Consider the following 144,179-nt stretch of genomic DNA (forward strand, 5'->3'; position numbering starts at 1 on the left):
CAGGTTCATACACCGTTCCACCTGACCACGATTAATGCCTGGTTCACACCTAACCCAGCGAGCGAGCCCCCCCTCCCATCCTTTCCTCCATCACCCCCCCCTGGATTGGTTTAGCAGCAGGATCCTGTGTGTTCAGCCAGCCATGCAGCAACTGAAGCTCCAGAGGTCAACTAGCCATCTCCCATACCTCCTGCAAGACCCTCCTCGACTTAATACCTCAGCAGCCTGTTTCTTTCCCTGTTTTTTTTCCCTTTCTGTCTGTCCACTATCTACCCTCTGCGCTACTTCCCCTCTGCGTCTCCCGTAATGCAAGAGATGGGGAAGATCACAGAGGATTTCTATCTATCTGACCCCGGTGCGCCCTTCATCTTCCTCTCACAGCTTGATCTATCACACACAAGTGCTTTTTATTGTTGTTTGGCAGCCAGCTCTTGGCCCGTGGCTGTACTTGTCTCTCTCCGCCCCTCTCGCTATTGTTGTGAGCCTTGTTCTGTTGATAGCAAGCCAAAGCATTTGCATTTCCCCCATATTGCGTTTTCTCACATTTTTTATAACCGCAGACAAACTAGAAGCCTGCGTTCTTTCCGATACAGGAGCTTGATGATCAGGTAAGGGCTATTTTTGCGAAAGTTTTGGCGCTAGAATGTAGACACATATACACATAGAGACACATATCTAAGACACAAGTCTCCTTTGCCCTCTTGACACATTCATTGTCAGCTGTTTGGAGGCTCCCACCAAGAGAAACAGACAATTTCCTCCAGAGGCAGCATTTGGAGGCTGAGGTTTTGGGACTCTGATAGAAACTGATGGATTAAATGCAAAGATCCTCTGTCTCTTCCTTGCTTTCTATTATGGCTCACTCAGTCACCATTCTCCTCCTCTCCTTGACTCATAAGAAGGGCAGATATCCATTGTGCTGGGAAAATGTAATCATCTGCTTGGCAAACCACTCTACTATCAATGAATTATATTCCTCCAGAACATTCAGTTCTCCCCTTCACTCTTTCTTGCTCTCTCTGAGTGTACATCATTCCCACACATGAGTAAAGTGACAAGTTTCGTATTTTTGAAAAAGCCTCCTCCTCATCCAGTTGCTATGCTGAACCCTGTGTACACCAACAAGTTAATATATTCACTGCGAGGCCACGTTCGTCTTTGGCATGGTGGGCTCAGATTCTGTTTTTACTGGTTTAGAGATAAACAGCTTGTTTGCCATAGATTATAGAGATATTATTATTATGTAGATTATAGATAATGCTACATAAAATAGACTAATGCAGAATTCAGTAGTGACATGCTATCAACGAGATATCTCAATTTGCATCCGTGCCACAAAATATGAGCTTATTAATTCAGTGGAAATCGAGTAGAGTGAAAACCTCAGTGGAGTGTGCTAATGGAAAACAGTGAAGGATTTTTATTTGCCCTGGTTCCCAACAGTTTTTGATTTAAATTTTCAATAACAAGTGTGCTAATTAAAATCAACTAATGAGCGTTGTCCTGCACAGAAAGATATCGGTCTAGGTGCAGTTTCTCAGGCTGATCTCAGGCAGCTTGGCAATGACAACAAGCCTTGTCTCTTTGAAGTGTCAGTTCATATATATTAGGAAGGCCGCAGGGTATTGTAGCATTGCGATGTTTGTATCAACACAGCAGTCACTTTGTTAACAGCCTTTTAACATTCCCCTGCTACAACTCCTGGGTTTCCTTTCCCCTCAGGTCTATGTATAATAAGGAGGGGTTGTTCATTTAATTTGAACTCGGTACAGCAAATGATTAGGGGGTTGGTGCAATGGTATTGACTAGGGAAGAGTGTTTTTGCAGGCTATCATCAAAGTAGGCATGCAATAATCTGTTTTAATTGAATTGTGTCACGTGTGTGATCCCTATCATGATAGCAGTTATAGCTATAATCCCACATAAGAAAATATAAGATATTAGCATGAATTATGGCATAACATAGTATTACTTATCACATCGAGGTGAGCATATTGTGTCATGGAAGCCAGTGAAGGGAAGTTAGGCTATTTTCCATCCCTCCCTCTCTCCTCCTACTCCCCATTCCTTTGAATCTTTCCCTCTCTGACCGCAGTCTCCATATATTCTCACCTCTCATCTCCTCTCATCTCCATCAATCAAATCCTTCTCTCCCCTGTCACTGCCTTTTATGTCACCATGCAGCTTTCTGTCAAAGCTCTAGTCAGCCATCCCGCCATTAGAGGAAAGGTCAACCATTAAAACAATAACAACAACCTCCATTCTGGCAGCTTTAATGGATAAAGCAGCTGACCGTAGCTATATTTCACGTCTCATAGTTCTGTCCGTGGAGTGTCCAGGTGTATCACTGTGTCCTGACTGCCTGGTCGGGACAGTAGGCTAGTCTCTGATGGGCTATGTGGAGGTTTACCCTCCTGTCTTTAGTCTGCCAGGAGCTTGTCTTTGGCCCTGCACACCAGGCCAGGCTGTCGAGTGTCTCCATCAGGTCTGATGGCACGTGACAGGCCGTGACACGCCTGTCTTTGCTGATGAGCACTTGAGTGTGACCATGTGTGTCACTGCTGCCTTCAGGGACCCTAAAGTGCCATTCCCTCTTTCTGACCAACCTCGGCTTTCAGTGTACCATGCAAGAGAGATGAAACCTTGTGCAACTGCTGTCACTTTTTCTTTGTGTCTTAAAGTGAACACAGCCAATTAGCAAGCTTATGTGTTTATAAAGTAGAAATAGACAAAGAAATGGACTTAAAATTGACTTGGCATTTGCTGTCATGTCAACCAGATGACAGCAAATATCAGTAGCCCCAGCAATAATGTCTGGTGGGCGTGAGTCTAGTGTGTGTGTGTGTGTGTGTGTGTGTATGTGTGTGTGCGGAGACACTGCAGCTTTCAGAAATCTCTGCAAACTACCACAGTAAACAATATAATCAAAATAATTGTCAACAGGCTGATCATTGCTTTTTTTTGTAAAAGTATGACTCATTTATGACTCGCCAATCTTCAGACACTTTGATGCAAATAAATAAAGAAATCATTATGGACTAACTTTTTACAAAATCCACTACAAGCCATAGAAAACCGCGCAAAGCTGGGGAAAGCAATAATTTGTGCTGTTAAATGGTGGTGTCTCTCTCTCTCTCTCTCTCTCTCTCTCTCCCTCTCAAACACAAACTCATACACACAGACACAGCTGCAGGCTTTTCATCAAATGTAGATAATGAGTAAATGCTGCTGAATTTTAATTATCAGCTATCAGGAGGGTTCTGAAATATTTGCTTTGCTTTGAGGTAGACTGAAGGTGCCTGGGAGGTTTGTACTTTTGAAAACATCCTATACCTCCAGCCCCCCCAGTCACAACATCCCATCAGCAGCGGTTACCGTGACAATAGAGTCAGAGCTGTCTGGATGGAGAGGCGTGGCCAGATAAGAGCTCCGGCGAGTTCACTGAGCTGTTGACATTTCCTCACAGCAGCTCCCTAGCTTCTAATTGGCTGAATCCTGTGCTGTAATTGGCTGTTGGTGATAAAATGCTGCCAGTGTTCAGCGGCAGAGTGGGATGACAGCAGCTTCAGAGCTTCAGAGCTGAAGTGAATAGACACAATTCAAGGCCCTGAACGTTATTCCTAGGGCCCGTTTTTTTCTGGCAAGCATTTGGAGTTAACGTTGCGAAACCGGCCTCTAATGGCAAAAGACTCGCTGTAACGCACCTCTGCTTTTACCTAATTGTGGCTACTTAAATCCTTGGACTCCATGTCACTACGTTATGGCACATTGTGGTCCTAGGGGCACTGGGCTCTTTGCCAGAGAGTCATTCTTCTTCCATGACTCATTTTGAGTTGCTCTGTCTGGCTGACTCTGCTGAAACCAGAGAAAAATGTTTTTCTCTGAAATGGTCAGTCTATTTTGTCCTGCTTCAGGTCTGTACTTATAGATTTAGGAGATATTTTTAATGGCTAAACTAGCTCCAAGTTTCTTGGGTGTGGACTAAAACTGCTAAAAGAGTTTTTGACACAGTAGCGCCCTCATTCAACATCATGTAGTTGCCTTCTCAATGGCACACTTTCAATCTCTGGTATCTCTGTGCAACTCTAATCCGTTCTACACAAAGAAACTCTGCACCAAGGCCCTACTTTGTGAAATCTTATTGGCTGCATGAGATACTGAGTTAATTGGTCTTGAGGAGGAACTGCATCTTCTTTTATTGGTAAATGGATCACAGTAGAGCCATTAGCTTGGAGACAAATCCCTTACATCACAACATCCTCTGCAGTCCACAGTGCATAACTGATGGAGGTGTCTGCAAAATGTATGGATGTATGTCTCACATTCTCTGTGTATGATGGTGGAGAGATGTGATGTCATGACCACCCATCCAGCTCCCACCCAGGAGAAAAGCAGGCTTATAATGCTGCATTTCCACATACTTAGAGGCTATTGGCATGCTAGCTCTGCTTTGGGCCTCCAGTGTGACTCTCATGTTGTAGTGAATCAATATCTTAGGCAGGATCCCATTTCTCATGTCTTTCCTCCCAAACTCCATGGGAACTGGAAAACACAGAGATAGACACTCCATCTGTGGCGAATGGATCAAACAGACATTCAATCTGTACTGTTGTCATGTTTCCTTGTAAAGTTGCACAGTGAAACACGATGAACACCAAAGTTGAAGTAACTTTTCTCAAGGTCTTGCACACCCTTAGCGCATCAATCAGCATTGTTACCTTCAAGTCAAGTGAGACAGTAAAAGATGGGGAATACTTCAGCTGATTTCACTTTTCCAAGGTACCCTTATCCACTGACAACTGATAAAGGATGATTTATATTGCTCTCACCCTTGATGAAGCAATATCACACCAAATTGATGGAGTCTTTTCACAGAGAATTGTCAAACTTTGACTATATGCAAAGTCTGACTTTGTGGGTGCAGTGTGTGACCCCAACTCCAGTTAAACAACTATATTAAGAGTAACACATTTTGTTGGGTTCATTTTTTTTGCAGTTAAAGCTTAATGCAAGTCTGAGAATTTGAGTGCGACCCAAGCCAAACCTGAAACATTTCCAAACCAATCCACAGGATTATAGCTTTTTCTGAGCCAAAAGAATAAGAATAAAGCAGTAACAATTTCATACATTATTGAGCGCCATAGGAATATTCTCTTTGCACTTGCCTCCTTCTACATCAGCTGCAGAGCAGCGTCCCTGGAGCTGGTACAGATTCAGTGTCTTGCTCAAGGACACTTCAACAATAGATGCTTGCTGACATGGGGGCTTGAAACTGAGTCCTCCAGTTGAAGGACGGTATTACTGCTAAGCCACCCTGCTGCCCAAATCAAACTGAAGCTCAAGATCAAGACCACTGGTATTATTAATGACAGATTGCTAATAACAATCAGCAATATTTTTGAACCCATTGCTGAACCAAAGCAGAGCAATTAGGTGCAAGAACTGCTCCACCCTGAATCCATCAGGGCCAGTCAGGTCCAGTTGGGTCCCTTTTCTCTATGTATGTCTTAGAATATATGAAATGTTCCTTTCATAATTTCAAAAGCATTGTTCCTTTAGTAGGAGTGTAATTTATTTAGCCGCTGTTATTGAATGAATCCACACAATCAAAGATGTTGTCATTGTTACAGAGGCAAATAATAACTCGATATTGCTGCTGTCGGCCTCTTTAACCAGAGCAAATCACAGAAGAGCATCATCTTATTCATACTCAGCACTGGTCTATTGTTCTGACAATTGCAGCTTCAGTTAATAACAGAAAGGCTAAAGGCCCACGTCACTGCGCATTGACATTTAAAAATTACATTTTGCCAACACTGAATCCAATGTCCTCACCCTTTTTTGACTTTTCCTAAATATTCGGCTTTTAAATGCCTGTTTTTAGAATTCAGAAAAGAAAAAAAAAAACTCGGAAAGTGAATACAATTTTCTACACCCAATATACTACCATTAGCACTAAAACAATGGGCTACATGGTGTGGGGACTCAAGCATGAATATCTCTCACTGAACAACTGCAGTATATGGCCATTGCATTGCGACAGTGAGCACCATCAAAACTTTATTAAAACTATTTCACACATATGATTACTCACCTGACCTCAAAACAATAGACTGCCTTCACATAATATTGTCTCAGGAACAGAAAGTTTGACTCAGTACAACAAAAATTTCTGGTTGAAACGGCTGAAACAAGGTTCTTTGTCATACTGTATCGGCTCACATTGCACAGCCATCATTCCAGGAAAGAAGCCATAGGGTTTTATTTTTTCGGCACATGGCAGATGGCGGGGCTTTGCGAAGTGGCGTTTTCGTCGAGTGCACGCAGCTTTTTTTTCTCGCTTGCGCCCATTTGGTATTTTGATGACTCGCTGTGAACTTGTGACTGTGCCTAAGTGGGAGGAGAGGTGCAGGAGGGGGCGTGGGGCAATTTTGGTGTCAAGGATTACGGGGATTGCACTTGCACTTGCACTTGCACGTGCAAAGGCTTACCAACCCTTTTTGTGGATGATATGTTGGCCAATTTGACTTTGATATAAATCCCTCAAGTGGGAAAAAATAAAATATAACATTTTTCATTCTAACTATATCCACTTGTAGCTGTGATGTGAATGATTGTCATCTAACATAGAACTGTCAGTATGTGCTATTATGCACAGAGTGGGGATTGTCGAGGTGGCTGCATCCTCTAAAGATGTCAGGGACTGGCTGATGGATGCCCCCCCCTTTCATAGCCAAACTGTCCCAGCGGTTTGCCGCCAACTTCTGTTAGGTTGCCTTATATCATTGAACCATTTCCAACATTGGGCAACAGTTCTCCTAGGACCAGTGAAACACGTTAACCTAATGTGTTATCTCCTCCCAAGATAATGTAACCTCATCAGACCTCGGCAGCTTATTTAAGGTGCCGTATATTTGATTGTGGTACCTCTTTCACAAAGACATCCGTTGGGAGAAGCGGTGGAGAGCGCACTGCTTTTAAAGGGAAGGAAAAGAGAAGATTTGATTGTTCATGATTGAAGCCAGGCCCACCTCACCTACTGATAATGAATACCTCCTAATCCAAACCTGTTTCCAACAGTGCCACAGGTGCACCACGCGCCTCTGGCCACCAAATTACCAAAAATCATTTGCCTTGCCTGCGCTTGCGCCGTGCGCCTCTGATTGATGAAAATAGAGCCCTTAGTGTCAAGCTGATGTACAAGGAAATACATGATGGACAACTGCTTGAAATTCAACCAGCTAGTGTGTGAGTATGGGCCGGAGGAGTGTAACGAGAGAAGAGATGATAGTAAGCATAAAAGTGGATTCCAAGCATTCTGTGATGGGTGTGGTCCTGAACTTTTTTTTATTATTTTTTTTAACTTCTGGTTGATTTTAATATTACTGATTATTAGGGTTGGACCAATATATTGGTTTGACGACATATTATACAGTATATTTGAATGCTAAGTTTTTGGCATGAAAATGGTCTACATTTAGAAGATATTGAATGCTGGCACAAAATATCAGCTATCGGCTATTTCAGTCTAAAGATATTGGTATTGGCCATGAAAAAAGTTGAGTGGATGAACCCTACTGGCTATTGCTTATTTGTGTTTTGCCCTATTTTGTTGATTTTACACCATAACATTTAATCCAGACGCATCTGAACACTGCTTGGCTGCCAAAAGGGGGTTTGAAAAGCTTGGCCGTTCCTGTGTTAAAACATTAAACAAACTATCAGAGATATTGTTACATAGCTAGACAGTGACTGCAGGATGTCTGGAGGGTGTAGAATGACAAAATGGGACACAGTGTTGGAGAATTCATTATGTCTTACCTGAGAGAAGAAAGTAGTAGCTTCAGATGTTGATCTTCAACTTGTGCCAGAGTGAATAGCAATTACACCTGCCGCATCAGCTGTCATGTAACACACACACTTCCACACACTGGCCATATGCATGTTTGCATTCATAATACACATACACAAACCAAACCACATAATGACAACACATAGCTTTTGTTTCATATAGCATTTCATTTGATTCAATAGGTGTTCATCGTTTCATAGCATACTAACACCTTTTTTAGCATTTTGACAGTACATTCTCTAATTTGAGTGCATGCATTTTAGTTTACAATTGTAATGTCAATATTGCTTATTTACTTTAGCCTTTAGTTAATTTTGTGGTATTTCAGTTTTTGACTACTTTCAATTTTAATTACTTTTACAGACAATTTACTGCAGTAGCAAGATTACATAATACAGCAAGTGTTGATTGGAAGATACCAACGCGCAATGCATGGGGAGGAATGATATGTTAATGTATATAGTTAATTTAAAGTATGATTTCAGTAGTTTGCTGCTCTTTTCTTGGAAAATACGTACAATTGGACTTGTAAATGTGGGACATCATTAAGTATTAATTGGAAAAGTTGTAATTTTTGTCATTCCCCAATGATTTGATTTGATAGTTTTACGTTTCCATGTTTTTCCAGGCTTTATTTGCCATATTTTCTTTGTTACCGTCCCTCTGGATAAGCAAAACTGTAATTTTGAGCACTCTCGCTGCGGCTCCTTGTTCCTACTTGCTTGTCTCCCTCTCTCCCCCCCTTCCCCTCCCTTCCCCTCCACTCCCCAGTTTCTCCTTAGAGAGAAAAGCGTCTTTCTCCACTGAGGCATGGGCTTGATCCTGCTGTCACAGCTGTATACTAGGCCACTTGAGATTATTGGGCTTTAGATTTTTGATAGAGAATATAGGGCCTTAGCATCTCTCTGTACAAGGTTTTCCACAGAAATAGTAATATTTGTCTCTAAAATTGATTCCCTCAAGTAACGTTTTCTGCTTTCTGCTAGCCCAGTGAATGAATCCATATTGGGGTCAATAAAGACGGTCATATTTGCTCTTTTTGTCTGAACTTCATGTTTGACTTGACTGTTGAATGGTTCTGGTAAAGACTCGGTTTCTGTCAGACAAAGCTTCTTGAAAGGCACCCTCATGGAAATAATTTAAAACCTCAAGTTAATGAGGGAGAAAAAAACATAAGCTCGTTGCTCTAGGAGATTTCCAGTAGGACCATGTTGAGATATCTGCCGCAATTTGCCAAGGCAAGCCTTCATGTGTGAAAGTAAAGAAACCCAGTTTGCTGACATGCACATGCAAGGCACCTGTGGGGCGATAAGAAGATGGAAACCAATTGTGCATGGAAGCTGGTGATAAAAATGTTTGCACTTCCAAGCTGAAAAACAAAGACTGAACCATACTGATTGGACCATTGATAAAAGATGTTACTGGGGCGGTTAAGAATAACATTATGTGATAAAAGTGCCAATAATTTCTGACAAGATTTAATTATTGAATCTTTACAAATTGGTTCTCACACATTTTTTCCCCGAGGGCTAACACTGCAAAGACAGATTTCTTCGATTATTCTGTTGGCCCTATTTAATATTGGATCTATTTGTGTGTTTGGGTGTGTATGCGTGTGTGATTGTGGGTGTTGGTGGTGAGGATAAACAAGTTATGTATTAGATTTTTTAATGTTTTATCTAGGATTGAGGAACCATCTACCATCCATCTAGTGGTTATAAATGCTGAACTCCCCAAAGTCAATGCAGCTTGTTTCACTGTGTAGAGTCTGTCCAAATTCTCTGCCCATTTACCTCCTACTTGAGAATTTAATCAAGCATTTGACTAAAATAAGTAGAACCCCTTACATTCCCAATGAAATGCAATATATCAAATGCAATATAGTCATTTGAAAAATTTAAGCCATGACCGCTGGATACCAAATATGCAATGACTCAGAATCTGAATCGGAAAATTCACCATTGCTATGAACCTTGCACCTTAACCACACAGCTAACGCGGTTTCAGAATGAATAATATAGTGATGTTAAGTTCAGCATGATTATGAGGCTAATGGATCTGGGGAAATATTTGAAAATTTAATTCATAAAGACATATCAATGAAGGCCTTTTCCGCTGTGTAGCAATTACGGTCCGCTACCGAAGCTGCGTTGTTTCATTAAAGTTAATGAGAAGGAGAGAATGCAGAGAGAGAGAAAAACGGCTCTTGTATCTGGCGGGAAACGTTCTGGAATGAACTATTAACAAAGTAATTTATCATGATGGCGGCTGATGCTGGGAGATGAGATGGATGGATATAGAGACAGATAGCCACTAGTAATGTGCAGGTCGGCCCTGAACCTTTGGCACCCATTGTTTTACCTGTGTTTCGCGGGTGGAGGTTGGGGGTTGGGTAAAAAATAAAAATAAGCTGCAAGTTATAGCCTAAGGCCACGCATCAATAATCCATGGACTTACTCCTCAAGTTGAAATAATTAATCTTGCTAGCAATAATAATACACTTCAGAAAGCACTAATGATGTGCTTGTTGAAGTATTTGCCGCATTGGTGAGTTGCACTGCCTCAGAATCTACTTACCAAGCTTGCTAAGCTAGGCATGAACTTTCGCTGTTGTGTGTGGGTGTGTGTATGTGTGCGAGTGTGTGTTTTGTCCTGCAGATATAAAGATAATGTGGCTTGGAAGCATATGCGTGTTTACTTGGTCTTCTCGCAGACTTGCTGCTCTTGTTTTTCGGACACGAGAATGGTGGGAGGCATAAAGGCGTAATTGCCAGACTTGAAAAGCGCTGGCCTTTTATGAATCAAATAGCATATGACTTTGAAGAGTGCATCTTCATCTCTTCAAAGGAAAAGCAGAGAGGGAGAGAGAGCGAGAGAGCGAGAGAGAGAGAGAGAGAGAGAGAGAGAGAGAGAGAGAGAGAGAGAGAGAGAGAGAGAGAGAGAGAGAGAGAGAGAGAGAGAGAGAGAGAGAGAGAGAGAGAGAGAGAGAGAGAGAGAGAGAGAGAGAGAGAGAGAGAGCGAGAGAGAGAGAGAGAGGATAAATATCTCTGACCACAAGCCTGCCTCAGTTCCCCTGGGATGCCCACAGAGGGGGAGAAGGGGACGTCTACTGGTCAACATAGAGCTTTTTGATTAGCCACCACACCATTATGTGTCACATCAAAGTGCAGGCATATGTTAAAATGAGGTGTAAGCAGGCGGAGTGTCCTACTGTAAATTAGTCTTTCTTCCATTAAGTGGCCCCCAAGCTGCAGTATGCTCAACTGACGTTTCTAATGATGTCTGTGCCTCATTGTTTTTAACATCGAAGCAAACTGAAGAATCTGACGGAGGTAATGAGAAACACAGCGCTAATCACAGTCACCTTCAGGAGCCTGTCCCAAGTTGTTTGTTACCGTGGTCTCCTCATATCTCTCACACACCCCAGCGTCAGTAGCGGCCTTAGCTATGTTTCACCCGTTTCAACTGACATGCAAGCATTGAATAATTCACCCACTTTTTTATATATGTATATATATATATATATATATATATATATATATATATATATATATATATATTGTGGCGAGCTGTGGTTACTTCAATCAAAGATAACACACCGGACACCGTTTCAAAGCTAACAGCCAGCTTTAATTGCAGTTAGAACCAGTTAGCAGTTCAGTATTCACAGCAAAACGGTAGGCGGGTCATTTCTTTCACTACGAACATTACTAACGGTGTCAACTAATACACAACTAGTAAATTCTCAAACTAAAGCAAATACACATAATCAAAAGAATCTCTATAAGCAATTATTTAGGGTTAAATAATCCTACCAGGCCAACAGTGCATGAATAACAAGCTCTCCAGGCCTGGCGGAGCTGTCCACGGTGCTGAAAGAGCGCGAAGCGCAATTCATTGTAAGCAACCAGTAGTTTCAGACACTTTTCATTCCCAAGCAAAATATGGTATTGCTTTTGTTGTTAATTTAATTTGAGGGAATTGTTTAAGCTGTTTTTATGTCAGCTGATACATAACACATAGGCCTAGTGCTGTTCAATGCAGACTAGTAGTTGCCGAGAAGGGCGAGGCTTCTCCTCATTCAAAAGCAAAAATGTCATTGTTTCAGTTTTAGATTGTTTGGTTTGTAATTGTTTGTTTGAATTGTTTGGATTATTTCTATGTTGAGCTATCCATGATGCTGAAAGTGCACATAATGCATTTAAGTTGAAGTCAGAAAATATACCCTTATTGATGCAAACCAACTTGAATCCTCGCTTTTTTTTCTCTTTTCTGTTTTTTTTTCCGCACATTAGCTCTTGAAACGGGCCCCCAGATGCTTAAGTCCGCCTCTGCCCAGCGTCAACCCAAACAGCTCGTTAAGTTCTTCTTTTTTGTCTTTGAACCGCTGGATCTGACTGGGAGGGACGAGCGACAGAACTGGAGTGCTGGAAAGAGCCTCAAGTTTGGGAATTCCCTCCTCTAAGGAAGGAAGGAAGGTTTGAGGAGGTTGAGAGAGAAGGCACTGAAGCAAGAGTGAGAAAACTTCCATGTTTTAATTTCTTCCTTTCTTGATAATAAATTTGGGAATGTGGGAATACAAGCGGGGCTCCAACCTTTCTTTTTACCTATCTACCTGGTCTGGGTTTCCCATATAACCCAGAATCACCTAAAACAGCTTATTCACTTCATCTTCTTTTCTCTCTGAAGCATTGTATCTGTGTGTGAGTGACAGAAGCAGAGTATTTTCTCTGTGGCAAAGTTGCAGTCTCTGCTGTGCTGCTTTGACTGACAGGCTTCGATGGAAGATTTTCTGACAGCCGTCATTCTTTTGACGATATCTTTTTTCACGGCTGTTAAAAGTTTGTTTTGTCTCTGACAGGCTTACTTTGTCTCATAAGGGGTTTCATTCACCTCCCAGAATCCGTTTTGTCTTTGTGAGTAACTGGCTGGCTGTGCAGCAGGAGGGCTGAACACACTGGCCCGCAGACATGACACGGCTATGATGAATCCTCCAAGTCACAGTCTGACTCACTGTATAATGGATGAGCCAGATGAATCACATGAGGGAATGTTTAAGCTGCCCTCTTTAATTAACTGTTCTCCAACTTCTAAATTGACTTGGAAAATTCACTTCACATGCCATTTGTGCTCAAAGTTTGAGGCTTGGACTATAATAATTAAGCTTGCATAGAAGAAGAATATAATGTTTGTTTCTTTTTTAATTCGCAAATTAAAAAAGCTTACATCGAAGAAGAATGTAATGTTTGTTTCTTTTTTAATTCGCAAATTAAAAAAGCTTACATCGAAGAAGAATTTAATGTTTGTGGGTTTTTTTTTTGGTTTTGTAAATCTAAGCGATATTCCCAGCTGTCAAACTGTTCTGGAATAATTCACCTTGATAATGGAAACACAACAGGAACTTTTTTTCCAATTACTTTTTCTGGAGGAGGCCTTTCTAGTCATTGCTATTGTAATTACCTGTGTGCCCATCATTGTTCATCCAATATCTTCTCATACTGAGCTGTGACATGTTTAATAGCTATAGTAAAACCGATTTTTATTGCTCTTCTGCAAGATTAGATTAGTATTTGATGTACCATATGCTAAGACTCTATTCTTGTGAGATGAGATGAAGGGATCTTTTATTGACTATAAATAAACCCATTCTCGCTTGTCCATCATCTTTATATCAGGAAAATTTAAAAAAAATACAGAGAAGGAGAAAAGCACGAAGAGGTCAAGACAAGTCAAATTAATTTCGAAGTCACATTTAACATAAGTACATGTGAGTGCGTGTGAGTGCGTGTGTGTGTATGTGTGTATGTGTGTATGTGTGTGTGTGTGTGTGTGTGTGCCTATGAAGGAGGGCTGATTATGTGATGGATGGTGGAGACTTTAGGGTATATTTAGTGTAGGACCAGGTGCTGTGTATCCACGATCCCTGTGTTTGTCTCCATGGTCGCTGTCACAGCCCTCATGATTTGGGTTACACACACACACACTAACACACACAAACTACTGCAAACAAGCAATCACTGCCAGAGACAGAGACTGAGCCACCATGGCTAGTCAACGGGAACAGCTCATAATCCCAGCTAGTCCAAGGGGAGCTAGAGGACAGGAGGGGAATCAACGGTGAGCGACAGGAGCAGGAAGCGGCTGTCTTCTCTAACAGCTCCCCCCCTCCTCCTCCTGCTGCTGCGAGTCTTGGTTCTGTCAGCCTGGATCCTGACCAGCGCTGGGACCTCAGAGCGTCTCGACTTAATTACCAAACACCTCTGTGACCTGATAATCACGCAGAAGCTTGTGAATAGGGCGCGGTGTACACACAGCTCCGCGTCTGCCTCTCCTACACTTGAACTCGGTAGTAATAAAGTGAGTATTTAAAGGCTTAAGTGGTTATATGTGTGATTCGGCCAATAAAGGCAGCTCTGTTAACTAGTAGGAATACTTATCCAGTAGACAAGTGTTAAGATGAAATTCATCTGTTTTACAAAGACATAATTTAAAGATTTAGATTATTAGATTATAAAATGATCAACGCTAGATCTGCTGCTCAGCTTACAGTCGGTGTGCAAATTATTAGGAACTCCTTTCTAGTGCTGAACAATTCATCTAAAAAAAAAAAAAAAAAAAATTGCGATATGAACTTCTGCAATTTCGAAATTGCAGAGGCTGAAATGAATTGCTTAAAAGAGAGAAGCATCCAAACTGGATTTCTGAACAAGGTGTTTGGTCCATGAATCAAAAACTTTCATCATATTCAAACACAGTAAATCCTGCACACTGACATCTGTTCTTTTCACAAATCACTTTTCTTTAAACAATTTTACAGACAAGTAAAACTGATGATGTTGAATCGCAGTTTAAATCGCAATTTCAATATTCTGTCAAATAATCACAATTCAATTTTTTGTCAATATCTTTCAGCCCTATACTCCTTTCCATTGTGCACAACTCATGTCTCGAGTATCAAGAGGACTAAAAACCCTCTTTAACCCGTCTCCTCACCTTCATCTCCATCTCTCCCCTCATGACTGAAGTGGATTCAATAGGTGAAATCAATAAGGGATCACAGCTTTCACCGAGATTCACCTGCTCTGTCTATTTCATAGAAGGAGCAGGTCGCCTTCATGTTTTGTCCACTCAACTTAAGTCAGTATGCACAGCAAAAGCCTCCCTAATACTCAGCTACTAGAGAATCACAAGATTTCATTACCGTTATTTACAGTGGTGGAAAGAGTAAAAGTACTGGTGTAAAAATCTACTTAAGTAAAAGTAAAAAGTAACTAATTTAAAATGTACTCAGAATAAAAGTTACTGAGATACTTTTTAGAAAAGAGAAAACATTTTTCATTGTATTTCTAAAAGGACGAGAGGACAGAGTTCAAACTAGATTCTTTTCATTGGAAAAAATTTAAATAACAAAATAAAGTGCACAAACAAAGTAAAGCCAGATTTCTCTTGTCTTCTTTGCTGACTGACGATTGTGAATGGCGCCACAATTTGTCAATATTAAGCTTATGGAGAGCCACAAAATGTATACTCTGTAATGGATGTGGTTTAAAATGTAGCTACGTACAATAGTTAAGTAAAAACATACTTAAGTAAAACTAAAATGACTGTAAAAAATACTCAAAAAAGTAATGTAATGAGTTACCTCCACCCTTGGTTGTTTATCCAAGGAAAGTTGACAGAGCATGCATGTTCTTTTTTTTGCACAACTCCCTTCCCTATAGCCACCTTCTTCTATCATCGACCATGGAGCAGTTGGGGCTGTGTGCCTTGCTCAAGGGCAGATGGATGGTAGTTACTGAGGGAGGTCAGAGTGTAACTCATTCACTTTCCTCTCCCACATTTTTCCCCGTCGGCCCGGAAATTTGAGCCAGCGACCTTCAGTCACAAGCCCACTTCTCTAACCTCTAGGCTTCCACTGAACCAGATTGCATCTTTTGCATCAAAACCAACAAATCCATAGCACGCTAACCTCCTTATTGTCATGCTGTCTGCATACATTCTCATGTATATATCTGGTGGTTATACACAGGGTCCAGCAGGGTAGAGTATGTAAGAGTAGAGATAGACACAGCTGGACCCCAGGCATCCTGGAAAACCAGGAAATGATTTTTCTGCGATGAAAAATATGGAGAATGAGAAGCTGAATAAAATGTCAAAATGTATAGAAGGTCCTAAAAAATAGATGTTCAGTATTCTTGTATGTATTCTTTAGGAGTAGCTCCATTATTATTTTGCTTATTCCTTACTTAGCCTACTCAGTTTATATTAGCACAAAAGACACTTGTGCCTGTCACATATACACTTGAAACAATTTTTTGGGCAATGAAAAATATGGAAAATGAGAAGCTAAATAAAATGTCATGTCAAAATGTTTGAAGAATAGCTCTGTTATAATTTTGCTTATTCCTTATTTACTCAGTTTATATTAGCACAAAAGACACTTGTGTCTGTCATATACTGTATACTCTTAAAATGTATGGCTCTCGTATGTGTTGTAGTTTTTCTCACTGTATTCCAAATGGTATCAGAAACAACTTGCACAGATACTGCTTGCCTGAGTGCTGTAATCCATCAAAGACAACGCAGAGAATGAATACATCAGAGTGACTTGTTCCCTGGTGTTCACATCGCCTTAAGTTTTGTTTTGCCTTCTCTCAGCCACCGAAAATAAGTAACAGTAAAAACAATCCCTGTAAGACAATTTTACTGTTACAAAGCAATGTCGCAACATTCATCCTCTGCTTCATTTTTTTAACGATGGAGTTCACCTCTCCAGCACGTGTCTGCAAATTGCTTTGCATTGTGTTAGGAATATAATGGGAGAAAGTAAAGTGTGAACCAATGACACCGTTGCCTGGTTCCTAGTGTAAAAAAAATATTTATATCAGACCTTCTGAGTGCTAATGAGCTCCCTAATCTGATCTGCAGCGCTGACATTTTAAACTGTAATGTTTTCCAATATATATTTTAAGAAATCAACTTAGGTAGATGCTTCTATGAAATTATGTTGTTTCATACTAACCATCAGCTATTCAAGGATGAGTAAGACACGTTGGTTTACCGGCTGACTGTCCAATACTCTGAAAGTTGATAAGGACTGGCTGATAGGCTGATTGGCTGTGCAATGTGCAGCTTCATCATTTGGATCGATTGACCGATCGATATTTTCCTGTCTAATTATTCATCAAATAAGCATTCTGCTTCTGCCTGTCGATGGTGCTTCCTTAGTTATGGATGCTTTTATGAAGGCTGATTAGATTCATTCTAGAGGATGAAGACACTCTTGCTGGCAGTCGACCCTCGAGGTAGAAGGGGAAAGAATGAAGTGTTTACTTGATCAATCATGTCCATCTCAAACCTCATATTGCACTGTTCCTGATGGTCTGAAGTGCTGAGTTGGAGCAGATGGTGTTTTATGACTGTAAGGGATCCCCTCCTTTCATCTCTCTCTCTCTCTCTCTCTCTCTCTCTCTCTCTCTCTCTCTCTCTCTCTCTCTCTCTCTCTCTCTCTCTCTCTCTCTCTCTCTCTCTCTCTCTCTCTCTCTCTCTCTCTCTCTCTCTCTCTCTCTCTCTCTCTCTCTCTCTCTCTCTCTTCCATGGAATCTCTCTCAACCATGGCTCTTCAGGCCGATAACAAGAGAAGACGTCCTTCAATCCAGGAACAAACGCTCCTCCATGGCAACACTGACACACAACAACAAGAGCATCTATGTTCCACTCATGCAAAAATGACTTCATATATAAAAAAAAGTAGTAAAAATGCAGGTTGTTTACAACTGAAGAAGCATTCTGCCTCAGGAAGTTCACAGAAAAATACTTCAAAAACCCCCCCCAAAAAAAGGTTTCTCCCTGTGTGTTTGCCTTTTAGTAACTCACATCTAGAAAGAGACAGTAGGTGAAATAAAAAGGATCAAGGAGAGATAGCTTGAAGAGCTATGTGTATATTGTAATACGCCATCTGATTTTGATTTTTTTTTTTTTTTGAATAGTAAAGATACCTGTCAGCCATATCACAGAATTTAAATGACATTTCAAACAGGCATCTCCAATCAAAGCATGAAAATTCACCTCAGAGCAGCAGCCTTAAATTCAACTGTATGGTTTTTTACTGCTCTTTTATCTCTTGTAAAGCACTTTGTAACCTTGTTCTGTGCTATATAAAGATTGATTGATTGATTGATTGATTGATTGGCAGTACAGTAGAAGTCACAAGCATGCATCCTCGCTGCAGCCTGCGGACATTTACATACCAGGAAGCAGTGATTTTCTAACTGTACTGGCTAAGTAAAGGCATGAATTGAATATTTTATTTGGTTGCTTAGTTACAGTAACAGTGTGCTACCACAGCACATTGGTGTTAACAGGTGGAGTTTTGAAAGTCAGCATACTTTCACTCATTAACAATAATGCATAAACCCCCTCGAGCAGCTAAAAAGCGCTTTGCACACTTGTTCAAAGTTAAGTGTTGGATCTTATCGAGAGAATGCTAATGAGGTAATTTGCTGTAATACTTGCGTAAAGATTGCTGGAGGTTATGACTTATGTACATGCCAGCATTGTTCTAATCTAATCAGTCCAGACTCTGGCCATTTCTTTGGAAGAATAAATATGCTGATGAATCTTTCATCTTCTGTAAACCTCACCAGCATCAGGCTCAAGTCTATTTTTGGACAAAGACGTGTATTGTTTGTGAGTCAAGAATTTTAGGAGAATTGTATTCATTTCTTTGCAGGTAATTTAGGACATTGTGCATTTGATTAAAGTCCTAAGGGGTTTTATTGCACAAAGATGAAAATGTTTATCTTAGAAAAACAGCTCTTGGTAGTTTCATGTTGTTAGTATGTAAGCATTTAGTAAAAAGGTGAGAGAATATTTTAGATCTAGGTTTTGAGACGTGTGTTTCTTCAGGCCACTTCTATTTCTCTGTCTCACTCCACTCTTATCTCTGGAATTTATATGACCATCTAAATTTTGGGTATAGTCACATACTGTATGTTAATGAAGACTTATACTTGTAGTTTGAAAGTAAGCCTTTTATAAGTTTTGTAGCCCTTAGTAACTCAATACAGGTCTGTTTTACTGAGCCCTTTAAGTTCACTATTCACTAAGACTACAAATATAGACGGTGAAAAAAAACAAAACTGTTAAACCTCAAAATACATCTGCCACATACTGTTAAAGTGGATGTGATAACTGACGAGTGCCATTTGCCTCTTGTAACTCAGCACTGTCATGGCGTGCTGCAGGTGAGACGTGTGAAGCTTCAGCAGCGCTGACACCGTGACAGGGAACTTAACTTTATCACTTTTCCTTTAGGTTGCATAAAAGATGCTCCATGGTCTTTTCTACAGTCTGCTTCTTATATTTGAAAACCCAGCATGGCGATATAGTGTTCATATTTTGTGCACTCAAATGAACAATTGTGTGTTACTAGCTAAAAAGCCTGCTTACATTTCAGATATACGTATATTACAGGGCAATTTTGGATTTCATAAATTTGCTTTTTCTCATCCAAACCTCCATCAAGCTCAGATGTTAGTCACAGCCCGCAGCCTACTTGTTGACAAGAGGATCTTCTGGATTTTTGTGTTGGTCTCGAAAGTCTTGAAAAGTATGGAAAGTGAACTACATCATTTCCAGGTCTTGAAAAGTTTGGTAATCGCACAAAAAGTGTGGAAAAGTTTGAAAAAATACCATTGTTCAGTCCTGATACATATACATATGACACACATGACAAAACATTGTCCGAAATTAACTTTTTTGTTCATCTGTCAAGGACTGGTAAACTAAAAACAAATTACTTTTAGTGGCCAAAATAATTGATAAACATTTTTAATAGAAATATTTCACCCTACCTGTTTTCAATGCTGTTTCCTGCATAGAATCACATTTGTTTTACTTTGATTTAATTGGCACATTGTCAAAGAGAGTGTACGGTGGCCAGCAGGGACAAAGTTTGATAACAGGCAAACAACAAAGACTGTATATAACTGAGCCATTCAAATGTTTGTTGTCCCAGAAAGTTTCTGGCCAGTGTGGCAGGTGCATTTGGTGCTTGGTGGGTGTGCTGGCCAAAGTCCTCATATGGAGCCAAGAAATTAAGGTCTGGAAAAGGACTGATATTGTTAAACTGAAAACATGTAGGAACCCATGAGCCTTGATTAAATGCATGCATAATAAAAGAGACATATCAAGATAATTAGCAAGTAGAAAATAGTGCCTTAAACAAAACTATTCTGAGCTTTTTAAGTCATTTTGCCCAGAAATAGCTTCAGCAGGGCGTACCATACTGCATTTACAAACTGGGCTTTTAATGATGTCATTAATGAGATACATTTACAAGAAGAAGAAAGGACCGGATCAGTGTGTTTTTTCACTGAGATTCCTGAGAAAGCTTCCATGTAGACCAGTGTCTTGATGCCCTCAGGCTTCTTTTATCACCTCTATTTTTTCCTCTCTTTCCCTAAAGCTAATGACGAACAGAGTCCTATAAAGATAAATAGAGGTGGATGTCTCACACAACGCCGTTCCGCTGTGCCACCACTAATTATTTGACCCCCAGTAGTTTTAACGTAAGTATCAGATCAAAGCGGTGGAGAAGATAAGGGAAGCTGTAAATTATTAAACATGGTATATGTGTGTGTGCGTGTGTGTGTGTGTGTGTGTGTGTGTGTGTGTGTGTGTGTGTGCCTGCCTATGGACGAGGGCTGACTGTGATGGACTAGCTTATATTTTGTGTAGGAGCAGGTGATGTGTAACTACCTGTGTGTGTGTGTGTGTGTGTGTGTGTGTGTGTATCTGTGTATTACAGTTGTTGTCACATATTCCACACTGGCTCCAGTAATTTATGATAGATTGCTCTCAGTTGGGATGATCCCAGTTTTCCCACATTGTGCTGATGTAGTTTCACCGGCCTCGTTGTGCTGATGTTGTCTGTAGGTGTAGGCACACACACATGCACACACACATGCACACACACACACACATACATACACACATAAACACTAAGAGATTAAGGTCAAAATGCCATCCGCTACTAGAGGGCAGTTTTGCAATCCATGCATTTTATTGTGCCTGCTGTGTGTTTTCATGCATAAGGATGGACTTATAGAGAGTTTTTTGGGGGTTTTTTTCGTGGAAAATGTCAGCTGTCACCTTAAATATCATGTCATTGGAAACAATCAGCACAAAGTGTTGACTCCTTCACAATTCCCTCCCCATTTTCACTCATATTCAAGCATGCAAATAAATTATTCTGCTCCTCTCCCTCACGTAATTTTCCTTTCCAGGATGGCATTTATATTCATTTGATTATTGTGGGTTTATAAAATGCATTATTATTATTTTTCTCATGTTGGCTGCCATATACCACATATATTATTAAATGTAATTTTCAAGGGAATGGCCAAGAGTGAGAAAGATTGCCTATTATTTTCTGTACTTTTATACTTTGCTTTAACTGCTCCTTCATTCCTTTCACCCTCTTTTCCTCCTCTCTCCCTATCGCTATCTAAGAGGTGGCCATGAAATGCTCTCTCTCTCTCTCTCTCGCTCCCTCTCTCCCTCCAGGACAGCGGTTCGCTATTGAAACCTTGCTCATTGTAAACGAAATGGTCCCCAGCTTCTCACGGCTGGGAGGTTTACAGCCAATAGGCCTTAAAATGGCTTCATTTCCCATCAGCCCCTCCCCCCCTCAGGGAACATTTAGTGGAGCTAAAGGCCAATCGGGGGAGTCCGAGGGATCAGTAAAGCCTCGGCCTGGAATCAATCCTGAGAGTTCATGAGCTCATGACTCTAGGGCGCCGCGGGAATCAACTTCACATTGACAGATTCATTTTTTATTGGGCAGGGTCCCTTCAAGAGCACCCAGAGCCAGTCAATGTTGATGGAAAAAAAAAAAGAAAACGTATATGACATACATTGAATGTACAAAATATTAGGGATACTTAGTCTTTCCATGAAGTACACTAATGAGGTGAATCCAGGTAGAAGCCAATATCCCTTATTGATTTCCCTTATTCAATTTATACCAATCACAAAGGAGGAGATGTAGATCAAGAGAAGCAGACGAGTTACAGAAGGATTTTTAAGCTTTGAGATGTCCTTAATATATTGTACACAGGTGAATATGCTTTGCTTTTGGGAGGAAATAAGTGCAAACACTGGGCTGTAAGCATACAGAGATAAGTAGAAGATTTATTTGAGATATAAAAATGTTGTGCATATACTGTACCTTGGGGTCAAGGCTCCTCTCTGTTGCTTTAACCGTATGTTACTGCACAAAACAATGTGTTGTGCATTCAGATTCACCATTTATTGGCTGCTGGCGTCTACAGAGCTGCAGTAGGAGAATGTCAATGGATTCGGAGCGATTGGCTGTGGGGTTCAGACCAAACTGACAAAAAGTGCAGAAGAGGGGTACGCTGGGTGTTAAATGGAGATGAAATTTAATGATCAGAGGCAGGGAAATCAAATGTGGAGTCTACTGTAGGAAATTCCTCTACCACCCCTGGCAAATCATACCTTGACCTAATAGACCAAAGACTGCTGCGAAGAAGCTAATGCCACTGAATTTGTATTTTTCGCCAAAATACTGCTCTTGAATTATGAACAAAATACTGTTCATAAGGTTGATAGTGGGCTATAATATTTCTAAATCTGAATCCAAGGCATTCCAAGGTCAGCTTTGTCTTCCCATAATAGAGCGTTTGTGCTTCGCGTTATGTGTTTGACCTCATGGTTTCATCAGGGTATCGACGCACGCTACAGGATCCGTATCATGAGTCAGCAATTTACATTTTCTGACATAGAGGGAGTAAGTCATAAAAAAAGAAAATGACAAAAACGTTGCCATAGAACAATTTGTCTTAGTCTAATTCAAAGTTCAGTTTAATTTGGCACTAAATGAAAAGACCTGTCTCCTCATTCAGCATTAGGAGAGATGTGTGGAAGTTATAAAAGCTCACACACATCTTGCTCTTAACTATTATCCATGCCCGTGTTCAATTTTAGATAGGAGGTGTTGATTATTGGGGTACTCAGACTTTGTTTTGCAAGTCAACTAGCTTTATGTAGAAATATCACGCTCTTACAGCTGTGATTATAGCCCTTTCAAAATTGCTCAGTTACATAACGATAATTAAATTCACCTAGTTCATTATGGTTCAATCGTCAGACTCAAAGTGACTGATGAATACAAGTCAAAAGATGAACTGGTTCTACATGGTCCTCATTTATTGAAAGTGACATACTGTCTAATTTCAATCAATTATTTACTCTAGGCTCACTTAACATGACATAATTTGCAGCTCCCTTAATGACTTGTTCAATCCCTCATTCACAACTCAATACAGAATGAATCATTCATGAGTCACACATATATAATTGTCTGGAACAGCCTGGGACCACATGTTGGATTGGCCTTTGGACAAACAGCAACTCCACCAATGGAAACCAGCTGAGACGCATTTTGACTCATTAGCAGCAGCCATCTGACAGACATCGTTTTGCCTTAACCTTGACCCTGTTCTTTAAATCTCCCTTGAAGCCCTCGCTTAAAAATAAGGGCTTTCAACTGTGACCTATAGTAATGAGGCACACCACTTCAAAGAACAAAAGAGCCTCTTCAAATTAATTGGTATTGTATATCACGGGGAGTGTCTATTGTTTCTGACAGATGATGTGAGTGGGATATGAATGTGTTGAAATGAAAAGCAAACATGACAGATCAAATAACATCATCAACTCTTCTGTTTGAATGTAAAAACTGGATTTAAAAGTGTAGATGCCTGCTTTTGTTGTCTCTGTCTTCTCTCTTTGTTCTGCTGTTTGACCTGCTGTGTTGTTTCTGTAGAAGCACTAAAGAAGCTAGCCTCTGAAAACATGATCCTTATGCAGTCCATCATATGGGTTCAATGTTAGAAATTCTCCTCTTGCCGGGTTCGAGTTTGTTGCCATGCCAACATGCCAAATTTCTCCAAGTGGCGGTGTTAAATATTTTAAAATGTTTTCCTTTCCGTGGTCGTAGTATCTTGTCGATGTTGACTGTTGTTATTCTGTTCAAGTCTTCAGAAATATGAATTCCAAATATATGCACCAGACCATTGGACCATTTGATTGGGAGATTTCATAAAAGATTGAAGTTGTTTTTTCTTAATGACCGAATTCTCAAAACTGTGCATTTGTCATAGTTACGCTTTAGTCCAGAGAGGTTGGAGGAGATCCAAGTCTTTAGTCAGGTTTTCCACAGAGGATGAGTATAAGCTCAAACTGTAAGAAGTGTCATCCGCAAACATAGATATTTTGTTTGTTAGGCCATTAATCTCGTCACCTTTTATTCCTTCATTTGTACATATTTTTATTTCCAATTATTCAATTCCAGCAATGAAGAGGTATGAGGAAAGATGGCATGCTTGCTGTATCCCACGCATTAGTTTAATGGTTCTTGAGAGATATCCTTTATGATTTTGCCTGTTGGGTTATTACCTCCGCCAAGGAGGCAATGTTTCACCTGCGTCTGTCTTTGTCCGTCTGTTCATCTGTTAGCAGGATATCTCACAAAGTTGGGCACGGATTTGCACAAAACTTGGTATGAAGGTTGGTTATGGGCCAAGGAAGAACTGCTTAACTTTTCATGTCGATTGGCCAAAAGGGGCGTGGTGTTGGGCGTGGCATATTGCCAAAAGGTGGTTGTCAGGCATGCCGGAGGTCTGTGCTCTACTGAGCACATTTTCTAGCCATACATTGTTTTAACTCAGCTGATGATGGATGATCCAAGGTTGAAGTGTTCAAGACATTTGTATACATAGTCTAAGTGAATCTTGTCAAATGCCTTTTCAAGCAGTCTCTTTTTTAAGCTCCTGTATAAGGCCGAGCTTCAGTTGTTTATTTATGTTGATTGATTCCAGTAGAGATCGAATGTCCTCAGCTGGTTCGTCGTCAGTCCAATGTCTAATTTTGATTTTCAGTGTTAAATTTATTATTTGTACAAAAAATTATAGGCTAATCCCAATGACTACAATCAGTTCCCTGTTACATGTTTCATGTATCCAACCCACACGATTTGTGTTGCCAAGTCATGCACACAAATTGGTTATTGCAGATTAACAAGCTGTCCATACACTTTATGACTGTCAGATGTGTGAAATCAGTGTGAGAATATTATGTAAAGGCTTTTTGCACATCGCCTGTCTGTTCAATACAAATGGTTATCCTGTTTCCCTAAAAGAATTACAATGCCTACAACTGTGACTGCAAGCTGTCTTGGACGGGGTCAGCCAGATATACTGTCAGAAGAAAAAGTTGGGAGAATGAACTAAAAAGAAGAATATGAAACATGGTGGAAGAGTATAGTCACATTGTTTGTGCTATAATCAACACCTTGAAAGATGACACATCTTTGGCCAAATAACAGACGATATTGGTGCATGAGATTGTGTTTCTTTAGCACCAGCTTGGATTCAAACTCACAACCTTTGGTGTCAGTGCCAAGTCATGAAATCACTGAGCCAGCTGAGATGTGTCTGGACGAAGATGTGTCTGGAAAGTTGTCAAAAGTTTAGAATTGCAGACACCAGGGGCACAATTGTGACTTTCCTCCCCACAGTGGTTCTCTGTCCTCAAGGCTTTTCTATCCTACCAGGTAAGTAATTGCGTTCACCTGGCGTCCCAGGTGTAAATCAGTGTCTGATTAGAGGGCTTGAATGAAAACCAGCAGGGCTCTGGGTCCTGAGGACTGGGACTGAGAACCACTACAGGGAAGAATTCAAAATAATTATTATGGTTAAAATTTAAGGGACACAATTATATGGGGACTGAAACTCCGACAAGTGCATTTACCAAAGTGCTTACGCTGCATGGAGAAATAGGACTGGTCTGAAAGCCCAGCAGTCAGCAGAGTTGACCATCTGCCAGCGTCGAGCTGTGAAGTTTTCAATCGCCTCAAAACCCTGTTTCCACTAAGCTGGGGTGGATGTTGTTCTGGTCCAGCAGGCAAAAATGAAAATAAATCATAAATTTAACTTATTACTATAAGATGTTTGGTATTGACAGTTCATAATATACAGCAGCAAAATGACAAAAAAAATAAACAAAAACAATAAACCAAAAAAATAAATGATTCATTGCGAGTGAAATTGAAATGTAGGATTTTTTAACAACTGCAAAAAGTATAAATTGACCCTTGGTTCACTTATGCTATTTCAGTCAGGACAACTCGCATATTAATATTAATAAGTTTATAAATGGTTATCAGTTGAAGCCAACTTAGCCATCATAACACACTGAAGCTTTTCTGTAAATGTAACCAGTAGTAACAGGAAAAAGGAAAAAACAAAAATCAGAGTGGAAAGCCATCTTGCTCATTCATTAATTAGACCTGATGAGGGGTTGTCAGCTAGTTACTTACTTTGCCAACATACAGGTGCTGCCGGCTGTAGTCGTTAGCATCAGCTGTGTGTCTGTGTTAATTGTTGGTGTCTTTAAAAATGAGACAGCTCTATGCACCTTCCTTGGAAATTGTTGACAAATGATACAAAACATTGTAGGGATTGAGTCATGATTTTCAACAACAGGTAGCTGCTTGCACAATGATGCTTCCACAATGAAAGAAACAGCCTTTTACTTTTCGCTATTTAATTCAAAGTAGCGGCCCCCATGTTTGCACCACACACCTCTCTGACATATAGCTGGCATCCAATCTGATTGGTCAGAAGACGCACAACAGAGAGGAGAGTGGGCCGGTGGCAGAGCAAAGAGGCAAAGAGAGCAGGCTTATCATCTTTTTTTCGGTCACTGGACCAATCAGCTGGCCCAAGTCTCGGTCTTACTGGCTCCAGACCATCGGGAAGCCCTGACTGTCAAACTCTGCATTAGTCTTCTATCCAGTCTTTGAGGTGAAACTGCAGTCACTGCAGGAATTAAAGGTCAGCCTCCAATTTACACAAAAGGAAGTGGATGACTTGAAAGCTGCCAGTACCAGTCTGTCATCAAACTGTAAATCAAATGAAGCTGACATACACAAACTGGCAGAATCAATGATTGTAATAGATGCCAAAGTGGACTTTCTTGATGGTCAGTCTAGGCGTCACAATGTGATTATTGATGGTATCCCTGAGACTGAGAACGAAAGGTGGTCAGAATCAGAGGAGAAGGTGCTGACATTTCTCAGGGACAAACTGGACCTGGATCCCCACACCATTGGGATAGAACGAGTTCAACGGGCTGGAAAAGTGTCTAAAGCAGCAGATGGCATCCCTGGTAGACCTCGACCTCGACCTCTAATGGTGGAGTTTCTAAGGCTGAAGGACAGAGACAAAGTTTTGGGCAATGCAAAAAAGCTGAAAGGATCAAACATTTTCATAAATGAGGACTATCCTGATTCAGTTCGGCAGAGGAGAAAGGAGCTGCTTCCTAAGATGAAAGCTGCCAGAGAAAGAGGGGACATTGCTTTTCTACGGTATGACAAGCTTATCGTCCACAAATGGCATTAAGGCGAAAGGAAAGAAACTTCTAATTGACGACATTTATGTTTATGTTTGCCATTTGTGTTGACTGTAATGTTTAATGTATGTTTTTAAATGTGGACCCCAGGAAGACTAGCTGTGCTTTAGGGCAAAGCTAATGGGGATCCTAACAAATAAACAAACAAACTGCTTTAAAATGATCCATGCATTGTAAACCTCTTTGAAAATGTCTCACCATTCCATTCCTCCTCCTGGCTGTATTATCTCTCCTGAGTGTTGTGCCACCCAGTCAGCAGGACAGCTAATGGGGTTGTAACCGGTTAACAGGCCTGTGAAGCTCTTGTCAGGAACATTAACAAAGCAACACCACAACAATGAATGTTTTATCAGGCCTTGCCATGGCAACACAGACAACTTTTAAATGAGTGGATCTGAGCAATGGGCTCCCGTTGTTCTGGTTGAATGTTAAGTAGAATATTAATTAGAATGAAAAGCTATGCATAACAACCCTCAAACCCCCCTTCTCCAGGCATTTTTAAGCTTTTATTTGCTTCTATGTGTTGGGTTTGGTGTAGTTTGTCTTTTTCTGGGGGCAAAGTTGTCCAGCAGCACGATTGGCTGTCAATCGACCAATCAGAGCCCATATTCCCAAGCATGTCTCCTGGGAAAAAGAAAACAGAGAAATGTCAGAGCCTGCTTTCACAACGTACCCGGTCTGTTTTTCTTTTTCTTGTGGCAACTAAGCTTTTTTAATAGTGTACTTTTAAAGCCAGACCAAAAAGCAATTAATTTTAGGGTTACCGTCAGGGGAAAGGTTTTTTGTTGTTAGAGTAAGGGTTAAGGTAAAGCAACAAAAACCAACAGGGTATAGACAATAAGACAAGATAACACATTTGATTAAAGATAGGTTTCCAATCTTTGGTAAAGATTGCTCAAACAAACTTTGTCATCAGGGTTAAAATTTGAATCATAGTTAGACATTGCTAGAACACACAGCTTTGTCCATTGATACTTAAAAGCGACTTTCCTGATGGACAATGGCCTTGTTATGTTTTGGTGCTGTGGATGATCCAGAAAACCCCCTAAGCATTTGTGCTGTGTGATTGTGTAGCTCTTGTTACTGCACACATTTCTGTAGAAGGTTTGCAAAAACAGGGTGTACTATTTTTTTTTTTATATGATTTGATGTGAAATACCCTGAGGTCAGGCCGATCAGAGAGGAAGGGAGACAATGAGAACAGCATTATTTCATGTGGCTAGCTGTTTCTGTACCACAAGCACGCTGATAGCTTGGTTTCCCTCGTATCAGAAGCTGCACAAACAAACCTCAAAGCTAGCACATTTATAGAATAACTACATTTATAAAAATAAATTATCAAACCACGCCAAAGCTGTGTGAAATGTTTATTTTTTTATGACCAATTTTTTATTGATTCATATACATGACTTGGGCCGCTAGCATTCCCCTTCCCCATTCCCCCTCTCAGGCCTCTTCAAAACAAAAACAAAAAACAAACAAATAAATTTAGATGTACAAGTTCCGTGCATGTGTGTGTCAAGCCATCAATAGTACAACATTGCTTGACCTACTATCCACAAAACATCCACAGTACGCCAGCGAAAACACCCACATAATTAGGCTGGGTCAACCAAGTAGCAAATGCACAACTACAATACATAGTCCATGGGAATAGACATCGGAAACACACCAAGATCGTCCCAGGTATTACCCATTGACAGAAACGCGGTAAAGCACAACAGTAATAAAGGCAAAATAAATAAATAAATATTAAAGAGAAACAAACAAACAAACAACAAAAAAAAACAAAAAAACAAAAAAAGTAATGAAATGTTTATTAAGTGAAGTGCCGTGATAGCAGTCAGTCATATTTACAGTTGTGTGGAAGTGGAAGGAGACATCTAGCCATTTTGTCTAGAAACATCTTTCCAACATACTTTTTAGAGCAGCAGCACAAGAAGCATCTTGGTGATGTTTTTCAGAGGAATAGCCAATTGGCTCAGCCCAGTGTGTTGGTAAACACACACACACACACACACACACAGTCATGCGCATAAGCAGAACAGGCTTTGCCAAAAACTTTTTGAGGTGTAAAATCTCAGTGATGCTCAGTCCTGTTCTGTATTAACACAGTTAATTTGTGTATCAGGGAAGAGGAGGACAGGCTTGTGGCTCAGCCAGCAGCCGCGGCCTCTCAGTAATTTTTAGATCTGTCAGGAAGAGAGAGAGAGCTCAACCAGCAACAAATGTAAGCGTATTTAGAGCTGTGAAATGAACTCCAGATCAGGAGAATGAGCCGCTGGTGGATGTATGATGTGTTCCTGTTGACTTTACTGCAGGGTTTTTACTATGGGGATCTGAATGTGTTTGCTTTACTATTCACGACTTAGGACTTGGCAGAAAACCATAAGCCTGAGGTTTTGTGTGGGAGTTGATATGTGTGTTTGTAGTGGTAAGTTGGAGATTTTTCAAAGATTCAATGCCTTAATGCCTCAAAAATAATGTCTGGATTTGCACTTGGCTCCGTAGTAATGATGTTATATACTGCATTATGCCTCTGTATATTGTTTGTCAAGTTGAACCTAGGTCTGTTCTTCCACTGCAGTGCTCTTGGACTAGAAGTGTGCATTTTAACTTTGTTCAGAAGACTTTTTAAGGATGTTCAGTGCGGTGGTGTGTACGGTATTATCCGTTAACTCAATGTACCTCTATGTATGTGTATATGTGTGTGTGTGTGTGTGTGTGTACGTGTGTCAGTTAGAGCAGCAGCATCGCCAGTAGACTCTCAGTAGAGGTCAGAGGTCGCTGAGACAGGAAGTGTCAGGAGGCCAGGCTGTTTAACCTCTGAGCGGAAGTCGAAACAAACAACGGCGTGAGGAGGAATAGACTCTAAATGACAGTGTTGTAAAAGTCAGTGGTGTCAGACTGACTGCAGGTCACAGTGGCTTCCCCTCTCATCTGCTCTCTCACTCTAACAGAACACAGAATTGAAATGAGGGTGGAGATCACAAAGTTCTCCTTTAACACGTCGACAAGCTACAGGGATTTTGTCATAAAGGGAATCTGGAAATCTGAGAAAACAGTCCGAAGTGATTTGAGACTCAAATCTTGACTCTGGTTTGTACCTTGGAGCCTTCCTATATGCATCTAAATTAATGTGCATCTTTTTGTAGTGGTTGAATAATGGTTCAGAAATGATATTTTAATTCTCTTTCTTCTTTCTTTCTCCTTTTTCTGTCTTTCTCCAGAAGGGATCCGCAACATGACCATGGACTCCAGCTCCATGACGATGCCCATGTCAGACCCCAACGCCTGGGCAACAGCCATGAACAACCTGGGGATGCCTCCCATGAGCATGACCGGACAGCCACTCATGCCAGGTACCACAGAAAACCTGCTACATACTGCCAAACAAAAACCCAGTGTACTGTACAGTGAATATATTGATGTGGGAATTCATGCTCCCACAGCCCATATAGAACTTGAATTTATTAGATTTATTGTATGTTGACACGATAGTGTGATAGAAACATTTGCCCCAGCGTTGTCACAGGCACTATTTGTTGCCAGTTTTCAACAAAATATCCCGCTTTTAAGACAACAAAGCAGTCCTGGGTTCATCGTCATTTTGCGTTTCTATACTTGGTTTACACTAAAATATTACAGTATTTAAAAATAAAAGTAGATCCGGTCTCCCAAACAGGAAGTATCTCTCCTAAATGGTATTCCTCCGCTGGCGAGAAGAAAAATAGTCCGTCTATCAATAAAAATGCTATTCGGCGAAATTATGTTGTAAAACGTTGGACCCACAGTCAATTGAAAATCACAATAGCGTGATCTGTTGTTGAATATGTTCACAAACATGTTAAATGTAAGTTTTCAGGCTATTTTCGTGGCAGCTCCCATGCGTAAATGTTTTGTTTGTTTGTTTGTTTGGAGCCTTCTGCATCTACTCCCTGGGGCAGGTGTAATTAAAAATGTGATTTTGACGTTTGCGAATGAGAAATATCAAACAGGAGTACCTGTGTGAGTTGAGATTTTCCTTCTAACCATTGTGGCTACACTGTAGTTTTTATCTAAGCGTTGCCGCTGTGATCAATGTGTTGGCCCTTGTTTTCAAAATTAAATTCAGTGAGTGTGATACTTTGAAGAGACGGATAACACAGAGTGAACGAATACAGAACGAATACAGAATTTGTGAAGAAAACGGATATTATGAAACAACTTGATTTTTAATTTAAGTGGAGAGGAAATGGTGACAACGAGGAAAAGGTGGGAGATGGAGCCAAGGTGTCGGAAGTGACAGTGAAGTTGAAAACAATGAGGAAATGGAGCTAACATTTATATCTACTGCTGCTGCCACAGGTAGAAGAACATACAAAAAGAAGTGGCAAAAATGTTCCACTGGTTAGAGTTCGCCAACAACTTGATGTTTTGCAAAAACTATGACGCCAAATTTGAAAGTGGCAGGGATCTCTTCTTCTGTGAAGGGGAATTCCCATTTGAAACACACAGCTACCTGGTGTAAGGAAGCAAGTGATGTTATCTGTCACACACACACACACACACACACACATACAAATTCAAAGGGCAGTACTGACTCAGTATTTACAAGCATTCACAAATGAAATGTGAAATGTCTATCCATTGTTTATTAATAAAACCTGACACTTTTAACTTGTGTGTGCCCATAAATCTCTTTCTGTGCTCCTCTGAAAAAATGGTATGTGTGTGTGTGTGTGTGTGTGTGTGTGTGTGTGTGTGTGTGTGTGTGTGTGTGTTCATGCCTGTGAGGTGCGTTAGATCATCTCTCTACTGTTAGTCCAACTGGAGCCCGGGTCCTTTACAGTATTCATGGTAACTTGACTCTTACTGCTCTGCTTCCTTTAAACAGTTCACATCAGGTCAGCAGCTGGTAACATGGCAGGATGGTATGTGTGTGTTAGCATATCAAGCATGCCAAGTTTACAACATGGCTTTAGGAGAAGATAATGTTTCTGTATGTTGAGCCCTTTCATATGTGCTAGCTTGTTTGACGTCCATATATCTAAACACATGAACAGCCCTATAATCCCTCTAAGGCCTGGTTTCTTAAACTAAGGGTCAGGACCTCAAATGGATCATGGGCCGACTTCTTTTATGTCTTGTTATACCAACATAGCTTTACCCTCCACACACAAATTGCGCAGTTACAGTACAACACACTTGCAAAGGTTTGGTGCTCCACATAAAACACAGTGCAAATGGACATCCATTCAAAAAAGAAAGAAAGAAAGAAAGAAAGAAAGCAAGTATGTACAAATAACTTGGCAAAAGCCATAATCACAAAATCAATCCAGACAGAAATTTATGTTCTGTCCGGTCCACAGCCGGCCTCCAACGCTATAACCCAAGAGGAGGCAAACCTAAAGGGCCCCTATTATAAAAATTCAGATTTAACCCAATTTAGTTGCATGCATGATAAAAGATGCTTAATGTGTAGGCCTACATTGTTAAACATGAGATTTTGTCTGAGTGGTTCAATTTAAAGTTATTACATCTTCAAATATCCATCCTTTTTTACAGGCAGTTTTTGACTAGCTCCAGGCAATGAATCACAATTAAAGTTGGTCGTGATTGGCTCACCTCACTAGATAATTGCTAAAATCCTTCTAATCAGGCAAATTTCCCTCATTTGAGCTGACGCCCTCTGGAAGGTCAGCAGGTTTACCTCATATGAATTAGAAGAGCTGATGTCGTCTGCCAGTCACGGTCCAGTATTGTGACAGTTCTGCCTGTGAGGACTTCAAATTCATTCAATAAATACCCCTTTAACAAAACTCATTTGCAAAACATCATGAAAAACATTATTCATTATTCTGAGCCACAGTACAGTGTATTTGAAAACAGAATCGTAGAAACTGAATAATATGGGACTTTTAATATACCACAAGCCTTTCCGCAGGATCACACAAAGTCTAATATAAATATAATATAGATATAAATGTCACTATCCACAATGTCAGTTAGCGACTTAATCACACTCCTTAACAACATGCCACATGACAAGATTAGCAACAAGTCTCTATCAGAGGAGACTGTCAGTTGGGTTCCAGGCTGAAAAGGGAAGGAAAACATACTTAGATCTTTACATCATTAAAGATAAGCTTCATCTTATGACTGTATTCACGACCGAATGAGAGTTGCATTCTTCAAGTTACTGTACTTTCACTGTGTTGGAGTTACAGGCTCTATTTCTGTGGCGGTGCATGGTGGATGGCGGGGCTTGGCGTCGGCGAAGTGGCATTTCCGTTGGGTGCACACAGGTTGGGGTGTATCAGTAACGATCAAGCAGCGCGGTGCAATTTCGGTGTCAAGGATTATGGGAATTTGTACTTCGCACGCCTACGCAAAGTGCAGGCACGTTCTTTCTCACGTGGCTTTACCAGGCGTTGAGCACATGAGCAGATCCTGTTCAAAACATTACCAACCTTTTTGTGGATGATATGTTGGCCAGTTTGATTTTGATATAAATCCCTCAAACTTTTTTCATTCTAACCACATACACATGTGGCTGTGGTGTGAGTGATGATGTCATCCAACATAGAACTGTCAGTATGGGCCATGACACATGGAGAACTGTGCTTCTCCCAGCATGCAACACCTCACTACCTTCAATACCTCTGCCACCTCATCTATGTGCCAATTCCTGAGCCCAATACACCACCCAGGTATTATAGCTAGACATTAATAAAAATGACCAATACAAAAAAATATAAATTGCTCCAACAATAGGTCTTAAAGTGAATTGGTTTATACAATAACTGGGTCAATTATTAGGCTAGAAAGCCAGTGGGTCTTCTCATTTTAATTTGATAATCTACCGTAGGCCTACCCAGAGCGTAAGGAGAATAATGTGTAGTCGGTGCCTGCGTCATCACCTGGGTGTTTTGGCAATGTAACAATGTAGATAATAAGCAATTTACAATTTCTCACCTGATACACCAGCCTCTATCCCCCCAAAACTTTCCACACTTTCAGTGGGGCTTGTGTCTATAGATGTCAGGGACTGGCTGGTGGATGCCCCCCCCTCCTGTAGCCAAACTGAACCTGCAGTTCACCGCCAACTTTTATTTGGCTCTTCACCTAATATCATTGAACCGCTTCCTGCATTGGGCAACGGTTCTCCTAGAACCAGAGCAACACATGTTAACCGTATGTGTTATCTCCTCCCAAGTGAATTCAGCATCGTCTGCCATCGTCCTCGGCGGCTTATTTAATGTGCCATATATTTGCTTGTGGCGATTCTGCATTTCCTCTTGGGAGAAGCTTTTGTGGCGGAACCGCTTTGGACTGTTCTCTTCCATCACGAAATTGTCAGAACGCCGTGGCGGAGAGCACACTGCTTTTAAAGGGAAGGAAAAGAGGTGGTTTGATTGGTCATGATTGAAGCCAGGCAAACCACACCTACTGATGTATTCCTCCTAATTCAACTGTGCCTTCCAACTGCGTGGCAGGTGCGCTGCACACTTCTGGCCACGAAATTACCGAAAATCAGTCTGCATGCCGCGTGCAACGTGTGCCTTTGACTGTGCTTTGTGCCATGCGCCATTGATTCACGAAAATAGAGCCCAGTGACTCTATTATCAGTCTGAGGATGGGAGACACACACACACACACACACACACACACACACACACACACAGTACAGTGGCTCAGTCTCAGTGGCTGATTGGAGACTACTGCTCGTTTGGGTCACTGACAAAATAGCACAAGCTTGGACTTCATTACTATGGGCAGCATGTTAACTTGCCAACTAAGCAAAGACACAACTTTTCTGCAAATCTTTCCAGCTGACATCAGATAGTGAAATATGGATGGTAAACTTCAGCGTCCAGCCGATGACCCACGTAAAGGCAGATCCAGTCCCCGTCTCAGTTTTTCTCATTTTGCAATCACTGTTAATGAGGGCAGAGGTTACAAAAGAACTCTTTTCAGTCTGGACTAAGCTTGGGGAACCAAAGTGGATGCTGTCTCGCCTCCCTGCTGCTGCTTGTTTCCTATTTCACAATATGTGCCTCATGAGCAAATGTAGCCAATCAGAGAGCTGCGTCTTTGACCTGTCCTTGGGAGAGCACGGGCCCTATCTAAACAAATCGGCTCAACCAACATTGACTGATAACATTTCATCAACATTGGTTTAGGAACATCGGTTGACTGGTTTGGAACTGTGAGCTGTTAGATTAAGGAAGCACTGAGGCTTTGTCCCATCTGTTTACTTTGTCCAATATCATTACAAGCTCAGAGATCATTTATTATTAAGACTGTGGTACACCCTCACCATTCTGCATTGATAACATTACGTTCAGCCTCACCAATTCCACTCTCCATTTATAATATTAGGTTTATCCCACTCTCCATCTATGATGAGTCTTTTCTCCCTCCTTAGTAGAATTCCTTAAGCCTTTTACAAATTTGTCACCCTTCTTAGTTGAAGTGCACTTTCTCATCAACGCAACTGCAGAAAATCTACTGTGTGTGTGTGTGTGCACGTTTATGCATATTTATGCGCGTGCACGTCTACGTGTGTGAGTCCATATTTCAGATGAAGTGTGTGTGTGTGGAGGTTGCTGCCCCTTGCTACCGAGGTTTTCCTATTAAATTTAATTTGCGGTATTTACTGCGCTGCTCCTAGACTTAGCACAGCCTCTGCCAGCTATCTTTTCAAGAGTATCATAAACATTACCGACAGAGTGGGGAGCTGTCCAGCGTGATGGAGATGGAGAGGAACGCCGCTGCCCACGCATTGAGAGTGAGAGGGAGAGGAGTGTAGGGGGACTTGATCTGTGTGCCAAACAATGGATTAGGTCTCAGTTGGGGTAATATATCTTCATTAAAGCTGTTTTGTGGCAGGGAGCGGTTTCAGATGGGCGGTATAGAGAGGGAAGAAGGGAGGAGAGAGTGATGGAGAGGGAGGAGAGTCGGGTGAAGAGGACAGCTGTGTCCCCCCCTCATGGATCACCTGGAAAAACAGCTGGTGCTTCCCTACCTTTCCCTCTTACTTCCTTCCTCCTCTCCCTTCCCTGTTCCCCCTCCCTTCCTTCCTCCCTCACCAACCCGAATTACCCAACATCTTCATTAATGTCTCATTACAGCTGAGTCAGCCACTGTAACCCCCAGCCACATTAGAGCACACGCTGTTCATCTGCTTTTCACAGAGCTCAGCTCCTTTACACACTTAGCCTGCACTCAATCACACTGAAATGCTCAAACAGTACACACTGTAGACAGAACAACAGCCAATCCAACCATTGTCTTACATATGGTAAATTGAGTTCTATTGCAAATCGAGCACATATCCATTTAGTAAAAAAACAAAAACCTGAAGTGTCTCATTCGCAATCTCTAAAATCAAGACCTTAGATTATATGAGTGTGTTATCACTTATTTTAATGATGCACTATCCTTTATAAAGTACCTTAATCTTTTCATTTTGTGTTATCAGTAATTTTGTAAGAGTATGGGTCATTTTTTTTTACATGATGCATATCTCATTTTGGAACAAAACTATTCCATTATGTAATCTCCAGTCTCATAAGGAGGAAAAGTCAGTCAGTGCAGTACTTTGTCTCAGCAGAACTCCTTATTATCCATTTGCAGACAGACAGACAGCCAGACCGAAGGGATTCTGTTTGAAGTACTCCTACCAACTCATTTATCTGTCTCTATCCACTCCTCTCCTACCATCTCTTGTCTGTCTCTCCTTTCAATTATTTATGAAGAGGAAATCGCTGGCCAATCAAGGTTGACCACTAAGTGCAGCCTGAGCTACGAATGTGCGTCCGCTCTCCGTTTTCAGTCTGCACTTAACCAGGCAGCTGAAATGTAGGTTCTTCACAGTAAACCTGACCTTTGCTGAACTCCATCCATAATGCAATCTATAGATTCGGTAGACTTTGGTGAGAGATGCCCGGTCGTATTTCCAGTCTGTTAGCTCACAACCTTTTGAACTGAGCCACTCTGAACATACTCAAGCTACACAAATGCATACCCCCACTCCCAGCCTCACACACACACACACACACACACACACACACACACACACACACACACACACACACACACACCAGACACACACAAATACGCACACACACGTCACATGTGCTGTTATGCAGTCTTTATCACTAGATCAGCTTGTGCCTTATAATAATCTAAGTGGATTTGCTATTGACTCTCCATCGTGACTGAATGGATCCTCCTCTCCTCCTCTGTTTTAAGCAGAGAGCTCCCCGTGTTTCTCTCTATCTCTCTTCTTTTCCATCTGAACTGTGTGTGTGTGTGTGTGTGTGTGTGTGTGTGTGTTCCACGTATCCCATGGATGTCAATCAGACTACCCCGACCCACTTTTAACATTGGAGAGTGTCTGCATTTCATCCTCTGTGATTGGATCAGCACTGTTATATCCAGACAGGCAGCTGGACCAACAGAGTGAAAAGCACTTTGTAAACTCTATAGACAAGTGCTGTGTAAATCAAGTTTATTATTATTTTATTATTAGTTGTAATGTGGACTGAGAATCTCAGAGATTCAATAGAGAGAATCCAGTCTGCAAAAGTGTTGTCATTTTGTCAATATGAAAAGTACCGCAATTTTATTTAATTTTGTGCCGTCCATCATTTTGTCAGAGTAGGTGTCACTGTTCCCAATGGTAGATATCTTGTTTTGGAATGAAACTCATCTTGTTTTCTTCTCATCATGAGGACGCAATGGATCGGTCTCCATCTGTTTGTTTGTTTGTTTGTTGATTTCTCTGCCCATTCGTCACACTCAATATCTCAGACACCAGTGATCTAATTTTTTACAAAACCTGGCGGAATGATGCTCATCTCACCTCCGCATCCTGGCATTTTCATAATTACACTAATTGTCCCAATGGTGGCGCTACGATCACACGTCAAAACAAGGTGACATATTTGTTACTGATTGGCCCACAAGGAATCATGGGTATTTAACACGGTGCATACTTGTTTCCTAGTTTGATAAAGAGTAGTTATTCCTCCAGACATAGCTTCACTTGGTGGTAATAAGTAAAAGAAGCCTTAGAGTGTAGAGACTTTTCTTCACACTCTTCTGTACTTTTTTAGATTTCATATTCTATAATGCATTGTTATTTTTATGCAATGATTATGTAACATAGATGGACTCCCAGCTGTGGGCAGAATTGAGGTACTTTAACTTCGGACTGTGTCTGTACATCTTAGTGTTATTGACTGCAGGCGGTAAAGCTTTATTTAGTTGGAGTTGTGTTGACCATAAAGATGAGTTTTATGGTTTTAAGTTTTAAGTTTATTGATCTATATGTGATAGATATCTTTATGGCCGAGGCTGGTGAATGGAGGTTGTGTATGTTGGCGGAGAGTGTTATTATTGGGATATTGAACGGAGTTCGTTATATCACTGACTCATACACCCACACTGTGATGACAGCAGAATATTGTGGAATAGCTGGAAAAATTGTCCTCCTCCCTTTCTCCCCTCTCTGTCAAATATGATTACCTCTCTCTCTCTCTCTCTCTCTCTCTCTCTCTCTCTCTCTCTCTCTCTCTCTCTCTCTCTCTCTCTCTCTCTCTCTCTCTCTCTCTCTCTCCCTTTTTCCCTCTCTCTCTGACCTTACAAGCTACCACTTATTATCACAGACACACAGACACTCTCATCTCTAAATCTGGCAGGATTTATACACTCTGGCAGCTATGTCTAAGACATTTTATCTCAAGGATGTGATTTTGCTTTTTTCCAAGAGTTTTCAAGAGATTTTAGGACTCGTAACTCCCATTCTTCTCTAAAGGAAGATTAAGGTGTTCTTGTCTTTTTTTCTCTTTCTTTCTTTGTTTTTTTTTGGGGGGGCGGGGTCCGATTACATTCCTTTATCCTTCTGTCCTCTAGTAAACCTCGCCAACATTTTATTGTCTTAATAGGGAATATGCTGTGTGGTAACCACAACAATGACTTCTACAGTCAACTTGTCTGAGGTCACATAATATTCACAACTACTTCTTAGGGTTTGTTTCAACACTAGAAAGGCGGAGCCACCCGGCTGTTTTACATTTTAGCACGGAAATATCTCCACTTTCAAAATGCTCATCCATGACTTTTTTCCAAGACGAGATTTTCAAAATCATGCAAGGAAATAGTAGTTATATAATAACTATATTACCCCTTCAATTGATGCCTTCTCTCAGACCCCCAAAATTAATTGGCCTTTCTAATGTTAATCTGTACCAGATTAAGTGTACCAGATGTAAGAGTACCAGATGGGCGGGGTTTACTACATCAGGGCAATTCAGATGTGTCAGGTAAGTTGTCAGTCAATCACAGAAAAGAATAAAATGACTTTCAAATACTTTCCTGTGATTGGTTAAACTTTTGGGCGCTAATATATGGTGTCTGCAGGTCCATAAAAAGTCTTAAAATAAATGACAAATTAAATTTAAGGTCTTAAAAAGTATTAAGATGGGTTATTACAGGGGTTTTTTCACCATACAATGACAGGTTTCTTTGTGCTGCAAGTCCACTCTTAGATTAATACAGAACAAGGTTAGTTGTCCTTTTTCTTATACTTCACATTCATAGTTTCATCACTTTTATTAGTTATGTTAAATCAGAAATAGTCTGTTTTTTCCAGCCGCTTAGATTCGGTTTAGTGTAGCATTTAAAAGGTCTTGAAAAGTCTTAAATTTGGCTTTCTGAAACCTGCAGATACCCTGCGATATTGTCGTTTGTGGCAAAAACCCACTCTGTCTGAATAACGAAGTAATAATATATGAATAGTCAGAGTATCTCTACATTAGTATTCATTCCAAAATGGCAATTCTATTAAGCATCCTCGGGACAACAAGGACGTTTGTAATAGGCTCTTCTCATAGAGATAGATGTTTCTATTACAAGCAATAATGGCATTGATTGGCTGGTTTGGATTCTGATTAGAACTGTTATTGGATGGAGGCCTCAAGGCAGCTGCTTATGAGACTAAGGAAGATATGTGGATAGAGTTACAGAGCTGACACACACACACACACACACTCACACACACGTACGCTACCCACACACACCGAGAGACTTGGCAATTTCCACACACAAACACACACGTGTATCGGAATTCATTCAGGCTAGCATTCTTTGAATGAACAAAAAGGCTCTCGGGAGGAGGAGGGTCTCCCACTGTTCTGTCTGCTGTGTTCACTTGGCACGCATCAGCTACACACACACACACACACACACACACAAACTCACATACACACACACACACACATTCAGCACTTATTCTCTCTGATCTGACCTACCACAGCGATCAGCAGTGAGAGAGACTGATTTCTCTGACCCAGGTTAATATTCTATATGGCAAAGTCATGGGAGATTAAATAAGAGGTAAAATGAATACTGTAATCATGATAGAAATCAAGGCTCATAGATATTTAGTAGAATCTGACAGGTAGGAATGTTGCAGTTGTGATATAGACGTTTAAGATGAATTATTCTGATCTACAAAATGTGAAAAGCAATATTTATGATGGATACAGATCAATGGATTTCAGAGAGATATCTGGCGGAGATAAATCTCCAAGTTAAATTGCCAACAGCAGCGAGAGACAATCAATTTCCTCTGCATGAAACTTACTTTTCTCAGTTTGATTTTTGGGGGGCAATTGGGATTCCAGCAGGGGAGGTGAAGTGAGAGATGAAGAGGGAGATGGCTGGCAGAGAGAGAAAGAGGCCGACTTCCAGGGGGCATGGCTTGCCTGTTCGTCACAAAATATTACCCATTTTACCCAGCATACCTCACAGCAGCTTCCCGTACCCCCTGGAAATCAGAGAGGAGAGGAGGAGGGAGGAGGGAAGGGGAGGAGAGCGGAGGGGTATGATATCAAATGCAAACATTGTTTATTTTATTCCTTTCCTGTGCCTCTGATTGATGGACAGCTTGAAATGCAATTACATTCAACAAACCTCCAGGAAAAAGATTAATATATAGTTTAATAATAAAATAAAGGACCATGCTGAATATGTATGTGTGTGGGTGCTTGCACGCTTCGCAACAGTACAATGTATAGTAATGAAGCAGCACAGGGAGGGATGGATGGAAACAAAAGCCAGAGAGCAAAGGAGTGAGAGAAGGAGATAAGAGATAAACACACACAGAGACGTGTGGCCTTGTGTGGGCGGATAGAGAACTAGAAGGTTTCTTTTGATGTATTTTGTTGAAGGGCACTCTCGTGATCTCTTGAGTCTCAGAGGGGTTTCTCGCTGCAGACCTCTCTCGCACTGAAAACACTGAAACACTGGGTCATTGCTCTGTTAGTGATGAAACATGAAACATGGCTTCCGGACTGAGGCTCCATTGTTGCCATAGTGATGAGAGAGCCGGTGTAGCTGTAAATCCCCCCGGAAGAGGAGACAGTAAATAATCTCTCATCACAAACATCTCTGCTGCTACTCTCCGTACATGCCCTCAGCTCTTAAAATAGGGAAAAAACACACACACACACACACACACACACACACACACACACACACACACACACACACACACACACACACACACACACACACACACGCACGCACTAGGAATGTGTCAAAAAAAGAAATTCCACCCTTTTTTAAAAGTTTTATTTAACCAGCAAAGTTCCATTGAGATAATGGAATAATGATACAGTATAACAAATGTAACAAAGTACAATAGTTTAGTATAGTGAACAGAAGAGAGAGAGAGAGAGAGAGAGAGAGAGAGAGAGAGAGAGAGAGATATTTTATTATAAGTTATCTTGCACTGTTATACATCATCTATCTGTGATGTTCAGTGCATTCCAGGAGTTATTTATTATGAAGTGTACTTCTACTCCAGTTAGTGATTTCTTACATTTCCCAGAATGCCGATCGACAAGCCCCAGAGAACGTGCCTGAACTTGTTGCTTTCATCTGTGGGTTATGCATGTAGGCGGAGAGAGGGATAGCGATAGTAAGCAAGAGAACGAGAGTTTTTCCATTCAAGAAAAAGCGAGAGTCACGCCCTTTTCTCAAAACACAACATGTCTTGTGGCTGGTGGTCTATTTAGGCTACTGTCAGTGGAGAAATTGGTGTCTCTCTCTACGATGGATTTCTCCCTTTATGATTGCTGAATGTCAGTGTAAAATGGTGAGTCTAGAAAGAAACCATTGTTCTTTGATTATTTTTGACACCAAAATTGGACATTTACCGTTGATGTTTTAGTTTTTTGACAAATTTTCTGCCATAAAACTCCATTGTAGCTGTGTCTTGACGACATCTACGTTAGGCCAAGAAAAACACACCACCAAACAGCAAAATGGGCCCGTAAATGCAAGGCACATCGCCAATAGCTATGTTTTTTTTTAAACAGTGTTAAAGTGTTTTGGGATGCATTTAACAATACACAGGTTGCAATCCTTGTTGCCATAATCCAAGGTGAGCATTCACGCAGAGGCCTGATTCATATGTCAAAAGAAAGATGTAGCTACTAACCCACAAATGGTGACTGTAGAAGACATCAGGCTATGCCTTCATAAATCTACAGGACCATCAGACAGGCAGCACCATTCTCCAGCCACCTAATCCATTGTTACAGGGTGGAGTGTTTGTGTGCGAGTCTGTCACTGGGGTTATGAAGTGGGATCGTCCCATCACAGACGTTTCATTGAATTAGGCCCATGACACCTCCAGAAGACTTGTAACCCGCTCTCGACCCCAATACAGCTAAAGTCGCCTCCATTGCCCTGTACCTACACTTGGACTTATCCGTAATTCCCAACATTACTCAGTAATATCTAAAGTCAACAACAACAGGCTAAAGGGCGGCTGATTCTGCTGGCTTGAGACAGTCTGCTCAGCTTATCAGAAACCGAGTTTTATCAGCCATCTAACATATCAACACTAAAGAATAAATATGCCAGCAATCATGTTACAAACCAGAGCAGCCTTATACTACTACCAACCACTTTGTGAGATAGAATGCTAAAAGCACAAGCTAACAAGCCAACATTACAATCAATATCAAAGCAAACATGCTGCTAATGAACAGCCACAGCAACCATGCTATTGGCAAGCAAGCAAACATCAACCTTGCTGCACCTGCACTACATTATCTTTATGCCTGAGCGCTGACTGTGCTTGCTGGACTGCTTCTGTTGGCTTCCATTTTTGCTCCGCTGATACAGTAGGAACTACACTCCTAACCGTTAGGACTTTTGACTGTCAGTGTCAGTTCCCATCTTACTTTAGCACATTTAAACTCCTCTGTCAGGCTGGATATAGGCAGTTGTAAAATCCCACACAAAGCTACACTGCTAAGACACCGCGGGGAATCAAGCCATTTCCTAACATTTGAGCTAATTAGCCTCTCTAACCTCTCTACCTTTGATATAGGCATCTCATATACTGTCAAGGGCCACATTAGTTGAGGCAACAGACCAAATTGTCGGCACCACAGTTTTAATTTACCCGGTAGTCCTGACCTCTCAATGCCCTCAATGCCTCTAACTACCTCCTGCCTCTCTCTGCCCCTTGTCATTAGGGCTGCATCTTACCACCTTCCTAAGCTTTTGACAGGCTTCTCTAAAACCGTTCGAATTGCTTCCTCATCTATGTAGAACCTTTTGTTTGCCAGTTTCCACAATGGAGAAGCTTAACTTTCATCCTAGCCCAATTTAGGTTATCGTTTAATTTGTTCAGCAACCTTTTGGTACAAGGTGCAGTTGTAGTCATTGTAGTCATATCATCAATATAGGGTGGTTGGGTGTATTTTTCCTTTAGAATACAATTTACACTAGGCAGAACGAAAGACTTGCTTACGTGTTGACACGTCGGAACAAGTTTGCATAGCTAATTGCTGCTGCATTAAGAAAAAAAATATCTTTTATCTGTTTCAAAATTATCTCTTATCAGTTTTAACAAATATTTAACACAAACAGATATGCTTGACTTGAGCTATAGGTCCTAGAAAATGAGCCAGCCATGCCCCTAATCAGATCAGTTCTTTATCTAAACACAAACTTAATTCCATCCTTCCATCAACATAAAAATCATAACAAAACAAATCAAAAACTTTCTCTCGCCACACTTTCGCCTGAGGAACAACAAACATCAGCTTGGAGTTGGATAGAATTACCATGGCAAAGCAAATGGAGCAAAACATATAAACAAAGACAGAAATACAGAGAGATGTGCAGGCAGAGAGGAAAGCGCATGAACACACACACACACACACACACACACACACACTGACTCAGCCCTGAGCAGTCAGATCATGTCTATTGAAGGTAGTGTGCTGAACCTGAGTTCAGAGTGCTAGAAGCAGGTGAAGCCAGGATGTAACCCTAGAGACGACTTTACGTCTGATCTAGATGTTTTCTGGGTCCAGATGGAGCCTGGTTTAATCCCTCTCTCTCTGAATACACTGAACATACAGTACAAACAGAAAGGTTGGCAGACCGACAGACAGAACGGCATATAGTCAGACAGCCAGACAGATAATAACTACATAGATAGAGACATACACAGATCGATACATAGGCCACGTCTGCACCGCAGGCCTTCATGCCCAGTTTTGAATTGCTGCTCATATCTGATTTGTTCAGATGACTGTTCATATCTATTCTTGGAAGTAGCCCATATCTGATAACAATATGAACTGTCAGCGATGCCGAAAAGACACGTGTGCAGAGGAACAATAACAAAAGATGTCATGTTTGTTTTTACACCTACGCTTCTCCCACACATTTCGCTTACGTTATGTGCCTTCATGTTTTGATTGTTTTTAGTCTGCTATTTCACTTTCTTTCCATCGTTTCCATGGTGTCTTTCCATCGCTGTGTCTTGTTGTCCTCCGTGCAAACGCTGGCTCAACCAAGCCGCCATCAGTGCCGAACAGTTGTCTTAGGTGAAAGCCATTAGATTTACTTTACTGTGATGGCAGCACTGACAAATTCTGATTTGAGTGTTTAAATACAAATCGCATGCAGGTCACATACTTCGGGATCCAATTTTGTACCAAATATCTATGTGGTCAGCATTGAAAAAATGTGACTCCATGCAGGTTTTTGCTGTTCACGCTGATTAGAAAGCATAAAATCTGGGGGGAAAAAATCTGAATTGGGACACTTTCAGCTGCAGTGTGAACGCAGCCTTAGATACATATTTAGATAGACAAATACTTCATAGATATATAGATACATGCAGTGGGCGGAAAACGGCGCATCTTGGCACGCTGGAATAAGAATTGGCATGCCGCAGTACGAATGCCTTCTACGCCTCTCTCGCTCGTTCTCTCCTTCACTCCTACTTCCCTTATCTCTCCCCTGTTATCCATCTTCCTCTCCTCCACCTCAGCAGAAGGAGAAGTCATTCATCGCTCTGGCAACCCAGCAGGGTTTTTCCTTATCGCCTGCTTCCCCTCTCTCTGTCACCTGGCCGGAGACTGATGGTGAGGTCATCAACACGAGACAGAGAGAGCCCCGCGACCCACCGCAGTATCACAGTTCTTCATCTTGTACCCTGTTTGGTTTGGCAACATCTTGTCATTGATAACTTCTTTGGTTTCCATCCCTCCCCCGACTCTGGACTTGCTGTATGACTCGTCGAACTTGATTTCTCTTTCTAAGATGACTCCGCTAAAAGAAAACGACGAGCTAGTCCTCTTGAGCTTACATTGTATCAGTAGTTTGTCGTTCTTTCATTTCAGTTTTGTCTCAGTCAGGTTTTTGTCGCCCGTGGGGATGGAGGCTTGGCATTCGTAGTACACACATACATGCACACACACGCATGCAGTGACAGCCTTTCACTTCCACTGTCTGCTGAAGTAGAGGCTCATGGGAGAGGGCAATGCATTTCCATTTCAAAAAGCATCATGCAAGGATAGTGTGTGTGTGTGTGTGTGTGTGTGTGTGTGTGTGTGTGTGTGTGTGTGTGTGTGTGTGTGTGTGTGTGTGTGTGTGTGTGTGTGTGTGTGTGTGTGTGTCTGTGCATGTGCGTGTGTGTTCGCCCAGGTGCAGTCTAAATCTGTACTAGTGAATAAACCTTCTGTGTTTACTGGGCTCGCTATCTGAAATTTCTTTGTGTAAAGTTATAGGTCATCATTCAAAGAGCAAGGAGAAAGGGAGAGGGAGGGGGGGGTAGACTGTGCGTGTGCATGTGTGTGTGTGTGTGTGTGTGTGTGTGAGAGAGAGAGAGAGAGAGACAGAGTGAGTGAGAGACTTCAAGAAAGAAAGACAGATACAGGGAGAGAGAGAGAGAAGAGGGAGAGAGAGAAAGACAGAGACTGAGTAAAAACAGTTTAAATATGCATGTTATTCGTTAGATGATTTATTCATGAGTGGCTGATATATTCAGTTATTTATAAGCTGCTTGTGTGTCACTGCTGTCGACAGAAGTGTCGCTCTGTGTTCAGGGAGGAAGTACACAATGTGAAATGGAACATGAAACAGTCAGTGTGGGCTCAAATGATGCCCAGGTAAAGGTTAGCTGTTACTGATTAGCAGGCAGCAAGTAGGACCAATATTTGTGTTTGTGTTGATGTGTGTGTGTGTGTGTGTGTGTGTGTGTTGTGTGTACGTTTTCCTGCTTTCCCAGCAGGTGCTGTGTTAGTTGCTAATGTATTCTCATCCATGTTTCTCTCCTGCCTCCAGATTTTGACCCCAGTCTGGGGCTGATGACCGGCATTGCCCCCATGAACCCCATGATGCCCGGCCTGGGCATGGTGCCCCCTCCCCTCTCCCAGGAGGTGCCCGTTGTCAAGGAGATCATCCACTGCAAGAGCTGCACCCTCTTCCCCCCCAACCCCAGTAAGTCTTATAGTAAGTTATCATTACTGTTTTCTTAGATATAAGCGTCACAGAAGATACTGCAACCAGAGCCGTCCTCAGCAGGCCCGGTAACATGTTTTATTTATTGATGCAGCAGTGTACATTATCTATGACCTATCTCTGTCCTCCTCCACACACTTGGGCTCAGATAGACACCTATGCACCACTCAACAGGAAACTGTGCAACAAGGGAGATTGTGTGAAACGGAGTAGAAGACGTGAGTATTCTTCCTTAATGTCACCTTTAATACAGCTCCTCTTAGTACCACTACCCAGCAGAGCATAGCTGATTTGCATTCACATCTCATCAGAAACAGAAAGGGAGGGGTGGAATTAAAAGAGGGTGTTAAGGAGAGCATGGAGCGTGCATACGCATGCGTCTGTGTGTGTGTGTGTGTGTGTGTGTGTGTGTGTGTCTGTGAATGTATAATCGGAAGAGTGACCTCTGTGAAGGCATAACACTGTGCCGCTGTGTTCAGTATGTCAGGCCAAAGAGGTGATGGACTCTGTCTTCTTCCTCGCTCATCTCCCCCTTATTACTATCTCTTCTTCATCTCTCTTCGCTTCCTCCGTCTGCTGCACTATCTCCCTCTCTGTCTCTCTCTATTCTCCTTCTCTCTCTTGCTCTCTATCTGCATTTCCTCTCCTCCCACCTCCTGTTAAAGGGGTCAAGTCCAGTTAATTACCTGATCACCTCTCTGTCCTACTGGCTGCAGTTCAAAGGTCTCTGTCAGGCGCTATCTATTACATATACAGTAGGCACAAATACACATGCAGACACACACATGCTCACACATACACACACGCTTGCACACACACACACACTGATGCACAAACATACATACACAAACATTTCTGGATGCACATTATGACTGCAAGTGTGTGTGCATCAGGTTCAGAGATTAATTAAGCTCATGGCAAAAATGTCCTTGAACGTTCATAAAATTCCTGTGAAATAAAAAATGCAGGGGCAAAAAAGTCCCCTGATAATTATGAGTATCCTTTTTTGCATTTAACCCTGTTCACCTGGGTTTTCATTATTCACATGTGAATGTGACTACTGGCCCCAGTGGGCCACCGTAGATGATTTGTGGAAGCCTATGACCGGGGGATTCTTTCCAGTGCGTTCTGAAGAGAAAATGGTGCGATTTTTGATTAGAAAACAACCGAGCGCATAGCCTGAAGCAAGAGAAAATATTGGCACCGCACATCCAGCAGTAGAAGAAAACGTTGACCCCACACAATCCACTGGGTCAACAAAAAATAAAACAGCCAATTTCATAAAAAACTCAACAATTGAGAGATGGAAAATAGACTGGCTGGAGCCATCTTCTCCTGAGGCCTGCTGACTCGCTCTCTCTTCTAGCAGTGGGAAATACGTTAACACAAATGTGGTACAAATGAAGTGTTTATTTGCTATATGCAATGCAAATGTATCATTTCATAGAGGAAAGAAAGGAAAGTGCGCTTCTCAGTGTTATTGGCTGGGTGCTCTGTTTCAAGCAAACAGTATAACAGAACAGGAAAAGGTGGCACTTCACTGATCAAAACCATCACCTCAAATCTTGATTGCACTAATCTTTTAATTATAATTTTTAACAACATGCATTTCAGCTGACAAATGGGAGCCATCATCAGAGCCTCATACTTTCATTTCATAATTGAACATTTAATAGTTCAATCAAATTGTCCCAAAATGCCCTTAAAAATCAGATCAAGGGAAAGCAAAAAATGCTCTCTGAAAAAAAAGTTCATTTATCACCCTGGTGTGCATGTGTAAAAGCTCACACCCCTCCTTCATACATGCATTCTGTAAATAATTAAACGTGATTCTGGTGTTAACTCCCGCCGGGAGGGACCTTCCCCCTTCTGCGAGAGAGAACTGTCTGTCTGGGGACTTTTTCAAGGCAGCCTCACATGTCAGATCGAGGCGACATCAATTTCAACCTAGACTGTTGTGAAAGCTCTTCACCACTATCAGCCTGGGGAGTCTATCTTTGATACCGTGTGTGTATGAGTTCAGTCTATGCACTCTATATAAAGCATGACTGAGAGAAAAATGGATCACGTATTAAAAATTAATTCATGAGTCTTTCCCCTTCGCCTTTAAAAACCTAATGAGCTATGCTTGTTTTCAGTAAATAGGATACTTTATAGAGGGTGCATCTTAATCCTGACAACCTGTCAACTGCTCAACATTACAAGAACCTGACATAAATACTCTTCTGTGACCCAGAGTTATATTATTTCTCCAAGTGTGCACTTTCACACTTTCTTTCCTCGGTGTTCATGGCATGGAAGTCAGACAAGCTCTTGGCTCCATGAGTGGCCCATTACTAAAATGTAGCTATTCTTGTTCATTTATTTTGTGAAAGGAGAAATGAAAAGCTATAGAATCTATAGAGAGAGCTGAGAAATCATACAATGGGCTGGGATTCAAGCTTGAGTTGAAGGAGTATAATGTGGTCCTAGCTCAGTGGCTTGGCACTAACACTGACATGGTTAAGGGCTCCATCTCAATTTGGGCCATCCATAGTAAACATGTATGCACTCATGCTACTTGTAAGGCACTTTGAATAAAAGCATCCACCCATAGCGTTTCTCTCTTTCACCCCTTTCTCCATCTTCTCCACTACAGTACACTCTTAAAGGTCCCATATTCTACACTTTCCAGTGTTTTATTTTATGTCTTGAGGTCCATTAAAAGCTGTTTGTGTGGTGTCATGTACCAAAAACACTCTCAATCCATTTTCCAGCATCTCTCTGAGCCTTACCAAGAACAGGCTGTTTTTGTTGCTGTGTCTTTAAGGCTCATTAATATTAACGACCCCTCTGTTCTGATTGGCTAACCGTTTCAAGAGTGAAACATGAGACACCACAGCCCGGCAGCTACAGGTAGGGAAAACTCTCCGGTAAATAGACAATGACAACCGCTCAACTGCTTTGAAAAAAACACTTTGTTAGCCTATTATTTCTTACAAAAATGATAATGAGCAAACCTTTGTGACGTCACAAAGTTACGGAAGTCCAAACAGCTCGTTTAGAGGCTCGGTTTTCTGATATGGATTGTGTGGATTTAGTTGCTGACCGTGGGTTTTGATACTTTCACAATGTTTAGATAGCACATCCAACTCCTTTATAATCAAAGAGGCAAGGGAAATCCTGTTTTACACGATATGGGACCTTTAAATAGCATGTCATTTTAACACAAGTGTGTTACTTTTCAGCACAAGATATGTTAATAACAACACATATTGTGTTAAAACGTATTCTCATTAACATATGTTGTGTTGAAAAGTAACACAAGTGTGTGATGTCCCAAAGAAGACACATTTAAAAAGAATGATTTTTTTTTTTAACACATCCTTTTTAAGAGTGTATCTACTACCACCTCCATCCTGATTTTTCCTGCCACCTTTCCACATTCTCTCTCTCTTTCTCGCTCTCTCTCACTCACTCTCTCTTTATTTCCTTCCCTCTCTTCTCTGCATGTCACCTGTGTCTTTATCATTAAAGGCAAGCAGAGCGTCTTAGAAGAGAGTGGGTTGGAAAGCTAGACTTAAGAGGAAGCCAATTTATTCCCAACATAAAAGTCTAGCACTTTTTTTTTTCTTTTTGAGAGAGAGATGCTGCTATAGCCTTCTACAATAGACCAAGAGGTAGACTGTCAAAACTGTCCTTTTAAACCAATAGAAAGACAATCCTCAGCAGACATTTTATGAAATGCCATCTAAATAAAGCAATTCTTTTGGGTAGGAATTTAACGTAACAGTTCATTTCAGCAGATGGGAAGACAGTCATCAAGAACCAACCAGAGCCACTGAGGTGTTTTTTTTTTTTTTGCCCGCTAGTAGATTTTCTAGTTCATTTGACGCCCCTGGGGTTCTTATAAGGGGGTCACAGCATGATAAAGCTCAACCACTGGGACGACACGGGGGGTCACAATAGAAGCTGACACGCAACTTTTCTTTGTAATTTAATTTTCAATAGGTCTCTCTTTCTGTGTATGTGTACAGTGCGTGCATGTGTGTGTGTGTGTGTGTGTGTGTGTGTGTGTGTGTGTGAGAGAGAGAGAGAGAGAGAAAGAGAGAGAGAGAGAAAGTGAAAGGGGAATGTAGCTGTCGTCAGCTTTTTAGCCGTGTTTTTACGTACTGTACTGTGTGTGAGGTTAGAGGATGATTGTGAGTCAGTGGCCTACTTCCTCAGGTATTTCTGTTATGCGTCCGGTAGCTGGTAGCAGTGTGTGTGTGTGTGTGTGTGTGTGTGATGGGGATAGAGGGCAGCAGGTTACATATGGTGGCTATCACAGGAAGCAGGACCCCCAGCTACTTCACCTCAGACTCTACATACAGCTTCCTCCTCAATGACCTTTAGCTGACAGCACTCTCTCTCTCTCTCTCTCTCTCTCTCTCTCTCTCTCTCTCTCTCTCTCTCTCTCTCTCTCTCTCTGGGTCTTTCCATCTCTTCTTCTCTCTGTCTCTTTTACTCTTTGACTTTGACGCTCTTGACTCTTTCTTTTCTCTTACTTTGACTCTCTCTGTGGCTCCCTCTGGCTCTCTCTCTCTCTCTCTCTCTTTTAAATTCAAATGCAAAGATGCCTTGTCATTCACAATACATTACAATACTCTACAGTGTAGAGAGAAATGGTTAGGCTACTAATTTTGGTTAAATACACTGATTTATTGATTGCAATAATGATTGGTGATAAAAGGATGTTTTGTATCAGCTTCCCTTCCCAAACAGGATTTGGAGTTTCTCCTCTTCTCTTAATACAGACAAACTTGGGGTTTTATTTTTTTTTAATTTAAGCATATATATCATAATGTTTAGTATCCTTCTTATCCTTGCAACACTAAATCTCTTTGTGTCTCTCTCTCTCTCTCTCTCTCTCTCTCTCTCTCTCTCTCTCTCTCTCTCTCTCTGTCTACCTCTGCCTTTACCCATGCTCTCTCTCTCTCTCTCTCTCTCTCTCTCTCTCTTTCTGTCTCAGAGCATGATGCACACACACACACACACACTCACACACACACACACACCCAGACACCCTGTCTGTCTGTGGCCCTTCACTGCTGTAGACCTACATTTCATCCACTGCTTCGGGGAACGACTCTGTGAGTGTCTTTAATGGTCATCACTTCCTCAGGCTCTTCTTCTCCAACACTTTTTCATCGATGTCAGGCCTGTCTGTCTGTAATTACCCTCAAGGAAAAGACCAAAGATGCCCTTCAGAACCCTCCTGCCTACGTGCCTATATTCCTAAAAAGCCCCCAGTAGCATTTCATCCTCCTTTCAAAGCCAAACATTTTGTAATGCAGTCACATCTCCAGGGGTGTGTCTGGAAAAAAAAAAATCATAGGTTTTTAAAGGCAGACTTTTATGAAGCAAGGATGTCAGCTAAATGTCAGAATGTTACCTTATCATCCTTTTTATATTGTCCTCTTCGCTCATCAGCTGAACTCTGTCAGAAAATGAAATTTGATGCTGAATCGTGCAGCGAACCGCACGCACGCACCACGTTTTCGCTGACTGCAAAGTCAAGGCAGGCAAACTATCACCTTGGCACTGTCCTAGAGTTGTGTGTGTGTGTGTCTGTGTGTTCTAGCTTATGTGAGTATGTGCATGTTCTAGTTTTAATGCCATCATCATATCCAAGGTCAGGGGACGATGGCACTTGGGCCATGTGCCAGAGCTAGCTGTGACATGAGGAGGACAAAGCCATAAAGTACCTTTGATCTGTTTCACCATAACTTTGCTACAGGCTCTCCAGCACTAAAGCCACAGGACTGGATAATAGCTCTTGGGCTCTTCATTTAAAGTTTCATGCCCAATCTTGGAGTATTAGAACGAAAAGGCACTGCAATTGTTCTGATTTGAGAAATGACTGATGGGAAGTCCAGTGATTTAGACTGCAACTGCATCGCCATAGGAAGCCACTTACTGCATTTCAGTTTCCCTGCTTAAAGTAACTGTACTGTAGACTGCATGATTGGTGTAAATCACAGCATGCTGTGCTCAAGGTGCTGTTTCCCGACCTAATGGGTCCACTCTATTCTGTGTGTCAGTATGTTTTTAAAGAGGCTGCTGTATGTGGAGTTTGTATGTTGCCTTGAAGATACAAACCACAGTTAATTTGAGCAGCTAAATATGGAATATTTTCAGCTGCGTTCTTGTTGAGTTTGATTTGTAGGTGGAAAAATAATCTTGGTACTTTCCTAAAACATCTTAACTCAAAATACGACACGATTTACTCCAGTTTTTACAAACATCACAAATGTCAGCAAATGTTTCACAGATTATTTGAGCAGCTAAATTTGGAATGTTTTCAGCTGTTTTCTTCTTGAGTTCGATTTGTAGATGGAAAAAATAATCTTGGTGTAACTTTCTTAAACCATCACAACTCAAAACACAGTTGCGTGTTTACTCTAGTTTCTACAAAGCAAATGTTTCGCAGCCTCAAAATCCATTTTTAGCTGTCACGTGCTGCTGAAGAGTCCAACTGAAAGTCATCAATCCAGTATATCTGTGTAAACAAAACTAGCAGTGGGATAACAGCTCAATGGGTCAATATTTGTCAACATTAATAATTATCCTTAAGCCAAAAACACACAAAAACACAAGACTTAAACCTGTGATGTCAGCAAAATGTAAAGTCCAGACCTGCTCCAAAGACAAAATTGTTGTTTAAGATTTTATACTCAGATTATCTAGTGTGTGTTGTTGTCAATTCTGAACTAGGAAATCTTCCTGGCTACACTCACACACATCTTTACTATTTTTCCCCATTTCATTCTCATTCTCAGGCTTTGCATCTTAATAATATCACAGTTTCAACTCATACTTCACTGGTTTCTTCCTTTGGGCCCGACTTTTTGACACCATAGGAACAGCATTGTTGTATTCAGCGGTATTCCACCTTGACTGATTTAGAGAAGGTGCTAACAGCAAGGCGCAGATGGTTTAGCATCCATTGATTAGCTGGTTCCCTCTGTGCAGATTCAACCAGTCACACATATTAAAAGGACGGAAAGCCTGATCTTTTGGAGATTAGATTGATCAACATTTATCTTTGTTCAATCATTCATCTGTTTCATGCAACGAACCATCGGCATGAGAGGATCAACCTCTCTGTGGCCAAAGGGATTTCATTTTCACGCTTGGGATAGTGTGACATTAACATTTATCTAATATAAAAGGGATTTAAGCATACTGCTCCATGTTATCACTAATCATGTTATAATTCCGTCATGGTATGGTCATGGAGAAAGATTTCTTGGGTAATGTGTTAGTATGATTTCATTGGTTTTTCACAGCAGATTCCTCTGCCTCAGATCATGTTATTGTATGTCATTAAAAGGCTATGAAAAGGTACGAAATGAAATGACTCTGAGTGTCAACAAAAAACATTAATTTTCCATCAATTTGAGTAGCTGCTGCAGTTACCATTCCATTTGATTTCTAGTGATATATTCTTAATAGTGTCTGATTTTCACTCCCCAAGTGTGGCTTAACTGAATGGTAATTTATAGGGATTTGATGCACTGAATGGCCATGTTACACACAGTGTTTATTAGTTAATCACACACATACATGTATGCATTAGGGGGGGTTAGTGTGCAGGATCAGATAGAAATGGCTCTCCTGGTAGGGCTTCAGTGTATTGCTCACTTCAATGGGGAGGGAAACTTTGGCTGTTGCGGTTATTGAACCTCCTACCTACTGGTTATGGGATGTTCTCTGTATGTTTTCTGTATGTAGATAAATCACTAAGTCACCCTGTGGCCACATACTGCACATGTACTGTGCAACAAGCCTTAGTATCTATAACTGTACCTTCAACTGAAAAATAATCTTTTTTCTTTTCTCTCCCTCTCCATGTTTGACAGACCTTCCCCCTCCGGCCACCAGGGAGCGCCCGCCGGGGTGTAAGACGGTGTTTGTCGGCGGTCTACCGGAGAACGCCACCGAGCAGCTCATCATGGAGGTCTTTGGACAGTGTGGTGACATCATCGCCATCCGCAAGAGCAAGAAGAACTTCTGCCACATCCGATTCGCTGAGGAGTTTACCGTGGACAAGGCTCTCTTCCTGTCTGGTAAGCTGTCTTCACTCTAAAAACCAGTGTAAACATTTAGCCCCCATTTTGGAAGCACTCCTATGGGTAATATTTGATCCTGTTTTGTGTTCGATTACGTCTTCTGATTGAACAAGGCTCGTTTCATGTCTGGTAAGCCATCTGTCCCGCACATTGTTGATGTTGATGCCAAACCCTCGACGCTGAGCCCTGGAATCCCCCACAATAACCCAACCTTGCCTTTGGGAATGTACTGGTTTACATTGGGTTGAAAGGTCAAAGGATAAGAGCTTTCTTTGTTACTCTCCTAGAAGGTATTGAATCTGTTGAGGCTGCCTGCATTGTCAATCCTCTGCTATCAGTGCAACCCGCTCCTCTCTCCCTGCCCCAGCAGTCCTTCACCAGAGGGGGAGAATGAATGATGAGCTGTTAACCTTTACTCTGATGGAGATGAAAGGGCTGATATCCATCACTCGGCCCTACAATTCTCCAACCTCACGCAATCACTTGGGACAAAGTGATGGATGGATAAATAGATAGGTAGATGGATGGACAGATGGATGGAAAGTTGCTGCACCCCATACCAATTGTGTAGAAGTGAAGGATGTGGGATGATTGCTTGAAGGATGGAGGGAGCTTTGTTGTCACTGGAAGTCAGACTAAAACCAGATTAACAGATCTGCCTTGCTAATCTGGACACTGATATAAGATATTCAGGCTCTATCAGTCAGCTTATGCTCTGCACATTTGCACGTTTGTCATTTATACATATTTTGCTGTATATCAACCTATAGTAGTTGTATTTTCCACATCTGTGGCTATGCCAATACTGCTATCCACCATGCCAACTGCCAGCCGCATCAGCATAATTGGTACAGTTCGCCTAATTAGTACAATTCTTCAGCCTTGAATATATAACTGTAGTGTGTTTATGTTTAGTCAGCTGTCATAGTAGATATTGTATCACTAAACGTGAGATCCTGTATCCTTCATTGTGTAAATGTAATGTAATGTGTCAGCATCAATTAACCAGGTCAAACTACTTTTGCAGTCGTCAAATTACAGTGATTCTCAAATTAGAAGGGATCGATGGAGATTTGTGAAGCAACATATTGAACAATTCAGTGCAGAAGTAGCCTACAGTCGAAGCAATCTGCAAGCTGCAACCAAGTAGGGGTTAATTGTTGCATTCTTCAGCATTTATGCAAAGGGTGTCCTTTACATGTAATCAGAATTGCTGTCATTATGTGTGGGAGTCAATCAGCTGAACACAGAAACTCTGTGATCAGTGTATAAATTCTCAACATCTATGGCCAATATCTGCCACCTAGTTTACTGCCAAGTAGTCTTACCATTTCTCTACTGTTTGGTTATTCAATTAGCGTCTTGATTTATCAACTACTAGCATCAACTGTACCATAAATATTAATCTCTCCACTGGTCAAATGAATTGGTTTAGATGTGAAAGCCTGCGTCATTGCGATGCTGCTTTCCCGCTCCTTGAAGAGGAGAACGTCTCTCTAGCTTATGGTTTCTTATCTTATCTCCATTTTCTCCGCCGCTTCCAGAGTCCAGATGTCTTAAATCTCTATATGCAAAATGCTGCCCATATATCCCTGCATCACAAAGCCCATTTAAAACACCAGCCACTCCAATAATACCCTCTGCATTATTTAATGTGTGCGTGTGTGTGGTGTGTGTGGGTGTCTGTGCCTTGATTCGTCTCTTTTCTACAGTGAGACTGGAGCTATATGGTCCATATATTAGCCAGATGACGGAGCTGTGTAGCTTCCCATAAATAATACTGTTCAGCACACGGCTACTTCTTCCCCCCAAACACACACACACACACACACACACACAGATTCCAGCAGCCTCAACACACTGAGATCTCCCCCTATGAAATATTGAAGCAGTCTGGGAGCCTGAAGCAGAGAGAGCAGACTGAAGTAGAAACCCCAAACTCACACTTGTTTCTTTCTTTTAGCCGCACTGACATGCACCTCTACTGTACTGACGAGAGTGTGTTTGCATGTGTGTGTGTGTGTGTGTGTGTGTGTAGTGCATGCACATGTTTGGGGTGGGTTTGCTAAGGATATTTCCTGCTTAGCGATTGCGCACTATACTGTAAGCACCCCAGACACTCACAGATCATTTAAGCCAATCAATTAACAAAACGAGCGTGATTGCACTTCAAAATCCACAAGCAGCCGGTGAAATGAGCTTTGAGTGTCGGGTGGGAGGCTGCGGGGCGATCCAGGGCTACCAGTGAAGTAATTAGTGTCTCACACTGCTGTACATAGAGAGTAAAAAGGCTCAAAGTGACATGCTCAGCTTCTGTTTTTGTCTATAACAGAACACATGGAGGAAAAACATGTGAGGACATGTGGATCAGTTTAACCCTGTCAGAGACCTTGTGTGTGTGTGTGTGTGTGTGTGTGTGTGTGTGTGCCTACCTTTTTGTCTTCCTCTCTATCTGTCTGTCTGTGCATCTGTTTCTGTCTATGTTTATCTCTTTATCTTGAGGAAAAGGAGTTTAACCATGTCAGAGACCCTGTGTGTGTGTGTGTGTGTGTGTGTGTGTGTGTATCTGTCTGTCTACCTTTTTGTCTTCCTATCTATCTGTCTATCAGATTATCTGCCTATCTGTGCTTGTGTTTCGGTCTGTGTTTATCTGTCTATCTGTGTTTCTCTGCCTGGATTGGAGTAGGTGTTTGATAGAAATTGATATTTAACCTTGCCACCGCTCTTATCCAATCACCTATCTCTCTCTGCTATCCTCCATGTCCTCGCTTTCTCTACCTCCATAAAATCCTTCCTTTTCCTCCCCCTCCCGTTTCCCCATTTGTCTCATCTTTTCTCAAACCTCTGTCGCCTCCCTAGGCTACCGTATCCGTTTGGGCTCCAGCACAGACAAGAAGGACACCGGTCGTCTCCATGTGGACTTTGCCCAGGCCAGAGACGACCTGTATGAGTGGGAGTGTCGCCAGCGCATGCTGGCCAGAGAGGAGAGACACCGACGCAAGATGGAGGAGGATCGCCTCCGGCCGCCCTCCCCTCCTCCCATCGTCCACTACTCCGAGCACGAGTGCAGCCAGCTGGGAGACAAGATCAAAGGTTGGTAGACAAACATGTAACATGCATACATGCTAAGTGCACACGTACACACAGTATGCACTAGGGTTGGGCAATTGGATGAAAACGTTTGCTGGTGGAGAATCCCTTGCCAATCTTGTACTGATTTGAATTACCTTGATCATTGCAGTTTAAAATATACCCTGGTGCAATACATTCAAATAGGGAAGCACACACAGACACAAAAATATGCTAACGTTGATTTCAAATGTATTTAGAGCCAGCACAGAAGGCAGCCTAAGCGCCCCAGACATTTCACAAAGCATTCCCCAGGGTGTGCAGGTTTTGTCTTATTTGAGTGTCCTGTGCTGCTGCTTCCCTTTGGCATGCAAAGCGACCTGATACTTGTTCATCTTGGTTTTTTTTTTTCTTTGACTGCAAGGACTTGCAGTACATATTATATATCCAGTATATACTATATTCTGTAATTTCAAATGTAGAAAATGCCGCTTCCTTGCGCATTCAAAAGCAACAGTATATTTCTATTCAAGTCGTCATGCCTACACCACACCACATGATGATGGTGGGGGACACAAACACATACATGTGTCTTTGCCCCCCCACCATCATCAGCGGTCAGTTATATATGTGATGGCGGTTGATTGACAGGAGAATGTGCACTATTGCCCAACCCTAGTATGCATATATACACAGTAGTCACACAAGCAAGCATAGTGTCCACATAGTGATCGCTTAAAAGTGAGATAAGTTGGCTCATAACTGACTGACAAAAATACCATTCAAATTCAGAAATCCCATACTAAAAATTACACAAAAATACACAGCAAATATGTCGATATAGTCGAGTCCTACAATCAAATCTCACCAGAGCTTTAACTCATGTCTCCTCTTCTCTGTCTACCTCAAATGTCAAATAAATAAAAAAAAATGCTACAGTTGAGTGGACTGTCCATTCTCCTTTAGAAAAATAAATCATGTAAAGACAAATTCATGCTTCCAAAAGAAGTGGTTTGTTTGGGGTTAAAGTTAAAGTTAATCTGCTCCTTATTGGGTGTGTAGGTGTAATATAGTTAGTATAGGATGGATGAGTATAGTACTGATCAGTGTTCAGAGCACGTTTTTTTTTTTCGGGGGGGGGGGGTCTGGGATGCCAAAACTTCCTGTAGAGCCTTCTGGAGTTGTCTTTCGCCTAATGCAATGAAACATCTGTGGTAGGAGATTCCCAATTGATTACCTCAATACCTGCTCTCACTCGACCCCTTTCCTTTAACATCCAAGCAAGGTTTGTCTATAGGCGCTCACCATGAAATAGCACAAGGGATAGCTGCATCAGATCCTGAGTCCTGGGAAAAGGCCAGTTCAATGTTCTTTTCGTGGTATACTGCAAATGCCTGTTCGCTTTTTTTCTTTTTTCTTTCTGCAAACAGCTGTTGTTTTTCGCTGATTGGCCACTTCACACCCACCGTTCTCATCTGTTCACACCTGTCCATTCAGCTGTGTGCCAGAAAGGTCAATCTGTTCTTCAACTGCTCCCATTTTTTCCAGTGATTGGACAAATATTTGATTGTTCAATTCACACATCTTGTAGAATATGTGTGAATTCACCCCGTAAAGAAAAAAACCTACGAACAGAAAAAAATATGAACCGAGTGAACTTGTTTTCTGTTTTTTTTTTACAGCTGTTCACTGTGCTTCTTGGAGTTGATTTTACAGTATGTGTTTGCTCCTGACGCACTCCACAGCCTGGTAGTATTTATTTGTCTGGTGAAACTGCTCTGGAAAGAAGGATCTGTTTCTGCAGGTTTAAAATATCTATCCCATCTGTTCCTTGTCAGAACAGCTCTGACTTATGGAGAGAAAGAAAGGGATAGACAGAGAGTGAGGGGGGAGAGAAGGGTATCCGTGGGTATTTTTTTTAAGGTAATACATCCTTACATCTGAATTTGTGTATTTTATGTCTAATCCCTCAGCTAAACACCCATTTAACGAGGATCTGAATCTCTTTGGCCTCTGGTCATTGTCAGTGATTGAATGCCTCTAATATTCCTCCAGATTGTCTATTAATAATGACGCAGCATGGGGCTTGTATTATGAGACCTGAGTCTGACTATAAACAAACAGGAACACTTCAGGGATTTATGGAGATAACACCTTGATTCAGTATCTAAAGCTGTGATGGATCATCACTCATGCAAGCCATTTGATGTACAGCAGTGTGTGTGTGTGTGCGTGCGTGTGAGTGAGAGAGAGAGAGAGAGAGACAGAGACAGCATCTGCAAGACTCTTTTTAAATAAATTTAAAGCCCCCCAGCTGCTCCGTCTGTAAGGAAGCTCAATAATGTGTATGTGTGCAAACGATGCCTGTGTGTGTGTGTGTGTGTGTGTGTGTGTGTGTGTGTGTGTGTGTGTGTGTGTGTGTTGCAGGGGTCTGAGCGAATATGTTGTGCACGGACGTCCGTGTGTGGGAGTGTATTCCATCCCATCCTCCACTGATGTTTAAGCACAGCGAGGCAGCAGAGGAGAGGACAACCACAGCGGAATAACAACAATAGAAATCAATAAAGTCTCTTGACATCATCTGATTATTCACCAGACAAAGCAGGAATACTGCTAAACAACCTGGGCTTTATAAACAGCGGCTGATATTACACGGTGCTCACCTTTTTTTTTTTTTTGTAGACACTGGAGACATGCAGCAAGGTTGTTTACCAAAGGCATTCATAGGAAAGACTGGAGCTGATTGATTTTAATGGAAGCTGTTCTCCTTATTTCACCTCCTGCTCTCTTGTGTTCACTGTATGGATGTGATCATTTTTATCTTTTATGGCCTTTCTACTCCTTCCTCCCGTTCCTTTTCTTCATCTCTGCTGTTGTTTTCCTCTCCCAAGTGACAATAAGTTTTTGGAGACATTTTTTTTTTTTTAATCATGTTCTCCTTTCTTCTCCACATCCTCTGCTCTTGCCCTGACGATATTTTGACGTTGAATAGATGTTGATTTGATACATTATAGCGCAAAAATGAAAGTTTAGACGATGTTCGTAGTCGTCCATAGCTGCTACCTGCATCGTTTTGTGAAATCAGGACCTAAATATCTTTCTGATATCAGTTTGAGATAGTTTCCAAAGCTGGCTTAATATAAACTTTTACCATGCATATTGTGAAAACTTCGGGTTGATGTTGAACTTGGTCACCTCCTGCATGTCACCTCCCCGTCCGTCAATTGCTTGCAGGGTAAACTTGCAGAGGCAGTTTTTTTTTTTAATGACTTTCGTTGCTCTTAGTGACCCGGACTCTTTCTTTCTACATCTCCTTTCTTCTCCACCTGGCCAGACAAAACTTAGTTGGTCGAGCCTGCTCTTTTATTTTACCTTTCTGGTATTGATTTTTGACTCCTCATTTCTGTTTCTCCTCTCCTCCCTTTCCACTTTCCTCCTGTCTTGGTCAGACGACAAAAAGTTTGCGGAGGCAGCACTTTTATTTCACCTTTGTCATATTGACTCCTGACTGCTGCTTCTAGCTCTTTTTCCTCCTTTCTCCTTCCCACTCCTTCTGCCCAGGTGACAGTAAATATACTGAGGCAAATTCTTTTTTATCTTACCATGCTCATATTGACCCTGACTCTTCCTTCCTCTTCCTTACTCTTCTCCTGTCCTCCCCTCTCGGCCAGACGACGGTAAGTTTGCCGAAGCGGTGCGCGTCCTGTTGACCTGGGTGGAACGAGGCGAAGTCAACCGCAGGAACGCCAACAACTTCTACTCCATGATCCAGTCGTCCAACAGCCACATCCGCCGGCTGATGAGCGAGAAGGCTCAGCATGAGAAGGAGATGGAAGAGGCCAAAGACAAGTTCAAGACCGCCCTGTCCGGCACACTGGCTCAATGTGAGTTCACTGTACTCGAATACACACACTATAGAAGTATAAGGAAAAGCCATGTGCACAGTGTCAAGAGGTGCTGGTGACTGCAAGAAGAGCATCAATAGAGCCATCTCCATCGACATATCTGCGTGGCTGTAACCGCACACTCAAGAGTGTCTTGAGTGTGCGGTTATAGCTCTACACACTATACTTGATGTACATATAGTTTCCGGGCGACGCTGGCTGGGAGAGTAGCTGTGAGTTTACCGTACTAGAACACACTTACCATTCTCCTTATTGTATAGGACATGTACATGTAAGAGCAGGCTGACGATGAGGTACCATTAAGGGCAATTTATGCTTCAGCGCCGAACCTACCCATGTATTTATGAAAATGTACCATGAAACATATAATGATGAATTGATAGAATTCCCACAACTTGAAACAATTCCATAGGTTCTGTTGTAATTTCTGTCGGAGTACAGCCATGAACAAGTACTATGTAAGAAAAGCAAATTTATAGCAAAGTGTTGCCTTAATTCTTATAAAGCAAACAATTAAACTTATATTGTTAATATAAACATTCAGTTTGTACAAGATTGTCCATGGGTCATAGAGAAGGTGTCTCTAAGAAAGTGTAGCCTAATTCATCAGGACTTATGCTACTAAACTTGGGCTAGTAACATCCTAAACCTGTGACAGCTACAATATAGTTACTTGAACTGATGAGTAATACCAAAGATTTTGAAGTATTTCAGCTTTTTCTAAGTGTTAATCTGCTTAGTTACATCTGTAATTACTTGGTACTGTACTAGTCTTACTATGTATTTACCTGGTTATTAAATAGTACTTAAATAGTACTTGGGGTGACTCTAAAATCACCACATAGCTGGGATACTAGCTAAGTTTAAGTTACTGTACTGAAATCCACACACCGCACTCCTTGCTGTACCAAATATGTTAATGTAAAGGAGGAAGTTTCATGACCACCTTGATCAGGTATGTCTCACTGTAAGTTTAGTATTCTTACACTAATATCACATTGATTACATTGCATACATACCATACACCTAAACGCAGGATATCAATCAACAAACACACTACTAAGCCCATTGTCTCTGCCACTGTCTCTCTCTCTCTCTCTCTCTCTCACTCTCTCTCTCTCTCAATCACACACATACACACCCAATAAACAATTTGTCCTGTTCTTTAGCCCCCAGAGAATCGCGTCCCAATCCTCCACAATGTGTCGTTCAGTTAGTGCTGTACTTGGGAAACAGGTGCAATCGACCACGCTACGCTACAGTGATTCCCATGACACTCTGCTGTCCACCCTTTTATCGCAGGTCACTGCTCCATACATGCCATATCAAATGCTCAAATATCCAGAGAGAAATACCATGACATACGCTCTAACCCAGTGGTTCTCAACCAGGGGATCGGGACCCCCCAGGGGATCGTGAGATAATTTTGGGGGGTCTTTAGGTGATTTATGGGATAGGAAAAAGACATACAAATTTATTATCATGGCTATTTTTTTTGGCTAACGTTTGTGTTTTTTATGTTCTTGTGTTCTTGTGAAATACTGAATAGTTTTAAACTTCTGGGCTCCTCAGATAATTATATCCCCGAAATGAGTTCCGGGGATATTATGGATTCACCCCACCCGCCGCCGTGTCCGCCGCCGCAGATCCTTCGTGTGAACGCGATAACTTGAACAGTTTTTATAAGAATCTTTTCAAATTTGGTATGGACATTGATGACCCCTAGAGGAAGAACTGATTTGATTTTGATTATAATCGGCCTGATGGTGGCGCTATAATTAAAGGTCAAAAATAAAAAGTTTAAAGGGCTGTATCTCCCACACCGTTTGTCCGATTTACATGAAACTTGGTACACATGTCCACCTAACCGTACTCTACAAATTTGCCATAAGGACCCTCAAGGTCCGCCTGGAAAATTTTTGAGATATTTTGAATTATTTGAAAAACACATTTTTAACATCTCCTCCTACACCATTTGACCGATTACCACCAAAATCGGTCAGTAGCATCTATGGTCCTACGCTCTTTAAATTTTGTTCATAGATTGTTGATATCTACTGTAGTTTTGAAGATATTAACTCTTAAAGTTGGAGGCGTGGCCTATAAGCGAAATTGTTATAACTTTGTGATAGACGGTCCAATCATCATTAAACTTAGACAACATGTTCACATATATTGGATGAACATGTGTGCAAAGCCATTAAAATATTGACCAATAGGGGGCGCCACAAAGGCCAGAAAACTGTATCTCCTAATCCAATAGATGAAATTGCACGAAATTCGCTACACATGCTCTAGCACCATGTCCTAGTCAAAATCTGAAGTTTGGTCTTCATTAGTGAAAGTGGGCGTGACCTATGACATTTTGGCTTGTAACAACTAGATTAGCCCAGAAGGAAAAATTGTATTATTTGGCGAAATAAAAATATAGTTAGGACACACAACCAATATAATTGGGAAGATTAACCCTGGAGTCTCATTGTGTGATTATTGAATGGCTTTTTATTACATTTGACTTAATGGGGCCTTCGAGGATTGGGGAATTTCGGGGATATACCCTCGCTGTCGGCCCCGACAGCATCCTAGTTAATCAAATGAAACAACATGAAAAACAGAATTATTCTTTGCTTGAACTGTTCACTAGTCTCTGACCCACACATTTTCACACATCTGAACACATACACATACAAACACACAAGCTTTAACGCACAATCTCACATTTTGTTTGTGATATATGAAATCTATTTAGAACCCATGATATGCAAATTACATAAAAAACAACAGGAAGAAAACAACAATAGTGAGGAATTGCAACCTGAGATCAGACAGCCATGCTGCTCTATTTGATGCGTATTTATAAGGATGCTTTTATTGATATCTACGTACATTGTATTGGTTTTGAAAGGCCAGCTTGAAGTGGGTTACAACCTCCTCTCTCTCTCTCTCTCTCTCTCTCTCTCTCTCTCTCTCTCTCTCACACATACACGCATTGTTATACTTCCTCATATGGTACGGGAGTAATACTTTACAATAATGCTGAATAGACTTGTTGTGAGAAACATATGATGCGGGAGTGTTGTAGATGTATTGCAAGACAAAAATAAACTTGAAGCAGCTTCTTCTCTCCTAAAATAACTGTGATGGCAGATGTAAGATGGCAGTTTCTCAAAGCTTTCACAGTCAAATAGACAGAATAGGTGGCAGCCGAGCAACATAAGACTGTAATGACCTGTACCACACCTGTAATGCTGTACTACTTCTTTAAAATGTCTTTGAATCCCCTACAAATCGCTATAGAAATAAAATCTATATTTATGAAAACTAGGCTATGCCAGAAATGAACATAATGCCTCTGGTAATCTTTTTTTTAGTTTTTTTTTACCTTTTTTTTCATAATATGATATCCTCATGACATGATGGTGGTTAGTTTTCTCTCTCTCTCTCTCTCTCTCTCTCTCTCTCTCTCTCTCTCTCTCTCTCTCTCACACACACCCACACACACTCTCTCTCTTTCTCTGTCTCATACACACACACACACACACACACACACACTGTCTCTCTTACAACCACACAGCCCAAAACGCAAAATCCTAATCATTTACTAATCACATCTCTGGATTTCAGTAGCACTGAACAATAACGATTCAGAGAGACAGAAACAGTTTCCATAAGTTAAGGTGGAAAAGAGCTGGTTCTGTAACAATAACATCTCTTTATCACACTGTCAGATGCCAGATGTGACAAAGTACAACAATACATACATTTTTCTACCCACATTTCAAGAGGTGATGACAAAGATGTCAGTGCTTATATACGGTGGATGAATATCTCATGGTATTGTGGTCAAAACAACTTTATTTTTATAACCCTTCATCACAAACATGTCTCAAAGGACTTTACAGAGAACAAGCCCACTTAGATCTAACTAAACTCCTAAGAAAAACCTTAAAGGAATAGTTTACCCAGAAAAGAAAATTCTGTGATTATCTATTCACCCTCATGCCAGTTGAAACACAGGCGAAGTTTGTTAGTCCATAAAGAAAGACAGCCAAGAGGAGAGAGAGAGAGAAAGTTGGGGATGGTTAAGGAGAATCCAAAATGCATTGCAAGCATCTGTTGGAGCTTTGGGTATGGTACGCAGAAGAGAGTCTTTGGGACCTCAGACTGTAATGAGACCCACAGTTCTGAGTCATATAGATAGATGAATATGATGGAAGCTTCCCCAGAATGGCCTCATAAATAAAAGTAAGCTAGGCATGGACAGAGAAGTCAAACCAGCCATCGCATGCAAAGTACAAATATGAGTCAAGAACATACAATTCGTAGCAAATCTCAGAGAGCCATGATCAACCGTCTCTAACAACCACTGACACTGGGCTGACATATTCATATACAGAATGTCACCATAATCAAGTAGTGGTAAAAATGTGGCAGCAACCAGCCTTTTCCTTCTGAAATAAAAGCCCGGCTTCAGTATTTGCTTTTCAACAAGAATCTCAATGTGTGGCTTAAATGAAAAAAGTAAAAATTCCCAAATATTTAAAACAAGATAAAACCTCAATCTGCTCACTTATAACAGTTTGTGTAAGGTTTGATGATGCCTTAGAAAGCAACATGATCTTTGTTTTATCTGCATTTAAAACAAGCTTCAGCTCACATAACTGAGGCTGAACCAAATTAAATGCAAATTTCAGGAGAAGTTCAAGAGCCTCATTTAGTGCAGGAGCCGAACAGTATATGACCATATATTCAGCATAAAAGTGGAAACAAACATTGGGCACATTTTGACCAAGACTATTGATACAAATAGTGAACAAAAGAGGACCCAGTACTGATCCCTGAGGCACACCCTTACAGACAGTAAGAGATTTTGAAGTAAATCAACTTGAACACACTGAGATCTTCCGTTTCTGTAGACATGGTTGCTCTTATGCACTAAAATTCTGTATTTGTAGTCGTAGCTTCACTAGTCTCAGTAGAGCAGCCCCAGGCTTGTTTGATTGGAGGAATATACTTCAGCCTTTAAGAGGACACAGAGTCTCAGTTTGGAAAGGCATTTGAGTCGAAGGCATTTTAGCATATAATACATGCAAAAAGATTATTATTCTCTATGTTTATGATAAACTACTGTGTACAGTATGAACAATTCTTTGGGGATACAGGGTAAGTACATTCATCTTCAGTTCTTCCCATACGGGCAGATTGTTTATCCCTAGTATCAAACTGCATTTCCATGCCATAACTATATCAGGCATGCAGTTTGATAATCACCTATTATTTTATTTTCACTTACTATTTTATCTTTTTTACATTTTGTTTGTGATATATGAAATCTATTTAGAACCCATGACATGCAAATGACATAAAAAACAACAAGAAGAAAACAATAGTGAGGAATTGCAACCTGAGATCAGGCAGCCATGCTGCTCTATTTGATGCGTATTTATAAGGATGCTTTTATTGATATCTACGTACGTTGTATTGGTTTTGAAAGGCCAGCTTGAAGTGGGTTACAACCTCCTACGACTTTTTCTTTCTTTGCCTTTCTTTCTCTCTCGCTCTCATTGTATGTCTCTATTCTTCCCTGTCACTCTCTCTCTCTCTCTTTCTCTCTCATTAAAGGCCATCCTCTTCAAACACAATAATCCATACAAACACTTATTTCTATTCATGAGTTTGTCTTCCACTGGCTGTGGTTCCACCCATGCAAATGTCAACACTGAGATTGGTCTCCCGTGAGGCGGTTTTACACACCACACCTGTGAACAAAAGACACATCCATATTTACCAGGCTCTTGCTTTTGTTAGAGCTCCAGACTGGCATCCAAGAACACATTATTACAGGCATTCACACTCCTGCCACCTTGAATAGAATTACCTCTATTGAAAAAGCTCTGGACAGTGTCCCTGTTTTGATTATTTAAATTAGTCATTTTACTGAATGTCATGGTAACAGAAAGTGTGATCCAGTAAAATGACTGGCCACTCATCTTTTTTAACTATACAATAAGCAACCTCAATTGTATTATTTCGCTCAAGATGATGACAACAAATCACCATATACATTCCTTGGCTGAAATTGAATCCATGGCCACCATGTTTGCTGAGCATTTGTCTCAAGACCTATAAAAGAAATTGAAGGAAAAAAAATGTTTCTCTAAAAGTAGTCTGCATTCAGACAGCACACAAAAAAAAGGTGAGAAGCGATGCAAATTCATACAAAGTAATGGAGGTGAAGAGGTGTTTGCTCGAGTTGAAATATCTCAACCCGAGTGAAAACTTCACCTTACACAGTAAGGTGAAGTGAGGCCTGTTGTACACCTCTGCATAGTGTGGAGGGGTTGCACTGCATGTGTGTTGTGTGTGTAGGTCGCAGACCAAATCTGTGCAGATGTCACACACCTTCCTTGATATATAACAGTGCGTCCAGGCGATACGCTGGGCATACGATGGTTGGTTGATTGGTGAGTGAGATTGGATTTCCACCAAAATTCAGGTAGCCAACCTCATTTCTTGACACAAAATCACAGCAAACAAGCATGGAGCAGTTTGAAGAGTAGCAGAGAAGGTCCGCCACTACCGGGACTGCTATGATCCATCGCGCAATTTTACATATTCGGCAACATCAGCAGAAGCTCTTCCTCCTCCTCCTCCATCTCCTCCAAACTTCTGTATGCAGCCATTCTCTTAGCAGGCCAGTTCAAGTAAACTATATTTTCCTCGACGGTTTAAATAAAATTTATGGACCTTGTTCAATATTGCCATCTAGTGTATTAAAGTCTAATGACCAGCTCTGTGCATCCTGCCACAGAGGTATAAATGCTTGGCACGTCTGCAAGTGCTGCACACAGTGCAAACCACACAGACATCACAGAGGTATTAAAGAAAAAGCCAATCAGCTTCAACCAGGACTCTGTCCAGGCACCTGTAAATTATTCTATCCATCTTTTATTTACAGTGGGTAAAATGTCCATGGAGTATTTAATGCCATCAGGTCATCATCAACTCAGGATAGCATTCATGCTCCACAGAAAGTGAAACTACAACTGATTTTATGGACCAAAATAATATTTTTTTGACCTCTTACACACAAATGTGCTTCATTCCAAAGTAGTGTTGTCAATTCTGAATCAGAAAATGTACTATTTTGCCCAGAAAATCCCCTTAGGTGTTCTCTTACCATCTTTGCCAATTAATTTGCTATGTATTAGTTCCAGACTTTATATTTGATGACACTGAAAGTTTGAGACTGAGTTTTGGGATTTAGTTGTTGTTGATTGGACTGTCCTAGACCATAGAAATACTATAGGAATTATTGAATTCCTGTATAATTTGAGTCAAATGCTGGTTATATTGCATCTACTTGCTCAGCAACAACGATCATCTCATTGACATTCTCAGCCTGTGCAGCAGACATTAGAAACATCCTCATCCTGGCGGTGTATGCAGGAAATAGTTAGTACTGTACAGTAGGTAGTACTCATTCAACCTGTCATCCTTTGATCCTCTGAGTCATACTGTAGTTCTAGTAATGCCAGTGCTGGACTCTCATACATATAACTGTAGAGGGATGATAGTAATTGAGCCCCAACTATTAGAGCAGCGCAGGGTGCAGTCAGAGAAAATTCCTGCACCAAAACAGTGGACAGGAACAGAAGATACACATACCGTGTTAGCGGGAACACATACTCATACTGTAAGCACACACACGCGCACACACACACACACACACACACACACACACACTGCCACTGCCAAGCTATAACCTTGCTATGTTTTTCCCATCCCCATTGACCAATGGAATTTAAGGATTCTGAGAAGTAATCTATTATTGATCATGACATACACCACATACACCCACCCCCCCACCCCACACACACACACACACACACACACACAGCCTTGTTAGCCACTATAAAATCCTCTGTGTCCACCCATAACATACCATCAGGCAGCAGGGAGAGAAATGTCTATATCAATATACCATAACCCAGCCAGGATCTGATACAGTCTACACCCTGAGCATATCAATAGTAAAGGGTGAATGTGAAGCGATATGTACCTGAATGGGTGATAAGGCGCGGGGAGTTCTATAGCAGCCTTGTTATTATTATTATATTGTTATTGTTTTGTGTGATGGAGGGAAGCCTATTCAGCTGTAATGCTGACTTCACTGTCTTCAGCTACAGTCTAACAAGCTGTCTCCAAAGTACCATGATGGTCTCTCCAGAGGAGGAAGGTAGCCAGTCAGCAGAAACCATGAAAGGTTTCAGCTTGGCATCTTATCAGTGTTGAAGTATTTATGAATTCTAAATTGATGTCTGCTGGCCGTGCCAACTATCACAGAGCGATGTATTGGCATCTGCTACAGGTGAGTAGATTAAAAATTAATAATGTGATGACTCAAAATCAAGTAACTGTCAAACAGCAGAATGTCTACAAAAAGAAAATGTGCAATACGTCATTTTCTGCTCTCACTGCTGTGTTGTTATGGTTACTGGAGAAAAAAACACACAATGTTCATATCAGACGGGTGTAATTTGCATAATTTCATCAGACCTAGTAAATAATTGAATTAAATGAGATAAAAACATGAAATAATTATTGGTGTTTGTTTTAACCTGCTTTGAGTCCCAGATGTGTGGAGTTTACCACATCACCATAGTGCAGATCATATCAGAGAAGTCGTCAGTCACAAAAACACAGAATTAATTGATTTATTTGACTTGATGTGATGTGATTGTTTCCCCATGTGTCAACCATCACCCATCTGGTACTCAGCAAATGTTAATAGCAAACATCAAGAATCCTTTGCTAGTTTTATTTTATCCAGGTCTGATGTTGACATTTTGTTGGGTGCTGAATTTAGCTGATACTTAGAATAGTTATGTAGGTAGACAGATTTGTAATCACACTTCCACTGTGCAGAATTCTAAAACTTCTATGGCAGAATTATTACAGAATGAGATGAATATGAGGTTTCACTTGCACATCACTCAGTTGCAATACATATATAATACAACGTTTTGGTTGCCACATGAAGCATTTTTAAACATCAATATATCAGTGTCAAATTAATCACAATATTTTGGTATAATTACCATAAACAGATGACAACATGTTGAGACAGTTGATAGCTTCTATCACACGCCAGTGGTATTGTTAGTGCTAATGATTCTCAAACCCTAAACCCCATTTTGCTTCTTTGGTCAATGGTTTTCTCTTTTGCTTTACCGAAGAAGATAAACATGCGGGAAGTAATTTTTCCACAGGCCTTTCACTCGTTCCACCATCTGCCATTTCCAGAAACTCTGAAAGCTTGAGCGCCATTTGTGTTGGAAGAACAGTGGCCCACTTTCTGTTTTGTGCCGTAAAGCAATCTCCCTCTGTCCTGTAGAGCAAGGCTGCAGATTTCCCACAAAATCCGACCCAGTTGCACAGAATGTAAAATGCAGTGTAGAGGCCGGCAGAAGCTGACAATCTTCTCGATGATGGTCTTGTTTGCTTACAGTAATTATATTAACGTTTCAAAATTAAATGTGACAATGATTTGTTAATATTAAAATGCTACGCGTAGCACATTTAAGGAAGGTCTTCTGTCTGAAACATATTTTTTATAAAATGCTTTGATTGCAAGTATAGAAGACAGCAGCCATTTTCAGCTTTTTTCCCTAAGCCACTACGAATGTCTCAAGGGCCTTACCATTTTAAATAATTTCATGAGAAAACAACCAGTTATGTGCCTCTAATAATAGCATCTCTTTAGATAATTAGAGCTCTGCTGAAGACTGTTGGACAGAGTATTTATTTGTGGTGTGTGCGTGTGTGTGTGTGCATGCCGATAGGGTGAGTAGAATTGTAAGTCCTCATGTCAGTAAATGGTATGTGGATGGAGCATAGAGCCAGACCACATGGAAACATGTTGGTCGCTGCTCCTCTCCTTGCACCAGTACCCAGCCCCTCTATAAACGATAAGATGACATTGTAAGCATTCATATTAAACACATCAGACCTGGGTGAAATAGTATTAGAGGGTTTATTTAACTTCTTTGGAGTATGAGATGGGTGGGGTTTAAGATATATTCATTTTTAATCAAACAAAAATACACTAAAATTAGTTTCAGTTATTTCCTGTGTTTTACTGTGTTTTGTTACGTAGCAAAACCCACATATCTGACCCCAACTGGCTTAAAACAAATGTATGATGTTACTATTTGACCCAGGTCTGCAACACACACACACATACATACATACATACATACAGTACATATACACATCTCTTTACGTCCCCAGCTGACTTCACTTTTCACTCCTCTGCTCCTTCCCACCCGCCCTCTGTCTGTCTGTCTCTCTTTCTCTGGCCCTTCCCTGCATCTGCACATCTCTTCCTTACCACAGTTGAACAGATTGTGTCTGTATTCCAAGCTGCGTCCAAACAAAAGGCATGGGACCATTTCTCCAAAGCTCAGCGCAAGAACCTGGACATGTGGCGCAAACAGGCGGAGGTTGGTACTTTCATTTCCCATACTGTTACTTAAAGTTTTTCATGCTTCACTATGCAGTTTTAGTAAGTAAGATCTTACTTACATAACAGTCATTTGCAAATGCTTAAAACTTTTTTCAACTTTCATCACATATCCAAAAATAACATTGATGCCTCTTTATGATGTAAATGAGGAAGTATTATCACAGACAAAAAGTTGCTTGTTAGGTTTTCTTCACAAATGTTTAGACATCTCAGAGGTTCAAATTCACTTTCTAAAACTACATTCTGTAGAGCAATTTCAAGTTATGTTTAGGCATATATAATTGTCTTATTATGTGGACATTAGAACATTAGCATCCTAGAAGCCATCCTGTACTATTCACTATCTTTTGAGGGTCTCCCTGGTGTTTTCAGAGTAACTTAATAAGAAAAGCAATAATCATAATGACCATAAAAAGTGCTTTTTTATAGGACATTTTTTAACAGATTTTACAGGGGGCTTTAACAAGCAAATAAACGCACACACCAAACTCATAAAATAAATTAAATCAATAAAAGGAAGCAATGGAAAGGCACCAAGATAAAAGTATACGAATAAAGGGTAAAAAATAGTAGTAAAAAACAATAAGATTAAAACAAGCAAGTCTTTAAAAATAAGTTTTAAGAAGTAATTTAGAAACGAATTCCTCGAGCCTAAGCTATTTCGGTCTAAAGCCTAGAGGCCCTGATGGCAAAAGCCAAAGGAAAAAGGGAAAAGGAATAAAATTTGGTCATTATCTACTCACCCTCATGTCAGTTGAAACACTGGTGAAGTTTGTATGTCAATATAATACACGAGTTTGCTAGCGCTGCTCCGTAGCAGCCTTCTCCAAAACTGGAGTGAATGGAGACTGTTTCTTTAGAGTTCCAAAAAAGGGCAAAATACCATAAAATTACAGCAAACTGCATAATCCAGGTGTTCTGAAGCCAAACGATTGCACTGTGGGTCCAAAAGTCCCAAACATTTACCTCATACATTTACCTTATAATATCTTTGTACACCCAGGACTAATACTTACATGTCATTTTCCTATGTCAGTTCAGCATGGGACTAACACTTCTAGAGTTATGTTTGATCCCCACAAGGCAAACCATCCTAAAAGTGTATGCATTCATGATACTGTTACAGTTACTGATACTGTTACTATGACACATAATAAGACACTGCGCCAAGTGATGATGGCTCAGCACAGTGATAAACACTGAACATTATATTATTATTGTCTTTATCCAAAAAATGAAACTGAACTCAAAGCTGAACTTCTGGGATGTGTTGGTAAGTGCCAGGCTAGCTCTCCCACTCTCCTCCTCTCTCTCCCTCTTTCTGCCCACGCTCTCTCTCTCTCTCTCTCTCTCTCTCTCTCTCTCTCTCTCTCTCTCTCTCTCTCTCTCTCTTCCTCTCCCTCTCTTTTTCTGATGAAAAATTACGAGCTACTGGATGCGTCTTTGGTCTCTCAGGGCGACCAGGAACAGGTAAATTTAGGCAACTCAGATGCCTCTCTACTGCTCTGAACTATCATCAGTCACTGCCTCCGGCCATCTGAAGACACAGCAAATTACTGATTTGCATGTTTTGTTTGGGCAGGAAATTGAGGTCATCCATCTCATCTAATTTTTTTCTCAAACTGACGGCATTTGCTTTTTTTCATTGTTATTATTTACTGTCTGACAAATGCCACATTCATTATCATGAAGACTTGCTGTGTTTAATGGAGGGTGTGCTGTATTTAATTGAGGGTGCAGGAGTATGGTGAAGATCTGATTGGTAAGTTTGATCTGCCGAGAGCCTCCTAATGCCTGAGCGTAAAAACAGTTGATTTAGGGTTTAATCAACAGGCTGATATTATACGCACACACTCACACACGGACATACACATACAAACACACACAAATACACACAAACACAGACATATAGTATATACTGTGGTATAACCACGCACAAAGAAAACACACACATCATTACGAATCAAGCTTTTGTCACAGCATGTTGCTGAAACATTCTCTCTGTTGAATGTCAGCGAGGCTTTTATCTTTGTGAATATTCATGTACAATATCTAAAGAGAATAGCGTTCATTCTGTTCCGTCCCCCGCAGATCTATGAAAATGCTAATGACTTTCCAGAAATAGATCTATGACATTAACAAACATTCAGAGCTGCTGCTGGGAGCTGCCCACATTAGTGTGTTGACACATTAATCACACTTTACACTTTAACCTATGAGTATTGATTTGCTGTTACGAGGGGATCCATGCCTCCGCACACTGTTATTAACCCCCCTCCCCACTGTAATGACAGTAGCCTTTGCATAGAGGTTTTAGCACATATGCTGAATGTATGTTCAAATCCCAATGCATGTCACCATTGCTGCTGAAAACCTTTTGTGTCTGACATACAGTAAGTGTGTCTAATCAGCTACTGTATCGTTCGCGCTGCCTCACTCAGGCTGGGCGTTGTTTCCATCAGTGTATCAGTAATAGGCCAAACTGCCTCGCCATCTGTACACCAGAAGGATCACAATGGAAATAAGTCTATGGCTTGATTGTGACATCCTGGGTGACATTGTTTATGCTTGATGTGTTTTTGAAGTTGCCAAATGATGCAAATCAAATCAAAACACCAATCAGCTAGCATATCCAACATATCCATCTTTTAACTCTTTATCTCTATTTCTCTTTTCCCTTTTTGGCTTCTTTTCTCTCTTGTCTGCTCTGTTAAATTGTGTATCCTGTTTTTCCTTGAATAAAAAAGTAACACTATATTCGCCACACCAGCTATATACGTGCTCCATCTCAGACACTTATACCCTGTTCACACTCATTTTGAGTCTGTCACGGATGTAAATTGGCTGACTTGAGGTCAAGCTCACAACACAGGTTGTCCTGTGGTGCAAAGGGATTAATGGGTGGCCTTGTTGATGTAATATGTAGGACTGTGTACACGCTGCGCTCAAGGCTAGTTAGGTCCAAACCACTATATATGCATTTTTGGAGAAAAGCATTACATTTCATTTACATTTCATTTGATATCTGGATCGAGTCTGTATAAGAATTATCATTTTTTAAAACAAGGACTTTGGTCTACTTTTGTTATTTAATATAAAGTACTTTTCAATGTTGTACATTTTTTTCAAATAGTGCATTGGAATTGGAATTAGAATGAAACTCTTCATATCACCAAACTTGTAACCTCCTTATCAAAAAAGGGCCATCACACTCAGTAAGGATGAAACACTGCTGACAACATCTTAAATGTGCCTTTTTCAGTTTGCCATGCAATAAATACTGTAAGCACAATAGTGATGCTTCATCCTTAGAACTGTGAGAGCCCTTTTATTCACATCGCTGTGTTGAAGTCCCACCTGACATTGACTTTATTTGTGATGCACCAGTGTGCTGTAACAATGTGCAATATGCTGGTGACTATATTTACATATTTATGGCAACGTGCAGGAACAGCTAGTAGCAAGCAAGCAAGCAGAAAGTGAGCTAATTTGAAAGGAAGCAGTGGAAAGTTGGCAAGATCAAAGGCAAACCACAAGTATAAAAGACATGGATATCTATGGCAACATCGACCTCAAACAAGCATGTGTGCTGGGATTTGATCTCCCGTCGACCTGTGTTTATGGCTCAGTGTTAATTAGCTCAAGCCCATGTCACACACCAGGGTCAGTGGTGTGAAAGGAGTATTAGCACCATAGGCTTCTGCTGTGGAGAAGCAGCATGTGTAGCTGTGTCTCATACCATCTCTCTCTCTCTCTCTCTCTCTCTCTCTCTCTCTCTCTCTCTCTCTCTCTCTCTCTCCCTCTCTCTCTCTCTCTCTCTTTCTTGAAATCTGTTTCATCTCTCCAGGGAGTCCATCAGCTCCTCTCTCCTGTGACGTAGCACAGGAAGTATAACAGGACAAATTGAAGCTACATCCTTGAGGGGAAAAAATATAGAGCTGTAACCGCCATAGAAATTCCACTTTTTACTGCATGCCTTACTATTGTGTTGTTGTTCTACCCCTGAGATAAATTCTTTGGAGGATCCGATTTTACTGTTTTTCCCCCAGTCATAAGACACAAGGAAGTATGTAACAAACAGACATTAGAAAGATATAGTTTTTTGTATCATATTCACTACTACTTTATACTTTACAACATTTGAGGAAGAATAGGCTGCAGAACAGAATGGCATTCAAGAGGTTCTCAGTCTTATAGCGAGGAGTAATATTCATGGAGGATTACAGTTCTCTTTGATCTTTAGTCCTTCAACATGCTCAATAGCCTGTTTTAATCCTGCTGTCTTTTATCTGTTTTATACTTTCACACCGTATTAACCAGAGAGAAAAGGCCTTGTGCCCTCCTACGTGATAACAGATAGAACAGATGCACTCTCACACTGTGTGCGTGTGTGTGTCCGTGCGCATGTGTGAGCGCTTGTGTGCGTGTGTGTGTTTGTGTGTGTGTGTGTGTGCATACAGGTTGGGGGTCAGTCTGCCTATGATTTTGGCTCTGTTTCTTGCTCTCTCTTGTTTATCAGCTCAGGAAGGAGGTAGATAGGACAAAATGATCTCTGTGCAGGTCAAACTGACACCACAAATTTACAGAGTTAAATTACAGCTGGTCACAGCAGGCAATGATGCGTAATAGACCTAGGTCAAGTAGTATTTGTGCATAATTCAAAATGTTTTTCAATTGGTTGGGTTTACCACGTCATGTTAGGTAATTTGTCAGTCACAGAAAAGTGTACTTATTTGGTTTTAAAATATGTTCCTGTGATTGCCCCAACTTTCTCGCACTGATTATTTTGTCCTGCATGGTAAACGTCCAAGTTGGTAAAAAAAAGGCACTGTGACCCAGGTCTTTGAGATGAGTAAGAAGTGCCTTTGATCACCCTGAGTGCATACATTATGTAGTTTGAGACTTCTAATTCCTAACATGGCGGCATAGAATTATTGTCTAGAGTCAGAAAAAATGTGAATCTTTATATATAGGCTACCAACATTTACCAACATTTTCAACTGTTTCTCTGTGATGGGTAATATGGGAAAGAGATGTGACAACAAATAGGGAGTTCAAACAACAGGTGACTCCCCTCAGCAGCAAAATCTAGTTTTCATTTACAGATAGAGTGCAGTACAAGTGGTGTCAGGGATGGGAAGGATAGAATGTGTCTGTCTGTTTGTGTGTGTGTGTGTGTGTGAGTGAAGGGTTGTTATTCCCTCCACCTGGTCCAGATGTATGCGTGTATTCGCAGACTACCTGTCTGGCCTCTGTTAGCCTGGAGCTGAGAGCCATGAAGACACTAGACAGATGGCTGTGTGTCTGCAGCTGTGACTTTTAATACTGGAATGACTTTCACTACCCAAGTGTGTTGTGTGTGTTCGTGTTTGTGAATTATTGGTCAGTTAATCACATTCCTCTTAAGCTCTTCCATAACGCAACATTGAAATATTAGTGGCGAGTGTGTGCATATATATATATATATGTCCGCGTATGCAAGTGTTTTCTGTATATAGATACTGTATATATGCACTATAGATATTTACCTGCTGCTCTTCCTGTTGTGTTTTCCAGGAGATTAGAAACATGCACAACGAGCAGCTGATGGGCATCAGGCGAGAGGAGGAGATGGAGATGTCTGACGATGACATGGAGGACGCCCCCGCTGCCGACAGCAAGGACTCTGAGGACTCAGGTAGAGATACTTTGGCTGATACTCAGCAGTGTATAGTGGAATTTGAGGTGGGTATATTGCTACAGAGGACATGGATGTATTGTGATGCTACCATCCTGCACATATCAGTATTGTTTTGGCTGAAAATTAAGTTTACTCTGTACGCCCCAGAAAAAGCTGCAGTATAGGCAGCTTTGCACTTGTGGCAGTGAGAGATGTCTGTTTGAATTTTTGAATTTGAAGGACTTCATTACCAATAACTGATATAACATGACATCAGTAAACTGCGTACTCCTCAGACCTAAATTTCCTCTTCGTAGCGGCTGGTGGGGGCGGAGGTGGATGTTCATTAAGAGCAAATGTAAATTTGTAGATCATGTGTTTTATCACACATTCCCTATTCACACAGTATATACTTACGAAAACATATGGAAGTTCCAACTAGACACCTTGGTTTAGCTCTCACTAATAATAACACTAAGAAGTGTGACTGTAACTGAGAAAGTCAAGTTCATATTTATATAACATATTAAATATTAATAGCTGTTGCTGAACAGAGTTGGTTTCGGAACAGATGTGTTTGACAGAGGTGGATTTGATAGATTTACAGTGGCAATTCACAATGAGACACTCATCAACACCAAGGAAAGTAGGGCAATTATGGAGATAAAATGGGACAAACAAACAAAAAGAACTTAGGAATAGTGATGAAATGTTCTTAGTGGAGGCCATTCATTCCAGTAGCTCGATTTATACCCAGGCAGACAGGGCTTGTTCTGTAGAAAGTAGGAGAAATAGTCACATAGGCCTTCTATTGACTACATTCATTCCCTAACCCCAAATCCTAACCTTAGCCCTCACCACTGACCTCAACTCTTACCTTAACCTAAACCTAATCCTTATTCTAACCTTAAAGGAAAAATCCACCCTAAAAAAACCCAGCTATTGCCAATAATGTACCTTGCATTCTTGGGTCCAGTTTGTTGTTTGACAGTGTATTTTTCTTTTTTTCCGCAAATAACTGGTCAAACGTAGAAGACGGGATGCTATGTCGAGATATTACCAGAGCAGCTACAATGGAGTTTGATAGCAGAAGTTTTTGAGTTATCTAAAACAACAACAGTAAACATCAGGATCAGAAGAGCCCTCAGAATCAAAGAGCAAGGGCTTTTTGGCCAATCTGTTGAATCTGTGTTGTTATGGATCTGTAATTCCCTCCACAACTGCTCTCTTGATAAGCCAAATGGCGCTAGAAAATAAATAACAGAATGAGCAAAAATGTGTAATTCTATTATATAGATTAGAGGCAAATGGACAATTAATTGAGGGGACGTCCAAATATTTTAATAGGCATATGGCAGGGATTGGCAGCCATGTGTCATGGAGTGCCAAGTGTGTGCAGGCTTTCATCCACCAGGTGATTTCACTGAGTAGCACAACTTCAACCAGAGAGGGGGAACTCATCAGAGGAATCACTTGACGTAGTGTTTGGTTGGAATGAAACTCTGCAGACTCTTGGCACTACATGGCACATGGTTACTTGTCCCTGACATTGGGGATTTGGGACTGTAGAGTAGGATAACTATAATTCCCAAAGTGGGATGTGTCTTTCAGTTAGTCGCCATAGCATGACAAACAGCACATGTCATGAAATCATCCAGGTTATCAACCATGCCAGAAATCAACATAGTGAGAATCACATGTAACCAGGTATAGACGGGTCTGAAATGTGCACATCATACTATAAAGCAAGGAATCTCTGTCTGTGTGTGTGTGTGTCCGTCGCATATCTCGAGAACCGTTCGTCCGATCGACTTCACACTTGGCGGGTGTATTGCTGGGGACCCAAGGAAGTGCAGTGTCAGATTTGGTGCAATTTGGACACGCGACACGTTCAATATTAATAAACTTTGAATAAACAAGTGAACAGCGCTCTGTGCAGCAGCGGCGCGAACGGGCACTGCACTAGTCACTTAATAATGCGGATAAGCCATGGTCGATTTGCTTTTCTTTTGTTGATTTTTTTGTATCTTATATTTGTGCTTTTGACAATGAAGTTGTAGCTATTATTGTTATATTTCAGGAATGAAAGAAAAACATTCAGCTGTATTTTTCATAAACTGATTCAAGCATGAACACAAATTTAACTCACATTTTTTTCTGCTTTCACGGCTGAGAATCTCCGACTGCTTTGATACACATCAGTGCAGTTTTCTGAGGATGTGAGATGAGATGTTTATTCTGAAGGCTACGGGGAGACAAAACGGACGTTTTGCCACCATGGAGTGACTTATCCACTATTACACACAAGCGATGGGACAAATTTGGGTATAATTGATGACTATTCAAATTGCTGACCAAAGATGAAATATGATTAACACTAATTAATTAACACCAATTATCGGATTAACACCAATCAGAGGCAAATTGGAAGTGAATGATCTTAACAATGTGTAATTTTTAGGAACAAACATAAGCTTTGTCAGTTGTATTGTCCAAAGTCAAATGTATAGTTGTATAAATCTTCTGCTATAATGGTCAAAAATGAAGGTCTGACCAAAACCATGGACCAATCATAGACTTGTGGTTGGAAGCCACATAGTGCGTGGAGTTAAATGTTTGACCCCGCCCACTTTGACTCCACCCTACTCTGCGGCTTGCAGTGAGGTATACTGTACATGCATTCTCTTTGGGGGTTGTTGAAAGTCATTCTGGGAAATTTAGGAAATCACTAACTGAAATAGAAGTATAGACGAGGCAGGCTGAGGGAAAGTGGGTACAACAAAAAAGTAAATTACAACAGTTCATCACAGAATAACTCCTGCAATGCACTGAACATCACAGATCGATGATATATAACAGTGTAAGAGAATCCAAGAGTGGAATTTTCTGATCTTAACCCTAAACCCAAATGCTGATCCTAAACTCACCCCTAAAAGAAGTGAAAAAAGGCCAAAATAACCTTCTTCCCTCAGGTCTTAAACTCAAACTGTTTCTTACAAGGATAGAGGACCTCTATCACACACACACACACACACACACACACACACACACACACATACACACCCACACACACACAGACATGCACACATGACGCACACAGAATCAGGACCTGCATTACTTCTATTGAGAAAAACCTGTAATCTGATATGAGATAAAGCCAGCACAGTAATAAATAAATAAATTGAATAGAACAGGAGATAGAGCTAATCTTTTTAAAGGAAAGTCACGCCCCTCTGGCTTCATATTGGGGGATGATGATATTTTATTCCTACTGAGAAACTCTGCAACGGTAAATGTGATATGCAACCAGACTCCCCCCCCCCAAAAAAAACTCTTTAAGTGGAATAAAATTATACATGGAATAGGACTAATATCTCTCCAGCTTGCTCTAATTAAAAGATGCGATATAGGGACATACATTGCTATTATTCCTATTGACAAACTACACACTGATAAATTTAATATGCAATAAAGACAACGTTAAAAGATCAACAGAATTAGAGAAAGGAAATCCATTCAGGTCAAACGTTCACTCTTGTCCAAAGGCTTGGATGTTATAAATTATAGAGCTGGTTGTGTGAGAAGCAAGGACACACACACACACATACACACACACACAAACAAAGAAGTGTCTTCTGCCCCTAGCCAACCAAGCAGCTTAATAGGTTTAGACAACAGGACCCTGCCCATTTACTGTCCACAAAACCATATAAGTTTAGGCTAGTTTATACTCATTTTTAAAGATGGAAGTGAGTTGGAATATCTCTGAATAAATGATGACTAAATGACTCCAGATAACTATTGGATTGGAAGAGTAAGATAATGTATGATTTCCAGTTTACTATTATTTATGGATTTCAACCAAAGGCAGCTAGTGAAGCTTTTGCAGGGCTGCGTGGTTTGACATTGTGATATTTCATGCTATTTGTGATAAGAGGCTGATCATCTCATCTCCACTGTGCACTCACTATCGACCGGGCGGAGGGTGATGTTTACATCTTATGCAATCTTGACCAAAGAGGATTTGCTCTGGTGGTTTTTATAGAAAGATGGTCTATCCAATCTATAAGATAGCTGGAATAAGAAACCTCAAAGCTTAGCTAATGGACTGAGTGTTTTCAGTCACAGCACACAGTGTAAATGGGAAAATACATTTATCGTCTTCTTCTGCTTCACTGATTTCTTCTCCTAGTAAGGTGTGTGTGTGTGTGTGTGTGTACATGTGTTTGTGAGTGTCGATAACATTCCTGTCATGTAATAGAGGGGGAATTGGTCAGAATCTGGCCAAATGCTTGGCTTCCCTGGGCAGCGAGTTGATGAGACTTTCTAATCAATACTGTCCTCACCTAAACCCTCCATCCTGCTGGGAGAAACACACACACACACACACACACACACACACACACACACATATTAGGGTCTTATCTCCATAACTCAGTGAGTTAATCATGTTTCCACACACAGCTTGAGAACAAAAAATCTCCTTTCAAAGTAGTTCTCCACACACACACACACACATAGCCACACACACACACACACACACACACACACACCCCTCACTGTTCCACAGCAGAAATAAGCATTTCTAAGACACTCTAGCAGCTTTATTGTCAAGAAAACCTTCAAGGTAAATTTCTGGGGGGTCTGATTCAGATGTCAATAACAGGAATAATAGGAAAATTAACAAAATTCAGTGTACCGTTGCTGCCAGCAAAGGTTTTCTTTGGTGGTTTGGTGAAACATTAAAAATCCCCTTGGAGGGTATCTGTCAGATTTGGCTGACAAAGAGACATTGTGACAACAGGCTCACGCTGACGGCTATTTGACTGACACCATGAATTGTTAAACAAGAATTATCATTACAGCCCTCTCTAGACCATCTGAAGGAATCAACAACGAAAGTATATTGTAATCATTAATTTATTTTCATTCTAGACAGAATGAGCCTCACTGACAAAATGTTTCTTAAATTCTTACTTTTGTTCGTGAGAAAGGTGCCTATGGAAAAACCAACGTGGATTCATGAAAAAGCAAACCCCCCTCGATTTTGTGCGTGCCATCTGGCATATCCGATGAAGAATGCCAGTTCTTCATAATTTGGAAGCGGGTACCTTTTGATACAGATTAGCATAGGTATAGAGGCCCTTGCAACCCTATAAAAGGCATGCTGACTTACGGGTCATGTGCAAACAGAAAGCACTAAAGGAAAGGTGGAGAATTCATGGCAAAGAGACCCAAAAAGAAAAACTTAAAACGCTGAAATAGACGTGTTGCTGTCAGGATTGAATGAAAAAAGAAATATTGTTTTTGTGTAAGCAGCGGAGTGACAGCAACTGAGAAAAGAAATGAATGATGCTGTCAATGCTGTAACATTACAGACATGCAGCTAAGATGAAAGTAACAGTTTGACTTTTTTGAAGTTAGAATCTAAAAAAAGCATATAACTCAAAATAAGTGCAGTTTATTAGCCACTAGGCACTGTCAAGCTACCCAATTTGGTCAAAAGGATTGGGGGAACAACAGGAGAGACTGTGCTGTTAGGTGTCCAATCCAAGTAGCATCTCCATCAGATGGTAAACGCAGACTTTATGGTTATATAATAATGTTGTTGATTTTGACTGTAGCTCTTGACAGGAGCTTTCTGCCTGCAGCCTTTCAGCACACCTATGGTGCGCTCTGTGGCAGAGCGAGTGCATGCATGACGATCATTATGTAGAAGAACTTTTATTTCAATAGCAGGATAAACCCCTTGAGGGGGTCCTGAAATATCATTGTTCATGCGGGGTGTGAGGGTTCCTCAGGGTGTCATCAGCTATGGTCAAGGTCAAGGTATAACCTGTATCGCTTAGAGACAAAGGCAGTAGTTTTGACATTGAAATAGCCTGGTGGAAAGTAAGGGTGTTGTGGTCGGGGTGATGGATGGATTTAGCTTCAACTCCAACGACCAGGGTACAATTCCCAATTCATGCAAAGAAGCTTTCTGCTGTGAGTGAAGCTTTCCTTATTTAACCATGACCAAACCTAACCCTAACCCTAACGCAATCGCCTACAACTAATCTTAGCCCTAATCAAAGCTGTTTTCGTTGCCTAACCTTATCCTAACCCTAACTAAAGTTGTTCTACTGGCCTATACTTAACCGTTAGCTAACCTTTTCATGTGATGAACAGGTGAAAATGGTGTGTCAAATTTTCCAATTTGTGATGGAGGAACGTAATCTTACACAATTCGTATCTGCAACACGTAATCTGCATTTCAGAGTTTGTGCCACTGAACAGCTCCATGGAAACCAGTGTGAGTTGAGTGCCTTGCTCCAGGCCACTTCAGCGGTAGTTGTTGAGGGAGGGAAGAGAGTCTCTCATTCACTTTCATCACCCAGATTTGAACTGACGACCATCTGGTCACAAGCCCCCTTCTCTAACCTAAAGGCTACCTACCACCACTCGCATTAGAAAGATATTGACAATAGGTATATTCAAAACACCAAACACAATATATGTATCAGACAAGTCATTATAACCATCAGGAGTCAAGTTGTGCTTAAAACGGCTATAGCAATATTTGATATGTATCCGTTCAGCAGATATCAGGTGGACCAAACCGTTTTCATTGTAGGAAATGACACTGCAAATTACTTCACAAATTGAGTCCTCTCTACACCCACATAGAGCTGTAAGAGAGACTCATTTAAACTTGATTTTTTGGGAAGGTCTCATGTAGACATAAGTATTCTAAAGTCTGTTCATTTGTGATTGTACCGAAAAAACGATCTCCTTTTGCGCTTGTATTATCAATACATAATCAGTGGAATATACACCAAAATCAATAAATCTGTCTCGCCCTGCTTTCAGTGGCAAAGTTGAGGTCAGTCCCAAGTGAATTAAATCTTTTCAGGAAAGTTAATAGGAAAAAAAGATTCCTATTGAAGTCGGAAAAGCCTATTTAGAGATAAAAGGCACATTTTGCCATTTTTCAATAGGGATTGTATTTCATCGCCTGCATGGGAACGTAATTTCTTAAAGGCTCTCATACTCTCCATTTGGTTCAGAAATGTAAAAGGAGGAGAATGATTCTTTGTCTAACAGTCTCTAGGGGATTTTGCAGTTTTTCTGCTGTTACTGAGATGAAAAAGAATTAATTTTTTGGCAGCTTTTATGAAAAATTGCATTGTATTTTTTTATTCTTTCTGTATTAGTGTGAGGGAAAAGAATAAAGAGTCAAAGAACAAAGTTGGCGGCGATGATGTGTGATGTGAGGGTGACAAGTGTTGCGATTTGATTGTTACCATTGGGTAATAAGCAAAAATGGGGATGATTTGTGAAAAATATTCCTAGTCCTTATTTTAAAGGAATTGAGGTATTTTCTATGGTGAGTGTACAAGGATTTACCAAAATACAGCAAACCCTTGTAATTTTTCTAGAATCGGTTTGCCAAGCCTTAATCCTGTTAGCTGTAAACAACCGGTGTGTGTGTGTGTGTGTGTGTGTGCGTGCCTCTATGTGTGTATGTGTGTGTTTGTGTTTGTACTTCCTATTTGTGCCTGAGGTAGAAAGCTACAGGAGGAGAATCGTTCTTTTATAATAATCTAATATTGTGTGTATGTGTCTGTCTGCCTGTAGGTGTTTCCCTGGCAGAAGCCTTAAAGGAGGAGAACGACTCCCTGCGCTGCCAGCTGGACGCCTACAGGAACGAGGTGGAGCTGCTGAAGCAGGAACAGGGCAAGAACCAGCCAATCAGGAGCGAGGAGGACAACACACACTCTCAGCAGCTCAGCTTCCTACAGCAGGCTCTGCAGGGCATGCAGAAGGTAACACATACACCCAAAAACACATACATACACACTGGGGTTAGACTGATATATCAGTTTGCAGATACATCAGGTCAATATTGCCCTTTTATTAAATATCGGACTATCAGCCAGTCATGTTGTCCACTTCCAATATGATGGAGGTTTCTTCCTGACCACAACTGCATCAGAGCTGCTGATTCTAGAAGAAATTTGTTTGGGTCTGTGTTTCAATGGAGAGTTTTAGTGTCCCATGATGGTCTAAATGGTGTTGGAGAATGAAGTTATGGGGGGAACACTGACATTGAAAATCGCCAAATTTAAAGATATTGAATTTCAGGATAAAAAAATGTCTATCTGCTTCAGTCACAAATATAGGTATTGGTATCGGCCTTCAAAAACATATTTTAGTCAAACCCTAATACACACATGCGTGTCTACAAGAGCACACGAGCCATCATAAATATTACAAATTGGCACCAAGAAGAGACACTGACATTGGAGTAATACCTTCTTCATAATGTCAGAAAGCCCTCTACAGAAGCCATTTCGAGCTCTAGGCCATTTTTAATAAAATATCCCCCTTGGTAACATTTAGCAATGCAATGGAAATAAAAAACTCTTCCTCAGGCAGAAATCCACTTTTCTGATCACCTGCTGGGTTGTCAAACAGACCCAGCTTGCTGCTTCTATTCTTCATAGCAAAGGGATGTCATAGAATGTATTATTTTCAAAGCAGATAATCTATTATCCGCTTCCACTTTATTTCAACATCGTGGAATGTAATTACCTTTACAAAACGCGCCCCCTGGCATGTGTACGAAAAGATTAGATGAGTTGATTAAAATAATATCTAGATGACAATTTGGACACATCTTGTGCTTTTCCGGTGTGAAATTGTGTTGTTCTGTAGCCTTGCAAACTACCCTGAATTATTATCAGCAGACAAATGAATTTGGATCAGCTGATGTGTTAGACATCGCCAACTGGGCGATATATTTAAGCTGTCAAACTCACCTGTTCTTTCTCTGCTGCTACTGCTGCTGCTGCCTGTGCATCTCACACCCGCCCTCCACCTCCAGCATCCACCTGTGGTCTCTTTCTTTATGGTTCCCCATGGGGGGAGCTGCATTGATCTCTCCCTGCTCTCGCTTTTTTGGATGGCTGTAAATTGTGCTTCGCAGGGGGTGATATGAAACAGAGCCTTGACGCCAAAATAAAATCTATATTTACATTTATTCTCAATTAAAATGCCCTATTCAGTACGTGAGTTGACTGCCTGAAATGTGTTTATGCTGTCATGACGTGTCTGTGCTTTCACAACACCACTTAGATGCTCTGTAAAGCAGAGAATGGATGTTACTCTAGGAGCCTAAAAGACCGTGTTGTGTTGATTTTAGCCTCTCATTAGTCCTTCTAATGTTTACATCTCTTTACAACAAGACATTATACAGAATGGCTAAACATGCTTTTCACTGTCTGTGAAAAGCAAATACTAAATATTGACACAATGAGGAAGGCATTTTGAGTCCTCAGGCTTCTCTCTCTACCTGCTTAGACACGCAGATCCCATTTACACTTGATATTAAATGCGATCTGTATCTGTCTTATCTGGATAAAGAAAAACGTGTGTTGATGCAAGGTGTAAACACATACAGCATGCATTGCAATCAGAATTTGCGAGCTATTTGCGAGCTAGAATCTGCCATAATGGCAAATCCTAACTCGCATTGTGATTGGATCTCAGCATTTTAGAGTGTGTGATTGCAATTCGCACAGGGCGTTCTCATAGTGAGGAAGTATCCACCTATGGGATAGAAACATCATAGCCACAGGTAAAAATGTCATCACTACGGCTCCCACTAGACACAGCGGTTCTCAATCCTGGTCCTCAGAGCCAGAGCCTGCTGGTTTTCTGTTTTACCTGGTAGTTGATTTACTAGGTGTCCCATGGTCTCATTCAGTCCATGATTACACCAGGTGAATGTAAGTAGATAGATATTAGGTAGAGTAGAAAACCAGCAGGGCTAGAGTCAGAAAACAACCTCTTCCATGGCAAACTAAGTCCTGGCTGCACAGTAGTATCACCTCTGTTGACCCTTGATCTGCCATGTTTGTCTTTGTTGACAGTAGGGGGTTTTCAGGTGACATAATTCACCCTCTGGCAGCGATAGTGGAGGTCCTCAGCTCTTGGGCAACATGGCTGTGAACAGCTGATTGCATTTCTAAATGCAATCTTTGTCCGTCTCAACAGAACTGAATAGAAATGGTTAATTCATGTGCTGTTTTTGACAAGGAAATTATCGTTTCCCCACAGACAGAATGCAGACAATAATAGTGCATACTGTACAAATAGCAGGGCGTGACTGGATTGTTTATTATCCCGATAGCATATCCACATGCAGATAGCATTTTAATACCAGGGGTGCATTCCATTTTGCCAAAATGTGCCTTCTCCTCCGTCGTCACGGCCTCGACTCCTCACTGGCTCAGCATCCAAAAATGAGCCGCCACCAGCAAGATCAAAATGGTTAAAAGACACATGAAGGAGCCTTCAAGTCTCCTCGCCTCCATCCTCCAATGAGGCATGGCCAGAGGATCCTCAATGCAGAAATAATGACTGAAGATAATTCATGTACCTATATAGACTAAACCCAGCTCCATACCGTCAGAAATGTGTAGAAAAAATAACAGATAAAATCCACAGTTGTAAGTAGTGTTGATCTTTCTTGTGAATTGTTTGTGTGGGCTGCCATGGAGTTTTCCTTCAGGGAGAATAAATTCTTACTAAACCTCATTAACAGCCTTTCATTGTCTATTTTGCACATTATGTTCTTACAGCTAGATCTATGGTGGTTTAGGGGGATAAAAAGAATAAGGCTTTGGTTCATTGCTGGCAAGATGTCAAACAGCTTACATGAACATTTCCCAGTCCAAGTCGCAAAAGCATAAAACTTCGCACAGACACACATCAGTTTAAGAAAAGTCTTTTAGGTGTTCTGCCTCCATGAAGTAGGCAAGTATCATTAGGGGCTGGCATAGATGAATTACACACTAATCTTAACTTTGTGAAATGTTTCTATGTGGATAAAACTAGACAGCTGTCATCTGTGGAGGGGAAGGAGATGCTGTGTGCGAGGCGCCTCAAACGGCACGCTTCAAACGTTGCTTCAATGTGGCGCGTGCGAGGTTCATTCACTTCCTCTCCCCCTCGCATCTTCTCCTCGTTTCCTCCGTGACCTTTCACTGCGGCGCCGCGGAGGAGACGCGAGGCGAGGAGGAATCGTTATCACATGGAACGCACACCTGGTGTAAACGAGGTCACAGATATGCAGGGAGGCTCATTAGGCGCGGGTGTGCCTCGTTGACCAGCTGCTGGCTCTCCGCCTCCTGACCAACGCTCAATCCCCGCCTCGCTTGCCACAACAAACCCACTGCAACGGTTGTCTTCAATTTACCTGCTGGTTCAGGGTCAGTCAAACTTGGGACCTTACAGTCACAAGCCTGCTTCAGATGAGGTTAGCTGTTCTCCCTCTGCAGAAACTGTTGTAAAGGAGATCAGCATGGATGAAAAGTGGCTGATATTATCATCAATGGCTAACTGTTCTTCTTCTGTGTTTAGCAACTGCTGAAGATGAGGGAGGAGTTAAAAGAGCGGGAGGCGGAGCTTGGGAAGAGTATGGAGGACAAACAGCAGCTGAAGAACCAAATCCAGAACCTCAAGGCAGGACTGCAGAACCTGCAAACTGCACACACTCTACAGGTTAGAAGGGAACACACACACACACACACACAGGATGTAGACACAGAGTCAAGAAAAGACTGTATGTGTTCATGTTCATATGTTCCTGAGTGTGTTTAAATGGAAAGTCTGAATCTGACAAACTGGATTTTAAAGTGAAATACAATATCTGATTTGTGCTGTAGTCGGAGAGAAATTACTTCATAATGAGGTTCAATGTGTGAAGAATATTAGAAAAATATTTCATCAGCCGCCACAGCCTAGATTTTTATTGAAGATTTTAGTGCGTCTCTAAAGTGGTGTGTAATGATTTGTCCTTAAATCAACCCAAGGTAAATGAAAGAAGGGTGGAAGCTTGCCTGGAGGCACCGATAATGAACAGTCTAGAGAGATGTTTGAGGTATTAAGCATACCTTACAGGAAGAATATTGAAAAAGACAAGTCATTTGGAATACCTGAGAGGCAGACGGGTCACTCCAGTCCATTGAAAAAGGAAGTAGGACATTTGGAACCTATAGGTCATTATTCAGCCGATAAAATAGAGGAACAGGGGAGATAATTTAAATGTTTTAAGAAGGAAATGAAAACATTAAAGGGGAATTTGAAGAATTAGAAGTTAGACATTGTTATTTATATGTGACATTTCACACAGTATTTGCGCACGTTAAGATCTTTCTCTCTCCCATTTCCGGAAACCCACACTCTAATTTGTAATGTTATCAAGATACAGCCTGGAACTGCTCCATGTGAGTGGGAGACAGGATTTTAGGACACATAAAATGCTTGAATGAGCCTTTACCAACCAAAAGAGATTTATGTAACATTATGTAGTTCTGAAGCAAAAGATGTAGCCTTATCCTGAGAAAACTGCCCTGGGTGCTTTCATAGCCATCTTTTCCATCGCTTCCATTGAGTTTTTAATGATGTTGTACACTGGTGTTACATCACAAATTAGGAGGTGGGACAATCTCTTGCCTTTTTATTCCTAGTTGTAATAGGCAATTATCAATGGGGAATGGCAGAGTCTTAGAAAAGCTGGCTTGTGACCAGAAGGTCACCAGTTTAAATGTCCAAAATTTGTACTGGGAAAATTAATGAGTGAAGCTCTCCTCTTTCTTAACAGCTACTATCAAAGTGCCCTTGAGTATAAGGCACTTTAGTGTTAAAACAGCAGAAGAGGTTATTCTGGGCAGCTTGAGCACACAGCAGCTTCGTTGCTGTGTGCTCGATAAACCTTCCATGGATTTAAAAAGGTGTTAACATGTGGAAAAAAGGTGTTAAAACAGACCGCACTTTCCAGACAAAAAGGTGTTAAGACGGAACAAACTGTCCTGAGGCTTGAGGGGAAAATAAAAACATTTTAACACTGAAACTCCTTGCCATTCCACTTCAAGAGAAGCATGCGTTTGTTGAATATGTAAAATACCACAGAGATGTGATTTAAATGCAAGTCACCCATTTGAATACAACAGAGATGTCAGTGAAGTGCAGGTGTGTTCCACTGCCACTGATGTTTGCATCGCTCGTTGGCCAATTTTGGCTCAGCATGGTAACAAGGAGGAGGGCTGACATGAGAATGAGCTTCAAGTTCAATCAGCCTTGTAATTGGATAATGATAATACTAATATGCTACAGTCAAATGGTGCATGCTGCTGACTCTGGTGGCTTGTTTTCTGCTCTCAAGTCATCTTTTTGATCGGCAGAGCTGCTCAACTTGGTCTGCTGTGAGCAGACTGAAGGTCGCTCAGCTGATCTGCTGACTGCAGATTTTTCAGTAAGAGGGGAATTAGCCATTCTCAACCAGACTGCTGCATGATGGCCATTCATTCAGATCAGCCAGAGTGACAGAGTTGTCAATATGCACTTTAATGGTGATGACTTTGATTAAAATGTCGCGCAGCACTGAAATGTGTCCCCACAAGAGTGATCCATGGGAAATATGGTAATTAAATCCACACACAGGGGGGCACACATGAATCATGAGAGGCAGTCTCATTAAAAGGAGAAAGAGAAATCAATTTGCAGGGGGAGTTTCTCTGTAGATTAGTGGTTATTGTGGGGTGATTTTGCCATGTTGAACAGATCTCCTCGTGCCATCGGTTGACCCTCACTGGCCCATCACTGTCCCTACTGTCACCAAATATTACTGGATCTACATTAGCTCAGGTCGCTGTGACTATTGACCTATCATCATGTCAACAACCTACTGTCTCTCAGTAAGATGAGATCTTTATTCGTTCTAGTTGGGAAATTGGATCATGCAGCAGCAAAAGTAATAGGATACAGCAAAGAAAACATAGAATATAAGACACAATATAACAATGTAACTATATAATAGAAACAAAAGGGGTTATATAAATAAATGCAGCCAACAAGTCCAACATATATAAAGTAGACTGTATGAGTGGGAAGTATGGACAAGAGTAGGGATTTGCTTACATGAATGGATTTACTTACAGTTGCTACTTCGTCTTCATGATGTTATTTTAACAGAAGCAGAATCACTTTATTCACCAAGGGCAATAAAAGTACAGGGATTTGTCTTGTTGGCTTTGGTGCAGAAATATATGGCCGCCTTGCATGTAACTCAGCACACACTGGTAAATGGTACAAGGACAGGACAGTGCAAGGCCTACAATAGACTGTGGACTATATCTAATTTTGCAAACATTCAATCTCTATGTGCATTCAGGCAGCGTGGCGTACACTGTGATTGCAGCTGTCAGCGCGGCCACACGTTTTTCTTACATTTTTCTTTGTGTATTAATATAATTATCATGTCAGTCCCACGGTACACTAAATCCTGTCGGGATGTCATGTTTCATCATGCACCTATCAACATCCTCTATTGTCGTGTTATCACCAGCTTTCAAGGCTACTTTCACCGTTTTAAACAGGATTTCATGTGTTTAAATGTTTTCTTTGAGTGCATGTGTCTTGTGGAAGCAACTCTGATTACATAAAACAATGACTTTCCACACGGCACTGCTGAGCAGGGGACAGATTTAATAACCAATTATTTTTGTTGCTATTCTGGGATAGGGAGCCATATATTCACGTAATCTATTTGACTTTGCTTTATCTAACTGTCTGTCTCCATCTCAAGAACATTAACAAAAAAGTCCCAGTGAAACTAGGCCTTGTTCGTGCTGCTCTTTGTGTGTGTGTGTGTGTGTGTGTGTTCACATTCACACGTGAGCGTGTGTGTGACAAAGTGAGAGAGCGAGAGTGCGAGAGAGAGGGATGGAGAGCGAGTTTTGGTGTGTCTGACTGCATTAGTGGGTGACTTGTTTCTCATTGACGTTTCCTCTCATTTTTCTAATTGACTCTAGCTGGAGACGTCAAAGCGAGATGACAGAGGGAGCGAGCAGAGTGCTAATCAAGTCAGTGTAAGTGGAAAAAGTCTGAGCCCTCTCGACTCCTTGCTAAGCGCTTTTCTTCGCCTTCCTCCTCCTCCTCTTTCCTTATCTCCTCTCCTCTCCTGTCCTCTCCTCCTCTTTCCTTTCTTCTCCTCTCCTCCTCCCTCTCTCACCTCTTCCAGTGACATGACAGATCATTACAGGCCAATCCAGTTCACAGGGACTTTATTTGTCATTGAATAAATCACCCAGACACAACTGGGTTAGGAAATCACAGACCTGTGCCGCAGCATACAAAGACACATATACGTGTGCACACTCAAATACATACATACACACACACACACACACGCACACACACACGCACACACACAAATTCACTAGGCGAGATCTCGAAGGAAAGGCCACCGTGTCCTGATTAGACCAGGAAACACTCTTTAGAGGAGACCAGCATGCAAAGCTTTGTAGAAACTTCAGTCATACAGGACACACATGATCTCTCTGTCTTTTTCTGTGACACACACACACACACACACACACACACACACACACACACACACACATACACACACACACACACACACACACACACATACACACACACACACACACTTTTTCCAATAACCTCACTTCTACACATCAGCCAGTTAGAGTAAAGAGTAAACAGTAAACATCAGCCTGATCATTAGCAATGCTAACACTCTCAGATCTCTCTCTCTCTCCCTCGCTCACTCGCTCACTCACTCACTCACTCACTCACACACTGTCTCTCTCTCTCTCTCTCTCTCCCTCGCTCGCTCGCTCACTCACTCACTCACTCACTCACACACTGTCTCTCTCTCTCTCTCTCTCTCTCTGTCACTTTGTTACTCCACTCCGTCAGAACTATAGCTGCTGGCTGAATTCTCTCTCCTTTATCTCTGCTCGCTTTGTCTCATTGTCTTTTTGTCCTGCTTTTTTTATGTAAATCATTTTGTTTGTTTTCTATTTTTGTATTTACTCACAATTCAAACACTATTCACATGTGGATTGGCGAGTGCACTGGTGTACAAATGTGTGATAACTACCAACAACACGGTGTGTGCCCTGTGTGTGTGTGTGTGTGATCAGCATCAGTATTGTTATACTGAAATATTGTGTGGGTGTTTTAAGCGTTTATCACCCCTGCAGTTTGACACCAAAGGATTTTGTGTATCGTCCCCCAGGATGCAACAGCATCATCGGTGGTGTCCTGCAGTCAGGAGAAGGAAGGTCTCCCAGAGAAGAATCCCCCCAGTCCCGTCCACTCTGAGAGGGAAGCCCTGCTAGTTGGTACGCTCACACATTTCAATGGCATCACTACATTTACCTTTACATTTTAGGCATTTAGCTGATGCACCTAACCAGAGTGACCTACAAGTTCTGAGCAGGTACTGGCACTTTACTTGAGTCATACTTCTACTCCACTACATTTCAGAGGAAAATGTTGTACTTTTTACTCCACTACATTTATCTGAAGGTTCTAGTTACTAGTTACTTTGCAGAATAAGGTTTTACATGCAACACATACAATAAGCTCATAAAATATGTTTCAGTTTTAGAGTTTAAAGTCCCCAACAGTATATGGAGTAGTTAGACGTATAACATTAAAATACTTATTACAGGTTAACGCATCAGTAATTTAACACTCTGAAAGGGACCGGGACCGTTCTTCAGAATGCCTTTTGATACTTAAGTACATTTTACTGGTAATACTTTTACTTTTACATACAATTTTGAATTAAGGACTTTTACTTTTAATTAAGTATTTCTCCATTATGGTATTGCTACTTTTACTTAGGTAAAGGATTTGAGTACTTCATTCCAACCAAAGACTACAGCAGGTGATTTCACTGGTTCGCACACCTTCAACCAGAGAAGAGGAACTAACCAGTGAAATCACATGGTGTGGTCTTTGGTCGGGATGAAAACCTGCAGACTCTCAGCCTGAGACGCTGAGATTGCCCATCCCTGCTCTAACCAATAGACTCTACCAATATCACTTCCAATGCAGTTGGAATTTTCTGATTTGATTCACTCGCTTTGAGGTTCTAACTATGCATAATTACATGGCCATTAGAGCGAGAGAGAAGGAAGATGCACAGAGAGAAAGAGACCACTTTACTCATTAGATTACGTAACACAATGTGACTTTATGATAATGGAAAATATGGCGAACATCTATCTCCCATGTGTATAATAAACTACATAATTTATAGTGGTAAACAAAGCCTTGTCCTATTTTGCTGCTTATTTTCCAGTGTACTGCATTTTCACATGTTAATTGTCAAGGACATTCTTTGGCTGAAAGCATGAAAGATAGAACTTGCTCTGTCTTATGGGGGAGTCAAAAGGATATATGGTGATTTCGCCACAGTCCACCAAGCTCAGAAGCAGCTTCTGTGTCTGTCAGTTTGGGTCTGCTTTTCCAGAGCTGGAAATGCCAATGTCCACTGTCTCTCATACCAGAGTGACTGTGTGATTGGCTTACAGGTAGTTAGGTAGCCAATGGTGCGTGTCGTCTGTACGTGCCCACTCTGGTTGTTTGTTGAGGCAGAGACGGGCCGCGGTTGAGGATCCTGGCACATTTCTATGTCAGAATCACTCCTCTTGACGTCTTGTTTGATGCTGAATCGAAGTGAGCACCGCAGGAAAAAGGAACATTCGGCTCCTGAAGGAATTTGTTTCATCGAAAAACGAAGGGTTGCGTCTCTCTTTGCCTTCTCTCTCCCTCCGCGCAGTGAATATAGATGAACACTTCAAATGAGCGGCAAACAGTTGCATAATCTCTGAACTGTTCCCCTCAAGAAAACTGAAAAACAAAAGCATGCAAGATGAAAGTCGACTTTTTGTTTTTATTGTTGAGTTGCAAAGGCCTTTTTAGGGCGTGTTATGTTTTTTAATAAGAATAAAACACTTTTAATGCTGAGAACCCAATTACCCCATAATGGGGTGAATATTTTGCACAAACATCAAATCATGTATTATACATGATGTATTTCCCATTGTTGCTCAGCGTCTGAGCTTCAGCCACACTTCTCATAGCATGCTTATATAGCACACACACACACACACATATGCACACACTGATCAGATTATTTCGAGACCCCCATCCGTGTCTCAGCTGGTTGGTTAACAGTGCATGTGTTTGTTTGCTATAAAGGCTCTTAGTGCCCAGAGGTGGAGGGTTATCTCTCTCCCGGATGGCCGTATCAGTGAGTTGATAGACAGCTGAGGAGAGCTGGAGGAGAGTTTCAGTCGCACATGGCTTTGATGAGAGACAACAGCATCAAAGCCGTCATTAAACACTCCCTCTAATCTGGAGCCACAATATACAAGAGGCTCTTAACAGTACTGGGAGTCTGGGAAAAGACACTCAAAGCATCCTCACTCGTTTTACACTCAGCCAGGGGAGAAGAGGAGGAGTTAGATATACTGGGCTCGTGAATATTATGTTGGTTTGATGTCGTGTTTGACAGAAGACAGAAAGTATGTGCCAGGATATGTCTTTGCGTTTTGACAGTTTAATTAACATCTCTGCATGGCCTGTTTGTTCTACCTCAGGAATCATTTCAACGTTCCTCCACGTCCATCCGTTTGGAGCCAGCATCGAGTACATCTGTTCCTACCTGCAGCGTTTGGACACCAAGGTAAAGGCACGCAGGGACACACACACACATACACACGACCTAGACATAGTGACATAGATTAAATTTCCCTGCAGGGCTGACATATGGGCCTGCTGTATGCCAGGGTCCCGCTGCGCCGTTTTAGACTCCTGGCACAGAAACAAGCCTCAACTGCAGGCTGGGGCCATCATCTACTTCAAGCTATTTTTTTAACCTTTATTTATCCAAGGAAAGGTTTGCTGAGCACAGATGCTCTTTGTCAGCAACACCCTGCTTCGCATTCATCCAGTTACACACATCACACCGGGTGCTGCCCTGTACAACCACAGCCCTCTATTGTTGGCCGCTGAACAACTCCACAGGAGCAGGTATTGGAAGGGGTGGCATTCAGTTTCATCCCACCAAGTTTTCCCCAACTGATGCAAACTGGGATTCAAACTGCCGACCTTCTATGAGGCGATCCTCTGGTCAAAATCTTGCTTTTCTAAACTTTTAGGCACACACTAGCGAGAGCACTTTTATACAGGTTTTTATACATGTTTTTCTTTGTCCTGTTCGTGCCTCTCTGTTTTCACACCCCTCCCCCGCTCTTGCAGTTATGGCTTTCTAATTTTCTCGCTAATCCTCACTTGTTGACAAATATATTCACGTTCTGCCTCTGTCTGCTACTGTCTGACACTACCAGTTTAGGCTGTTAGTCTGATTTCCCTGGATGACAGGACAAGTTAGAGCTGAGCCTTTTTTTTTTTTTTATATATAATGGAGCAGAGCTGTGTTATCACCATCTAGACTTAGAGAAAAACTGATCCTCTAAGGACATTTCCTGATTTCTAAATCTGCACTCATCTACCTTCTATCACTCATCTTACATAAAAATCTGAAGAGAGATTTTTGGCCTGTCTCACTGGCACCGCCATGAGGAGGCCATAGATATCAATTCGTTAAAACATCTATACACTTATGAACATTGTCACTTTTCTTACATATGCATATGGGGAGCGGAACATGGTGTTTTTTTATCGCCATTTGGCTTCATCCTCCCACATCCCTTTGGGTGTGTGTGTGTTCTCATTTGTGTGTGTGTGTGTGTGTGTATGTTTGTCATATGTGCGTGCATGAGTGTGTACAATTCTGAGTTTCTGTGTGTGTCTGTCTGTGTGCATCTGAGTTTGCCGGTGCGTCTGTTGTTCCCACACTGACTCTCCACAAAAACACATCAAACAGCCCACAGAGTTTTGTCAATAGTACCGGCTAGACTCCCCAACAGCAAGCCCAATCCTCTCTGCTTATCTAGCAGCTCCACACACACGGCTCCATTGTCAGCGATGACACACCCGTCATATCTCCATGATGGACCTTAATGCGTCCTGACATCAGCGCAGGGCTTGAACAATCTAGTTATTAATGCAAGACACTGTGGGTTGTCTACACCGGCTTATACAGTGGATCTTGGCACTGTCACCCAAGGCTTTCAATTTACTGATGATCCTCTGCCCACCCGGGTGGTGTGAGCTGGCTTAAATCCTGTCAAGTGGCTTATATTGTCTTGATGCTTGCCCTCGTCATCAGCTTTCAGTGTGTGAGAATAATGAGGATGAGGAGCAGAGGTGTGAGAACGGTGGAGGTGTGAGAAAATGTGAGTTTATCGGTGTTAATGCATGTGGACTTCCCCTTTTGTGTTGTGTCTAATCGTTGCCTGATCTGTTTGTGTGTCCAGATTAACCCTGGCGAGGTGGAGGCCCTGCTGTCCCGGCTGCCCTGCACCTTCAGACAGGAGCTGACGGGGGTGGGAGCCAGTCTGGAGAAACGCTGGAACTTCTGTGGCTTCCAGGGCATCAAGAGCACATAGACTCTACATGAGGCCGCTGGGACGAGGAAGAGACCGCAGGCACACGGGACGACACAGGAGACACGGAGGACAGTAGAGAGACATGGAGGAAACAGGATGAAGCCCACAACTATTGGAGACAGTGGACTGTACTCGACCGAACGAGGATACAGATGTTTCAGCATAGATCAGGGAGGAGGTGACGAATGTTACAAGAACATGTCAGGGACTCTGTGTGGGTGGCAGGGAGATAAATATACAGTTTTTGTGATGGCAGATTGATCGAAACGTCTCTATGGTGACAAAGAGGTAGATGTATCTATGGTGACAGACACATCATCTCTCTCTCTCTCTCTCTCTCTCTCTCTCTCTCTCTCCTTTTTTGTGTTTCTGTCTCATGGGATTCAACTAGAAGTCCCTTTTGGAGAGCCAATCTCAGCGCAGTCACGGGATTGGCTGTTTTTCTATACATGGGTGGTATTTTACATTCTGTGAGCCTGCAGTTGGCTCATTGTGCTGTCAGGCCCAGACTAAAGGGCTACATAGGAAGGTCATCAGGGTCTACTTTCAACCTCTAAACCCTCTGGCTTCTCTTTTGCCTATTCTTGGATTTGTACAATCATGTAAATTAAATTAATATATTTCCTTACTTTCTGTATAGGCTATTAAATTAAATGTGCATACAAGACAGAGACAGTGATGAGGTTGATTTGTACTTTTTTTCCCACATACAGAAGATTCACATCTCTCAGTGTTCAATTATGCTTCAATTTAATGCCCCATGATTGCAGAACTGCATTCAGAACTCCATTGAGAACTGTCTGTTCTCAATGGACAATGGACAGCGAAGGGAGTAATCAAGTCCAGACTGTATGTGCACCTAAAATACTGCATTTGAATCAGCTGAATCTGACTATAATCATAGTAGCGATTTTGCTATCATTATTAATCAAAAGGGGAGACATGTTGGCTATGAGAGGATTTTCACATGGTGCCTTCCAGGTCTGGTTCATTTTACGAAGACAGACTATTTTCTTTGTTGTAACTGATTACTCAACGTTATTCCAAGTTAATTGAATGTGAATTACATTGACATCCACAACCTCTTCCGCTGCATTCATGCTATAGAAAGTATTGTTTTATTTTCAGTCACGCAATCACAGAAGAAAATTGTCTAGTACATTACTGTATTGTATTACTTTGTGAAAGGGAGCTTGCTTGTTTTTGTCAGTTGGCTCAAAGAAACAACTGAATGGTTCTCAGTGAGATTACCCATCAGCCACTGTGTCAAATAATGAGTGGCATATTTGTTGAAATGCTTTTGTGTTTGGTTCCCATTGCTATGCAGCAGAGGCCACACCTGCAAATGTATGCAGCACACTCACCTACAGGCAATTAGGAATTCAAGCACATGCTTTGAAATAACCCATGATGAACCGGCTGATATATTAATATTGGAGGAACAATTTTAAACACTTTTTTGTCTCAACGCTTCGTCTCCAATTTAAAGAGGCAGTTAAACCTGTCTAAAAATAGAGCGGCGGGTGAGACGTTGGCATACTAAACTGGTCCTCACAGGAGGTACCAGATGAAAGGAAATTACTTGACAAACCATCTGCTGTGGGCGGTAACTTTTTGGAGAATTATGTTCATGTTTTATATCTGTCCAATTGTTTTCACTGCATCATCCCAGGTTCTTATACAGAATGGAATAAAAAATGGCTGTTTATTCTGTAATGTACTGATGAGTACATGCTGTACTACATACATCTGCCATCAGCCAACCCTGTTCCCAAACCACCCAGAAGGTGAGCTTCTACTGCCATCTGTTGGAGGACTTACACTCACATCTCCACAACTGTCAGGCCTATTTGGCTCAATAAAGAATGACACAGTGCTAACGGTGTGTGATAGTACTTGACAAGGTGTCTCCACAGACCTGTTACCCTACCATCCATATACAGTAGGTATGTGACTGATGGTGGGTGTACTATATCATACCATGATAGGATGCAGTCTAATGAAAAATGTTCACTCAGTTCACTCAAAGGGCTTTATTCATTGAATAACAGCTTGATTTAATTCCAATATCGCAATGCACAGTAAAAACGTCATACTAAGGTAATTTAACATGTGTCTCTTCAAAACCAATATAGCATTTTTTTTCATTGTCTAAATGAATGGAACAAGTGTTTTGTATAGATGACTTCTTCGTCATTGATTAAAATTGTCCCCATTTCTGATGATACCTCATTGTGAGAAATTGAGAAATTCTATTTCCACCATCTGCTATTGCTGTCTCAATGCCAGAAGTCTGTTAAATTATTGTTAGATTTTCTAGGGTGGTAAAGTTAATTACTTTGAAATTGCCATATCCCTGATCACCTCAAACTTAAATTCAAGTAGAACTAGACCAAGCAGCGTTTATTATAAATACAAAATGATGCCTAAACTGAATGAAATGATCCCAAAGTATTTTAAATATTACAAAAATTGCCTTTTGTGTGAACTTGTGCAACTGTCTGTCAATCACCAGCTCAAGAAGGATGTGTATGAGGAAGGACAGCAAAACAGAGGAAAATCCTTCATGACTATATTGTTAAATATAATAACGATGTAGGAATATGTTAAATATAAAAGGCAACTACATTGATTGTAAATGTGTTCAACGATGAGAAACTAAATGAGGGGTGAAATTGGTCGCCCATCCAAAGAGCCTCACTTCAGCCAGTCACTAGCATAGTGCTCAAACTGAAATCTTTGCAGTCCAAATGCATTTCACATCAGCAACACAATCAACTCTCATTGAACTCTAAGTTTGGTTCCCTTGCATTTGGAGATTATGAATCTGTCTTTGCTCAACGTTGCTCCGTTCTTCTACATGTGCTGGGAATCCATAATATCCAGGTATTTGGCATCAATTACTCTTGGAAGCAAGATGGTCCTGAGATAAAACACAGAGAGATACCATATAATACAATACAATACAGTTTTCCCATGTATTATTGACATGCAGACATTGTATACAAAGGGATATACAATAAATCCTTCAGACAAAGAACTATATGTCTATTAGGGAAATGTTTGAACAGCCAGAGCGCAAAATGAACAGTGTACCTGCTATAATAATGAAAATACAAAGCCTTGAAGTTAGCACACAGTGAGAACACATGAGAATTTTATGCCAAAACTTGGTTCTCAGTCTCAAGGCTTAGATAGTTCCACTCTGCCCCCTGTTGGCCTGGGTTATGTTACCTGACAGGGACGAGCAGGATCATGAGCAGGGGGAAGACCATCTTCATGTATGGCAGAGGATACATCCCAAAGGCACACAGGATGATCAGCTGGATCATCTGCAGCGCTGTGAAATAGTGGACCTTCCTCTGAGGCACGCGGCGGATGTAGTGGGTAGGAGGGTAGGAAGTCTGGAGAGAGAGAGGTGGGAGTCGTATCATATGGTTAGAGGGCTTAGTTTGGTGTTGGCTTCACTGTTAACATTCTGGAAAGTAGATTGAGTAACATTAAAACTGCTCTAGGCAAGATGTTTATGTAAAAATACATCTGTTCTATCAGACTAAATCACAAAGTGGAGCTGCAATAGAGAAGAGCACCCCACCTGACTTAGACAGACCATGTAGATTTTCCTTATTTGCTCAATTTAAATTCTGGTGTTGGGTATGAACACTTCTCTGTCCACAGTGATGAATCAAAACTTAACAGCGAAATCCTAAACAGTACCGAGTGAGCACTCCGTCCACAGAAAGCTTGATTCACCAGCATTAGATGTTTTGCTTCTCTTGTCTCATTGGTATTCTTTGGTAAAAAAGCATCACGAACCAGCTGGGTTGGTAAACATGAGCGTCCTTGTGTGCACTTTACTGACATCATGTTGATGATTTCTGGGTACAGAAGTTCAATTTTTTCAAACAATTACTTCTGGCTGCCATTTGAAGCTGCCAAAACTGCCTACTGTAGCTTTAATCCATATATTAAAAGACAGATGGAAGACAGAGAGACAAACAGAAAGACATAAACAGTAAAAAAGCACATGGACAAACAAGCAGACTCAGCACCACGTAATAGAGATAGAGAGCTTTCCACACAAGCTAACTGACCACTAACAGACGGACCAACCAACCAAATAACTGTCTTTTATGTCCTTCCCCCTCACCTGTTCCTTAAGCAGCAGGGCCATGCGGTCCACCATCTGGTTTCCATCAAGAGAGGTGGCTGCGATGTAGAGGAAGAGGCCGTAGAGGACGGGCTTGGGGATCCACTGCAGAGGGACGGGCAGCATGAACACAGACAGGCCGATCAGGATGTTGGCTGCCAGGGAGGTCAGACGTGTCTCCTTCACACTGACAATGCTGTTGGGACACGATGACAGGGAAAAGCACTTTGAGGATCCCCACACACTCTTCTTGTTCGACAAGTTTTTGGAGTGTTGCCTAACAAACTTTGTGGCAGCTAAATCAAAGTTATTCACCTCAGTTATCTTAAAGGGGCCCTATTATAGGAATTTAAAATTTTCTCCATTTATATACATATATGATCAAAAATGTTTAATTGTTCAAATTTGATATTTTGTGAGTGGCTAAATTTAAAGTTATTGCATTTTGAAACATTTTTACAAGCAGTTTTGGACTAACCCCAGTCAATGCATCACAACTGGACTTGGTTTTGATTGGCTCACTTCACTAAACAATTACTGAAATCCTTCCAATCAGCATTTGAACTGACACCTGCCCTCTAATACCTCCAAACAGAAAGTTCATTTGAATTAGAGGAGCTGGTGTTGTCCAAAATATCATTTTAACTAAACCACATTTTTTGCCATAGTATATTTGAAAACAAAATCATGGAAACCGAATTATATCTGACCTTTAATGACAATATTTCCCTTATCACCCGAGAATGTTCCTTGCACAAAAAACATAACACAGTGGCTGCCTTTTAAGCAATTGCTTGGTTTTTGTCCTTTTTCTTTGACTTCACTCACGTTGTGTAGAGGTGTCCGTTCTCTACATGCTGTTCCACTTTGGCCAGCTGACGGGCGTGCAGAGAGGAATGTGGGAAGGCGGCGTGCATCCATGGCAACCCCAGACAGGACATGAGGATATTGATGAAGCCAGTCAGCATCAAGTCCCAGTGGAACGCTGTGCCTTTTAGCAACCTGTTGGTACGGACATTCACACAAACCAGTTTAAAGTGATTTTTCATTGACAGTCTGGGTCAGTACTTCAATCCTTGTTCATGAGCTACCATGGAAGATGATGCCTACACATACTGTAGATAAAAATGACCATGGAGGTAAATGATAACCTAATGGAGCTTTGTACAATAAACAAAAATGCCATGAATTAGAGTCAAATTCAAACTGAAAGCATGATTCTTTTGCATCCAATACATTCCAGTGTCAACACAATTAACATTACAAGCTAGGCCTAGCATTCAAACCTATAATCAGGGCCTTACTTGTGTTCTGGTACATGTGTGAGTGAAATGACGATGTTCTGGTCTATGAAGATGAGCAATGCAAGGAGGAAACCCAGGCCCACAGCACTAAGAGTGTTCATTCCTGTCAGCTTGTCAAACGGTGCGAAATTGAAGACTGGGCCATTGTGGACATTGAACACAGGAACTGGTAGGAACAGAGGGTTTATAGACACAGAAAGAATATAGAGTATGGACATCCCAAACAGAATTATATCTCATGTGCAAGGTAAAAAACTCTTCAAAATTGAACCTAGGAGAAAATATATAGCTTGACAGTGAGTTTTGCTGCTAGTAACCTTTATTTAAGCAACATTTCAACCCAGTGTGTTTGCTGGAGTCTTGTTAGACAATAGTAGACCCACACTGGGCTGAAACGATGCACAAGCAAAGCCCACTGGAAGCAAAATGTTTTCTTTTTTCCCCTTCAACAGAGGATTTCTAAACACTGAAAGGCATTCAGTGCTAGGGTTGTGACTTCAATTCTCACAGGTATTCTACTAGCAATTCTTTTATTTGAGAGAAAACTTTGTACTCACGTTGTATGTCAAGGAAAAGGTAGGAGCCGATGAAAGAGAATATCACCACAGAGATGGGTAGAGCGCAGTCAGACACCACCTCTCTGATTTTGGCATTCAGATATGGGCTGCGGGAGAAGAATAAAGACAAAATTGCGCTCAGTTAAAATACAATTATGATATAATAAATTCCACAAGTAGTTTTACCTACCATACTTTTTAACCTACAAAATTATGCAAGATGGCAATATTGCTATACCTGATGGGTGAAAGTATGTTTTGTGCTTTTCAACTCCTCAAAGAGGTATGTGAGCCTATGCATAGCTACTTAACAGGGCAGCTGGCCAAAGCATTGGGCTGTGCCACTAGTTACACGTAATGAAATAAATTTGGTTGAATGATTGAATTGTCCTGAGTGCGGTCCAGTATGTGAACCTACCTCCTCTTGATGAGGTAGAGGGCATAACCCAGCCACAAAGTCCCCAGCATGAGCAGCAGGCAGAGGATGGGCCTTTCTCTCGTGCACACCACCAGAGACTCAGGCAGGAAGACTGACAGGTGTCCTTCTGCATGGTCCACCAGCGGTCCAGTCCCATTCCCATTCCCATTCCCAAGTCCTGTCTCATTATTTGCTTGCTCTAAAATGTCCTTAATCTGCTGAAGCACCAAAGTGCTGTTGGTAGTGGCCAGTGTAGGCCCGTGGTAGAAGTGTTCAAAAACTAGGGGGTGGGGAGGAAAGAGAGAAAGAAAACGTTTTGACATTGGGGACAAAGGTAGAGCAGGGGTTATTAAACTTTTTCAGAGTGGGACTCGACGTGAATAAATTTACTCTTGCTCTGGGACCCTGGCTGATTTAACATACTCATTTAAGACACTTGTCATGTGGCGACCCAAAAGGCCCACGGCCCACTTTGGGTCTCAACGAATAATATTAAATGCTGAGGTAGAGGATATAATAAAAAGTACATTTTAAGTCCATTTCACGCTACATTGCCTATCTCTATACATACTTCCTTATCAAAGATAATTCTTTTTCTCATTGCCATTCTCAGTAAAGTTCCAGGCAGTGCAGGGCATTTAAGCACCATGCATTAAAGCTTTGCTCAGTTTGGTTTAGTTTAGTAGCGGTGTAAAACAGCCTTAGGCCAAGAGAAAAAGAAGAGAAAGCTCTAAAGAATCCACCATATGCCCAGCTTTCTCTTCCCTGTCTCGTGGTAAACCCTTGTGAAAAAGATATAAACAGAGGCAGTATGAAACTACACTATGTTAACATTATAAGGTTGTCAATTTCCCCACGGCACCCGGGGGGCCCAGTTTGATTGCATGCTTGCCTTTCCTCTAAAGACTCCATGATGGATATGGATGTATGCTGGGGTACATTAACCATGACAAATGATAGGCAGACCGTTTACACATTCCTCCACATTTTAGTGAAATCTCTCTGCCGGAGGGTAGAATCATTCAGAACATGTTAACTGTAATCTGACCTTGGCTAGACTTACTTTTGACAGTGCCTTTCACTGCATCCCCGACAAAAGCTATGGAGATGAACAATGCAATGACTTCTTCTGTTGAGCTGGGAGATAAAGGAAATAAAAGAACCACAGTGTGATCACTCATGTTTTATCAAAACAGCCTTTTTGATACAGGCACAGACATAACGGTCAATTCAAGGCAAAATGATGGCTACGATGGCAAGAGTGTACATTCAACAAAATTAATGCTTATGGCGGGGAATAGGAAGTCAAAACAGATGGCTCTTTTCTTATCAGCGAGCTCACCCCAGTGCATGGCAGACATAGTTCAATGTTGAAATTGGTTTTGTTACTTGTATTATGAGTACAGGATTCCTGTCTGACATATATCATAGTAACAATGAAGTCTGAAAGGTTGAGTTGTCTACTAACCGTTTGAAGAGTTTCATCAGCAGACTGACATTGAATAAGCCTCCGAGGATGAGGAACAAACTGTTCCATAAGCCGATGCAAGCATAGAAAGCATCAAAGTCTAGGTCATAGTCGTCACAGATCCCCCTGATCACTGTAAAACACACAGACACACACACATGCACACCCGATCACATGCACACACAAGGACACCGGATTGCATTATAACTAATAACACTGTCAAAGCAAATCTACTTTTGAATTGCTTGGCTGAGACAAGTAGCGGCAATTCTTTATCATAGCGTTTTACAATTAGAAACCAATAATGTTTAATCAATTTTGCAGTGGACAATATATTTCACGTCTTCAGTCAGTGTCAGTTCTTATTCCTGTATTGCAGTAACAATAGCACACAACACATACCACTTATGAAGATGGCCAATGGTGCAGTGGTCAGTGGAATGACCAGCGGTGAGCCAGCAAACAAAGAATAGATCACTCCTCCAATGCTTTGGCCAACAATGGTCTTCTGAACATCTATGAAAATACAACATGTATGGGTAAAATAGTGCTTACAAGTCATTACTGGAGTTTGTTTTGACCTACATGGGATACCAGATGGGTGGGGTTTGCTGCATCGGAACAATTCACAATGTGTCCGTAAGTCATCAATCACAGAAACGTATACTAACTTGATTTTCTGTGACTATCTAAACTTTCTGACTTTCACTTTACTGTCCCATGTGGCTTGACACAGGTCTGTGTCATATGCTATTGAGTCATTTTGAGTGTAGCTGTTTGTGTCTTTTTTTTCTCTCTGGCATTCTTTGGCATGCTTTCAATGAAATGGCATTATAATAATATAATGTTCCTGTTCCAGGATATAAAGACAGATGTCCATACCTATCTCTCCTCTTGTGCTTTCATCGTTCAATGAGCCAAAGGCAATAGCAGGCAGTAGAATGGCAATGTAGAGGAAAATAGCAGTGGTGGTGTACTTCAGTAGAGAGCGGTCCTTCCCAGTGATACCTTGATGGATCAATCAAAAAGCTGTTAGAGGTATTACCCAACAGCCTAACCAACCATAAGAGCCAAAGCAACCAAACCTGCAGGGCATCACTACAGTTAGCATCAGATATTAACCAGTTGACATTATGATTGACATCTAGCAAAAAAATAATGTTAGTGGTAACAAATCTGTGTGTTCGTTGACCAGATCAAAAGATATATGCCTATATATCTATCTATCTATATATGCCATATATATGACTACTTAAGCAGCATTACAAGACATTTAAAAGTAGCGTTCATACCATCTGTGAAGTCTGAGGGATAGAGAGGGAGTCGACGACGGAGGTCATCATAAACACCCTTACCGACTTTGAAGAAATCTTTGCACTGTGAAGAAAAAGAAAGGTTTCAATGGGGGCTATAGGACACTAAGAAAAATATTTAGAGTTCAGGTTCAGCCAACACTACTGTGTACAATATAAAGATATAAGCTCCCTATAGGGACCACAAAGCAACTTTAGCCTTGATTTCCTTGCTGTACACTTCAACATCATTTTGATCGTGGCTGTAGTGACATCATACATCACTTTCTGAGACTGACTGTTTTCAAAGAATTGATGGGATCACTGAAGGCCTTCAAACTGACAAAATCCCTCTGACTATGGCTTCTGTGGTTAAAAGACGACGGCCAAGTGCCTTCATGAACAGTAGCACATTCATTGCTATGAATGCATTCTTCTGGCAAGATAATGGGCCTTTCAGATAAAGCTAAGGTAATAAACCTTGAAATATTTGCAATGTAGAGACACTCAAGGAGGAATGTACATGAAGTCCTACCTGCCCTTTAGGATACTGACATACCTGGGTGTCCAGCATTGCTCCTTTTGGAGACAACTTAATAATGTTTTGGACTTGCAGTATAGATGCCTTTGAATGGCTGGTTTGACAGCAGCAAACCTACTCTTAAATGTTGTTCAACCTGGTCAGGACATCAAGTGCAGCCAAGACCTGTTGCTAACTGTTTCCTTTTACAACACAAGTACATGGTTTCTCTTCTCTCTGGGCAATGTTTGGGTGTTCCCTTTCCCCCTGCTAAGCACACGCATTTCCTCTTGATTTAAACACTGGACATAATGAAATACTTTATCATTACATGGAGCTACACACATTCTGCTGCCAAGAACCATGGCAGGCTTGGCAGCCTTTTCAATCTGTTGCCCAGCTGCTTCTCATTCCTCAAGACTGGCTGATAGAGTGTGGAAACAGGATCAAATAATCTGGCTCAACCACTTGTCTTTACTGGATCACATCTTTATGTGCCTGGACGGAGTGAGAAAACATGAGGGTGGTCTCCACATGTGGAGAAATCTCATAACAGCCAATAGAGAATAGAAATGCTGTTTTTACAAGTAGGTTTACTGAGTGGCATGAAGTTTCTGTATTGTTGTATATTAGCTATTCTAGGTTACTGCTATTGGCATTGCCACTATCCTATCAATTAGACCAGTGATTCTCCACCTTTTTCATATCAAGGACCCCTAATTTAGTCCACATTAGGGCCACGGACCCCCATTTGATGAGATTTTGTCTCTTGGACCCAAATCAGTCAAACTATGATTAAAATAGTCCCCTGGAACCCCCTCAAGGACCCCTGGTGGTCCCCGGACCCCACATTGGGAACCACTGAGTTAGAGTACATACTTAAGCCATATGAGTTCTGCGACCTTTTCTTGATATTTCAGAAAATAAATTCTGTCCTGATTACAGCAGGCCTAGTAAGGTAGCTGTGGTGGCACTCTAATACTCTGTTGTCCTAAGTAACCCCTTGCCCTACATTCAGACCTCAAGTGATTTGCCTCTGCGCGGGTCTGAGTCCTCCACTTCCTCTACGACGGGCTTCTCACAGACTATGGAGAGCTGTTGTCGCTGGTAGACCAGTTCCTGTTTGAACTCCTCCTGGGTCTTGGCCTCCAGAAGCTTCTGTCTGAAGGAAATGTCTGAGAACATGGTGGCAAATGTTCTGCCCAGTTCAATGGCTGTCTTGGTGCTTTTCTGAAAAGAATGATGGGAATGTTAAAGAGAGGATTGAAAGATCAGAAATTTAGCTGACAAGTACTAACACTTCTATGGTTCTGTGATTTTAGATAGTAGAATGTTCCTCTGATTTGTGTTTTACACATCCCACTAAATATTACACTATATTCCTCATCTATGACTGCGCTCTGAAAATGTTGGCTGAAAAAATATTTAAATATTGCCCTTGATAACACCCTGAACACACGTTTTCAACAGTTTCAAAATCCTAGTGAAAATGACAGTTGTCTTTGTTTGCTTGTTTGTTTATTTGTTTTCTTTGATAGTTAATAGTACAGTGGGACAGAAGGGATGTGTGGGAAAGCTCCTGGGCCGGATCCAAACCCCTAACCCAGGACGACATGACTACTCGGTATGCGCCTTAGCCAAATGAGCCACCAGGACGCCCCACAAATATAACAGTTATGAATGGAGAGAAAATGGACCTTACCGTTCTGGGAGGGGCCAGAATGAGGATGACGTAACGAGCCTCACAGCAGTTGACTCCCCAGTTCTGTGGCCTCTCCAGACGGGCGACGCACACATGACGCCTCTGCAGGCTCCTCACATTGGAGCTGAAATGAGAGACAAAATATTTTATTAGACAAAAGAATTATTTCACTATGAATCAGTGGTGTATAAAACAGTTATGAAAGCATGGTATACTCTAACTACAGATGTATGTTAAAGGCCTCTGTGGGGCCACTGACACAACATTATTGCCTTTGTTTATGTTTTGATTTATTGGGTTGAATACATTTTTTCACTCTCGAATGAATGACTGACACATTAAATCAAAGACTGGCAGTATATGGCAGCTAAACAAGAGTTTAAAAGTATTAAAAATCAAAGAGGATCTGAGACTCAGCTTTATTTCACATTGGCAATTTCAGTAGTTAAAAACTGACCAATGCATTTCAGCTCAAACGAAAGGCTTTTCATTTTTGTTTTTCTTTCATTTTTAATACACTCTTATAGTAGGCACACCTGTGGATTGTTTTTTCTGGTGCATAATGAACCTGTTACATTTACAGCATGGTGGGACAAGTTACAAAGAGAATGTTTCCAACCAAAAATCTCTGTGGAAGTTCATAATTCAGTGTAATAATAGCTAACACAAAATTACTTTCTAAGAGCTTCGGTCTCACTGTGACCAATGAAAATAACAACACTCTTCCATATAAATATTACTGAAGATGAACTCACAGAATACAAAGCCAGGACTGCTGGTAGTGAATGCCAGTGGAGGTAGCAGTTACACCCTGAATGGTTTCTGACAGAAGGTGCACTGTGGGAACACAAAAGCAATGAGGCAATAAAACAGGTATTCCACTGAACAGCCAAAATAGATTTAATGCTGATATTTCAAATAGTGGGTCCCATTGATGCAGGAAAGTATTATACTTTTTTATTATACTTATTATACTTCTATCCTAGAGAATCAGAATCAGAATTGGGTTTCGTTGCAGTTGCTCACAGAAATATATATATAGGCATAGAGCAATTATAAGAAAAATACAAATAAGAAAATAAATATGAAAATATGTAGAATATGTGCATTATACTACAATAAAATAAAAATATGTAAAGTATCTGCATTATACTACAATAATATTGCATGAATATTGCATGTATTGTCAATAAATGATTAATTTGAAGGATCAGGTGCCTCTATGGGAATTGAATACCAAACTGTTGTATGCACTTCTAATATTACCTAATTACAATTAGTATTTTTCCCTTTGCTCACCATTGACATCCTTCCCTCCTGCGTCTGTGAACAGAGAGTCCATGACCGCGTCCACGTCGCAGCTCCCATGGCCGTCCTCCACCACATGGGTCAACATGCGCTTTAGGACTTCATCCAAAGTGGCAGCTTTCTCATCCAAAAGGATGCTGGCCTGGGCCAGGAAGCTGTCCAGGTCTCTGTGGGCCCGCACTTCTTCTTGGAAGTTCATCGGCTTTACATACTAGGGGGAGGCAAGATCAGGGGAGATTGATGTGGAAGGGAAGGGTGATTGACGGTGTAATACTGTAGTAGTACTGAGAATAGGTTAAAGTTAAAATGAAGATGGACAGGTTTTTCTCTGAATCCTCTCTGGGCTGCATGTTCACTGATATATAGTCTTATTTTGCAATAATAAATGTCAAAAGAAAACAAAAAGCATTACTAGAAAAGTGGATCTTACTTTTCTTGTTGTGTTTAAAAGCCCATACCCGGGGCCATCAGGATCTGCAAATAAAATAAACATTTTTAGTTGACCATAATTTAATATAATGGCTCTCTGGCGAGTCTTCAATACTTCATCTATGCTGCAATCCCCACTGCACATCTTTCTCTTGTATCCCTGTAGTTGTTAATGACAAAATTGATAGTATTAGTACTCTGTAGTACTAATAGTTATTAATAGGGAGCTGCAGCTGCCAGTTTATGTCCTTGAACTTCAATTCCCTGACTCAGGACTTCTGAGACAGTGCTGGCACACATTATTTCCCAATTGCAGAGGCTGCAAATTATTCTTAGACAATGAAAGCCGCTGTAATCATTCTTGGGGAAACAACTGTAGAGCGTATTCTACTGGCACACCATAGTAATGAACTATTCATCTGCGTTGTTTATGCTAAGATTCAGTTGTGAGTGTGAATGCCACTGCAGCCTAGTCATAATAAGTATAAAATTATGTATTAATTTAAACACACACACACACACACACACACACACACACGCACACACACACACGCACTCGCACACACCTGAAACACTGATCTGCATCTCGTTGTCATAGATGTGGTCCTTGTGAGTGACAGGAGAGTCTTTGCACTGCCCACAATCCTCCTGCTCCCCGTCACGCAGCTCTGTGGATACAGCATGAAGTGTCACGGTCAAGGATCCAACTGTCGCTTATAAAATTCATACATCTCTATCTGTTCCAGACTGAAGAGATTCTGTATAGCAGAATGACTGCTTTTGCAGCAGCGCCACTTCAAAATGGCGAAAACCACCAGCAATAATGAAGGTCATTTTTCAAAGATGATTTGAGCTGACCAGGAAGATACTGGGCATCAGCCTAATGGCCTCACTTGCTGCCATGCTGTGATAACCCATACTGAGATAAAACTGTTTTTTTTATCACCAGGTTAAGGTGCAATGCCAGCCAGATTTAACAATGTCTACAATATGACACTATTCAACCTGCCCTCTCACCAGTCTGCCATCTGTTGACAGCAACAAGAGAAAGAGAGAAAGAGTGAGAGAGCGAGAGAGACAGAGAGAGAGAGAGAGAGTGAAAGAGAGAGCGGCCCAATAAAAAAATCCCCCTTAAACCAGACATGCAGCAATATAACAATAGCAGCCCCTTGTAAATTCCTTCATCGTACAGAAGAGAAATATGGCTGCTAGATTGCATGTTTTATGAGGGGAGAAGAAACAGCAAGAGAGGCCGATTGCCTTCATAAGCAAAACTGTGGCAGAATTTTTGAAATTAGCTCCAACGATCTGTGGCTTTCCCCATGATGTATGAATATTCCCTCCTCTCGTTATCGGCTCACAGATCATCTACCTTGTTATTTACCCATTAATTAACCACTCAATACACCAGCAGAAATAACTGGTTGTGCTCACTAGCCTGTGAAATGGGTCATCAGTGAGCAGGCTCTTTGGCATTAACATAAATAACTGTTTCAATCAATGGGGACTCACTTTTCACGTCAAGAAACTACTGTATAGTTCTCTGAATCACTTCTCTAGTAAACAGAAATAAAAGCCTGGTGTAGATTAAAGTTTCACCCTCAGCGTGGAAACCTGAATAAGGTTTCCTATGTTTGCAAAGCATCTTATATCAAGCGCCTACAAGAGCAGAGAGGACGCCTGCTGAGCAAAAGGAATCCAAGTCAATAGAGTAAGTAGTATTCAAACAACAAACCCATCTCTTGGAAAACATATCCATTCTTGGACCGCCCAGTCGATGGAGCATCTGTGGGAAAAAAAAAGAAAGATATGTTACTGAAGACATATTATTTCTGTGAAGTTCAGTTTTTTTTTAAATATGCTATATGTGTATCAATAGTTTGCATTCACTTGAAAAGCAACAACCAGCACTTCAACTGTCATGTGACAGTAATTGAAAAACAATCTTCTTTTACAGTTGCTTGTTATGTGAAGGGGCTTTGTAATATGAATCCCTGTACCACATGGTATCAGAGCATAATATGAAAAATTCATGTGAGAATGAACAAACTGTAGTCCCCACATGGCATGTCTGCTCTTAATGCTTGTATGTTTATGTATAGTTGTTTGACACAGCTAGACCGGCCAGCACATGCATGGGCCTCTGTGAAACCAGACTCCATGAAGAGTGACACACGTTGACCCCGGTGCTTCTGCCATGTGCAACAGCTTTTAAAAAAAAACAGCTCACGCTTCATAGCCGACAAACAGAGCTGGCATTCACCAGCTGCTTGCAATAGCTACTGAAATGCCCAGCAGAAATATGGCAGCCCGTTCAGCTGCTGTCATTGCACATGGTGATGGTTTTTGTGGTTAAATAAATTAAGATTTCACCCATATTTCATCTGTATAAACCCGGCCAATGATCACTAACATACATTCTCTGAGATTGTTGAGCCATTATTTCCAGTATGTCAATGTCTGTGTGTCAAAGTCAGACTTGTGCCCACAGAGTCTACCGCTATTCGCCTGTTTCTAAGACAGAGATGATGCAATGTGACACAATTTATGACATAGATTATGCAGAGAAAAACAGAAAGGGGATGTCTGGAATGCAGTCTTCAGATATTGGAGAGGACAATGAAAATGGTAATCCTCTGTGTAGGAGAGACTGAAAAGGGATCCCTTCACTCGCCAAAAGAAAAACGTCATGAACGATGTTCAGTTACAACGCAAATCTGACACCAGCTGTGTCTGATGTTTGTATATGCGGTCAGGTATCTCTGAGACACTGGCCTCGCTGTAGAGATGAGCTTTTCCTTGCCCGAGGCACAGAGTTTGGCTCCAGGGGCTCCAGAGCAAGGCTATATCTCAAAGCAGATTAGATAGAACATTCCCATGCCTCCTCCACTTCACAGGGTTTCCTCCAGACATGGAGGTGCCTCCCAGCTTATGCAACAAGCTGTTTGTGCCGGGGCTGGATGGATGTGAGGAGAATGATTCTGTCTGCTTGATTGAGACCTTTAGAGTCTTATCTCACATGGTTAAAGGTCCGACTTAGAGTATATACTCTAGACTATATTATATCAATGACATATTCAACAATAACTAGTTTCAAGGAGTTTTGTTATTCCAAGTCAATCAATCACGGAATATTACTGCATGTGTTGCCATACTCTGTTGCTAAGCGGGGTTAGCAGGGTTACAGCAGTGTAACAGACGTGAAGACAGACCAACATTTGTGTTACAAAGCTAATATTTTTACAGGAACCACAGTCATGGAAATTGGAATGTAACTGAGTATAATTTATGTTTTTTCTTCTATGTTTGCCTACTCTACCAACCACTATGGCAGGCAACTAAATCATAATTTGGAGGCCTTTTTCCATAAAAAAAAATCTGTTTTGGCTGGAAAAATCATGAAAGGGCCCGATTCACTGCAGATTCAATCTGCCACTTTGGATTGTATACAAACTAGTTAGTTTCCTTCTCTGGTTCATACCACAAAATGTCTATCATGTCCAATATATCAATGACATATTCAACAACAATAAGTTTCAAGTAACGTATTTGTTATTCCAAGTCAATCAATCACTGAATAATACTGCATGTGATGCCGTACTCTGTTGCTAAGCAGTTACAGCAGTGTAACAGGTGTGGAGACAGACCAACATGTGTGTTACAAAGCTAATATTTTTACAGGAACCGCAGTCAGGGAAATTGGAATGTAACTGAGTATTAGGCTACTTATGGTTCAGACCAAGGAGGGAAATTACTACCAGCCACCAGTCAAATTCTCGTAAAACTTTTGCTTCTATGTTACTATGTCTACTCTACCAGTCACTATGGCAGGCAACCAAATCATAATTTGGAGGTCCTTTTCTTAAAAAAAAAAAAAAATCTATTTTGGCCAGTAGAATCATGAAAGGGCCCAATTCACTGTGGATTCCATCTGCTACTTTGGATGGTATACAAACTAGTTAGTTTCCTTCCCTGGTTCACACCACTAAAAGTCTATCATGGCCAATATTTTACAGCATCCCTCCTCCCAGTGCGGGCTTCTCCCCGGCCCATGCCTGTGGGTTTTCCTGTTGGCAGGCTGGCTGACTTCCTCTCGCTTACGATGCCGTCTGGTGCTGATGACAAGTCTGAGCTGTAAGTCAAGGCCTGAACCTTCCAACTGGGACATCAAGACCAGTCCTCAGAATAGTCTGCTTTCTGACCTCCTGCCCCTGTTTGTGAACTAGTGCAAAATGGGGTTTTTCCAATTTTTTCATCCAATTTCAGTCAAAAAGATGGGGGCTGTTTCTCAAGGTCTCTGGGATTGAAAATGTCTTGCTTTTTCTTACAGTACATCGCACAATTAAAATACGTTTTTGCTTAGCCTTTTTCATGGTGCCTCCTAACTACTGATTCATGGATGCTTTGCTCTCCGCATTCATAATTCTGATGCTGTTTTGCATCTCAATGCATCAATCTGAGATACCAAAACACTGTTAATGCTGGTGATTTGATGTCTGTAAATGTACTATCTCAATGAATGAACAAGGCTGATTTTAAACATTTTAACCCTGGGGCATGTTTTACTGATCCCGCCAGTGCCCCTGATAGAATATTGCTATCTGTGGGCAGAGGATGTCCTTGGGAAATAGGAACAAAAGAGTCCTTGTTAGGTCTTCGAGTACGCTGAGCTACAAAGCTGGGAAATATTGTGAATTTCTCTGCTGAACTGCTGCAAGGCCAAGCCATCAAGGCAAAATAGACATGGTGTTCTCAAATGTAAGAGGCTCATTGCAACCTCTCTTTTGAAAATGAAAGCTTATTTCTTTCTTTTGTGCTATGTATTGAAATATGTACTATCTCATAGAAAAATCATAAAATACCAGCTGCTAACAAATAATCACCTTTATCAAGACTGAATTTGACCACAGTGCATTCAGCTGTACGCTTTGATTTTGCAGCACGCGTCACAATGCACACATTCACTATATCATCATAAAGCAAAAACAGGAAGGAGGAACTGCAGCTCATTCCACTTGAACACCTCAAAGACTGGTGAGAGTGCATAAAAGACTGCCAGGTGTGTGTTTGTCCAGGACAGTGGATATAGCCACCGGACCAATAGTAATTACAGTCACACAAAGTTATATTTTACTAGCCAAAGTGTGCATTTGAAGTGATTTTTCCCTTAGACATGAAAGAACCTCTTCTCCTTGGCAGCAATTTTGCATGACACATGGTGCTAATCCCCTGGAAGACAGAAAATGTTTCAAAAACAGAACTCTTTTAATTATGTTCAGTTTTAAGTGGATTAAATAAGAACTCCGTTGCACTCTTAAGCCTGAGTATAATGATTTGAAATAAAGCCACATGGAAGGGGGATGTGTCTGATATGTCTTCATCACAAGTGACAAAAGAAGAATGAGGGACGCTCTGTATGAAATTGATTTTCAATTGTCAAGACAATTACATTATCAAGCAAGTCGCTGACAATTCCAACCTAACAATAACTGAACATGGAAAGACTTGAAATGTGCCAGATTAGAATATTTAGCATTTTTGTACTGGATAATCTTCTTAACCCTTAGCCTGAGAAAACTCAACCAGGACTGTTTAACCCTTTAAAGGTATTGCATAGCCAATAGAATTTGCAGATGGTGTGCTGGATAGCCAATGTGATCGCAACAATGCTTGTGAAAATTAACCATATTTCTTTAGCTTCTTATTAGAAAGTTATGCTTTTCACACCATAGTGTGTACATATCACTCTGAATGACTTTGTAGTTAATGCTGTGCTGTATAGCTAGTGTGATAACGACACCACAGAGTGATATAGTACTGCAAATAAGACTCTACAGACTTTGCCACTTAAGACAATACATTACCAGGAAGTTCAGCCAATCACCAGTAAGCATTTCAAAGGCAGTTTAGTGTACTTTTCTGGGACCATTTCACCTGTCTGCTACTCCAAGTGGGTTAAAGCAAATGCTCAGAATTATTTGCAGGTCTGCAGATAACACTTCCCATGCCAGACAAGTGTAACATTTATAGCCACATTGTAAATATTGACCCAGACCATTTGCTTTTGAACTTTCTAGCTTCCCTGGCAATAAAGACATCTTTTCCTCATATTCAGTGGTTTTAATATCAAGAATATGAAGAAATAAAAATGAAATAGCACCCAGATAGTCACTAAAACAGCACAAAGAAGCAGACACATAAAAGAGAGCAGTGGATCTGTAAATTACTGAATTCCATAAAGTGAAAGGCTGCAGTACATAGGCTATGAACATTTGAACACTTTTATTATTCCCATCAATACCTAGTATTTTCAAAGTTCAGAGAGAGAGGGGGAGAGAGAGAGAGAGAGAGAGAGAAAGAGAGAGAGAGAGAGAGAGAGCGAGAGCGCGCACATGTCCTGGGTCGCCACATGTGTGACACAAAGTGTCTCAGGTTGCATCAAGAGAGACCCCCCTCACCCCACTCCACCCATGTGAAACTTACCAGATGGCACAAAATGGAGGACCTTTTTGGCTTCCATGTTCTCCAGGTTTTCAGGTGAGACACTTTCCCCAGGTCAACCCATCATCATTCTTAGCCCTGCTCCCTAACACCTTGCACACACTAGTGGTCCCTTCTGGATGTCACACACACACACACACATACACATACACACACTGAGGTAAGATCACCTCCTCCAGCAGCACATGGGCACGAGGGAGGGAGGGAAGGGAAGGCAGGGAGGGAGTTGGATGTTTGTTTCTGCTGGGTCCTTGTGCCTATATATTGGGATGCTGCTGCTGATTTTTTTTTAACCTACCTAAATGGATTTTGGTGTTTTGGTATCCACAATCTCTGTCTCACTCACCAAATTCTCCTTAGCTCTTATACTCTTAGAATAAAAGTGAAACTAAGTAATACATTACTGAAGTGCTACATTTAAGTACACTTGTACTTTACTATTTGTTTGTTTTTTTCAGAAACGTAATTCATTACAAAGCAAATGCCCTATATTTCCTCCTCTACAGAGATGAAAGATATGAAGGAGACTAGTAACTTTGATACAAAGAAAATGGTCAGGATACGAAATGTGAGTGTGAGAAAAGTTCACAGTTCACCATTGGTCAAATCAGTTAAAATGAAGAACTTTCTAACAACCAATTTTTAAAGAAAGCAATCAGAATAAAAGTAACTGGAGTGCCAGACCTACTGAGATTAATGTTTTGTCTTTGATTGAACATTTTCCTTTACCAAAGTACACTATTTTGTAGCTTTAAACACTTTCCACTAGTGGTAACCACAGGTATAACAGAGCAGGTTGAAACTCACAAATGACTCAAATATCGGTTCAAACCTTCTCAAAGCACTGTACAGCGTTCAATGGGCCCCGAGGAGGGCTAGGTTCACTCCTTCACCCCTTCCTCCACATGTCTGTCCATTTATATCTATCAATCTTTCCAGTAATCCAGCTTCCCCTCAGACTTCTGTTATAGTGGCAACACAGATACGAAGCAAGCTGTGCGGAAACCCTCATAATAGCTGCACTTCCTGACTCAACCAGATATGACAAAACCTGTGAGGACTGTAACACTCGACACTATGTGGTGGAGTTGCGGAAGCTGGGTGCTGTAAGAGGCACAAGCAGAGCTGGAGAAAGAGTCAGAAAGAGCCTGTCTCAAGCATAGAGCTAAAAACTGAAAATTGCCACAGTGACCCCAGCAGTGAGACTGGAAAAGCTCACTGTCAGACATGATGCTCAGGAAAATTGAAAACGTTATAATACTGCACTGATGGCCATGGCTTGCAGCGCTGTAGTGGAATTTCTGGCATTTTCTATTATCACATTCGGTCAGATTTTTATGCAGGCTAATGTTGCGCCTTGAAAAACAGTGCCATCAGGACCATAACATTGGTTATAATTCCCTTGTTTTTATTTTTGTCGAAAGGTGTGCATTTACTATTCAAGTAAAATATTGTATTGAAATACAGAGTGGGGTTTATATCAGTATAGATGTAATACTGTGTGCTCTCACATATGAAGTAGGAGAGATAAACAGCAGATTGAGTGGCTCCCTTGAAAACTCTTTTAATAGTTGGTTTGACTGAGTGTACCTGAACTGATAGAGGCAATATGACATGACTATGACTTGTTTACACAGACTATGATGTCTTTGACTGAATTTGGCTCGAGGAGGAAACCATAGATCATCCTGAAGGAATAAACTTTAGTCATTTCTTTTAGCTGGCATGCATGTAGGAGGGACTGTCATGCTACTTTTTTTTTATCTTACAATTTTATATTGGAAACACATTTTTGGTGCCTTTAAAATGATGGAATATTAATATGGATAGCGAAATTGCCTCTGCAAGAAGTAAGAAAGAAGTGATTTTCTGCAGGGAAATAGTTTTGCACTTCATGCATCCAAAACCAATAACAAGCTTTAGTCCATGTGTGAAGCTGGGGTCTTTCTCCCTGTGGATTCCATCCGCTGAATTCCTTATAGCATGATGTAATTACTCACAATGTACCTGCTTGTTATTTTTCTAGAGGTTGCAAGCCCTGTAAAATTTTACAGGCTCTGTTTAATTGACATCAAAGGCAGTTCCACAGCACACCCTAGGCGCTCAGTAAATTTTAATTTCATACAGGGCATCTTGTGTTTTGATGGGTGGGTGGATGCAAACAAAATAAAACAAGTCTCCAGATAGGAAAAGTTCCTACATCTTGATTATGGGGGGAAGAGAATTGGGACATTGGGTTAGCTGGCAGCTTTCAAGCCAATCACTGCTTGGCCTGAGGCGAAAGCCAAGAAAAAAGAAGACATGCTGCATGACTGTTCCCATGTCTACCATGAGATGGCAGCGCAGTCTGCTGTTCAAAAGCTGCAGGTAATAGGCTGAGATCTGATTGACTGCTGGGGACTAAATAATAAAAACCTCTATTTCTAAAGCTTGTATTTTGACTTTAAAGGTCACATGCCTCAGACTCTTGGCTGGACAGAAGAAACTTCTTGGAGAAAATAACTCAATTTAAGCTTGACAGTGAAATTGAAAGTAATTGGAAGTTTTCTCACCCTCCAGTACTCCTTTCTAACCTGGTTTGTCAAGGCTAGTAAGACTATTTTCTATTTTTGTTTTTCCACTGGATAATTGCAAATGTCTGTGAGGGTTGATGCAAACAGGACCTAAATTCGTGGAAATGGTTGCTCACTCCAAGTGTCTCTCCTTTGAAATGATTAGACACCAGAACATAGCCTTTATATTTTGTTGTTGATTGTTGATTGATCTTGTTCTTTTTCAATCAAGCATAAACTTCCATCAGATGTAAGAGCAGCAGTCAAGATATGAGAGAGAACCACACACTCTGAGAGACAATATTAATTTCATATGAGCTCCCCCTGCTGGACTCATAGAGAACTGACACTCTGCCTGTTGTAACTGATCTGCTCTGAGCTTACCGAGATAATTCACCACTCATGACTCCAATTAAAAGGCTTGTCTGCTCATATTTGAAATGGGTGCACATGTTACCCTGAGATAACCTAACTTTAACGTGTGCCTGCACACACTGATATACTTCATGGTATTTAATCATGAATATAACAATTGGTAAAACAGTGACTACAACATTACAAATTCAGATGCAGAAGCCAGAAAAGCTCAGGAGCAGTGAAATACTGCATTATGAACTAATGGCCCATGGTCAAGGAGTTCATTGCAAGTACACAATGTGTTTCTCTTTGCCTACTGTGAAACATTAATCAAACTCCAAGAACACCCAAGGGGGATGATGGGGGGGAAAACGTAAATATATCTGTTATCTGCACTGCTGGTTATAAAAGCAATCAAATCCTTCCTGATGGAAAATATACAGTTTAAAACATCAAGAAAGGCCTGTGACCAAACAATAGCTTCAGTACAGGCAACAATTTATTATTCCATTATGGATATGTCAGAGCTACTGAATGCAGTTGTTGAAAATATTTTACTGACTGAGAGCTATAAATGTGTAACAGGGTGCAAGCTTACAGTGAACTTATTTGCAGTCAACCATTAAATGTGGGCACACCTGCAGACCGACTGCATGATTATTACTCATATGGAAGAGCCAGGAGAAATTACACTCTAATGACAATGTACCTCAGAATCAGAATGAAACGCTCTTTCTCTAATATGACATTGGATACAATCTTATTCAGTATCTCCCTGGCCGGAAATAACAAAAATTGTGAAGAAGTTAAATGCTATTTTGCTTAAGAAATATTGCTGTTAGCCTTGACCAAGCTGAATTATTTAGAGCCCATTTGTCTGAACCTCACTGACTTGCATAACAATCATGGCATCAATCATTTAATCTCTTGGGTACATTTGTCTCACTTATATATAAGTGTTTTTGGTCATAGATATGCCCAAATATTTACAAATTCAATCCACTACATATAGCATCTCAAAACGAAAGAAACAAATCTCTAGCGTTCATGGAACAATTAAACCTTGGATCCTGCATAAATTATTTTCTTTATTGACTTGTTTGCACCCTGGATGCATAAATTCCATTCACACCACCTGGCAACACTGAGCTGCTGCCGATCCAGTTAACACTCTGACCTTTGTCTATGAAGTTTATCACATCTACACCCAACACCTTACAATGTGCATCACACTACACAAAGTAGAATGCATGTTTGTCAGAAAACATGATTACTGCACATACCTGATCACAAAGACAGTTTCAGACTCGGATCAAATAATATATGCAGTAAAAATAAATAAATACACTACCAGTCAAAAGTTTGGACACACACATTTTTCATTATTTTTACTATTTTTCACATTTTAAGATAATAGTAAAGACATCACAACTATGAAATAACACAAATGGAATTATGCAGTGACCAAAAAAGTGTTAAACAAATCAAAACTATCTTATATTTTAGATTCTTTAAAGGAGCCGCCCTTTGCCTTGATGGAAAGGCAAAAACTTTGGAAAGAAATTCATACATAGGCATCAACTTCACTATTTATATTTGTATTTATATTATTTTCAAGCATTTAAGCATAAGCCTTTAGATCAAAATGTCTTTAAGATAACGAAAAACATAATACATTCAATCAGGTGTGTCCAAACTTTTGACTGGTAGTGTAAATAAAATGTGAAAGTGTTTGTTGTAACCTGTTTTGAGCACCACTTTGGTAGGGTTTGCCACTCATGGGCCAATACATTAAGTTTCAGAAAGACAGCTATTAGGACAGTACATGAAAGGCACTTTAGTATACTTTTCTGTGATTGACAACTTGCCATACACACATTTGAAATGTCCTCATATGGTAAACCCCACCCATCTGGTGCTCCCACCAGCTGAAGAACAAACAATAAGGATTATCTGCAAATACTATTTGACTCCGGTCTGTATTTGATACAGTTTCATCACGCTTACCTTCAGCAAAATGATTCACTGTGACTCCTGACATTTCCCGGGATTCCTTTTCAGTCTTCATCAAACTCTGGGTTTCTTTGCTTGATCAGCAGAGCAACAATAAAGTTCAAGCAGAACAGAGAAACCCTATACAGGGCCGAGGCGGTGGGGCAATGCAGTTGCTGGGTCTGCGTCCATGAGTGATCTTGCAGGCAGGCCCACAGGTAGAGGGGAAAGGGTCACTACCAATGAATAACACCTTAATGTATTCCCTACCAATCAGAGTGTAGCTGACTGTGCAAGAGGTAATAAGGAAGTTGGGATCTGGTGAAGGTAGGGATAAAGGAATGGGGGAGGAAGGTGTGAGGAAACTACTTTTTAACCCATGCTGGGAACCTTTGATATTCTAATGTGAATTCCCCTCTCAGCAGTTGGCCACTTTACTGTTATGCTAAAGCTTGATCGAAAGCACACATGGTTATACCATAGTATTGTCTCTTGGTGAAGTGTAAGACCTGTATGACCCATTGCAATGTTGATGCCGTGGATTCTCAGTTCCAAGGATCTCTAAATGAGCGCACATTATCTCTCCCTAGGGGTTCCCTGGACTCTGAATTGCTGCTTTGCACTATTGTTTAACCATGTGATGTAACCACTTTTACAATGCAGCAAGGACAACTTGTTAAGTTTTACACATATGCATATACATCAGGTACACACAGAAAAATAAAGGTGCCAACTGGAACAGATAATGGTTCTTCGGAGTGATGCCATAGAAGAAACATTTCCGGCTCCACAAAGAACCTTTCAAGAATCTTTTAATATCCCAAAGAACCATATGGTCCTTTGGGATATTGAAAGGTTCTTAATTCTTCGTTATTGGATGGTGGGTGATGGCATAAATGTGGAAAAATAACCAAACCCCTCCATAGTATATATTGTGCAGTTACAAATGAGGCTATACAAGGGCAGATAAAAGGTTCTTTGTGGAACCATAAATTGTTCTTCTATGGCTACATGTTGTGCAAGCAGTCCTTGCTAAGACATTCAAGCAGCAGAGGATGCTAGTACGTATCTTCATCAACCACAGTCTGTGTCACTCAAGAAGCTGATCACTATCCAACATTAAATTAAATCTCCCAAAAAATGTGTCTAAATGAACCCAGGGCAATTCTAACGCTCCATAATCTCACACCCTCTACCCGCTCTGTTACTCCTCCAACCCTTCATTCAACGTCACGCCTGGAAAGTTGTACCATTAGTCTCTATCAGCTGCTTTGTAGTATTTTTAGGTCTGTCATCCGCTGGCTGCGAGGAGCCTACACATCCCAGCCCAGCAGAGAGGGACTATAAAAGTGGTGGGTCCTGGAGGTGAGACCTGACCACGAGAGATGGAGAGAGCTCATATGGTGCAGGACACAGACAGACAGACAGAGAAACAGACAGGCACTGCAGGAATTCATCAACTGACCATATTTCATTTGAAGGTAAGAATGGGATTTTAGCTATACATATGAATATCTGTCATTTTCAAATGCAAGAGTGAAACTAGGACAGTATGATCTTTTGAGAGTTCACATAATGCAGCATATCATAACATTTATAAGGTGAGCTTACTTATCTGTAATGTACTAAATGTGCTAAAATCTATACTTTGATTCTGAGGTGTTATTAGCACAACGAGGGTGTCAATGGTGAGAGCTCACCTCATACATTTTTACCTTTTACATGTTCATAAGCAAGAGCGGAACTGATCTAATTTTCTCACCTTTAACACTAAGTGTGACCTCCCTCTGCTAAAAAGTGATATAGACTACAAATAATATCTATATCAGTATAGGGCATAGGAGTTCACGTGAGTAGATGAGATACATGACACACAAACATGCTATTTCCATACACTTTGTCCACAGAATTTACAACAATCATCTACCCTGAAGTCTAATCTGTCATCTATTGTGTCACCTTTCTCAGACAAACACCACATGCATTGGAGTGAATGAATTCTCATTGCACAGCATCTCTTAACTGATGCGCGTTTAAATCTTGTTGCATGGTGCCAAAGCATTTACTGTGTAAGAAGCTACTTCAGAGGCAAATTTGTTCCAATTATCACTTTTCACAATTCATTTCTACCTGATTCTCACTTTGCTCACCTAACAATTTTTTCCTCTTCTCACCTCTCAGAGTGGAGACACAGATTCCAATAAGTGGCAATAGACTTAAAACAACACTTAAAATCTAAATCGCTTCACTGAGTGCTTGAATACAGTAATTGGGAAGGATGGGAAATATTCTTCAAATGGCATCTGTCTTTCACTCCAATTTATCACATGACTCTCCTACTCTTCATGACTCAACCGTTATGAATAATCAAAACCGCTTCCAATGCAATGGCAACAACAGCAACAATACTAAAGTGACTAAAGATCCTTTCCTGGTGAACACACAGAATACCTCAGGTCAAAAGGTACTATCTGAGAATGGTGCAACAAGAGACTCCCCACAAAAGTCATTACAAATACAGCCAAGCCATAAAGAGAACACCTCTGTCATCCAGCACGAGTGCAAACTTGAGAACTCCAAAAAGACCAACAGCATCACAAAAAGCCATCCTGACATAATCTCCATGACAACTGGCATCAGCGTCCAAACCAAGAGCTTGGTGTTTCAGAAGTGGGCTGATATGGATAAGGGGTCTGCGAGGCCAATGGCAAAGCGCCAGCTGTCCGCTGAGAGCTCGAGTTGTAACCTCAGGATGGTGAAGAAGAGTGCTGTGAGGAAGAGGAGGGATGAAGAAGAAGCCAGATTCACGGTGAAGACGAGTTCTAAACTGATGGAAAAGCCAGGAGAGAGTTTGCTTTCTATCTGCAAGGCAAACCCAGTGCTGGATGAGAGTGTCACAAAAAGGAAACTGAAGAAGGAGCTCTATGCCAGTGAAGACACTTTTGCCAAAATTGATAGCCATGTAATCAAATCTGGAAAGGAGGTAAGAATAACTGCATATATATATATATAATTACACAAAATCTTAATGTATAGTACTAAGGTAATAATATCTTAATACATATTATTATGTGAAAGAAAACTCCAACTTCCAGTATGGGTCCTTCTCCTGGACCCCCTATAAACTCAACCTTTTGTGTGATTTCCCCAAGGAAGAAAAGCTGGAGTTTATGTGGTTGGGCACCTTATATCTGGAAGCTGTTTTCTTTTATTTATCTTCAGAGAGAGAATAAACGGTCATGTGACCAAAGACAGATTTGGGTCCTCTTTCACCATTATCCACCACAACCACCAGACCACAATGCAGACATTCACACATGTTCGTCTGAGTTTGCATGGGGTCATTTGAGTGCATATGTGTACATCGTGAGTAATTTATACCTCTGGTGTGCATTCATTGTTATATGATGTTGCCTGTTGGATGTTGCAGCTTCGTAGCAAGAGGGTCTTCTCAGTTCAAACCATTACCCAGACCATTACAGAGGGAGCCCAAAGTGAGCTGGAGAAACTCAGAGCCATCTGGATCTGGATTTGCCACTACATTGGTAAATCCCACTTCTCACAAAGTATCCTACATTTCAATTCCATCATTTCTATTTCTAATTTCACTGTATTTGTGTAACATTGTGGACCAAAAATGGTGGTACTTTAACATGCATGTATACATGAAAGCATATACAGGCATAGACAAAACAATTCAAGACATTCATTAAGACATTTATTCAATGAATCTGTCACTATCTGGCCTCATATGGTTCAGCCTGTCACATGATAACAAGCACCCTCATTACCTAACTAATTGGCAGCGAACTCTCCCAAGTCATAGTTTAGGATTAAGTCATTATAGTGCACTCTGAGTTCACCAATGCAGTGTGACTTGTTTAATCTGCTGCAATATTGCACATGGAGTCTTTCCAGGTTTTTCATTGAAACTCAGTGCCCCATACAGTTTGCAATGATGCCAGATGCTGCATTGATTAATTTCCTCATGGTTTTCCCAATACGCACATGATGGTTCTGTGTTCTGCAGAATATGATGTAAGTGGCTACCTGGGCTTTACTGACAAGATGTGCTCTCCAGAGGACGTCATTGAGTCGGGCAGGGGTGTATGCTGCGGATACTCCAGTGTCTGTCTGCACATGTGCCAGTAAGTTAATTTAGTCTTGCAGTGGAAATAGTATTGTGGTAACAACATCCTTTTTACTCCTCTGATTTCTGGTCCCAGTATACAACGATCCTCAAATAGATACAAACACTGTCTGTTGTAAAGTAACAGCTATCTTGTCTTGTAGGGAGGCAGGCATTGAATGTAAAGAAGTGTCAGGCCATGGCAAAGGCGTAGGTTACAGGCAAGGCCAGAGTTACCAAAACACCAAATCCTCCCACATGTGGAACGCTGTGCGTTTAAGAGGCCACTGGTACCTCCTGGATGCCTGTTGGGGAGCTGGGAGAGTAGATTTGGACAACAAAACCTTTATCAAGAGGTGAGTTCTTGGTGAATCAACACAGCTCAATACTTTCTGTATTACGCTCTGTTTCAGTAATGCACAATAACATATCCTTTATCCTTGATTGTGTTGTCAAGCTGCCAACACAACCAACATGGTTGCTAAAAATAGCAAAGCTGTGTCTGATTGACTATTCCAAAATAAGCACAGAGTTATTCATGTACAAACTGTTTCCATATTTTGAACCCTGGTTATCATAGTACACTAACGATGATTGGCACATGAAAAGACTGTTTTGGAGGCAGATGTGGTTATGATTGGTGGCAAAGTTGCTTTAGTTTATATTTTGGAAGGTCATGTGATGCTTATATGTTTGTGTTTACTTGATACAGGTTTACAGCTATGTATTCCAACCCAAAATAGCCTGTGTTTTTCATGCTTTTGATTGAAATGGTTCGATTCGGAGAACTTGCTGCTGGTTACACCAACATTTTCCATTAACAATGAAACTTTGCAAATTAGTCCAAATTTCCTTTTGACTTTACAACAGTGCAAATCATATTTATTTATGCAAACTGAAGGATATGAATTTCAGTCGGTTCACCTAATTTCTACCTAACTAAAAATTATGTCATTTATGTGCAGGTATGATGATTTTTACTTCCTGACCGACCCCGAGGAGTTCATCAATTCTCATTGTCCAGATGATCCAGAGTGGCAGCTACTGGACTGTCCTGTCCCACTGGAGGAGTTTGAGAAGAGGGTTTTAAGGACTTCAGAGTTCTTCAGACTGGGTCTCACTCTTCTCTACCCCCAACACTTCCTCCTAGTAACAGGTAAATTGAGACTTCCATTCTATGGAGGTATTGTCCTTGATTAATCTTAGGCTACAGTAATTCATTTTAATGGATCCTAAGTTGTTGAGATGTTCTGCATTGCATCTGATTTCCCAGACAACGGTGAGGCGTCGGTGTCCATGAAGTTCTCTGAATCTGTGGACTTCACCTACCAGATCTCTCAAAGAAACAGCAATCAATCCACAAAGGTTAGTTGTTCCTCTGGTCTTCTCACAATGGCCCAAGATACAATGAGGTTACGACTGCTGCCTCCTACAAGTGGCAGTTACGATGTCATGGTCTTTGCACGTCCTGGGAACACCTCAGGGACTTTTAGTTGGGTTTGCTCCTTTCTCTTGGAATGTTCTGAGCCAAAACCTACTGAGGAACTTCCTGAGAACCCTTTCCTGTCCTGGGGCCTGCAGAGAAATGCTGAGTTCCTGGGTGTGAAGAGATGCAGTCATGGGTCTGAGCCTGTGATGCTTGAAAATGGGTCTTTTGAGCTGGATCTTCAGACTTCTAGGCCACTTACGATGCTCTGTGAGCTGAGCCATAAAGGCTTTGATTCATCAATTGCCAAGAGATGTCTAGCAACACAGATTCAAACTGACAACCTCATTTGCCATGTGATCTGCCCATATCTGGGGTACTATCGCTTATCTGTGTTTGTTCGGGACTATGAAAAACCTCAAGATGGCTATCAGAACATTGGCAATTTTCTTTTGCACTGCACAGGCAGCGCCATAAATTTGAATGATCTCTTCCCATCATCCCTCAGTTCATCCTGTGGGCCTGGAACTCGGACCCAGGATGCTGGCTTGTGTAAATTCAGCCACAGTGGGGCCATTGTGAGCACCCAGCAGGGCAAATGTAACATCACTTTCCAAAATCAACAAGACCTGGAGATCCATGTTGTGCTGTTAAAGGAGCAACGCAAGACACCAGGGTATTCCCTGTCCAGGCATATCCTCCTCACCTACAATGGCAACAAAGTTACTATCAGCGTGGTCCTTCCTGAGGCGGGAGTTTATACTCTCCGACTTTATGCCAAATTCCCCAATCAACAAGACTTTAGCCCCATGTGTGACTTTGTACTGAAGAGCACATCCCAAGCTCCCCTACCTCCATTCCCTTGCACTTACACTGCCTGGCAGAAAGGCTCTGTGTTGTTTGAGCCCCGAACGGGCCTCCTGGAGCCCATGTCCTGGGTCCGTTTCAGGGTCAGGGTCCCTGGGGCTCAGAGGGTGAGCATCCTGGGTGAGCAACTCATTGACCTGCAGTTGAGCAAGAGTCGGGTATGGGAGGGGGAAGTGTTCACAGAGGCGAATGTGAAACAGTTGAAGCTGGCTGCCAGGGAAGCAGGAAGTTCAACTGACATGTCCATTATCATGTGCTTCGATGTGCTGAGCCAGCAGAAAGAAATGTAAAGAATCAGGCAGTTGTGCAGAAAGGCAGCAAACGTTATATATGTTTTCCATTGTCAACAGAGAACATTTTAGCAAATGCAAAGCGTGTTTGAATGAATCATGAAAAGGTGCTCATTCATAAGGGTTAACTTTATCATATAAGGGTAATATACGTGATGGGAAATTCAAGTGAAATTATTTTAAGTATTGACTTTAGTATCTGCTTCTGTGGAAACATTATTTTATTCAGTTTGGGTTCATTTACTGAGATTGATTAACCTTGTTATGACATACATTTCACACAAACATCTTTAAAGGTGCTAAAAAAGAGAAAAATGTGAAAAATTTATAGGAATTTTAGTTTGAGGCAAATAACACCATATGCATACAGTGAATGGCTTGTAATTTAATAGCCTAGTAGATCACTCTGAAACACTATATACCTTGATAATGCTTTGAAAAGATGATATTGATTTTGTACTCAGTGTATTAAGGTCACCTCCCAAGAGGATACTACCCAAGGACTTCATATTCAATCATTGCTTAACAGAGTTTTTTTAAAATCAATTGAATTTGCTATTGTGTTATTTTCTTAACAGTTGGTTTGAAGAATGTTTGAATTAAATTACACTGTTATGAAATATAAAAATAAAACTATACATTCTATATACTTTCTGTTGCCATGTACTGAATCCTCAGTTCTATTTTAATGAATGTGGAAACATACTCAGCATACTGTCCATATCACTCCTTTGCACTAAATACACCATAAAGAATGGCAAACATTTGTATAGCTTGACGGAAGATGAGAGCATTGCTTAGCAACTCCAAGGATGCACTGAAAGATTGCTGGAGGTTTTGTTGAAATTATCAAATTTTCTTTTAACCGCACACTTGCTGCACACTAGTAATTGAACCCCTATCAGGCATATGCACACAGAAACATTGTCTGTGTTAATTTCTTTTACCCTGAGAGGTTAAAAAGTAACACTATGCCCCTTTGGTGCCACATAGTTGAGTGAACAATCAACACTCCATTCAACATTTGTCAACACCAAACAACTGTCACTGGAAAAACATTTATTCCTAGCATTTCATCTATATTGCATGGACAATTCTTGCACTAGTGCCTGATACCTAGCAATATATCATGTTGCACAAATGCACAGGCACAGTCAGTAACATAATCAGAGTTCATGTTAAATTTCACCAGAATTATTTCATGCAAATGAGCCGTGCGACTTCACCCACCGAATGTCTGGGGCTGCTATTTAGTGTCTGATTAGGAGAGGATTCGGTGCTCAGAAGTGACCAGCCTGCTGAACCCCAGAAGAGTCTCTGTCTGGCAGGACCCATTTAGGGGTGTTGGTCTAGTCGACAATCTTCCACTGGACACCCTGATTAGCGCCATTCCACTAAGGGACACCACTCCAGCAGATGGCCCTGCAGCCCACATACCGAGGCCATAGGCACAATTAAAAGCAAAACTTGATATTGGGTTCATACTATACATGCTTCATACTGCATCTGAAACATCTTAGCTATGCAATGTATAAAGACTGTAAAAGTCTATGTCAGAAGATTTTTAGTTTATTTACTTTAGTTTTAGAATTTAAAACATGCAGGTGAAGTGATGAAAACACAGTGATGAAATAATATTAAAGAATATTAGGAGAATTAGGTCTCCTGACCGAAAGCTCGCAATAAATTATTTTTGCACAGAATTTGAGTGTGCAGATGCCTTTTTTCAAGTCCATACAGCCATAGCTACAGCTAAAAAAAATTATAATGGGACTTATACAATGGATGCTACTATGCAAGTGTGACAGCTCTTGCTCCAGTTATCACTTGTTGCAGAACATGCTCAGCTGAAGTGGTGAAGCTTAAGAGCACAAACACATGCTGAGATACTCATATATTTTCATAGCCTGGAATTCAATAATTCAATCATTATCTATTCAAATGCATGGACTTTGGCATGGAATTATATTATTATTGCCACTTAGCTTCCTAGTGTCTGAGCACACTTTGAGCTGAATATTTAGAGTATTTATTTTACACTGAAAAAGTGCTTGTTTGTGTTTACACAGGAAAAAAAAGTGATCAAGTGCTTTCTTTGTGAGAAAAAAGAAGACCAACAATCAAAAAATTACAGGCAGCTGAAACAATTAATGTTCCATTATTGTGGGTAACTCTTCCCTGCCCATGTTACCTTATACACAATATAAAAATAAGGACTGAAACCTTCTAAAACCTTCTGAATTTGAACTAACCCAAGGTCCAAATGTTACAACATAGTGAAAACTAACTGATTTAATACAAAACATTAAATTTGCAGCAAAACTTTTGAGGTCAGGGAAACTGGGTTGTAAACTTATCAAAACAATCCCCACTGTCATGAACAGTTCACTCACGTTCAACTATGTCTGCCAATGATAGTTGGCACAAGGCCTTCACTACAACATGCCCCCTGAAGACAAACAGACATTGTGGAAAAGGTCATTGCAGTGTATATATAGCCCTTGTTCCCCATGGCCAGTAAATGAGACACAGATTAAGTGGCAACCTCGCACTCACTGATGACAAGTGATTATGGTAGCTCACACATCAGTTGCCAACCTGATGCCTAGTAATGTCATGTGGTATTGCAACACATATTGTGTTTTGAGCAAAAGTGAAATCAGTGAAATATTATACATTGGTTTTCAACGTTAATGAAGTTGTTATTTCAGTCACAAATTAAATACCGTAAAAACAGATCAAAAACAAACATACTTAAAATGTCAGATAGTATTTTAGATATTGTTTTGAGATCTGCAGATACCCCAAATACCCCACTGAAATCCCCTGATGGTGTCACTGGTTTACTTACACTGAAAAATCCACCCTAAAACACCATTAAAACAGTTATTGGCATTTCTGGGCCCATTTTGATGTTTTGGTGGTGGTATATTTCTTATTCTAGCATGTAACTGGCCAAACGTAGACGTGACATCACATTGAGATATTATTGAGATAGTTTGATAGCAGAAAATTATTTTAACTATCTAAAACATCAACGGTAAACATTAGGTTTTGGTTTCAGTCCCTCAGAATCAAAGAGTAAAGGTTTCTTTCAAGAATCTCCATTTTGCACCATCGTTCAACAATCATTCAGGGAGAAAACCATTTCTCCACTGACAGTAGCCTCAATAGACCAGAATGCAATGCAGCCACAAGACTCTGTGGCCGGCAATCACTGACATGCATGGCCATGTTAACAAACTAGTTGGCTAGCTAGCTATATTTATATGCCCAGACATCCACCTTTGACTAAAAGCAACAAGTTCACACCCTTTCTCTGGGGGCTGTCAAAATGCATTCTGGGAAATGTAGGATATCACTAACTGTAGTAGAAGCAGACAAGGCAAGTTGAGGGAAAGTGGGTACACCGAAAAACTTTACCACAAAATAACTCCTGGAATGCAATAAACATCACAGAATGATGATATATTACAGTGTAAGAGTATCTGAGGGTGTATTTTCCCTTTAAACAGGGACAAGAGTTCCAGTCCATTAGTTCAGCTGAGGACATTTCACACCAGCCTAAGATTATCACCCTTGATGATTACGCTCTCGGACTGCCTCAAATAAGACCTGTATAATGGCTGTGAAGTATGAAATAGACTAACAGACAAACCTGTATGATTTTCTTATGTGATAGCTGCCAACATCACAAATGACTGTCAAAAAGGAATGAGCTGTTTTTATCATATCAACCCCGGGATTTTCAATCTTATATTTATAATCTTATATCCTTTAAGTATAGCCTCGTCTCTCAAGTGGTCTCAGCTGCCAACAGTATTTTTGCACCTATGGCTAATATGGCGTATAGTGAGAGAGGGATAGAGGCTTTGATATTAATTGGTCTGAAAGAGAGCAGCCTTCACGCCTTTTGTGGGAGGTATCAGAGCTCATTGGCCTTCATCAGAGAACGAGATAGGAAAGAACTGGAACATGGGGTCAATTATAATAAAACACATGTCACTGATGAGATGTGCCACATGCTGTATATATATATAAAAAACTGCATGTGTTGAGTGTGTATTTGATGGAAAGTATACCGTTTAGAAAAGTGACTAGAAATGTCAAAATATTTCTGAATTTCTTGAATTTGAAGTATGTTTTATACATATCCTACAAATTTTCAGTTTAATCACATTGTTCAGTGTATTACAGACCATTCAGTCTGCGTACTGCTGTGCTCAACTGCAGCTTTCTGACACAAATAAACATAACAGGATCTAATGATACACAGGGGAGATCTCTCATATGTAACTTTAAAAATACTACAATTGAAGCGGCTTATGAGAATGCAGTATTTTAGTGTGAAGAATATTAAACTCAACATTTTTTTGACACTCCTCCTGAAGCGGAAATTAGTTGCTACGGATTGACCTTAACGTGCCATTTCCAAGCTATCACCTGCTTTCCATGGTGAATTGCAATTCTATTTAGAAGTGTTTGTCATGAAGATCAGCTCACACCTCAATGAAAATCAATTTCTCTTGCTGTTAAGTTAGTCCTTGTTGCAAAGTGAATTCAAGGTTAGCACTTTTGTCAAGCTGTTCCTTTGTTGTTCTGTCCCACGGCAATGGAATATCACAAACAGTCATACACAAGGTGACAGCTGTCAGTTGTGAGCCAGCGCTGTGCGTGTTGTGCAGATAAGTTTGATAAAGTGTGCGAGTCTGCAAGACATCATAATCGCACTGTTGACAGTGTGGGAAAAACAACGAGACCAGGTAGTCAGGACTACTCACAGCTGTGGAGAAAAACAGGCTCTACAAGTGCAGCAGTACTGAGTAACAATGTGTGTGGCAGCATCCAGTTCCTGATAAAATGTTGGAGAGAAATGTTGGAAACAATAGCAATAACTCATGGATAGCCTACCGCTTTGAACAAATAACATGTTCATTCCCAAAGCAAGACACCCGAGAGCCAAGGTCCTAATCTGTGCTGTCATTAAGATGTAGAGCTTAGAGATGCTCCATTTTCACTTCATTCCCTATTGTGTTTCTGTGACATCAGACCTCAGGTGAACCAATTGTTTTCTCCCCTTTCTGGCTATAGTACACAGCAGTAGTGGAAAAAGTACTAGAATGTCCTGCTCAAGTAGAAGTGTTGTTACTTTGCTGATATTTTCGTTAAGTAGAAGTAAATGTCAAAAGTATCTCTTTTAAAATGTAAAAGTTACTGTGTTACTTTTTAGAAAAGAGGATATTGTTAGATGTGATCTTTTCCATGCAACTCTAATAGGATGAGAGGACTGAGTTCAAACTCGATTCCTAGATTTGTTTAAACTGGCATTTTTGCAGTGTTTATTATTGTAATTATTTATATCCAATGTTTTATTCATTAATTTATTGATGCTCTGAATTGTTTTACATCCTCCTGCTTGTTGTTATTCTCCTTTCCTTTTGTTCCCCTGTTCCTATTCGTTTATTGCTTTATGTCATTCCTTTGCTGTTCTTTTATCTGTCAAGCAGCTTTGTAAACTTTTTGAAAAGCACTATAACAATTAAGATTATTGTTATTATTATGTGTCACGCACATTGTTTTACATACGTACACAGAATGTTTGCTTCACTCCTGCCAGAGTTTCTGTATGTGGCCAAAATGTTCTTCTTTGACTTAACACAGAAAACAGACATATGCAAAACAATATTTGGAATTCATTTCTTTTTTTTAACCTTTTTTTTTACCTTTTTTCTAACCCTCGGTAGAACCATGCAGGGAGGATTTCCGACAAGAGCTCAACATTTATAACTGTAATACTTCTCCCACAAGAACAAGCTGAAGACCCATAAACCAATGCAATGGTTCACTTTTTAATCTACCTTAGCAGTGCTTTTCTTCTCGGTGTAATTAGGAAATTTACTGGCAGACTCTGTACTTGGCTTCGTCATGATGAGTGTTACTGGTTAGATTTAGGTCAAGAGGTTTCCGATACTGATGCCGACCCACTTGAGCTACCCTACTGCCTGGGTTACTGTGCTTCCCTGTTACTCAGATCAGCTGGATGTGTTAATTTAATACAAACATTCCCTTATTTAAGTCAAGAAAGAGTGTCGTGATAAAATTGCACCTGATGTCGAATCTAAAATATAAGCGTTATTTTCTAAAAGAACAACTGCGGGTAAAATATTGTTTTAGTCTGTTTTACTTTGACAGCCACCAAGCACATGGATTAAATGTCCATTAAAATTACTAATTGCTTGAAAACTGACATAATCACGTAATCATTATGCATGGCAGTAATTAGCAGGGCTGTGAAATCTGTTGCCACAGGCCTTATGTATACCATCTTTTGCCATTTGGCTCACACTGGCGGATCTGACACTCTGATAAGGCAGGCTGTTGCAAAGAGGTCACAGGCGGCTCGGGGTTAATGAGCAACAATTAGGTAATCAGTGACCCTGGATTTTGTTGACCCTGCCAGAGATGTTTCCTCTCTGTCTCTCTCTGTCTCCTGCAGGCTAGTTTGAACAGGATGATAGACCAGAGTGGGACTGAGACGTGAACTGTGAGCTTCAGAGAAATGGGGGCATAATGACACAGATAGGTGACATATTTTCTGGCCGAGCGGGCCTGAGGCAGTGAGGCAGCACTAATAAGGTGACAGGGAGAACTTAGATCAAGGTAGATTGGCTTTGCAAGTGACTATTCTGTGGCACAGAAACACTGAGGTTTTCTGTCGGCTTTGTAACACCAGAATCTTTTGTCTGTGACCCCCAGGGGAAATAAAATCAGCTTCTCTCTACCAACTTTTTGGATGTATGCTTTATATTGACGTCCTGCTTTCCTTTCACAATTCTCTGGCAGAAAAGAGAGTTTGCAAGGAAAACAGGTATTCAGAATCATGTAAAAGCATAAATGTACACATTTTCAGTGTCTGTGCTCCTTAAGTGCCGTTTTAGCATGAATTATACTATTATATACACATTTGAAGCACAATTTAAAAAACATTCCAATTCAAAATGGTCATAAAATTACTAGTGTCAACTACACAATATCACTAAAGATACCATCAGCAAAGACCTTACCAAAATAAATGAATGCCAATGTAGTATGTGAACCTACTGCCACTGAATTGTGCCCTATTTATGGCCCTTCATTACATATTTCATCACATGAGGAAGCGTTCTACTACCTTTAGTTCTTAATTTCACTCTGTTTGCATTCTGAACAACTGCAGAAAAGATACGTTTCAATAAGTGACATTTGCATTTGCCATTTTGTAATGATATTCCTCCAAGGTCTGAATATAATTTGACATTTCTTAATAAGTATATTTGAGCACCTGTGAAAGATCTCAGTATGTGTCCCCTTGGGTTGCCATGACTGCAGAGAGCCTCAGTTACTACAGGTTGCCTGAAGTGCTCCCAACACTAGACCTTCAGTAGAGATGCTGCAGGAGAATTTCATCGCGAAATACGAAAGACACACTGCAGTAGACCTCCGTGCACCAAGAGCAATAGTTTGATTTCAGAGGCAACACTGACTTAATTGCTGAGTTATTGTTATTAACTATTTTTTAAACATTGAAGAAGAGCTGCAGCACTCTTCCACAGCATCAGGGGGCAGTATAGCCTGAGCTCAGATTCCCTGTCAGCACAGCTCGCTATTCAGATTCAGAGAGTTACACAGACCAGACCTGCTCTTTTCCTTTCCTTTTCCTCCTTTTTGTGATTGGAGAGATAAGATAAGATAAGAAGATATATAAGAAAAACTTTATTGTCCATTAAATTTACATAAAATGGAAATTTGTCTTTGGCAATCTGGCAACACAATAAAAACAGACAGTACACAGTATAAAAACAGACAGTACACAGTATAAAACAGACAGTACACAGTATAAAACAGACAGTACACAATACAAAACAGACTGTACACAGTATAGAACAGACTGTACACAGTATAAAACAGACAGTACACAATACAAAACAGACAGTACACGGTATAGAACAGACAGTGAAGAGCAACTAAAATACATATATATAAAATACATGCTCATGGGCTATGGGGGGTGGGGTGGGGGGGGGTGGGGTATTTTATTATGTCCCTGTTTAGAATGGTCACAGCAGAGGGCACAAATTATTTCTTGTACCCATTTTTCCTCGCTAGTGGGGCCTTGAGTCTCCTGCCAGATGGCAACGGCTGGAATGATGAGTGAAGGGGGTGGGTGGGGTCATTGTAGACCTGGGTTGCCTTTTTGGTTATGGACCGATTGTATAGGTTCTGGAGTTGCAATTGTTTGTCTCCGATGATCTTGCTGGCCTGGTTGACCACCTGGGTCAGCTTGTTCCTGTGTCTAACTGAGAGGAGACGATGTTAAAGGTGAGAACACTCTCAGTGAGTGACCTGTAGACCATGGTCAGGGTGTGTTTGCTGGCATTAAAGCTCCTCAGTTTCCTGAGGAGAGAGAGCTGCTGCCTTGCTTTTTTATAAATGTAGTCTGCATTGGACTGAAAGGTAAGTGTATTGTCAATGATTGTTCCCAGATATTTAAAGTGAGTGACCTGTTCCACTTCCTGCCCCTTCATGATAGCTGGCTTGAAGACAGGCCCTATGCTGCCTGCTCCCATCCTACCTCCCAGACACAGCTCCTTGGTCTTACTGGCATTAAGGTCAAACCAGGTGGCAAGGCGGTCGACGTGCTGAGAGTAGGAAGGGCTGGTGACATCCTGCAGGCAGGCAACCAGGGCCATGTCATCAGCATACTTTATGAGTGAGAGGTCTTTGCTGTTATATTTGACCTCATTTGTGTATATAAGGTGGTGTTAACTAAGGTTCTTTGTTGAATAGGAGGAATAAGAAGACATGCAAATGAGATTGCTGCTGACAGGCTGATAAAATAGCTGTAGCCTCAAGTGGGACTGAGGTTTTTGCTAAGCACATAATGACTAATAAGTGTGGATGATTGTGTAAGGTCCTCTACTGATTGCCTTGCTTTGTGTTTTGATTGCTAATTGCCCCCTTCACACTGGATCTCAACTCTTACATACCTCCACTTCCACTCAAAACTGGTCATAGAATTATGTTAGACCCCAAAAATACACCTTCAAAAAAAAAACTTCATAAATGGACTTAAAATGAATATTACTTGGCCATCTGAATACAATGCGTACCTGTGGTCACATCTGCTGGGAATGTAATTAACAGTACATGGAAAAACAATTCAGAACAAAAGATACAACAACTCACCAGAAATTTGTAAATGAAAACGTGTGATTATATTTATTTATGCCTTATGTCATTTTGGCCAAAGAAACTGGAAGAGTGGAACTGTACATCTGTTTTGCTACTCCGGCTTTGGCAAGGCTGGCTGGATCAGGTGATATGCTCCTAATGGTGCTAGCTTGACTTACATCTGGAGCTAAAGCAGTGGAAAAGTTCTCCAGCAGTTGGTGGATGTCTGCAGGAAAGAGAGAGACAGGAACATGCCAACCTCTAGCCCATATCTTTGCCCATCCAGAGACTTTCCTTCAGGGCAAATTGCTGCTTGTTCTAGTCTGCGCGGCTTTGCAGCAACAATACTGACTGAGTGAGGGCATGGCTGGTATCAGAGGTGGATGTGAACTGACATCCCCACACACTCAACCCACCAGCCTGTTGCCTTCAGAATGTCTCATTTAGCAGCAGACCAGAAACACACAGAGAGATGTTCTGAGAGATTACTGTCAGCAGATTGGTCTAAGGTCAACACTTTGAATCATTTGGAAATGTGCATTTGTGTGTGTGTATGTATGCATGTATGTACAGTATGTATGTAATTATGCTGTATGTGTGTGTGTGTATGTGTGAGTGTATGTGTGGCCATGTGCATTTGTGCATAATCATGTTGCCGTGTATGAAAGGGTTTTTCAACAACTATAGATCAGTGACTGCTAACAAATGAAGATGCGAGATGATTAATCACTTTTCGAAAACTTTGTGCAAACATTTCTAATGAAGTGGTTTAATGGATGGGAGCCTGGGAATCTTCACATTGCCACTCAACAGTCATTATGCCATAATGTCCCGGGGTTTTCACCACCAAGTCATCCAAATTAATTGCACCAGAGGCTATTTCAGCTGACAAGTAGGCTTCTGCATGGTGCCTCTGTGTTTCCTTTCAGGCTGACAACTTAGTACCCACCAATTAAATCCCACAGGAACAGAAATACCCATGGGTGAGGTGCTTCATTCAATTATTGTACGTTTTGATTTACTTGAACTGTACTTGACTATTTCTATTTCTGGAACCATTCTACATTTTCTCCATTGCAATTACATAAAAAAAAGTTAAAATAAGTTAAAAAAAAACAAACAAACAAACATTTTTTAAAGAGTTACCTACTTTGATGAAAGGTTTTACGTACCCATGTGGTGAATCCATAAAAATGCTTAAAAAACTTTAACAGAAAGAAAGAAAGAAGAAAGAAGCAGTTAGTGGAAGCACAACTAGATAACCAGCCTGTTTGCCTTGACCCAGAGGTTAATACTTTAAGGAACACTTCATTACACTGAAATACGAGGAGATTACACTTATTGAACATGTGTGCTTGTCTTTACATATTTACATATATTTAAGAAAATATACACTGAGTGGACAAAACATCAAGGCGACCTGCTCTGAGCAGATGAATCCCGGTGAAAGCTGTGATCCCTTATTGATTTCACCTATTAAATCCACTTCATTCGTGAGGGGAGAGGTGGAGATGAAGGTGAGGAGAGGGGTTAAAGAGGGTTTTTAGTCCTCTTGACAATCGAGACATGGCTTGTACACAATGGGAAGCAACTCAACAAGGTTCCTACTATACTGAATGTACACTTATGTACAGAAAGTCACAGGTTGACTCACTGCAAGTCTCTCTGGATGAGAGTGTCAGCTTAATGCCTAATATGTAATGTAACCTCAAAATCTCCACCCACCACAATGCCTGTACTTAATCAGCTACACTTTAAAGTGATAGTGCCACATTTTATGAGTTGATGAATTATGCTGTTTGTGATATTTATCTCATTCTGTTCTCATTGGTTATTACAGAGCTGATTACTATCACCTTGCACTGGCTTAACTGGCCAAATGCAGACCAAAGTGCCCATATTTGAAATTCAATCTTTACACAAAAAAGCACATTTTGTCACAATATACAGTTTCCCTGATGTAAAACAGCTGTCCTGTAGAGATTATAGCGAGGCAATGAGTTTATGGTGGTGGGACACAATTTAAGCCTGGGGATGATTGGGGATGGCATTTTTAAAATGTCAAAAGGGGTGAGAAGTGCAGAGCTGCCAGCTGGTTTATCTGTAGTTTGTGCCTGTACTGTAGTATCATGGTATCAGGGGTAAAGGTTTCATTTCAGTTTTCTCCTGGTGGGGGGATGAGGGGGTGTGTACATCCTGCTGCTGCTGTGGGGGATACAATAGAGAATATCGAAAAAGCGCCCGTCTTTGCTTAGGCTATAGCTGCACATTCAGATGATCTTGAAAAAAAGCAGCTATAATTGCAATTCAGAATCTCTCTTCAAAGTCAACATATTCAGTGGCAGAAGTAATTGAGTGGGCTGGGACTGGGGATGGATATATGCGTTATTATGTTCCATTAAAATATTATTGACAACCCGTCATACATCCTGGGATAGTTCCAGGCTATTGTCAGGAAGTCAATAAATCCTCATATCTTCATATCTTTGAAGTGGAGAACTGACATCGGATACTCTCCATGTGTTTCATTGGATACTCTCTATGTGTCACAAGAATACTGATGCACCACATACCTACTTGAATTCAAGTAAATCAAGTCTGTATGTTACCGTGAGTCTGGATCCCTCACTGTATACAAAATGTCAACCAGCGCATCATGAAATAACGTGGCGGGAAAAGGGGCGGTTGGTCACAAAATGGCCTCCGCGGGGAGAATTTGAAGTTTGGGGCAATCTGGTCCGCCCCCATGAGGCCCCCGGGTCTCAGATGTTGGGATTCGGGGGTTAAGTTCAGTTGGGGCCCGGAGGGGTAAAGGCCAGGAAAGGATTGGTGAAAGAGTGGGCAGCCAATGCTGTCCAGCTGATCCCCTTCTGACGCTGTCCTGCTCCGGGACAAGAGGCGTCTGCCACGGTGCAGCTGCTGGCAAATGTGATAAGAGCACCAGGCACTTCCATAGCATATCACACACACATAGAGCCGTAAGCCTACATGCATGCAGCTAGCGTACACCTAGAAGCTCAAAACACACACACACACACACACACACACACACAGACACACATATATGCTATAATGTATGCTGACTCCCTGCTGAGATCTGTGTGACTTTTTCCCCACATACCACAACGAGCAAGGTGAGAGGCAGGCCACACACACAAAGACACAGATAGACGTGTATACAAACAGACTCACACACACACAAACACAGAAGGGAGTGCAAACACACACACACACACACACACACACACATCTGGAGGTACCTAAGTTTTGTTTGCATGCAATTTTGTTTCCAAATATTCACTGCTATATATGTATATATGTATGCATGTATGTATGGATGGATGGATGGATGGATGGATGGATGGATGGATGGATAGATTGATCCATGGGTGGAGAGAGGGAGGTACAGAGGGACGGAAGGAGGAATTATGATTATTTTAAACAAGACCAAATCTCAACATAATTACATTACCTCAAGAGAATGGAGAAGGAAAGAAAAGAGAAGGAAAGTCTCTGGATGGGAATTTATACAGAATGTACAAAGCTCTATTCCCAGTTCCTATTGCTCAGAATATCTTTTCTTTTGCGCATAGGATTATAAAAGCCATACTGCAGTGTAATGATGACTTTGCACTCATTTTGCCTTGGTGTGAGGACTGGACATCAGCAGGATCAAACTCTGACAAGGGAAGCACGGTGATGTCCTTCAGACAGATTATTAACACTGAGTTAGAGTGATTAAAAGCCATACAGAGTAAACAAGCTCCTTTCTGGGGATTAAACAAGACACAGGCTCCCAGACAGAAGTAGAATATGCAGGACACACTTTGTGGCACTGCAGATGAGCATTGTTTTTCCAACAATTATATATTGCTGTATGTCACGTTTGTTTATTATAGCACACAAAGTTATTCACATTAATTTCATCCTGTTTGCACATAGGCTGAAGGCAATATCAGTCGTCACCAGTGTGTCAAAAAGCGAACTATTATTTATGCCTTTGCTGAAGTACAACCATCTCTCATTGTGCCTTGACCCATATTTCAGTCATCCTGTATTTTGGAATTTTTATGGAAAATGTGATGATGCTCTAAATAATGAAAAAAAAAAAAACAATCAGTATGTTTTGCAGAAGATTGTATTAGATATTTCTTCTGTAAAAAACTGAAAAACGTTCAAAGAGGCACAATTCAAAAGCCTCTTCTATCGCTATGCTATTTAAAAAGAGCAATTTTTCCTCGTATTCCTTTGATTTACAGCTCATACGTATTCTTAGAGTGAGCATTCAGTGGGTTCTTGGTCGTGATTGCAATGAGTTTTAATCGCTCTTTTATTGTTGGGAGTAAAATCATGTCGCAACAAGTCATTATGCTGGAGAGGAAAGCATTGAGAAAATTAAGTTGACATATGTCATGAGCCCAGGCTGTACTTTGTCGCAGTGTTTACAGCAATTAGCAGGCAGAATCGATTTCAATTTTACCTTGTAAGGACAAGCTTTGGAGGATACGGAAAAAGCTAGAAACCGCTTGGAATATGAAAATATAAGCAGTCTGTGTAGATATTTTGCAGGTAAAATGATACTGTGCTAAATGGCAAGAGGTTTCAACACCCCAGAGCAACACTCGATTGTTCCTATTGATCGTTGTTGGATTCAGAGCCACCATTGGATAGAAATTGAGGTGAATGGAGGGGCAAGGGGAATGGCGGTGAAAGAACTCAAGTGACAGTCCTCAAGGCATAGAAGTTACAGGAAAATACAAGGCAGCGCAGGCACATTGGAACGGAGTGACACAAAGAAAGGAGCCGAGGATTGCATCACATTTCTTCTTTTGCTTTGCATTTCATGATGTTTTCCCTGTCCAATTCATAATGCAGTTCCATCTAGCATTG

The 144,179-nt window shown here is 41.0% G+C and overlaps 3 protein-coding genes across 4 annotated transcripts; 2 read left to right on the forward strand and 1 right to left on the reverse strand.

Annotated features, from left to right (window-relative positions):
- The first annotated feature begins 30,585 nt into the window (after positions 1-30,585).
- LOC139912484 (ecto-NOX disulfide-thiol exchanger 2-like) lies at positions 30,586-98,977 on the forward strand. The gene is made up of 12 exons (XM_071900303.2): positions 30,586-30,714; positions 47,006-47,161; positions 55,066-55,272; positions 58,135-58,368; positions 62,016-62,228; positions 72,648-72,754; positions 78,334-78,454; positions 86,054-86,241; positions 89,843-89,944; positions 94,527-94,632; positions 96,904-96,989; positions 98,686-98,977. The coding sequence occupies exons 1-12, from the start codon at positions 30,597-30,599 to the stop codon at positions 98,815-98,817; spliced, it is 1,770 nt and encodes a 589-aa protein (XP_071756404.1). The 5' UTR covers positions 30,586-30,596; the 3' UTR covers positions 98,818-98,977.
- A 1,858-nt stretch (positions 98,978-100,835) lies between these two features.
- Positions 100,836-119,433, reverse strand: LOC139912483 (solute carrier family 4 member 11-like). 2 transcript variants are annotated; one of them, XM_071900301.2, is made up of 21 exons: positions 119,299-119,433; positions 118,449-118,581; positions 113,701-113,751; positions 112,532-112,633; positions 111,967-112,010; positions 111,528-111,747; positions 110,984-111,065; positions 110,229-110,352; positions 109,547-109,756; positions 108,007-108,091; positions 107,597-107,722; positions 107,117-107,230; positions 106,715-106,847; positions 106,310-106,383; positions 105,247-105,526; positions 104,829-104,935; positions 104,272-104,437; positions 103,796-103,969; positions 102,968-103,163; positions 102,052-102,221; positions 100,836-101,740 (listed from the first exon to the last, which is right to left on the reverse strand). In XM_071900301.2, the coding sequence occupies exons 2-21, from the start codon at positions 118,483-118,485 to the stop codon at positions 101,674-101,676; spliced, it is 2,562 nt and encodes an 853-aa protein (XP_071756402.2). In that variant the 5' UTR covers positions 118,486-118,581; positions 119,299-119,433; the 3' UTR covers positions 100,836-101,673. The 2 variants fall into 2 exon arrangements, with proteins under 2 accessions (XP_071756402.2, XP_078145224.1); XM_078289098.1 differs by having other exon boundaries at positions 118,449-118,578; positions 119,299-119,420.
- A 6,293-nt stretch (positions 119,434-125,726) lies between these two features.
- Positions 125,727-130,079, forward strand: LOC139912514 (uncharacterized). Its single transcript, XM_071900334.2, has 6 exons — positions 125,727-126,350; positions 126,798-126,912; positions 127,398-127,515; positions 127,661-127,852; positions 128,462-128,652; positions 128,770-130,079. Exons 1-6 carry the CDS (start codon positions 125,727-125,729, stop codon positions 130,077-130,079), a joined length of 2,550 nt encoding a protein of 849 aa, XP_071756435.2.
- The last annotated feature ends 14,100 nt before the right edge of the window (positions 130,080-144,179 follow it).

This window comes from Centroberyx gerrardi, chromosome 16 (genome assembly GCF_048128805.1).
Source record: "Centroberyx gerrardi isolate f3 chromosome 16, fCenGer3.hap1.cur.20231027, whole genome shotgun sequence".
Taxonomy (NCBI): Eukaryota; Metazoa; Chordata; class Actinopteri; order Beryciformes; family Berycidae; genus Centroberyx; species Centroberyx gerrardi.

Coding starts and splice junctions, on each gene's coding strand:
- LOC139912483 (XM_071900301.2), bottom strand. CDS start 118,485: ATGGAAGCCAAAAAGGTCCTCCATTTTGTGCCATCTG. Junction 107,231..107,596: donor AAGCACAAGAGGAGAGATAG/GTATGGACATCT, acceptor GTATTTTCATAG/ATGTTCAGAAGACCATTGTT. Junction 106,384..106,714: donor CTGATGAAACTCTTCAAACG/GTTAGTAGACAA, acceptor TTTATCTCCCAG/CTCAACAGAAGAAGTCATTG.
- LOC139912484 (XM_071900303.2), top strand. CDS start 30,597: ATGACCATGGACTCCAGCTCCATGACGATGCCCATGTCAGACCCCAAC. Junction 72,755..78,333: donor TGTGGCGCAAACAGGCGGAG/GTTGGTACTTTC, acceptor TGTGTTTTCCAG/GAGATTAGAAACATGCACAA. Junction 78,455..86,053: donor CAAGGACTCTGAGGACTCAG/GTAGAGATACTT, acceptor GTCTGCCTGTAG/GTGTTTCCCTGGCAGAAGCC.
- LOC139912514 (XM_071900334.2), top strand. CDS start 125,727: ATGAATAATCAAAACCGCTTCCAATGCAATGGCAACAACAGCAACAAT. Junction 126,913..127,397: donor CTGGATTTGCCACTACATTG/GTAAATCCCACT, acceptor TGTGTTCTGCAG/AATATGATGTAAGTGGCTAC. Junction 127,516..127,660: donor GTCTGTCTGCACATGTGCCA/GTAAGTTAATTT, acceptor CTTGTCTTGTAG/GGAGGCAGGCATTGAATGTA.